Here is a 127,540-nt window from a genome sequence, read left to right on the forward strand (position 1 = left end):
TAATGTAATCAAAATTTTTCTAGTAGCCACATTTTTTAAAAAGTAAATAGAAACAAGTGAAATTAATTGTAACACTATCTTTCATTTAATTCAGCATATCCAAAATATTATCATTTCAATGTGTAAACTATAAGGAGATATTTTATGATCTTTTCTTCATACTGAGTCTTTGAAATTGGTGTGCATTTTCACTTTCAGTACATCTCATTTTGGACTAGCCACATTTCAAGAGCTCAGCACATGTGACTAGTGGCTACTATATTGGACCATGTAGTGTTAGACAATTCTCTAAGCTGAAGAGAGAGGTCAAATAAAAGAGCAAGAGAGAGAGTCTCCAAGATATGGCTGAGGTCCCAAGAGGAACTGAGGGGGAGTCACGATGACTGACAGAATTCCCAGGTAAATTTTGGGAATCTGAGAGCAGAGGGATCTGTGTTCACTTCTTAGGTGGGGCCAGGGTAAACAGGAAAGGGTAGAAGTGGCAACCAGATGTGTCTAACACAGTTCCCACCCCCAAGTCTTCCACAGCCCCTAGAGACTCCAGAATGGCACAGGAGAGCATCCAACAATTTCCCAATCCCTAAGAGGGGTGAGGACATGGCTCTGGGAGAGTCCTCACAGTCAGGGAGCTACCGGTTTCCAGAATCAAAGATGATAGGCATGTCGTAGACATAGCTATGTATGCCAGTCTGGAGGGCATCGGTGGCCAAGAACCCAACACTTCACCCCATGTCCGTAGACATAAATGCCACTCTGGGGACAGAGAAAGGAAAGGGGAAATTCTGAATTCATGAAGTTTACCAGAAATGATGAAAGAAACCGGAAATAAGCTTATCTGCAATCTACTGAACTGTATTTCTGCTATCAAGCAGAATGGAAGCTTGAAATAGAAATTTAAGTTCAATTGTAAGTTTTTAAGTTCAGTTTTGTGAAATAAAACTGGTCTTAGCTACCCTAGGTAGGTCTAGCTACCCTAGGTAGGTCTAGCTACCCTAGACTCCGTGCAAAGAGAACAGTAACTACCAGGAGGGTCAAAGGGTTCCTCAAAGCGCAACCAATAGCTTTAAAGAAGGCCTCTGTCAAGACCCATGCCCAGCCCAGCAGAGGGAATGTTGGCCTAGGAGGAACGCTATGGCCAAGCTTTTGTGTACATAATTCATTTTGACCTGGCCCCCCCCCTTTTTTTTTTCCTTTCCACATCTATTTCTATTGACTTCTGGAATTGTCTCTTGCTTTTTGTGGGAGCTCCTGGGAAAACAAGGGATTAGCGGGCAACAATAGGCTATGAAACTGCTAGAATTTGGTAGAGATAGTATACAACAGAACACAGAGAATTTCTCTGTCTAGCTCTTCCTTGATTTGATTGGCTTTTCAATCTTACACTCCTAGTTCAAGATTCCTAGATTTGCGGCTGGTTTTCTCCCTGCACAGACCTTATGAACACCTTTTCCTAGGGCCAGACTCCTGGGGTACCAAATTCACGGAGGCACTCACTCTTTGGCCGCCCTTGAGAGTAGGCATCTTCTTAAATTTTGCATCCCAGGTGCTTCACTGCCTCACCCTAGCTGAGGCCCTGTCACTTTCTACTGCCTGGAAATCAAACAACTTCTAGTGCCTGGACTCTCCTGTATTCTGTCTTCGTGGGCTGCCTTGTTAACACCTTGGTGTTCCAGGTCTCTCCTAAACACCCAATCTCCTGGAACAATGAGAAAATTGCCACACAGCTGCAGGTCAATCCTGGGTATCATCCACTGGGTTGGATAAGTAGAAACTGCTGGGAGAGCTTTTTTTCCCCTTTTAAATTGTAGAACTTGGACTAGAAGAGACTTTAATAATCATGTAATTATATGTGCATGCTAATATTCAGGATTTTGAAACTTTTTGTTTGTTTTACACTGGAGATTCTCAGAAGTGCTATTAATGAAGGCATTTCTGTAACAGGTGGTTTAGAGAGGAAAAGTCATTCCCAGGACTGTCATCTGTTGGGAAGACAGTCAAATTCACATAACCAAGTCAGCCACAAAACTGGAGCTCCCAGCAGTCAGTGACAGAATAATCAGCATTGGTAATAAAAGAGTCATAGCTAGACCAATATGTAGTGGAACCATTTATGTTTCTGTGTTTGCATTCAAGCAAATATCTCCCTGTCTGTTAGGATTGGATGGGACCAAAAGTAATGTTAAAATAAATAATTCAAAGTTAAAATTATGAAATCTCCAGAGGACCATTTTGAAAGACACCAAAATGACGAAAGTCAAGTAGAGTATGTAATTCTATATCCAGGCTACATTAGAGACTGACATACTATTGCTCAGGGAGTCTAGCATAGCAGTTTTCCTCCAACACCAGCAACTGGGCTCTATATTTAGCTATGTAAGTTTCTCAATCCCAGGAAATCCATTCAAACATGACAGTAATGAGTGAGCAGTTTTTTAATACCTATCTACTCTGTATGTTGTGATCTAATAACATTCAGGACTTGCAACCTTCAAAGCATGTTGTAGTTACTTGATAAGAATATCCTTCACCATCCACCTACATCTACAAATATCATTATGACATTATATTGGTGAGGATCTGACACACAGACATTAGTGGCTCATCAAGAGAGCCAGGTTTGGACCCACTCATTCTGGATCCCCAGTCCAATGACTACTGCATATGGACAGCCTCACTCCCTCTGCCCAGAAATGAGTCAATTAACTAATCTGGTGACAGAAACATCATTTTACTAATTCAGTTTTTTCCTAATTCTATAAAGACTAAAGTCCATCACACTAGAGCCATCAAACAGAAATGCGTGAAGTTATGTTTATGTACACTTTAGATATGTATGTTTTTTCTTGGCTTCATAAATTTATTTCCACTTATTCCAGATTTCCCAAGAAATCTGACCTTATGTAAATATTTTTAAAGAGGTAATTTAATTAAATAAAACTAGTTGTAAAATATCATCCTAATTAACTTTAAGAAAACATCCTTAAAGGACAGTTCAGAGAAAAATCAGTTGCAAGGAGGACTGCCAATATTTCTCAAGTAATGAAATTATCTGTGTTCTGAATTTTCTAAAGTACTTCAGAGAAATTAGCGAATATCTCATCTGTAAAATTACCAATAAATCAACCTAAAGATTATTGCTCAGATTTTACCTATAAAACATACTAATGCTTCTGTTACTGGAGTTTTATTTTTCTGATCCTAAATGTACAGGATGACACAGCTTCTTAATTCTGCTGGTGTTTCATTTCCTTTGTAGCTATCAAAATTATTGTCAAATTATCATATGACCTAATATAAAATTTTAAATAAAGTTGGCATTTCATTTATAATGTGCTGGAGAGTCTGCTTATTAACTACAAATCCAAAACATCATGAAATCAAATATAAAATGCCGTGGTCTTATTTATTAGCCATACAGCAAAGATTTACTACCTTCTTTTAGCTGTATAGTTTTTCATCCAAATTAAAGACACATTCAGCTTAGTCATCATAAAGGTTAAAAGACGGAAGCTCCTCTTGCCAAGAGTGAGCATTAAAGTGAATTTTAAAATACCGATTTAAAAACAGGGATCTATGTTGAGATGGATCTGGCTAGAAGTCAAATACAGGAGGACTTCTGTTTCTGGAGGGAGCTGCAACTTCTCTCTCCATTTATTTAGCATCAAGTCTTACATTAATACAGAATTTAAAAGAGCAAACCAAAACAGTGGCAAGGAAGTCTGTTGTACATAAAATAGCCTTGCATCTCTCATTTTGAAATCAGTGCACAAATTAAAAAATGAAGAGCTACAGCAGCTTTTTATCAATTAACTCAAGGGCAAACACTTGAAGAGTAACCAGAAAAATAAGGTGAATCAAATCTGGGTGATAAATTGGAACTCTGGTTTGTTGTTGTTCTTTTTTTTTTTTTTTTTAAGGCACTTCTGTCACTGATTAGTTTGCAAAGTGAAGTGGGTTTTCTGCAATCATAGGTTCAGTGCAACTGTTAAATGTTATCATTCAAGGAGCAGAGTTTCTGTCCTAAAAATCCAAGACTGCTTCAGCTCTCCTTTGGCTGTATCTGCAGAAAGTCACTCTGTCACTCTGGCCAAGGAAATGAACATCTACATCTCATTTTGTTTTTCTGTAAAATGTTGGTCTCCCAGACTAGAAAAATGTATTCAATAATAATTATAAACGACTTTACAAGCCCAATGTACTAGTAGCATGTTAATAATAATGATTACAAATGAGGCTCCTTCAAAAGAAGCTTAGAGAAAAAAGGAAACTACTTTGGGGTTCACTTGGGAATGATTGGGACTCAGAAAGAAACTGGCTCCAATCTTGAGCAGCTAGGGATTCAGGAGAGAAAGTTTTTCTTTACCTCATTTCAGAAAGATACATGGGAAAAACAATATAAAGGGAATTATTTATGCCCTAATTAATGATGCCTTCTGATGCCAGTGCGTGTGTGTGTGTGTGTGTGTGTGTGTATGACTAAATTTTAGGTAAGATTATATTTTAAACTTTATTCGGAAAATTGCCTCTATTCTCTAAGTGACTTTGCTCTTTATGACCACATCAGGATATGAGAAATTAGTTCAGATAATTTCCTAAGAGGAATATCAATATTAATTAAGTCCAGTGAGAGAGCTCTACAAAATAGGTTGGGACGGGAGTAGCATGGACTTTGGAGTCGGACAGACCTGGGTGAGAAAACGGCTCTGCCATTTTGGACAAATCACTTAACCTCCTGGGTCTGTTTTCTTGCCTGTGAAACAATGAATAATACACCTCCCTCATTGGGCTGCTGTAAGGATTAAATGAGATTACATTTGAAAAGTACCTTATTCAGAGTCTGGCTGTCCATTAGTCACTTAAAAATGTTGACTGTTCTCTTTTAACTGCATACTGTACCTACATGAGCCTAAATGATCCCATTTGAGAGAATCCTGTCCAGCAGTTGATTGACATTTTCACAGAATTGAAGCAGATTAAGACTTCTATTACTACAAGCACTATTGATAACTCTTAAGGGACAATTGTCCTTTTCATGATAGATTCTAAGGTTCTGTTAGTACTTTCTGAATCTTACATGGGATACCCATTTTGTAAGTTTTCTAAAGCAGGATCTTTTGTATGTGTGTGTCTGTCTGTGTGTAAATATACATACATATAATACATACATATATGTTTAATATTCTTTTGTGGTAGAGAACCACTGACAGCCTGTGGAATACTTCCTCATTTTCAGAATTTCAGAGATGAGGAATCTGAGCTCTCAGCAGTCTAACAACGTTTCTTCACAGATGAGAAAACTGAGGCCCAGAGAGTTTGGGTAACTTGTCCAAAGTCACATAGTGCTAGAATTTTGAAAATTCTACCAATCCAGTATTCTTTTAGTGCCTTAATTAAAACTTAAAAGCAGTACAACATATTGCTGCTTTTTGAAAAAAAAAAAAGCTTCTGATCAGAGACTTTACATGTCTCCTTGGCAGAAATCATACGTTATCATTGTGTTCACACAGGGGTTAGCAGAATTCTTTGGAATAGTGAGTGCACACTACATATATTTCAAATGAATTAGTGGATTTTTCTTAAGGCTATAGTGCGTGTGACTTTTTCTTTTGGGGAGTATAGTTCAACAAAATTGGATTTTGCTGTGTATGATGGTTACAAATTATATTTATGATGACATAAGCAAATGAATAATGGAATAGTTATCTGGAATTTTTTAAAATTATCTGGCATCTTATAAAGGAAGACTGGCTGCCAGCATGGATGATACATACTAAAAGCCCCTTATTCTAAAGAGTGAACATTATGTTTTTGTACTTAGTGAAAACAGTTGCCTGAAAATTTCACACTTCTTTGCCTATCTATATTGAGTCTTGGACTATGTCTCTGTGAGGTCACACATCTTGATGAAAACTGGAAAATAAGGTAACCATCAAGATGTTGATGTAATCACAGAATAAATGAAGAAATAAGCATACAACTGTAATCAGAAAAGTTATACCTATGGACTTGTATCACAGTATTATATTTACATAGTAAATTTACATAGTAAAGCCACTGTTGCAATACTGCACGGCCTCTAAAATTCATGCTTTTGAAGATAATGTGGCAACACGAGGAAAAGTGTTTGTGTTTTAATATTTTACTAGGAAATCAGTATTCACTGTTACACAATTTTATAGAAGAGAATTCTGCACAGAAAAGGGACAAAAAGAAAATATACCAAAATAATAACAGCTGTGTTAGGGTGATGGCAATATGAATGCTTCTTTCTTATCCCTAGTTACATTACTCCTGTAACAGAAAAAGAAATTTACAAGTACAAAGAAAATGAGTTCTATAAAAGAAAGTATAGTAATCATCTGTTATTTGTGGCAGTCCCAAATCTTTTGAAAAACCACCCCACATTTTGATAGTTTCCCACTTGTGAATTCTGTCTTCCCAAAGTAAATTCTAAAATTAAACATTTCCTAATCTCCCTAGCCTCTGAGTCTAGGGTGAGTTTCTAGAACTTAGTTTCTAGCTCTCAGTTGCATTTATCAGAAACTACCTGAAGAACAGACAGGATCCAGATACCCATTCTGCCAGCACAGGAGGCTTAGATGTCACTGTGCTGGGGGCAAAAGTGGGAATAGTAGCTTCCGCATTGCAACAAAGTTCTGGGTTTGGTGGTAACTCGGGTTAGAACCTGTTCCTCTAGCCTTTCCAGTGGTTACCTGGACTTTCTAGTTTCCCTTAATTAATCCCTTCTCATTTGAATGACCTAGAGTTGATTCTTTTGTCTACACCTGAGAATGCTAGCAGGTGGAAAGGCTAACAAAACTGGAATTCACCTAAGAAAAGATGAATGAGGGATGACACAAATAATGAGAAGATCACTCTGAACTTCCAAAGAACGTTGTGATCAAACAAAAGATCTTTAACATTTAAAAAGACTGTGTGGAAGAGAGCTCCCCATTGATCCAAACAGGACATGTGATGTGAGCAAGAAATAAACCTCTGTTATGTTAGGCCACTGAGATTTGGGAGTTAATTTGTTACCACGGCATAGCCTAGCCTAGCCTGATAAATACATAATGGTAGCTGAAATGGGATGTGTTTAATAATCAAAATAAATAAATATATAAATATAAAAGCTTTGTACAATTAGAGAACATTTTATCTAATAAAGCTACATCGAATAAAGAATGGATTCAGGATGTGTTGTCATTTTGCATCAAGTAAAGATATCTGGGTTTACCTGAAAGCAACAATGACAAAAATGTAACACATGAGAAACCCTAAATAGTTAATGATTTTAAAAACAACAAATAGGTTATGCTTTTCAATTCTCACACTATAAAAAGCATAATTTGTGATGCATATTTCCTTAAAATAATCCTCCAAAAAAGCCATATGCAATAATAAAAAGGCAAACCATATTTACTTATTGTGAAATTCTTGATTGTCTGCAGAAAGGAGTATGAGAAAATTGCTAACAGGACTTGTTGAAATTGCTTCCAGCACAAATAAAGGAGAAATGGATGCTGCTCTCACTTGAACAGATTCATCAATGTCTGCTTGCTTTTGCAGCCCTGTTCCTTTTCAGATGTCTATTTTGACTGTACAACAGTAGTTTTTTCTATGCAGTAGTAAATTATCTTTATTTCATAAAACATATGATATTCTTTCACCTGAATAGCCACTGACAAGGTTATTTTTTATTTGTCCATTATAATCTACACCAGCCTGTCTGCACTAAGTGATCTGAGCCACTGAGCCAACACTGGCAGAATCATCGTCACAATTCTGTGGTGTGAATATTCCTAGTGTTCAGACGCCCTAATAAATGATCCTCTACTATGTCTTAAAAATGGTAATGGGTTTTTGTTTTGTGTATAGCACAGAAGATCAAATAAGAGAAGATGGGATTAAAGTAGGAGAGGTTTCTATTGGACATAAAGAATTTCCAGACTGCCAGAATGAAAAAAAAAAAAAAACTGGAATGGATTATTGAGGGGGAATGACTGGTCTTTTGTCAGGCACATCATTAAGAAAGACTAACTTTTCTTAAAGGCAGAAGACTAGGTCAGATACTCTTCCACAGTCCTTTCTAGTTCTGTGATTTTATGACCATAAAACTAATAGCACATCAGAATTCTCTTGGCTTCTCTTGTTTTCATTTATATCATTCATTGTCTCTCATATTTGCCATTGACTGGTATTACTGGGGGATGATCTATGCCCCTTCTCTGGCCAAGTGAACACACACATGTACACCACAAAAGGGCAGTCAAATAATTCTTATCTCAAGCATTCCCACAGACAGATTCCAAACTGTATGACTCTGGTAGAGGAAAGAAGTTCACCATTGCCCTCCTTATCAAACTGATGCATCTCTGAGCATGGTCCATGAGCACAAGCTTCACTGACCAGCCTTTGAGGTTGTTCCTCCATGGATGTTCCCTTAGCGATGGACAGTGTTCTCTTAGATGCCTTGTCTGTCATCATACCTCCTACTTCTCCCCCTACTCCTATTATGCTTTCACTTTGTTTCTCATTCTATGTGGTCCCCACCTTCCCTCTCCAGCAGGGGCCCTTCGCCAACCCTAGCAAGCCTTTGTCTTCGTCCTATGACCTGGAAGTCCTTTCAGTCCCTGCCATAGGCATGAGTCACAACCTTTCTTTGTTCTAATTATTCCTGCTGCTGGATGGGAGAAGAGGGAAGGTTTATATCCTGATGGTGAGATGTGGTCAGAAGGACATGGGCTGGTGAGATTTGTTTTCTGTCTCTTTTTTCCCCCTCTTTGCTTTGGCCATCTCTTTTAAAAATTCAGACATCTTGCATCAGATTGTGAATCTTCTTCCAATGGCTCTCAACACATTCATATATGGGAGTCATATTCCCCTTGCTACTATAACTTAGGACCTTTTTAGTCAAAAGAGCACTACTTTTCTTCCAACTTCATATAACATTGCACGACCCTCTCTTATTAACTAGTCTTTGGACTAGCCATAGCCTGCCTTTCTTTCTTTCTTTCTTTCTTTCTAAAGAGAGAGAATGAACATGCATGCACAACAGCAGAGTGGTCAGGGGAAGGGGAAGATGGAGAGGGATAGAGAATCTTAAGCAGGCTCCACACTCAGCCCAGAGCCTGATGCAGGGCTCAGTCTCACGACCCTGAGATCATGACCTGAGCTAAAATCAAGAGTGGGACATTTAACCAACTGAGCCACCCAGGCGCCCCACCATTTGCCCTCTTGTAAGAGTTGAAGACAAGGTAACCTTACCACATGGTGTAAGGTATGTAAGTTGCAGAAGTCAACAAACTGTGGCTTATGACCTGTGAGCCATATCCAGCCCATGGCCTGTTTTATAAATAAAGTTTTATTGGACACAGCCATGCCCATTAATTTACCTGTTGTTTAAGACTGCTTTTGTTCTACAGCAGCAAAGTTGAGTAGTTACAGCAGTGACCACATGGTCTGCAAAGCCTAAAATATTCACTATCTGGCTTCTTCTAGAAAAGTTTGCCAACCCCCGATACAGTGTATCACAACTAAAAGGAAGACTGTCTCAACCTAAAAGATTACTCTTAGAGGCTGATTTAAGTTTGGATAGTTTCTTCTTTTCTTCTTTGAATAGGAGATTTACACTTTTGAGAAGTTTATCTTTCATTTTTCTTTCCCTATATCCTGCATGCCTTCATTGTAGTTAAAAGAGTTATCATATTTAAAATGACAGAATCTATCAAATCAACATTTGTCACTACCAAATGTTTAACTTGGACGGGCAAGTTCATAAACTTAAAACCTTGGAATGTCTCAACTCCCGTCATCCCTTTATCCATATCCAGCTGGTCACCAAGTTCCATTGAGTCTACCTCCTAAATGTCTCCTACATTAATCCCCCTTTCTATTCCAGTACCCTGTTTGAAGACCTTGTTTCTTACCTGAACTATATCAATGACCTCCTACTCATTCCCCCAGCCACCAAGCCATCCCACCCTTACTAAGTCATTCTCATTGTATGGATAGTGCCAACCCAGCCTCCCCCAAATCCCTCACCTTGGGTACAGCCTCTCTCTCACACTAGTCATTCTCACCTCATGCACACCTTTAATCTCAGAATTAGGGCTTCTGTATCATGAAACAGCGCCACTATTTACCTACTCACACAAGCCAGAAACCTAGGAATCATCTTTGATCTGTCATTTTCCTTCATACTCCACACCTAATTAATAAGCAAGCCCTGTCAGTTCTACCTCCTAAAACTTACAGTAATTCTAACAGAGGTAAAGAGTTAAAATGATACTTAGGTTCTGAGCCCAAGTTAAGAACCAACTGAAAGGCAAATACAGAAGTCACACAAATGGCAATCAAAAGATGACCTTTATCAGTAAGAGAGCTAATATTGATGGCTCATGCTACCTGCAGGTGAATGCATCCTAAAATTGTGAACCCACAGCTAGACAGGCTTCCTACGCAAATCACAGGCTCTGTGGGTCACCGCGGAGCCCCTGCGCAGGGTAGAGTGCAGCTACTGGAATACGCACAGCATGGAAGAACAGGGTGGAACACGTGTGCAGCGGGCAGGACAACCTCCAAGATAAGGAGGGAGCCAGGGGAGAGCCTGCAGCACTGCTTGTGCCGACAGTAAGTCTGACAAGTTCTGCAAGGAGTGAGTGATGAGGAGGAAAGACCAGGAAGTTTATCAAGAAGTCAGAGGAAAGAAGATTCCCCTCCTCCAACATTCTCCAGATTTTTCTTCTCTCGCTCTATTAAGCTTAACCATTAGCTAGTGGTGTGGCTGCCCCTGGAGAGAAAGTTAACAATCTACCTGGGCAATTCTGGTCCCCCACGTTCGAAAGACTATTCCCCCAGCACCAGCTGTAGTTCTGGGATGCTGGTGGGCAGTGTTTTATTTTTAAGTCTGGGAGGCTCTGAAATGGGTCAAAATGACACCTTAATTAAATTAATTCTAAAACCTGCATCCAAGGCTAAAAATTCTTTCTCTATTCTATTTCCCTTCCCAAAATATGTCCAGCTACCTTGTCCAGTGTAATTTATCAAAGGTTTGGCAATGTGGTAAAATAACAAATACATTTAAATCGTAAAAGTCATCAACATATGAAGTCCCAAATGTAATCTTTTTTTAAAAACATTTTTATTATTTTATTTGTCAGAGAGTGAGAGAGCACAAGCAGGGGTGTGGCAGGCAGAGGGAGAAGCAGGCTCCCCGCTGAGCGAGGAGCCCGATGTGGGACTCGATCCCAGGACCCCAGGTCATGACCTGAGCTGAAGGCAGACGCTTAACCGACTGAGCCACCCAGGCACCCCCCAAATGTAATCTTAACTGCCTTTTCTTACGGATTTTCCTGGGAGGAAATTGAAGTTAGAAATTAAATTCATGCAAATTAGTCCAAAGATTTCAGAGGTCAAAAGAATTAAAGTGCAAAATCATATTCTCTTGCACTTGCAAGTTAAATATCCAAAGAAATTAAAGTCCAGACTTCATCCTTTCCAATTTCTTATTTCTGCCTACTCTCAGCTAGAAAGGTCTTTGCTGCCAAGTAGAGCTGGGGTATCTTTTGCAGCTCCAACCTAGGCTGTCTTCTGTGGAATGGATATAGATCCTTTAGGGTGCATAGTGACTGCGTGTCTGGGATGTCCTCTGTTTAGAGGCTCCAAGACTTAAGAACACCAAAGACCATCACAACACTGGCCCCCAATCCGCCAAATCTAGAAAAACAACTCAATCTTGTTATCTTAAGTTAAATTATGTTTCCAGAACCCAGAGTCAGTGTCAACAAAGACCCTAACAGAGATTCAGTAGTATTGGACAAAAGGAAGTGAGATCAAGAAAATATCTTGGTTTAAGTTCTTCATGATGCTAGTGAGTCTAGGCTGGTTATCTGAGATCCACAGTCTCTGAATTTATACTGAATCAGGGTCAGTCTCCTATCTGGTAGTTAATTTTGACACTATGTATCTTCATATGGGAGGGATGCTGGGGCTGTGCGCATAGTCTTCTTTCTAAGATAGTAACATTTGGGACATTACAATCTTTTTTTTTTTGGACATTACAATCTTGCAAAGTTAGAAATGTGCAAATAAAATCACTATGTTTTATTTGACGTGCCCCTGCCTTTCTACACAGTCATAATGTCTAATTTTGCATTCTCCCTTTAGCTCATGTTTCTGGCATCCCAATGCTGAAGTAATTGTGGACCTCATCAACAACCAAGGAGCAGGCCTTTTTGATCCTAGACTACAGAAGGTGCTCCTATAGCTTCTTGCTATTAAATTGCTTAGGACTATAAAATCTGCCTAGGAAAGAGACTTTTGCCTAGTTGTCATATTTGATTCAGCTCAAGAATCACTCTTAGCAGATTCCTGAACTACATTACTGTTGATGCTTCAGAGCTTATGTTTCTCGTGGTCTATGTGAATCAGTTCTCCTCCAATGGGTTCCTTGATTCACTGCTTTGTCACCTTTTGTATATTCCAGGCCTTGAATAGCATTTGTGTCTAGGACACCTTTAACTGATGTACTAGTATATGCCTATAGTGCTTCATTCCCCTCTGCCATTACCCTGCTACTTCCACAGAGACTCAGTTGTATTTCCAAAAGTTTAACCTACTTCTTAAATTGATTCCTTTCCTTTTCTAACACACATAGGGCTAGAATTGAGGGCCTTCCTTCGTTTTCTCTTTGCCTGAGGGCCCCAAAAATAGTTTTTCTAGTATTTTCCTCTAGCATTTGATGTGTATAGGCCTACCTTAGTGAAGAATATGAAATCAATAATTTTTTTTAAAGATATTTTTTATTTATTTATTTGACAGAGAGACAGCACAAGTAGGCAGAGTGGCAGGCAGAGGGAGAGGGAGAAGCAGGCTCTCCGCTGAGCAGGGAGCCCGATGCGGGGCTCGATCCCAGGACCCTGGGATCATGACCTGAGCTGAAGGCAGCTGCTTAACCAACTGAGCCACCCAGGTGCCCCGAAATCAATAATTTTTAAGGCTACCAAAAGCTACACTGTTTAAACAAATCTTGACCACCTTCTCCTACCCATGTTGAATAGTCCCACCTGGAGGGTATTTTGCCATCAAACCAATATCCAGTCTGGGCCTGGACTCCATAATTATTTCTGTCTGGCTTTCTATTTTTATTTCTCGTCTCTGATGTAGCTTCCCTTAGAATGCCAATTCCATAAATTTCTCTATAATGTGTCCTCAAGGTATAGGCAAGATCTACTTGCCACCTGCATTAACTGTCTGTCTCTGAATCAAACCCATATAATAATGATTCCAGTATAACGTGCTTTTCTTCCTGGTCTTCCCCTCTCAAATCTATACAAATTCTTTGTGACCACTTGGTAGAACTACCCTGGTCTTCAAAAGGTTGTTCTTCAATGCTTTTACTGTGGATTCTTCATCTGCTCTTTTCAGAGGAGCCTCTGAGTTCATTCATGAATTTGGTTTCTTGTGAGCAGGGAATCAGAGATCTTACGTCTTTCGTTTTTTAATGGGCCCAGTCACTACTCCTGAACTAATAATAATTAAAAACATCTTTACTTTTTCTAATACCCTTTTTTCTGAACAATTAGACCCCAGTACACCTCCTATTCCTTTTGTATATATCCATCCTTATTGCCAAGAGCTCATGTTGATCTTCCTATATGTCTAGTCTGTCCACTAAGTGCTCATTTGAGCTTTGTGCCCTTACAAAAGAGGCCCCAGAGAGCTCCCTTCCACCAGGTGAGATCAGAGTGAGAAGATGGCAGTCTACGAACCAAGACACCAAATTTGCCAGTGCCTTGATATTGGACTTCCCAGCTTCCAGAACTGTAAATTTCTGTTTTTATAAGCCACCCAGTCAATGGCATTTTGTTATAGCAGCCTGAACAGACTAAGAGAGTTTCCTTTAAAAAATTCACCCTCCTGGGGCACCTGGGTGGCTTAAGTCAGTTAAGGATCCAACTCTTGGTTTTGGCTCAGGTCATGATCTCAGGGTCCTGGGATCAAGCCCCAAATCGGGCTCCACACTCAGTGTGGAGTCTGCTTAAGGATTCTCTCCCTTGCCCTCTACCCCTCCCTCTGCTCTCTAAAATAAATAAATAAATCTTTAAAAAAAAAAAAAGTTCACCTTCCCTCCAGTTAATCATGTTTTCATCCTTTATTTTGATTTCATTCTTTCACCTCCTTTGCCCTTATATTCAAAATAAAATATAACTTTCATATCACAACAATTTCTCCTTGATTGCCTGAGGAAACTTCATTGCTAGGGATGGAGGGCCTAGGCACAGGCCTTTGAGTTGTTTTTCTACCTCAACCCCTAAAATAGCACATTCTCCTTACCTTAAGAGTTTCCATTCCTGTATATGGGTTTATTAGTAAGGTTTAGCATCTTTTTATGGGTGAGATTTGCAATTTGGATCTCCAAAATCTACAACCATGGTCAGGACTTGTGTAGTAAATCCAGAGCCACTTGAGGCTACATGATGGAGCTGATTTTTGAGTCTATGGACAAGCCACATGAATATTAGTTGTGTTATAGTTTTCTCTCTTGAGCTCAAAACAATATAAAGTATAACAAAATTTCAGACAGCTGATCTAGCACCTCCTACCTAGAACTGACAATGATGATTTAAAGCTAGAACTTTTTTCACCATCCAAGCTTTTGTCATCTCTTGCCTAGATCACTACAATGGTTCCCAATCAACATTCTTTTTTTTTTTTTAAAGATTTTATTTATTTATTTGAGAGAGAGAGAGAGCACATGAGAGGGGGGAGGGTCAGAAGGAGAAGCAGACTCCCCGCCGAGCAGGGAGCCCGATGCGGGACTCGATCCCGGGACTCCAGGATCATGACCTGAGCTGAAGGCAGTCACTTAACCAACTGAGCCACCCAGGTGCCCTCCAATCAACATTCTTGCTTCCTAATAGTCCATTTCCATATAGCCAGAATGATCTTCTAAAAAACTTATATAAGGTCAAAAAATATTATCAAGAAAGTGAAAAGATAACCCATAGAATGGGAGATGTTTTTGCAAATCATATATCTGATAAGGGCCAAGTATCCTGAATATAAAAAGAGCTCCTACAATTCAACAATAAAAAGACCAATAACCCAATATAAAAATGGGCAAAGGGCTTAGACGTTTCTTCAGAGAAGTATATAAACAGCCAATAAGCACATGAAATAACTCTCAACATTGTTAGTCATTACGGAAGTGGCAAATCAAAACCACAATAAGATACCTCTTCGTACTCCCTATGATGGCTATAATCACAAAAACATAAAATAACAAGTGTTGGCAAGGATGTGGAGAAATTGGATTCCTCATACATGGCTGGTTAGAATATAAAATTGCTCTTTCCCAGAGCAGGCATTTTGGAAAAGAACTTGGTAGTTCCTCAAAAAGTTACACACAGAATTACCAAATGACCTAGCAATTCTACTCCTAGGTATATACCCAAGAGAAATGAAAGCATATATTCATATAAAAACTTCTACACAAATGTTCATAGCAACATTATTCATAAAAGCCAAAAAGTGGAACAGCATTACTATTTGCCAAGGGCTGAGGAAAGGGAAAGGGGGCCAACTGCTAACAGGTACAAGGTTTCTTTTTGGGGTGAAAGAAGTTGCACTCATTATGACATGCTAAAACCAATAAGTTGTACAGTTAAAATGATAAAGTTTATGTTATGTGAATTATATCTTAATTTTCAAAAAAAAAAAAAAACACTAGTTAGGGAAAAAAAACCTTAGATCATGATCTTCTACTGGTTAAACTCTTCAGTGACTTCCTATGGCACTCAGATAAAATTGAACCTCCTTACCTAGTCCTGCAAGACCCTACATGATGTGACCCCTACCTGCCTTTCTTATCTCATCCTCCATCACTTCCCTCACAACCCATCCTCTGTTTACATTATAGTCCAGGTTCACTGGCCTCCCACTTCCAGCTCTGGTCTTTTCACTTAATCTCCCTCCTGAGTAGAGTATTCTTGGCCCAGGGCTTCTCATGGCCACCTCTCCCTTATCATGGAGGTCTCAGGCTAATGTCACCTCCTCAGCAAGTCTTCCTTCACCATCACCATCACTATCATATTACGTTGTATTATTTTCTTCACAGCACTTATCACTCTCTGAAGTTATTTGTTTATACATAAATTCTCTGAGAGCAAAGATTTTGCCTGCCTAGTTCACTGCTATCACCCAAGTTCTAAGAATCATGCCTGACACAGAGTAGATGCTCAAAAAATATATTTTGAGTGAATGAATGGGACCTAATTTGTGTACATTGGAAATTCAGACATTTTGAGGCTATTTGGGGGCTATTAAAGCTTCACCTGATTTGAGTGAGAACCTTAGAGACCCCAGTGAGGCCATGTGTATAGTATCTAGGGAGGGGAATAAGAAACAGGAAGAGTGGAGAAATGCACCTCATCATCATTTCCAAATTACCCAAGGACAAAATTTTATAGAAACCATGATAAAACTATCCAAAGTTTATGGAATCAGCTATAGAAATGATGCAGTGTAATTCATGATTCTGTTTATTCCTGCGAGGAGAGCTGGGGCACACATGCTTGATCTGGGTGCGCTGTAGGAGATCAAAGGGAGGATGGCTATGAAGCAGCACAATGAGTGTCCCTGTGATTGCAGCTCAGCCCAGCCTCTGGCTCTGGCTTTGATCCTAGAAAGGGACAGTAATAAAGAACAGAGCCCCTGAGCACAAAGCACATCCGGGAAGAGGGTAGGCCAGGAGAAAAGGGTGGTCTGGCAGCTCTTAAGAATGGAATTAAGGAGCAACCACAAATATGCCTGTATTGGGAGTGGGGGGGGGGGGTGTCAGAGTAGTGGGAAGCACAGGGCTGACATCAGGAGGGCAAATGGGGATGACAGGAGCCAGGAAGACACCCACTGAAGAAGACACCCTAAAGCTTCTGTGAAGGATCTGAGGCCGGGGCTCTCCTTATTTTGCTAGTAAGGACTGAGCCACATGCTGCTGTTTCATCAGTATGACCTAGAGAAATGTGGCTACACATAGAACAGGGGACAGTGCTTCTGTGGGAATACCACATTCAAATGAGGAACATACTCCATTTTTATCCTGAGATCACCTATGAATCATCTATGACATAAATTAAATGGAAGCAACATTGGAGGAAAAACCCATCTGTCACTGTATATTTTTGTGAGTCTAATCATTAGGCAAAAGGAAATGCTTACCTCTAAACTAGGCCAGGTGGAAAAAGAATGTAAAGATAACTTAGACTTAGATTTTGAAATGAGGAGAAAGGTTATTAAGGCTGGAAAGAAAAGGCTTGGAGGGATGAGAAGGTGGAGTGGTGCAAGGAAATTAAAGGCTAGTTTGGAAATAATGAGCAACAATGTAAAATGGGAAAAATAGAGTTTTAAGCTTGGAAAGGCTTTATTTAAAATCAGTTTGAGCAATTACTATAAAGTATTAAAAATAAGTAAAAGTGATTTTTAGAAAGTTTAAATATAAAAAAAATCAGCAGAACATGATGTGGCTTAGCTTGCCCAGACACACTGAGGTAATTTCTAAGGATATCTTAGATTATGAATTAAATGCATTTTAGGCTATAAGAAGGAACCTCGTGCTGGCTTGTACAGATCTGAATTTCTAGAACAGCCTGCTGGGTGGCGTTCACTGTCAAGCCATCTTGCACACTCTGTTGCCTAACTAATCTCCCTGAAACAAGCCTTTAATCACTATAAACCTTCATGTCTTACTAAATCCACTCTGAGGTCTGCCTGGCCCTCTAGCCCCACCCTGGCTGTTCAGTCTTCCTTCCTAGTTCTCTCCAGCACAGAACCCTCTCTCAGACCTGTCTCTCCACTTGTTTTGCTTCTGGACCTTTGCCCAAGATGCTGCCTTGGTCTGAAATGTATGCTGTCTCTTGTCTGCCTAGCCAAATGACATCCTTCTGTCAAGGTCGAGCTTACATTTCAATTCCATCGTGGGTCTTTCTAGACTGTCCCTTTCTTTGAACTCCTAAAACACAATTCCTCAATTATATACTGCCATATATTAGTCATTATTCTCTTACATGTTAGCACCAGGAATTGGAGGAAAGAGAAGAGAGAAATTAATAACAGAGAAGTGTGAAATCCCTGTTTTAGATTCCAATTTGGAGGTGGGTGTTTGGCAGAGGACGGAGGAAGTACAGCGGAGTGGTTCCAGAAGCCTTTGGTACAGGAAAGGAAGCAGGGACAGTTGCAAGGAGCATCCTGCTTTCCACATCACTTGGCAATAACACCTTAAGTTCTAAGTTCAACATCATGAGGAATAAGAAATTTAACATGTGAACGTTTTAGATAATGGAAGTTTATCATGCACATTATTGGACTGCATTCACACCTACTGAATCAGCATTCCAGACCTACTGAGAGTGGGGCCCAGCAATCTGTGTTTTAATAGCATTCTAGGTGATTCTGATGCACAATAATGTTTAGAGAACCAGTGCTTTAGAACCTAAAAAACTTAAATGTTACTCACTATGTAACACTAGTTCTATAATATATGATGTACTTCCTTGCCTTCTGGAACAGAACAGGCTAAACACAAAGTGCTCCTTTCTGTGGGGCCAGAGTCACCATGATGAACATCACTTCTTGCCCAGCGCCATTGTAAGGGGCAGCACACCAGACAGAACACTCGGGCACCATGCTGCCAAGGCCACAGGGTACCAGGTCGCCTCGTTGGCGCAACTGACTGCAAGTGTTGTCTGGGTCCACCATCTGGGTCATTATCTACAGCTTGGGGCTTTATAAAAACAATATAGACCAGTTGAAACTGACTGAATCACAGTATAAAAGAAAATGCACGCAGTTCACGAATTATGCCCACACCAAAGAGTACAATGAATACCCCGCAGAAGAGTTCTGTGTGCCCCTTTCCAATATCTCTTCACTAAAGAAGTGGTAGAAATTCTTGAGCCACTCCTGGGAAATGTTTCTGTTCTCAACTGTATTTCACTTATTATCTAGGCTTTACTGATCTTCCTCCAGGTAACACTCTTCTTGCTACAGATCAGTTTGCCCAGAAAAAAACTCCTTCCTTTATAAGCCATGAAAAATACTCAAAATCTACATCTGCAGTTACTCAAAGTTAAGATTTTACTAAGATAGCTCCCTGGATGCTGGCTGTGGGGGGTGTAGCAGTCCTCGACTGCGTTGTGCTGACCTGCTACCAGCTTCTTACAGCTGGGGAACAGCAGCTTTTCCACACTCACAGCTTCGTGTCTATCTCTGACCAGAATCTCTGCTCTGCCCCCGTGGAGGCTTTCAGTGAGATTTACATCCTGTTTAGTTCCTTTTGGGAAAAAATAACTTCCAGCTGAGTCCAAACTGAACAAGATTTCCTTGGATCTGAAGGTAGCTGCATATGAAAATTTGACAGATACTGCCCAAATGCCTCTCGAGGGGGTTTACCAATGTTCCCCAGAAATGTCGTGTGCCCGTTTGCCCACAGCCTCCTCGGCAGAGACAGAAATGTCTTTTTCCTGTGGATGTCTTGGTGTCCTATGACATCTTCACGTAGAAGAACTTCAGCCATCTCTCTCCAGATGCTAACTCTTCTTCTCATACGCAGTTTTCTCCTTCTACTTAATTCAAAGAATTGAATTGAGACCTTACTTTGAAACTAGTTCTCACAGGTATAAAATCACAGAGCTTACAACTTTGCTATGATATTTCTAATGACCCCTGTTCTTTTTCTTTTTGAAGATGAGTCAAGAGTTTTAAAATCAGAAGGAAAAGAAATTTTTTTACATGATTTAGCATCTATTTGTATAGTAGACTTTGGAGTTTTGTTGTTATTTTATCTCCACATTCTAGGACATCTCTTTATTTGCATTCATAGAAAAGTATTGCCATTTATTGGGAGTCAAAAGGCTCCCTCACCCAGTACTGTCCTATTATTCATTTCTAGGACAGCTGAAGTCCAAAAGTTAATCGCTAATGCAGGATGTTAATAATAGAAGAAACTGGTTTGGGAGGGGGGAGAATATATAGGACCTTTCTGTACTTCCTGCTTAATTTTTCTGTAAACCTGAAACTGCTTTAAAAAATAGAGTCCATTAATTTCTTCAAAGTAAAAAACAGAATAGGCTATGTAACAAAGTGCTGTTTTTGTAACTGAGAAATGCATGCATGGAAAACAACAAAACACATTTTTTACAAAAGCAGATACAAAGAAAAGACACTCATTTAATACATTAGAATGATGGTCTTTGTGGGAACTGATAATGGAAGTGGAGTATGGCAAGAAAATGAAATAAACAAAATGAGACAGGGATATTGCATGGACCAACAATGATAACATGCCATGAACTGAGTATGATCAAATCTGTCCAAGAACTTGAAATCTAAAAAAAAAAAAAAAAAAAAAAGCCGTTCTTAACTTGGGCAGGGAGGTAGAATTTAGAGAAATTTTAAAAGAACACACATGCTTCAGCCCCATTTCAGACCCAGCTGCATCAGAAACTCCAGACTTGGAGCATGTGCATTTTGCAAAAGTTCCTATATTATTAGCTAGGACATGTTTAGTTACAAAACCCCAGTTCAAATAAGTATAAGCAATAAAAGGAACTGTGTTGGCTCATGTGGCTTGGAAGTCTGAGGAGTAGTCCGGCCTCAGGCACAGATGAATCCAGGAGCTCAAGCTATCCAATCAGGCTCTCTCTCACTGCCACCTGTCTCCATCTCCCCTGTTCTGACAGGTTCTCTTTCCATGTGGTAGGGAAGCTTTTTACCAACATTTCTGGTCATGTGGAGTGAGAGAGGGGATGTAGTAAAATGGAACGCTGCAACTGACAGCACCTCAAAGGCCATGGGAAGTTGGATAGGAGTTCCCCAACAGAAGGGACAGGCTAAGCACACCAAACGAGGTGATTATCGTATCTTCCCAGGAATTTAATTCAGAATAAGTCCAACATTCCCTTGTAGGGTGACATGGATCTTCATGACAAAAGAAAAGAAAAAATCACTAGAAACATTTCCCAGGTTCCCCAGCCTGGTCTCTTGCTTACTTGGGCTCAGCCACCATGTTCAGTCTAGTTTTGAACATGCTGTCATGTTCAGTCACACCTTCCCCTTTCCCAGGGATACAAACGCATTCATCCAAACTCGCTAGGTATCTGGCTTACAACTCTCCTGGGTAGGCTTAGAATAAAAAAGAAAGATATTTAGGGCACCTAGGTGTTCAACAATATAGGTGATGAGTCTAAGATGGAGAAAGGCTGGATAAGTTAACCTATCCCAGGTCACAGCATGCAAAAGTGACAGAATTTGAACTCAGGTTTTATACCTCCAAATCTTATGCTCTGTCCAAGGTACAACACTGCACAGGTAGTATTAACAATAAAAATGGGGTGCCTGGCTAGCTCAGTCGGAAGAGCATGCAACTCTTGATCTTGGTGTCATGAGTTTGAGCCCCACATTGGCTGCAGACATTACGTAAATAAATAAATAAATAACTCGAAATAGTAATGATTATTATTATTACAATGAAAAGTGCTGTTCTTTGCTGAGTTCTTCCTATGGCCCAGGCAGTGTTTTGTAAACATTAGCTCACCAACTCTCATAACAGGCTATGAAGAATGTATCATCTCCATTTTACAGATGGAACTATAAAGCTCAGAGAAGAACTGAAGCTCAGAGAAATAATTATCCTAATCACATAGCTACTAAATAGTGGAACCAGGACTTAAAACAAAGTACATCCAAAAAAAGGTTTAGGGGAACCTGGGTGGCTCAGTGGGTCAAGCCTCTGACTCTTGGTTTCGGCGCAGGTCCTGATATTATGGGTCATGAGATGGAGCCCCTCATTGGGTTCTGTCTGCTTGGAGATTCTTTGCCTCTGCCCCTCCCCCAACTCGTGTGCAGGCAAGCATGCGCTCTCTCTCTCTCTCTAAAATAAATAAATAAATCTAAAAAAAACCAGTTTATTTCAGAAGAACAAAAAGTTAATAAATTAACAAATAGGGGCACCTGGGTGGCTCAGTCAGTTAAGTGCTTGCCTTCAGCTCAGGTCATGATCCCAGAATCCCGGAATCCAGCCCCACATTGGGCTCCCTGCTCAGTGTGGAGTCTGCTTCTCCCTCTGCCCCTCACCCTGCTAATGCTCTCTCTCTCGCTCTCTCTTAAATAAATAGTAAAATCTTTTAAAAAAATAAATTAACAAATAAATAACATCAAGGTTAGATTCAGGGCAAAAAATAAAGTATCTAAAATTTGAAGAACCTAACTAATTAGTTAAAGTAGTCTTACTCGTTTTAAAACATAGACCTTAAAATACAATCACTCAAACACAACAAAAGCCTATTTCTCTCTAACAAGATGGTTCAGAGAGGTATTCCAGCCTGGAAGGGTTCAGCTCCATGAAGTCATTCAGGAACTTGGCAAGACAGAGTTTCTGCCATCTTCAATCTTGGCTTCCAAGGTCACCCTGCCTGTCACCATCCTGGCCCATGAGAAGGAGGAAAGGAGCACAATACCTCGTCTCTTGAAAGCACAGTCCAGAAGGACACACATACCATCTGCTGCATTCCATTAGCAAGAGCTTAGTCACATGAAACACTACAGCAAAGGAGGCTGGACAACGTGGCATGTGGCTAGACAGGCATGACCTAGTTACAGCTGCTGTGGAAGAAAGAAAGAACAAATTTTGGTGGAAAACTAGCTGTCAATGCCACAACAATTTAGTAGACTTAACCATTAACACAGGCAGAGACCAATTTGTCGTAAAACTTAGGAAACTTAAACTTCTAGGCCTTTCATTTGTATGGCCTCTTCCAAAGCTCTGTTAGGGGCCTGTATGAGTTAGCAATTTCTGTATAACAAATTACTCCAAAACTTATCAGCTTAAAACAATAACCTTATTATCCCACAATTCCTGAGAGTCTGGAATCTAGGAGCAGCTTTTCTGAGTGGCTCTGGCTCAGAATATTAAGCTGTCAGTCAAGGATGCAGTTGGCTTGGGTACAGTAAAGTCTTGACCAGGGCTGGAGCATCTGCTCCTGAAATGATAATCACAAAGCTGTGGGCTGGAGGCCTCAGTTTGTCACTACATAGTCTTCTCCACAGTGTTGTGTAATGGTTCTCATGACATGGTAGCTGAGTTCCCCCAGAATCAATGATCTGAGAGAGAGGGGTACAAGTCATAATGTCCTTTATAACCTAGCCTCCAAAGAGACATCACTTCTACGAAATTCTATTGGTTTCACAGACCAACCCCAATATAGTATGAAAGAGGAGTTACATTGGGGCATGAATACCAGGAGACAGGGATAACGGGTGGGCGGTGGGAATCTTCATATATGAGGCTGGCTATCAACAGGCTCCAGTAAATGTGTTCACATGTTTTTTGTAGCATTGGCAAAAGTAAGATTTTTTTTTATGTTCTTTTTCTTAATGAGTCCTCCTCAATTGTATTAGCTTATGGCACCACAAAACATGAATCCTTTTCTTATATGATCTTGCCTGAACCTTTAAAATCATTTTAGAACATGGTGGATCAAACCAAAACCATTATAACTAATTCTGAAGGGATGAAATACTTTTTCAAAGTATGTTTGTTTTCATGACTGTTAATATTATATAGTTTGCACACTGCTGATTTGTTATCAATGCTAGATAAGAAGTTAGGAGATTTGAATGTCAATCCACATTCTACCTCTAACAAACTGGGTGATCTTCCTTTCATACAATGCAGCCTGCTCTGTAAAATGCCTTTGTCAATATGGTTGCATTAACTGATCTATACAGGCACTTCCAGACAGTTCTTTAAAAGTATATGATTAAATGATATGTCTCTCTATGCTACAAATTTCTCATCCATAATACGGGGATAACAATATCTACTTCACAGAGGTGTAGTGATGATTAAATGAGGCAACCTATGTAAAGTATCCCAAAAATCCTAGCAAGCAGTGCATGCTCAGTAAATATTAGCCATTCTTACTATTTTATGCCTGAAAATTAACCAACCTCAGGAAGCCTATTTTGAATAGTTTTGTAGTATCACAGTAATTTGTAATTTCAATTTGCATCTCAGATGATTGTGTAAATTTTTATAAGTGAGTAAAAGATAATATGAAGTAATATCAAGGTTGTGGAACAACTACAATCTCATAAATTTACTGATGGGAGTATAAACTGATATAATGACTTCAGTAAAATATTTAATAATATATCCACATAAGCTAAACTTACACGTATCTTATGACCCAGCAAATCATCTCCTGGCTAAACTGAACATATATTAGTGCTATGTCCACCAAAAGATACATATGAGAATATTCATCATAGCTTTATTGGTAATATTCAAACTAAAAACAATCCAAATGTCTTTCAACAGAATGGAAAAAGTAAAGCATATTCATACAATAGAATGAATATTCTATTGACAATATTCAAACTAAAAACAACCCAAATGTCTTTCAACAGCAGAATGGAAAAAAGTAAAACATATTTATACAATAGAATGAATATAGCAGTGAAAAGAACAAATCTCACCAACATGATGTTGAGTAAAGCCAAATACGTAAAATGCATACTTCATGATCCCAGTACTTAGAGTTCAAAATCAGGCAAACAAAACTGTGGTAATGGAGGTAAGAAGAATGATTATCTTTGAAAAAATATTGACTGGAAGAGAGGGTAGAGGGAGCTTTCTGGGTGCTGGAAATTTCTACATATTGAGCTGAGTAGGGGTTTCACAGGTGTGTACATGTGTCAAAAATCAGTCAAGCTTTAGATTTAAGACTTGCACATCTTATTGTAAGTTGCACCTCAATAAAACATTTTTAAAGTTGGTAATGGTATAACAAAATACATTGCTGATATCATTGATATAGAAAAAGAAGCTCAACCATGATTTAGATTTATGCAGTTCTGTTTCATCTTAACTAAATTTTGACAATTATGGTCTTAGGTAGTAATTAATGAATAATTAATTATTACTCTCCTATCATATACTACCTTATTAACTGTGTCAATTGTTCACTCATTTCACAAATATTTAAGTGCCAGATGCTCTGCTAGGTGATGGGATCATTAACAATGAACAAAATAGACATAGCTCTTACCTCCACAGAGCTAGGTATATCGGGCAAGACAGAGAGTAAATCAGAAGTTAAAATTGCGGAGAGAGAGTGGAGTGTAGAGGGATATGCACAGGAACACTTCCCCAAAGTCACTGGCTGGGAAAACGAGGGAATGATTTTCGAGACTTTTTGCAACCAGCAGGGCTCAAAGACAGGAGTTTTAGAGGTGGGCGGGCTTGGCTGGGATAGAGACCTGAGGGTGCTGCCCTACTCCTGGAGAAGGCAGGCAAGCAACCCTTGGGCAGATGGTGTGATCTGAAGATCACCTAAGGTGCATGGGGAGAGAGTGTTCGCTCTTTTTGGAGTTCCCTCCCCTGCCCCTCAGCACAGGCACAGAGACATCTGCTGAGGGCAGCTAACCCGGACACTGGCTGTTTAGCCTGTTTGTTCCGAATCCTATGCCCCTGCACTCTCGTGCCCTTCTCGGTCAAACCTGTATCCATCCTAGCACAGACAGACCCTCTCCTAGAAGACCAGCACAGGGCCCGCTGCAACATAGCCCTCACGTTTGAAGATTTAAAAGTCAGAAGGCTTGGCTGGGAAAGTGCACTGTGCTGCTCCAGGCAGGTAAAGACAGTGTGAAAACAGAGGTCTGAAAACACCCGGGACTTAGGAGGGGGATATTATTCACTCTTCTGGGAGGGCTTCCCTGAGAGCAGCAAGCACGGAGACCCCTCTCTGGGTACAAAGGAACTGGCTGGCACCATTTCTCTCCCCCAGCCCTCAGCATAAACCAGCTTCAGTAAACAGCACAGTGCCGACACTGGCTCCCTGACCTGCTTACCCAAGTCCCGCCCCCCTGCACTCTGCTGGTACTGCTTTTCTTAGGCAAGTTGGCCCCTTCCACAGAAGACCAGCAGAGACCCCCGCATGCACCATGTCTACCCACCAGAGAGTACTGCAAGGCATCAGTTCTAGTGCAAGTAGCATCAGGTCTCATTTAACAAGCACACCAGAGCACACCTCGTTACACCTCGCCACATTCTGACCAAGGACCAAACACTGCCCACTGCAGGCAAGGGGAGCCTCTGCAGACAACTGACCTGAGGGATAGAATAATGAAAACACAGCAGCCGAGTGCAGGCAGCACACATCAGAGACACTCCCTGAAGCACCAGGTCCAGGACACTGTATGACCTCTTCTTCATAAAGCCATTACTCTCAAAAGCAGGAACATAACAGGCTTTTCTAACACACAGAGAAAGACAGAGACCTAGACAAAATGCCAAGATGGAGGAATTCATCCCAAAAGAAAGAATAAGAAAAAGATCACAGCCAGAGATCTAATCAAAACAGATATAAGTAATATGCCTGATGGAGAATTTAAAGCAACAATAATAAGGATACCTGCTTGGCTTGAAATAAGTATGGAAGACATCAGGGAGAGCCTTACTGTAGAGATAAAAGAGTTAAAAAAACAATCAGTCAGAAATGAAAAATGCAGTACCTGTGATTCAAAACCAACTGTATGTAATGAGCACAAGGATGGAAGAAGCAGAGGAATGAATAAGTGATATAAAAGAATAATGGAAAATAATGAAGCTGAATAAAAGAGAGAAAGAAGAATTATACATCACAAGAATACACTTAGGGAACTCAGTGACTCCATCAAATGTGATAACATTCATATCATAGGAATCCTGGAAGAAAAAGAGAGAGAAAAAGGGAAACAGACATCCAAATCCAGGAGGCACAGAGAACTCCCACCAAAGTCAACAAAAGCAGGCCAACACCAAGACATATTGTAGTTAAACTTGCAAAATATAGTAATAGGAAAAAATCCTAAAAGCAGCAAGACAAAAGAAGTCCCTAACTTACAAGGGAAGACCCACAAGGCTAGCTGTAGATCTCTCCACAGAAATGTGTCAAGCCAGAAGAGAGTGGCATGATATATTCAATATGCTGAATGGGAAAAATCTGCAGCCAAGAATACTCTATCCAGCAAGGCTATCATTCAGAATAGAAGGAGAGATAATGAATTTCCCATACAAACAAAACCTAAAGGAGTTCATGACTACTAAACCAGCCCTGCAAGAAATATTAAAGGGGACTCTGAGTGGGAAAGACCAAAAGTGACAGACTAGAAAGGAACAGAGAAAATCTCCAGAAACAATGACAAAACATGTAATAAAATGGCACGAACTACACATCTATCAATAATTACTCTGAATGTAAATGGAATAAATGCTCCAATCAAAAGACGTAGGGTCTCAGAAAGGATAAAAAAAAACAAACAAGAGCCGTCTATTTGCTGCCTACAAAAGACTCATTTTAGACCCAAAGACACCTGCAGATTGAAAGTGAGGGGATGGAAAGACATCTGTCATGCTAATCGATGTGAAAAGAGTAGTTATACTCATATCAGACAAAATAGACTTTAAAAAGAAGACTGTAACAAGAGACAAAGACAGACACTATATAATAATAAAGGGGACAATCCAACAAGAAGATCTAACAATTATAAATATTTATGTACCCAACATAGGAGTACCCAAATACATCAAACAGTTAACAACATAAAAGAACTAACTGAGGGGCACCTGAGTGGCTCAGTCGTTAAGCATCTGCCTTCGGCTCAGTTCACGATCCCAGGGTCCTGGGATCGAGCCCCACATTGGGCTCCCTGCTCCGCGGGAAGCCTGCTTCTCCCTCTCTCACTCCCCCTGCTTGTGTTCCCTCTCTCGCTGTGTCTCTCTCTCTCTTAAATAAATGAATAAAATATTTTTTAAAAAAAGAACTAATTGATATATTGCAATAATAGTAGGGGACTTTAACACCCCACTTACAGCAATGGACAGATCATCTAAGCAGAAAATCAACAAGGAAACAAAAGCTCTGAATGACCACACTGGACCAGATGGACTTAACAGATATATTCAAGGCATTTCATCCTAAAGCAGCAGAATACACATTCTTTTCAAGTGCTCTTGGGACATTCTCCAGAATAGGTCACATACTAGGTCACAAATCAGGCCTCAGCAAATACAAAAAGATTAAGATCATACCATGCATATTTTCTGACCATAACGCTATGAAACTTGAAGTCAACCAATAGAAAAAATTTGGGAAGACCACAAATACATGGAGGTTAAACAACATGGTACTAAAGAATGAATGGGTCAGCCACTGCCATGAATAGTGTAGGAGAGGCCCGCACCAACATGAAGTGCAAGTTCAACCAGTGCTTCAATCATTGGTTAGCCAAGAAATTCCTCAAGGGGGACAGCTCCAAAGACCCGTGCACCGACCTCTTCAAGCGCTATCAGCAGTGTATTCAGAAAGCAATAAAGGAGGAGATTCCCTTTGAAGGACTGGAATTCATAGGCCATAGGAAAAGTCCAAAAGCTCTTCTTGACCTTGACAGTCGCCTTGAAAATAGACTCCTCCAGTCAGGAAATTGAGGGCACTGGAATTCGTCAATTAAGGCTGTGAAAATAGCCATCGATTTGATGGAGTTTAGGAGGGAGAAGTTTTCTCTCCTCCTTGATTTCCTCTCATTTATAAAAGATGATGAACCATCACTCTGCTTTGAGATGATTTCTCACTTGCTCTGGCATCTTGCAGGAACTCCATGTGCTACAATTAAGTGATTTCTTGGGATTATGGTTGCAATACTTGGTCTGGGATCAGCTTTAAATATCCTTTGTATGTAAATACTGATAAACTTGTCAGGGTGATCAGGGTTGCCTGAACTCTTGAGTTTTGCTGCGAAGGACATTAGGTACATTGTACTAGGGTTATTATTCATGGAAGCAATTGGTTAGGATCACTCTTTTCTCTCAGGGAGCTAATGCTCTGAAAAGGGATCCCAGCACAATGGTTTTAATCAATGCTTAAGAGCAGTTTTATTTTTATATAATAACTTTTAAGATTGCTGGTGGACTGTGTTAGCCAAGAGGAAGACAGCTTTAAGAGTTCCCTGCCTTAAGAAGAGGTGTCAGATTTCTGATTAAGATGTGAAACCTTGAAGAATGTTGCAGTACACACCATTTCAGAGCTCATAGTGTAGTTTAGGAATTAAAATCCTTGGAGTAACAATGGAGGAAGATCCTAAATTGCAAAGATTTGCTGTTGCCAGCTTTCAGCCCGAGTCAGTTAATTAAGCCAACCTGTATTATGATAAAACTGCCAAAATGCTGCATCTGGTTAAATGGGAGAAGAGTTTGTTTTATTTGCCTGTGTACCCACCCTGCCCTGTAATATCTGTAATCAATGAATATGGAATACATTGTAACATTTAGTTTCAAAAAAAAGAATGAATGGGTCAACCAAGAAATTAAATAAGAAATTAAAAAATACAAGAAAACAAATGATAATGAAAACGTGATGGTCCAAAACCTTTGGGATGCAACAAAAGCAGTCGTAAGAGGGAAGTATATAGCAATACAGGCCTACCTCAAGAAGCAAGAAAAATCTCAAATAAACAACTTAATCTTACACCTAAGGGAGCTAGAAAAAGAACAACAAATGAAGCATAAAGCCAGCAGCAGAAGAAAAATAATAAAGATTAGAGCAGAAATAAATGATCTAGAAACTAAAACAAAAACAAAAACAGTGGAACAGATCAATGAAACCAGGAGCTGGTTCTTTAAAAAAAAATGAATAAAATTGATAAGCCAGACTTATCAAAAAGAAAAGAGAAAGGACCCAAATAAATAAAATCATAAATGAGAGAGGAGAAGTCAAAAACAACTCCACAGAAATACAAACAATTATAAGAGAATATTAAGGAAAATTCTGTGCCAACAAATGGGACAATCTGGAAGAAATGGATAAATTCCCAGAAACACATAAACTACCAAAACTGAAACAGGAAGAAGTAGAAAACTTGAACAGACTGATAACCAGCAAAGAAATTGAATCAGTAATCAAAAATCTCCCAACAAATAAAAGTCCAGGGCCAGATGGCTTCACAGGATAATTCTACCAAACATTTAAAGAAGAGTTAATACCTGTTCTTTTCAAACTATTCCAAAAAATAGAAATGGATGGAAAACTTCCAAATTCATTCTATGAGGCCAGCGTTACCCTGATTCCAAAACCAGACAAAGACTCCACTGAGAAAGAGAACTACAGGCAAAAAAAAAAAAGAAAAGAAAAAACAGAGAGAGAGAGAGAGAACTACAGGCCAATATCCCTGATGAACATAGATGCAAAAATTCTCTACAAAGTACTAGCAAATCAAATCCAACAGTACATTAAAAGAATCATTCACCATGATCAAGTGGGATTTATTCCTGGGCTACAAGGGCGGTTCAATATTCACAAATCAACCAATGTGATACACCACATTAATACAAAGAAAGGATAAGAGCCATATAATGCTCTCAATAAATGCAGAAAAAGCATTTGACAAAGTACAACATCCATTCATGATAAAAAAAAAATCCTCAAGAAAGTAAAGATAGAGGGAACACACCTCAACATCATAAAGGCCATATATGAAAAACCCACAGCCAATAATGATCTTCAATGGGGAAAAACTGAAAGCTTTTCCACCATGGTCAGGAACAAGACAGAGATGTCCACTCTACCCACTTTTATTTAACATAGTACTGGAAGTCCTAGCCTCAGCAATCAGACAACAACAATAAATAAAAGGCATCCAGATCAGCAAGGAAGAAGTCAAACTGTCACTATTTGCAGATGACATGATACTCTATTTAGAAAACCCAAAAGACCCTACTAAAAATTGCTAGAACTGATACATGAATGCAGTAAAGTCACAGGATACAAAATCAATGTACAGAAATCTGTTGCCTTTCTATACACCGATAATGAAACATCAGAAAGAGAACTCAAGGAATGGAGGGAGCCCATTTACAATTGTACCAAAACCCGTAAGATACTTAGGGATAAATCTAACCAAAGAGATAGTACTCTGAAAACTATAAAACACTGATGAAAGGAATTGAAGATGACACAAAGAAATGGAAAAACATTCCATGCTATGGATTGGAAGAACAAATATTGTTAAAATGTCTATACCACCCAAAGCATTTAATGCAATACACATTTAATGCAATCCCTATGAAAATGCCACCAGTTTTCACAGAACTCGAACAAACAATCCTAAAATTTGTATGGAACTACAAAAGACCCCAAATAGCCAATGTACTCTTGAAAAAGAAAAGCAAAGCTGGAGGCATCACAATTCCAGACTTCAAGTTATATCACAAAGCTGTAGTGATCAAGACAGTACAGTATTGGCACAAAACCAGACACATAGATCAATGGAACAGAATAGAAAGCCCAGAAATGAACCCACAACTCTATGGTCAATTAATCTTCGACAAAGCAGGAAAGAATATTCAATGGAAAACAGACCGTCTCTTCAATAAATGGTGTTGGGAAAACTGGACAGCAACATGCAAAAGAATGAAACTGGGCCACTTTCTTATACCATACACAAAAATAAATTCAAAATGGATGAAAGACCTAAATGTGAGATCTAAAACCATAAACGTCCTAGAGGAGAACACAGGCAGTAACTTCTTCAACATCAACCATAGCAACTTCATTCTAGATATGTCTTCTGAGGCAAGGGAAACAAAAGCAAAAATAAAACTATTGGGACTTCATTAAAATAAAAACCTTCTGCAGAGTGAAGGAAACAATAAAACTAAAAGGCAACCTATGGAATGGGAGAAGATATTTGCAAATAACATATCTCATAAAGAGTTAGTATCCAAATATATAAAGAACTTATAAAATGGAACACTCAAAAACCAAATAATCCAGTTAAAAAATGGGCAGAAAACATGAATAGATATTTTTCCTAAGAAGACATACACATGGCTAACAGACACACGAAAAGATGCTCAACATCACTCATCATCAGGGAAATACAAATTAAAACTACAATGAGATACCACCTCATACCAGTCAGAATGGCTAAAATTAACAACACAGGAAACAACAGGTGTTGGTGAGGATGCAGAGAAAGGGGAACCCTCTTATACTGTTGGTGGGAATGCAAACTGGTGCAGCCACTGTGGAAAACAGTATGGAGGTTCCTCAAAAAGTAAAAATTAGGGTCACCTGGGTGGCTCAGTCAGTTAATTGTCTGCCTTCAGCTCAGGTCATGATCCCAGGATCCTGGGATCGAGTCCTGCATCAGGCTCCTTGCTCAGCAGAGAGCCTGCTTCTCCCTCTGCCTGCCGCTCCCCCTGCTTGTGCTCTCTCTCCCCCGCCCCTGACAAATAAATAAATAAAATCTTTAAAAACAAAACAAAAAGTTAAAAATAGAACTGCTCTACTATCCAGCAATTGCACTACTAGGTATTTACCCAAAGGATACAAAAATACTGATTCAAAGGGAGGTATGCACCCCAATGTTTACAGCAACATTATCAACAATAGCCAAATTACGGGAAGACCCCAAATGTCCATCTGTCCATCGACTGATGAACGGATAAACAGGAGGTGGTGTATGTATATATACAGAAAGACAAATACCATATGATTTCACTCATATGTGGAATTTAAGAAACAAAACAGATGAATAGCGGGGAATAAAGAGAGACAAACCAGGAAACAGACTCTTAACTTTAGAAAACAAACTGGGGGTTACTGGAGGGGAGGTGGGAGGAGGGTTGGGTGAAATAGGTGATGGGGATTAAGGAGGGCACTTGTGATGAGCACCGGGTGACGTATGGAATTGTTGAATCACTATATTGTACACCTGAAACTAATATTACACTGTATGTTAACTAACTAGAATTTTTTTTTTAAAGACTTTATTTATTTATTTGACAGAGACACAGCGAGAGAGGGAACACAAGCAGGGGGAGTGGGAGAGGGAGAAGCAGGCTTCCCGTGGAGCAGGGAGCCCGATGCGGGGCTCCATCCCAGGACCCTGGGATCATGATCCGAGCCGAAGGCAGACGCTTAACGACTGAGCCATCCAGGCGCCCCAACTAACTAGAATTTAAATAAAAACTTGAAAAACAAATTCCTAGACACATGTGGGGTGTGAATACACATGTCAGCCATCTACTGAGCTGAAGCAAGGAGGGGATTTGGGGCTCTAAATATGCTTTATATAGATATTCAATTGTTCCTTCTGTTTTTATCTCTACCTTCACACCCATTTCCAGGAATATTAGAAATTCTTAAGGGTTTCGGATCTTCTTTAGAAGAAGTCGGCAGCTTCTCAGCATTTCTTATCGTGTATTCAGGAAACCACCTCACATCTAGGGTATGGGTTAGAGTTAGGTGTAGGGTAAGGGTATGTGCCTGGTATCCAGCAGTTCAGAAGTTTCTCCTGAGAATAAAACCTTAGACTTCTGCTGGGGTTAGAATAGACATGGCAGTCATACACCAAGCTGAGGCAAGGAAGAGATTTGTAGCTAAATACTTTTTTAAAAAGTTACAATTACATGTCACAAATGTATTATGGGGAAGTAGAATGTACTTCCTGCTATTGGGGAATGAAGCAGAGGCAGTAACAACCCAGAAGGGAAAGACTTGCTAAAGAAAATAATATCTAAGCTGAAATTCGTTCCTTTAGAGCAGAAATAGCATGCTGTTCCACAAGATAAAGATTGCATGGCATGTCCTAGGACCTGAGAGAAGTTCAATATGTCTGGACACAAAGTGTGCTGGAGAGGGAGCAAGGAGTGCAATAAATGATGCTAGAGAAGCCAACCCATGGAGGCCCTACAAGCCCTGTGAAAGGAGTAAAGATTTTATTATGAGCAGAGGGAAAAGACATGACTTGACATGTGTTCTAGATGTATTAGTCTGTCTTCAATGTAAAGAATGAACTAGAGGGAGGCAAGACTGCAGGAAGAGAGACAGCTTGGGAACCCGTTGCAGTAAACTGTCTGGAGATGGTGGTGTCTTAAACTAAGGCTGTAGAGATGAATTGGGAGATATTTAGAGAAGTAGAAATAATGGGACTTGAAGATTGTTTGACTAAGCAAAGAAGAATGACGAGTGAAGGTTGACACCCAGTTTCTGGCTTAAGCAATCCTGTTGGCAGTGATGCCATTCACCAGATTAGGGAATATAATAAGGAGTATTATTTTGCTGGTTTGCTAGTTCGAGCGATTTTGAGGAGGTGAGAGGAAGAAGCTAATAAGTTCTGTTTTGTATATCCTGTGTTTAAAGTGCTTATGAGACAAGGAAGGAGAGATATTCAGAATGCAGTTGGTGCTTAGGAGACATAACCGTCCTGAAGAAATAAATTTGGAAGTCAGCACTGTACAAAGATTAACTAAAGCCATGAAGGAGAGACAATCTAAAATCACCCCTAAATAATATGTAGAGTAAAAAGATCAACAGATACAGTATACAACACCAAGAAACACTCACCTTTAACTGATAAGCAGAAGAGAAAGGTTCCTCAAAGAATACTGAGGGGAAAAAGGAGAAGAAAGAAACCAGAAGATCATGTGTACAGAAGCTAAAGGAAGGGAGATTTTTTTCCAAAAAAGTGGTGGGTGGGCAACAGGGTCAGATGTTGCCAAGAGATTACATCAGGGAAGCCTTGGTGATCTTCACAAGAGTAGCAGCACAGGAGGTAGCTGCCAAATTTCAGTGGTTGAGGACTGAATGTGGTAAGGTGGTTATTGTGTCTGATTCTCAAATAGCCCCCCTCTCCAAAACTGGAGAAGCCTATTCCCCTGCCTATTGACAAGATTACTAATTTTAGACAACATAGTACATGCTCACTAGTTTAAGGAGAAAGAAAGTTATTCCAGGGTATTGGTTAGTTTACAGGATATCTGGGAAGGCCAAGACACAAAGCTTGGTTGTTGAACAGTCACTGACAACACAGCCAGGAAAAAGCCCAACCCGCACCATGGGAACTTTCCAACAGATATGTTTTTGCTGTTACCACCTGATGCCTGAACCCATGAACCAGGATCTGGTCACTAGAATCTCTACAACAGCTGCAGTCAAAAAAACAAAAGCCTCTACAATCTGTGCTTGCCAGAACTATGTGGCTTCTGCCTTGTGATGCTCACTTCTGCCTGCCAAGCCTGGCAGGGGCACCTCTGCCTGGCAGAAAGCGTGAGTAACCCTTGCTACACTTCATGGGAGTCTTGAAAACATACTCTTTAGCTTTCCAGCTTCTAAAGCCCAGAAAGGCATGTTACAATGGATTGAAAAGGTGTAGAATGAGACAGTTGGTAGTAGTGTTTGCCACTGTCCATCCCTTTGGCTATTCAGCATCTATTCATCTTTCTCCCCAAATTTAAATTACAAACCACAAATTGCAACAACATATAGATTCCTGAGGTTTTTTCCATTGGTTTTGCCCCTGGGAACAGTAGTAGAAGGAGGCAAAGGATACTCTAGGTTCCAGATCTGCTCCCCCTTGCCTTCATTGTGTGGTAGAAACCCCATTTCCCCTTTAAAATCTCAAACACTCCAGCCAATACATGTAATCCCCCCTCACCCTGTTCATGAAGCACAAGGAATCCAAAAAGACCAGGTGTCAGTCTCAACCTCCACTTCACTGTAAGCACTTTCATTTCCTGATGGACTCCTTCCTCCCTTGGATAGTAAAACTGTTAGACCATCAAAGTTGAAAGTTGTAGGGATAGAAAAATTTTGAGAATGGGTCATTAGGTTTATTAGTGGGAGGTATCACTCTTACTTCGCATCCATTGTTTTCTGACCCTACGTATTGTGGCCATGAGAGATATATACTTAGTGCATCCTGACTGACAGCTTTACAGCCTCACAGCTGGTACCTTAATTGGGTCTCCCAAAGGACTGTCTACCTTTCTAAAAGCCCACCCACTTTTGAGTGACATGGTCAGATCAGTGAATCTCTACAGCATAACTTCATTCACCAATAAACAAATTCTCTGGTCAGAAGCAAGGGTTAATCAAATACCACGGCAATGAATTAGGTAGGTAATAGGACTATAGGTAATGATGCAGGTAAAATTTTGGCATGTGGGGAAAGTCAACCTATATTTATAGTAAATATGTATTTACAGTGAGGAGAATTGCTGCCCTCTCCATGATGGAAAGAAGCCTACATAGTTAAACAAACTGCCACTAGATGGTTGGTTGGTATTCCAGGGCTGAGGGCAAGATCGGGACCCAGCTGTTCGTTGCTACAGCAGGTATGTTAGGCACTTAGGAGTTGTAGTAGCCAAGTCAGTTCCAGTGTGGGAGGTGGGGGAGGTAACATTGAACCTAGGAATAATCTCCTTCCTTGCCACTACAAAGACTTTTTAAATGAGCCTATTGAACAAACACTTAGATGCCTGGGAAAAAGCCAGTTTTAGAATATTGAGAATCTCCTCTGTAGGATTCATTGACAAGCATCCATGTGGGACACAGTTATTCTCATAGTCTGGGCACAATCTGAGGATGTCCATTTATGCATTTCTTTCCCCATATCTCCTTGTTACAATCTTTCAGGCTCGTTTTTTCCATGATCTGACTTAGGTCTTCCCATGAATCAATATAGATCCACACCTCAGAACATGTCCTTCCATACGAAATAGACCACGATACATTCCTTACAAAACTTGCATGAATGCATCTGAAAACCTTGAGGATGATTTCTTTTTCCCTGTGAAGAGGCAAAGTCACCTGCTAAAACTGAGGGAAGAAAGTGACAGAGTCAGAGATTTGAAGAATGCAAAAGTTTTAAAATACCCACACATGAGAGAGAGACAATTTAGAAAACAAAGAAATGACTTGGAGACAGTTTTGAAGATGTTAGACTACATGGTTATGTGGTTTTTCTCCAGAAGCACTACTCTCAGCTCCTAAAAGCAAAACCACCACAATGGACAAATACAGCATGTTTACTGCAACCTCAAAACTTCATTCACTTGAGTTTAAAAATAATTGCTAGTTCACAAAATTAATATATTAGTAATTCTAGCTAAATCAGGGTTATTATTTAGATACTATATTTGTTAATAGCATCTTTTGTCCAAGATATAAGAATAATATATAAAAAATATTATCTGAAATAATCATCTTTTAAAATCTGTAAAATCAAGTGATAACAATCGTTGCCTCTGGGAAGGGGGATTAAGGGGCTGAAAGACAAGAGTGGAGGGAGATTTACTTTTCACTCCATACCCTTTTGCAGCTTTTGAATTTTAGATCTATATATAAAAATACCTGTACAATCTCTTGGTGTGTCCAGCCTCACTTGATATAAGTTTACTTCTCTGAGAGGACAGGGATCTCTGCAACTGCAGCCTTCTGCCCATTGGGTCTACTCTATACCAAGTGGTACCCAGAGATGATTTCCTAAGCCATTCCTCAATATCAGCTAACCAGGATATTTTCCAGAATCTTTGTGATGGGACTATGAATTACTTTTTTTTCCCTGTATTTTCTAAACTTTCTATAATGCGCATAGTCAGGGAAAGAACTCATAAATATTTTGTCACGTATCCACTCATTCACTTGTCCATGTATTCAACCAATTTTTATCGAGGCGTGTGAGTGTTTTCTAAAAACCCCTATATGATGTGTTCTAGGAAATACAGAGCTACAAAGAGAAAGCCTCTAGTTAGTCGCCTCAATGTTTTTGGATGGGGCAGCATGTAAATAAGGAGTGATCCCCACCTTCCAGGAATTTACAGACAGATATGTAGGAAAGTCCTCAATAGAATAAGACGATATAGAAGCTATATGTAACAAATGTTGTGCTATGGGAGTGAAGAAGAAACAATTCCTCCGGGGCATATCAGGAAAGGTTTCACAGGGAAAAAAACAACAACACATATTTGAGCTACGTTGTGAACAGTGATTAGAATTTTAGAGAAGAAAAAGAGATGGAAAATGCATTTTAGGTTGAGGAAACAGCTTGAGCAAAGGCATAAATACACCAATATGTGCGGCAAATTTGGCAAAATGGTCACTGTCTAGTGAGATAAGAATACACTGTGCATGGAAATACTTATAGGAGCAGGATGCCTAAAGGAACAGACAGGTCATGTTGCCTGAACTGGAAGCCACTGAAAGTTTGTGAAAAGGAAGAAACAAGTTTCACTCATGCTTTAGGAAGACATTATATTTAGGCAGTGTGATAACCTACGAATCACAGGCTTTGATGTTAAGCAGGCCTAAATTTTAATCTTGTCCTTTACTCACTAGCAGTGTCATCTGGGGCAAGTCACTTAACTTCTCTATTCTCAATTTCAACATGTCAGACGAGAGTTAATGAATGAGCAAAGGCATACTTGCATGGCACATAGCAGAGGTTAAATAAATTGTAGGTACTATTATTATTATTATTTTAAAGATTTGTTTATTTATTTGAGAGAGCACCCAGTGAGCCAGGGGAGGGGCAGAGGGAGAGGGAGAATCTCAAGCAGACTCCCTGCTGAGCACAGAGCCTGACTTGGGGCTTGATCCCATGACCCTCGAGACCATGACCTGAGCCCAAATCAGGAGCCGGACATTTACCCAACTGATCCACCCAGGTGCCCGGTATTATTCTATTTATGGCAATGTGGAGGATATATTAGCAAGGTAGGATATTGAATATATGGACTAGTTCAGGGACTGAAATGGAATCTAGGTGAGGTGATGAGGGCCCCAAATAAACAATGACTGTAGGAACAGAAATGGCTGAATATAAGAAATTAGCATCTAGTGGGCAGAGGCCAAGGATCCTACAACGTATAAGACAGCCATCAAAAACAAAGACTTATCTGGCCCAAGGGTCAGTAGTGCCAAGGGTGGAGAAACCCTATATTAATGGAGAGAGATCAAAGAACAAGTTGAATGACCTTTCCTCAAAATTTCTTAAGATTATAAACTATTTAAAGGCTATTTAAAATATAATAAACACCCATATACTTACTACTAAAATTTAAGAAATATTCATAACATGGTTCATCTATATCAAGTGGAAAGAGGTGGAGCCATAAGTCTGGATAATTCTTGAGAAACCCTCTAGCCCTCTATGACAAAAAATCAGTTGTATCTGATCGAATAGTACTTAAATATCTTCAGGTAAAGGTCCTTTGTTCCTCCTTCACGGAACTTTAAAATGGAAAGTTTCTGAAAGGAATAATTTATTAAGTTAAGAGTAAGAATTTTCTCTTTGGCTCATTAAGCAATATTAATGAATATCATTAAGATAGCATAATATCTGGAAAAGAAAGAAAAATTGCAATATGCTATAAAGAAAACTTTCAATAAATGAAGCGTGACATTTCATGGGGACTTTGCTTAAATGGGACCAGACAGGAGAACCTAATCTAGTCTTACAAGATCCTCATAGCTCCATCAAAATGTGACTTTGGCAAAGGATTCAGTCTTAGTATGGGCATGACCCTAAGTCTGTATATTCCACTACATATATAAATCCTCTCCTAAAGTGCCACAAACATAAATGATAAAAATTAACTGACTCCTTCAGGCTTTTAGTGAACATTAGTGCTTGTGAGATAAGTAGAGAAATACAGACAAGGGAGGTTGGACAGGCTTACACCCCTGCAAAGGGACTGCTCCCGTAGTCAGGCCAATTCAGATTCACACCACAGCAAATTTATAAGAACTAACAGCAAATTCACAAGAGTCACTCTTGGGCAGGTATGAAATCTGCACATGTCGAGGTCCACTGTATAACTATTAAATCATTGTACTTACTATGACTCCCTTCTTTGATCCATGCCTTCCTACCCACTCAGATCTTGTTATATTTACATGGGTACATAGGATATGCATTTTTTAAAAGATTTATTTATTTATTTTAGAGAGCGAGCACAGGGCAGAGGAGCAGAGGGAGAGAGAAACTTAAGCAGACTCCGTGATGAGCGCAGAGCCCCATGCAGGGCTCAATCCCGTGACCCTGAGATCACACCCTGAGCTGCAACCAAGAGTTGGACACTCAACCAACTGTGCTACCCAGGTGCCCCTAGGATATGCATTTTTAATTCAAAAGAATCCAGCTGCCTTACGCAGAATTTTGTGTGGATTATTATGTCTGTGGTTTAACAGGCTCATGTAGAGCTCTAAAGTTGTACTTGTTCAATACACACTACATGTTTTTTTTATTATTATGTTCAGTTAGCCAACACATAGTACATCATTAGTTTTTGATGTAGTGTTCAACGATTCATTAGTGTATTACATTTTCTTAAGATTTTACTCATTTATTTATTTTGGAGAGAGCATGAGAAAGAGCAAGGGGAGGGCCAGAAGGAGAGGGAAAAGGAGAAGGAAAGAATCTCAAGCAGATTCCGTGCTGAGCGGAACCCTTCACGGGGCTCAATCCCAGGACATTGAGATCATGACCTGAGATGAAACCAAGAGTTGGATGCTTAACTGACTGAGCCACCCAGGTGCCCCAACGATACATATGTTTATTGAGCATGTAAAACATGGCTAGTCTAAATAGAGATATGCTACAAATGTAAAAAACGTGGAATTTCAAAGACTCACTTAAAAAAACAAACAGAAAATATCTCATTAATTTTATTACATTGATTACACATTAAAATTATACTATTTTGGGTATCTTGGGTTGAATAAAATATATTATTAAAATCAATCTTACCTTTTTCTTTTTCCTTTTTAAATGCAGCTCCTAGAAAACTTAAAATTAAATATGTGGCTTGCATTATATTTCTGTTGGATACACATCTAGCCATTTTTAGGAGCAGATACATTCTCATTCAGACATACTGCTAATATAATATACATGGTATGGAACCAGACATTCAGACACCAGTTTTCCAGAGAAATATCTTTAGACTGTACACTCAATAAATGGCACTGTGTTAGATTACACTGTGCTAGAGTAGGAGTTGTCCTATTCCTTATAGAGGTTTTATCAAGGAAGGAGTAGCTGCAGTCCTACTTCCTTGAGACAGGAACTGATGCAATCAATTATAAAAGGTATTACTTCTGAATATGTACATATATGTGATCCCTGGGCACAGAAGGAATAATTCTAAGCATTCTTAAGGCAAAAGTCATACTTGATTAGACATTTTTTTTTTTGTAGGTAAATAATTACGTGTAGGAAAAGGAAGCTACAATATCTGTTTTCTCAAAATTCATTATGACCAAATTCCATGCTGAAAGGTATTAAAAAATGGATGGGAAAATAGTGTTTCAGAAAAGCATTTCAGTCAAGGATAGATGTATTCTAGTACATCTATTATCTATTGCTGCATAACAATATTACTATAAATTTAGTGTCTTAACACACATTTATTATCTTTGTTTTGTGAGTTTAGTATTGGAGTACAGCTTAACTGGGTCCTCTGCAAGATGCAATCAAGGTGTTGGCTACGGCTGGATTTTCACCTGAGACTCGACTGGGGAGGGATCTGCTTCTACACTTAAGTGGTTGTTGGCAGCATCTAGTTCCTTTCAGGATGCCAGACTGAGATCTTCAATTTCTTGCTAGCTGTTGGCTAGAAGCTGCCGTCAGTTCCTTATTCTGAGTCTCTCCTTAGGGAAGCTCACAGCACAGCAGCTTGCAAGAAAAGTCTTCCAGTAAGATAGATGTTACAACCCTAGTAAGTAATCACACCCATATGACCAAGTACATCCCATCACCTTTACTGTGTTCTGCTGGTTAGAAGCAAGTCACAGATCCCACCCACACTCAAGGGAAGGGGATTACACAGGACATGAATACCAGCAGGTAGAGATCATGGGGTCTCCTTATAGTCTGCCCTATGCAATAGGGAACTGGCTTAGAGATAAAAACCCAGAAGAGGTATCACAGTGGTGCCCAAAGGATGTTAGGACCATTTTAGTTAATATGTTTCAAATTATCTGGAAGAGAGGAAAAATAATTTCCAATGAAAATAATTTTCCAGATAGCGAGATGTCATGACACTAAGAACAAGTAAAGAAAGACTGGTAAATGGAAATCAAAAGCAGCAACAGTAGCAACATCATTGGCAAGCAGTATGTGGATTTACATCTGAGAACCAAGACACAAGCAATAATTGGAACAGTCTTGGTGGAGTCTAAGAGCAAGACAAGGCGCCTCCCTCCATGAGTGTCAGGTAGTGCTGCCCAGAGAGGTTAGCAACAGTGGAGGAAAACATGCTGGCCAGACCCACAGCAAGAGAGAAGTGGTTGCATGGTGAAGGTTCTCAGAGAAAGGCCAGACAAGATAGACTCTGTGACTACTTTAAGAGACAGAAAGAGGGGCACCTGGGTGGTTCAGTAGGTTGAGCGATGGACTCATGATTTCAGCTCAGGTCATGATCTTGGAATCATGAGATTGAGCCCTGCATTGGGCTCCACGCTGGGCATGGAGCCTGCCTATGATTCTCTCTCTGCCCCTCCCCCCACTGCTTATGCACACTCACTAAAATTAATTAATTAATTAATTAATTAATTAATTAATTAAAAATAAATAAAAGGACAGAAAGATAAAAAGACATTTGTATCCAACTCAATAAGACAGGGGTATTTGATGTGTACACAGCTGACTAGGCCATAATATATGGCTATCAAAGCTCAGAAAAGATAACTAATTGATTAGTTTCTTACTGATTGAGCTGATTATAGATTCACTTTTAATACTAAAACACTCCTAAACTAAACTCTACTGTGTTTGGGTATCTACCCTCATTTGTTTTCAATAAATATTTGTTGAGCAGTTATTGTGCTAGGAAATGTTGTAGGGACTTGGAATAAAATGTGAAAAAAAAAAAACAGGTAAGGTCTCTGCCTTCATGGAGTTTATAATAGTGGCAAAGATGGACCTTGAATGAATAATTACACATATAACCATATAATTATTTTTGGTGACTGTTATAAAGAACAAGAATAGAGCACTTTGAGAGAAGTATAACAGGGAATCCAATCTAGCCTGTGGAATCAGGATTAAAGGAAAAGTGACATTCAAGCTGAGACCTGAGGAAGGGTTTCCCCACCAAGAAGTGGTGAAAGGACAAGGCAGCAGAGGAAACAACACGTTAAGAAGGTCCTGAGATGGGAAAGAGTTTGAGGGGTATGGAAGGAGGAAGGAGGTCTATATCACTGGAGTATGGTGAGCAAGAGGTCAAAATGACTAATAATTATGTAGGCCCTGGAAGGTCATGTTAAGGATTTTAAATTTTTATCTTAAGGGCAATGAGAAGCCACTTGAAGATTTTAAGCAGAGAAATGATTGCTATGGTCACCCCTCCACCCAATTCATATATAGAATCCTAACCCTCAAAGATGATGGTATTAGGAGGTGGGGACTTTGGGAGATGATTAGGTCATGAGCCCTCCTGAATAGGATTAGTACCTGTAGAAAAGAGACTCCAGAGAGATCCCTAACCCTTCAACCATGTGAGGGCACACTGAGAAGGTGCCGGCTATAAACTAGGAAGAAGCCCTTCACCAGAAGGCCTTGATCTTGGACTTCGAGGCCTCCAGAACTGTGAGCAATAAATTTCTGTTGTTTATAAGCTAACCAGTCTGGGGTATTTTATTATAGCAGCCAGAACAGACCAAGACAAATAACATAATGTGATCTCTCTTTAAACTGTCACTCTCATAGCTGTTGAGGATAGGACTGGAGAAGGTTTTCACAATCATCCAGAGAGATACTTGGTGGCTTGGACTAGGGCAATGACCATGGAGATGGAGAGAGGTAGACAAATGCAACAAGTATTTTGAAAGTAGAAAGGTCACTGACTGGATGTGAAGTACCCTTCACAAAGAGATGGGATTTTCAAGCATGACAACCGGTTTCTAGCGTGAACAACTGGATGGACAGAGTTACCATTTACTGGTAAAAGGAATGACTAAATGGGAATAGATTTGTGGAGAAGTTCAAGAGGCTTCAGTTAAAAGATGCAAGATGCTCCTTTCTTTTGCCCCTGGTGGTGGTGGTAATATTTTTGTTTTGTTTTCTTTAAGTTCAAGTTAGTTAACATATCATATATTATTAATTTCAGGGTAGAATTTAGTGATTCATCAGTTGCATAAAACACCCAGTGCTCATTACATCAAGTGCCCTCCTTAATGTGCATCACCCCATTATGCAAATTTTAAAAGATTGTAGTGATTAGGTAGCAATTGAAACACATGATTTTTGCTTTTCAATACAAAATATGACTTAAGAGGAGTAGAGTATATCTGCTACAGAAGCAGACCATGATGTTAGAGAGCAACCTTTGGACTTTTTCTACAATTTATTTCTGAATGGAAATGCAAAAGACACCATCTTCATTTGGCAATGTTCTCCATAATCAACTCCAGCAAGTTAGTACTAAAATAATGAAGTATTCCCAGTTACTCTTACTGATGTAGTAGCTACCAAAAAGTAAAACCTTTCAAACTAGGACCGAACAATTCTTTCAGAGTTTGTAGAACACAAATTAAAATCATGAATGACCAAACATTGCTCTTTTGAATGTACCAGAAGAACATTTCTAAGCTCTTGTCCAATTATCTGAGGATAACAAGTGACTATTTCTCTAGGCAAGAATAAAGCTTATTCTGCCAACATTATTAATACGTTTCACTGTGATATCCATGGTGGGTGGTGTCCAGATTGTGAATGTATCTTCTGTATTAACATTTTATAAAACTGATTCATTCAAGTGCGTTTTGCTTTTCCATGAGAGGGTTGGCCTCTCAAGCCAAACATTGTGAGGCTGTTAGAAATGACACTATGTCAGGGCGCCTGGCTGGCTCTGCCTTCAGCTCAGGTCCTGACCCCAGCATCCTGGGATCAAGCCCGCATCGGGCTCCCTGCTTCGGGGGAAGTCTGCTTCTCCCACTTCCTCTGCCCCTTCCCCTGCTTGTGCTCGCTCTCTTTCTCTCTTGCTTTCTCGCAGATAAATAAAATCTTAAAAAAAAGGGGGGGAAGAAATTTAAAATACTTTAAAAAAAAAAAGAAATGGCACTATATCTTATCCAACTTTGAGCCATGGTAGATATTCAATTGATGTTTGCTGGATAAAGAAAGAAATGTTTATAGTGTGGATTGTAAAACATAGTTAAGATCAATAATAGCTGTAAAAATGCAGAAATAGGACAAGCAAATTCAGTATAGATAACTGTTAAGAAAAATGCATTGGAAGAAAATAACTCAGATCATACTAACAAAATATTGGGTTCTGGGCTATCAAAATACAACCAAAAAAATAATCTAGAACATATATAACTTTTTTACAGAAAATATCTATTCTATGTTCTCTCTAGGATTGTAGCTTAATGCAATGAACTGTAAAGGGAGACTATATTCACCATGATTTAGAAGTGTTGTTTTCAGATATCAAAGACAAGCAGGTATTGACCGTGAAGAGATAAGGAATTTTTTTTTTTTAAGATTTTTTTTTATTACTTTGACAGAGAGAGACACAACGAGAGAGGGAACACAAGCAGGGGGAGTGGGAGAGGGAGAAGCAGGCTCCCCGCCGAGCAGGGAGCCCGATGTGGGACTTGATCCCAGGACCCTGGGATCATGACCTGAGCCAAAGGCAGACACTTAACGACTGAGCCACACAGGCACCCCAAGATAAGGAATTTCTTATGTGAAGAAAATATATATCAAAAAGCAGTGAATGAAAAGATAAACATTTACAATTAGGCTTATAAAAACAGAAAATTGGTTTATCTTTAATACACCTATCTCTTTGAAAACTCCTATCAAAGATAACAATTACTTTAAACAGATTCTATAACACTGAGGGATGGGGAATATCCCATAAACCGTAAGTTAAAATGAAATTGTTTCAAATCTCTGATGCATGTTTCACTTATTACCATTTATTTCCATAGCTTGGTTTCTTTAGCATGGTTAACTGTAATCTGCACGGTACTTATCAACGATCCACAGCAGGGCATTCTAATTTTTACTGCAATGACTTGTAAACTGTGGATCGTATCCACTTCACATGTAAGCAGCACCAGTGATGACTCTCAGGAAACCAGTGCTGTGTGGCTCTTTCCAACAGTGCGAAGGTTTATAGTCCAACATGGTGTTTTTAAGTCTTTGAAAGAGTAAGACTGAGTTGCAAAAGGATTAATGTACCATCTGCTCATCAACCTTAGCTTCAGAAACTGTTGTCTTTTTCAGAGGGAAACTAAAAGACTAGGGAGCAGACCTGGGAGGAAGATTTATTTACTTGATAACTCCCTACTGTTTGATTTTCTTTGTCTTTTTACCACGTGCATTATTTATTAACTTACAATAACCACAAAACACAACTTAAAAAAAAAAAACCACAGCTACAGTTTTTATTTTTTTATTTATTTTTTTTTTTAAAGATTTTATTTGTTTGACAGAGAGGGACAGCGAGAGCAGGAACACAAGCAGGGGGAGTGGGAGAGGGAGAAGCAGGCTTCCCGCCAAGCAGGGAGCCCGATGTGGGACTCGATCCCAGGACCCTGGGATCATGACCTGAGCTGAAGGCAGACGCTTAACGACTGAGCCACCCAGGCGCCCCACAGCTACAGTTTTTAAAAACTACCTATGTAGGGTTTTTTTGTATCTGCCTTGGAGATAGTGCTTTCCCCAAAATTCCTTAGAACTTACTAATATTCCTTTTTTAAAAAAGATTTTATTTATTTATTTGAGAGAGAGGGTGCACGAGAGAGCAAGCATTAGCAGGAGGGAAGGGCAGAGGGCGAGGGAGACAAGCAGACTCCCCACTGAACGGGGAGCCCAGACACACGGCAGGGATCGATCCCAGGACCCTGGGATCATGACCTGAGCCGAAGGCATATGCTTAACCGACTGAGCCACCCAGGCGCCCCCTGATATTCTTACTATAAAATTACTGTATTATTAAAAACAAAGCTGAATATCTACATAGTCAATAAGAACAAGTTAACTTTCTGTATTCCCAGGGTCATGGTATCAAGAATAAACTGGACTCTTCAAGATTCAAATCTCATTTTAATCAGATATTTTGATCGCACCCCAATAAACTTTTTGTTAAAGCTGCTAACAAAAAATAAAATGGGCTGAGTCAAATTGAGTTAAATTGTCTCATCTCTTAACCTCCAAGCTCTAGTGAATGTGCCATGAGCAGTGAAAATGCTTTTTTTTTAGAGCAGAGAACTGAACAAGTATTGAAAGGATTCAGCCACTGGGTGAGAAAGAATTGGCTGGGTTAGGCTCTGAGATTAAGGTGCTAGGAAACAAAGCAGGCACAACTCACCTGGAGTCCAGGGTCCAAATTCAACCCGGAAATGAAACCCAGACAAATTGACTAATGTCATCTGTGCTCATGTGTGGCTCAGCTGTACTAGTAAATTAACTTATTATGAATAGGGGGCAAAGAGATCTGGTTCACCTTCATTCCTTTATTGGTGAGAAAGGCCCACTCAGGAATCCAAAGACTGGATCTGAAATTGTTCTGGAGAAGTCCAAATCAGAGTCTAGGACCTCTATGTTCATCAAAATCCAGTAAAAACATTTTCTTTCTCTTTCAGCTCTATGTTGGTTCAGAGAAATGGAACCAGTTATGGGGAACTTAAAAACAACTTGCTGACAAAGCCATTGGTTTTCCTTTAAGACTTTTCAGCATGCATTTAACTTGATGTTTTGTGTAACAAAATTTAGGGATTTGAAAATTTCCCCGGATTATCTACACTAGAATACATAACCTCTGCACATAGTCCACATATCTCTCCAAGTCCCCTTAGTATTTCATATTTGTGGTTCTCAGTTAGGGCAGAATGGGCTTCACCTGTGTACTCTTAGTTTGGAAAATCTACCACAGTAATTTGAATATAGTGAGTCTGCACCTATCCACCTCTGGTGTACACTTTACACACACACACACACATCAGGGTCTATATCATTATGTCAGATTTTACTCTATTCCATTATAGTGCCTTCTCACAGTAGAACAACTCATCCAACTGAACAGATTTTATCAAGCTTACTTTTCTTGGGTTATATTAGGAAAACAAGGGTGCCTGGTTAAGCATCTGTCTTCGGCTCAGTTCATGATCTCAGAGTCCCGGGATCGAGCCCCACATTGGGCTCCCTGCTCAGGGGCGAGTCTGCTTCTCCCTCTCCCTCTGTGATCTCTCTGGTTCTCACCCTCTCTCAAATAAATAAATAAATAAAAATCTTAAAAAAAAACTATTAGGAAAGCGATATTCATATTCTTAAAATTGCACATGATCTCCCACCCTGAGAACGATTGTTCTAAGTTTACCATTCAGTTCTTCTGCTAACAGCGTTCTTTTCCTAAACATATTCCTCACACCTTTATGATGGCAAAATTCCAATTCATAATAATGCAGTATGACGTTTCTACATAATGTCTCCATAATATATTGTGGAATTTGCTGCCATTTATTAATTGACATTGTTTCCACTTTTACGGTTCTGGCTTCCAGAAACTTTACTCACTTTTCACAGAATTGCATTTAGCACAGGAAGGCGCCACAGTCTTTGGATGGAAACCACAGGGCCTAAGATTAAAATTATAATTCTCTACTGATGCAGCCATGAAATAAACCAAAATGTTCATATTTTATTTAAAATAAACATCTTTACTAAAATTACTCCACATTTATGATTTAAAAATATTTTAAGGCCACTTTTAAAAGTAAAGAGATTTAGCACCTTTATTAATAAACCTGGAGGCAGGTGCCCCAGGAGGCCTGTGCTGGGTCCAAAGTGCAGGAATCCTGGAGCCAGGCTCTTGAGGAGGCCACTCTAACTCTGCTACTTTAATTTTGGATTCTTTCTTGAGGTTTTTTACTTCCTTTTTGAATTCTAATTTATTTTGGTCTTTCATTTCTTATATATATATATGTAATTTTCTTCATGCATTTTAACCTCATTTTGAACTAATATAGTGCTTTGGACCTGCTTTCTCAAATATGTCTTTCAGGTACGCTTTTATTGTCTATATGGATGTTATTATACTTATTCTTTTTTCTTATAACTTCAAATGCCATCAGACCTTGATATCTTTCTGTTGCTCATTTTTATGTGAATTTAGGTTTCTTGAACTTGAAGAAGGAAGACTGGTTCAGATAGTATTTATAACTGTGGTTGTTAAATATAGGGCAGTTTGCTTTTCGAGGTTTCCTGAGTATTTCCCTCTCCCACATTAGTCTGGACCTTCTCTTTCCTTCTTCACTGTTCCCATCCGGCTGAATTTTGATTGTGTACCCAGCCGTTTTTCCTCACCGTGATCCTCCAGGTGAAACAAATGGGTCAGTTTTAAGAGTTTGTGGCTTTAAACCACTCTGGTCCCTATAGGCCTTCCCTTGAGATCCTCAGTTTCATAGCCACCCACTAGCTGTGTGACCTTGGACAAATTGCTATATCTTTCTATGCTTCTGCTTCCCCATTTGTAAAATGGAAAATGTAATAGCCTAATGAGTTTTCATTCAAGGTGGTTAAAATACCATTTAACAGGCAGTGATCACTTTTTGAATGTTTAATAAGTAAAATACCCATCTGCACCTTCTTTATGAACTCATCTTTAAGTTGTAGAAGCTCTCAGGTCAACTGATGGCAACTATCCAAAATCCTCAGGGCCTCAGGAAGTCTGTTCGTGTGTGATAACCATAGTTAAGGCTTTGATTTACTCAATCAACATAACTCACATTATTTTGGTTTTAATAAAAAAAAAATCAAGAGAAAAGAAAGCTGCTTAATGTCTTCCTACTGAGAACACAACTGACTTTGTCTCCAGAGGTTAGTCATTTCTTTTTTTTTTTTTTTAAGATTTTATTTATTTATTTGAGAGAGAATGAGATAGAGAAAGAGAGCATGAGAGAGGGAGGGTCAGAGGGAGAAGCAGACTTCCCGCTGAGCAGGGAGCCCGATGCGGGACTTGATCCCGGGACTCCAGGATCATGACCTGAGCCAAAGGCAGTCGCTTAACCAATTGAGCCACCCAGGCGCCCAAGGTTAGTCATTTCTCATTACATCTACTTTTTTTTTTTGCTCCCTAGACTCTCTAGGAACTAAGAGGTCATTTTATGTGTATATAATCAAATAGGACTTCTCAGTACCTGGTACTATTAGCAAATGTGGCAATCTTTTTAGAAAGGCCCTGAGAAGACTTTTCTTAAAGCCTAGGGCATTAATAAAAGCATTTTGAAATTTTCCTTTTTTACAGTTAATGATTTACTGCTGCAAATTTCTATTGCTTATAGTGTCTTACCTCTTTAACTTTTGGACCTTATTTTTCCTTTTTAAGCAACTTTACTTTAAAACATGTAAATAGAAAAAAAGCTAACCAACCAGGTTTTTTAAATTCAGGTTGCCAAAAGTTTTTTTTTTACATCAGCCTAGTATTTATCTAGGAAAATATGACCAACCAAAAAAATATGTGTGGTTGAGGGCTCATGACAACTAAATGTAACATGTGATTTTGGTTTGAATCCTGAACCAGAATATCTTTTTAATTTTTTTTCTATAAAGAAAATTATTGGGAAAATTAGTGAAATTTAAATAATGTGTACAAATAACAATTTTGAATCAGTTTTCCTGATTTGGATAAATACACTGTGATTATAAGAGAATGAACCTTAAACATTTGGGGTACAGGGGCATCATGCCTATAACCTATTTTGAAAGAATTCAGAGAAAGAACGAGGATGTCAAAGCAAATGTAGTAAAATGTTAACATTTGGGGAATCTGGGTGAAGGGTGTATGAAAATTCTGTGAATTAGTCTCTCACAACTTCAGCAAAAGTCTGAAATTGTTTCAAAATAAAAAAAGGTTTTAAAAGGTGGGGAGGTTAAGAGCAGAAAAATAGCAGGGTCAATGTCCTGAGGGTTTGAGCACTTACAACATCCTTGAATGTTACACATGGAACACAAAACCCTTATTTTGAAAGAAAGGTGGGAGCTTAGAGTGCCTCAAATAGCTGGCTAGGGAGATCTCTACCAAATCTCCCCCTAAAGAGTACTCACTTTGATAGGTGCATTGATGTTTGATTCAATAAACTTCCATTCCATAGTAGCAGAATCAATGATATCCTAGTGATCTAATAACTCAGGTTAATGCCATTATAAATACCAGCAATATCAGATCGGCAGAGGTGAAGGTGAATTATTATGCTAACATGGGGGGCAGCAATGGGGGGCAACCATGGTGCTTATAATCTCTTGGTGGGATTTAGATTGATATAACCTAGTATAATCTTTTGAGGAACAATCAGGTAATATGTATCACATTTTAAATGTCTATACCCTTTGACTCAATAATTCTACTCTTAAAAATTGATCCTAGGGAAATAGTGAGGCAAGTGACCAAAGATGTACATTCAAAGATGTTCACCATCACAACAAAGGATAGAAGACATATGTGTCCATCAGTAGGGAGTTAAATAAATTATAGTTTATCCATACAAGAGAGTATTCTTCAATATATCCCTAATTATTAAATGAAAAAGCAAAACTAGAATATATAGGATGATCCTATGATATTTACATTACTTATTTACATTTGAAATAGAAATATTTCACAGGATTTTTTTTTTTAGATTGAAGGAATACATGCTAAAAAGAGTTGTGGGTAGGGAGGTATTTAGAAGAATATACACTGCATTATCCGTGGCAGACTACATAATTTGCAAGGCCCAGTGCAAAATGAAAATGTGGAGTCCCTTGTAAGGAAACCAAAAATTTCAAGATGGTGACAACTGAGCATTAAACCAAGTGTGGGGCCCTCCTAAGTGCAGGCAGGGCCCTGTGAGACTCTATAAGCTGCATGCCCTTGAAGCTGACCCTGGCTATACGCTCTGTTTTACACTTCGATATATGCTACACTGTACCATACATTACACTGTATCGTGTACACTAAAACATACACTACACTAGTGGTAACATACGAACAGGTGGTTAGAGATATACATGTTGTCTATCTCTGACCCACCCCACTCCTTTGTTATTTTGGGTATTGTAAGAAGAACAGTACTTTGTGATAAGGGCAATCCAAAGTGTGTTTAAATTTTATTCCTAAAAGAAGCTAGCATATTAAGGGTGCTGAGATTAACAATTTGCTGGTGTATCCTTTGGATCACTTCGCATGCCACAAGAGTGCCTCCAAGAGGACTAGCAGAGATTCAATGAGACAGAGATGTGTAGCTCTCAAAAGAGATTTCTGTGGCAAATTTTAATTACTTTTAATGAGGTTCTATGATAATGACTATCAGGACAGATAAATGATGGGTAATTTTTCCCTCTTTTCATGTGGCAAGTAGAAGTAAAAGAAAAAAAAATAAGAAAGAATATAAAGGAATTTCCTATATCTAGAAATTAAATAGTTCTCCTAGGCCACCCATGCATGGATGTTTTTCTTTTTTTTTTTTTTTTAAAGATTTTATTTATTTATTTGACAGAGAGAGACACAGCGAGAGAGGGAACAGAAGCAGGGGGAGTAGGAGAGGGAGAAGCAGGCTTCCCGTCGAGCAGGGAGCCCGATGCGGGGCTCGATCCCAGGACCCCGGGATCATGACCTGAGCCGAAGGCAGACGCTTAACGACTGAGCCACCCAGGCGCCCCGCATGGATGTTTTTCTACCACTCTAGATGGTTCTGTGATATCCTTGAATTAACCAAATAATATTACTAGTTATTAGTTGACTTGATCTGTCTACAAGTTAAATGCTTCCTCTGATGCTTCTATTTATAAGTAGAACTAAAAACCTGGGAGGTCTAATTTGGGATCAGCATGGTAGCTTATGTTCTGCCATGCAGAACATCAAGGTTTGATTAGGCAGATCTTAGGGTTGAAGCCAAAAGGCAAGAGAACAAGACATTTTAATATCTAATGGGCCCTAAGTAAGATGGTTTAATACCTACCAGGCTCTGATTTTCATTAGTTATAAAGACAAAAACTTTTAACAGGGACTAATGATGTTGGGATAAGTACTAAGTGAAAGGACAAAGGTTTCCAGGATTCAACCAAATGGGGAAGGGGTGAGAAAAAACATTAAAAGATTTGTTGTTAAATATTTTTCTGCAGTCCATCATAAGGTAATCAGTGGTCAAAGTCTAAATAACACCCCAGGAGCTATAGACCTTTGACTTCACAGGCATCTCGAGAATATGCTGGAGCTGTTTGAGTTCTCCAAGAGACTTCAGGATTTTGTATAAGATAGTGACAGAACTATAAATAGAAAGCTGATAAATTCTATTAGGTATTGTGAATTTCAAGACTAATTTCTGTACTTAAAAGTCTTCTATCTTGTATTATTTTTTAGTTCATCTTCCTGAATTATATGTGTATACATGGTACCGTATGCCATATATAATCTATGCTCAGTAATAGATAAAAACAACTAATAAATACATCAGAGTCCTCCTCATATGTGATAATCCAAGGTAGTTGTCTGTTTTAGGGCATCAGTTCTGTCTTTATTCAAGTTATTAAAATCATTCATATTCAAGAGGATTTTCATCAGTCTGACTAGCACTACTATTCTCAAAATTCAAAACAGGACCCATAACATAAGGTGCAAGATATTACAGTTGGTAGAAATCTATCATTTTCACAAATACAAAAAAAAAAAAAAATAGCTCTATTTAATGCACTTGCCCTTCGTATTCTCCAAGACACTTAACTGGTTCAACCTTAAATATCACAAAGACTTTTTAAGTAATATTTTATATACACGTGTTTGACATGAAGAACTTTGTAATGATATCCTCTGAAGACTGAATGGGCTATGATTCAAGAAATATTGAACTCCCCATTAATGACTGTGTTGCACTTGATGAAACCTTTGAAGTGAGAATTCAAGCACAAATGAGGTGGTTGGCCTAGATAACATGTATGCTGTCTTCTGAGACATCATGAGCATGAAATAATTCTTACTGTTCTTGAACAAAACAGAGGATGGTAGCAGAGAATGGAGAGAAGGCAAATGAGAGAAACACCATAAAGATACTCTGTTTATTCAATACAAGTTGCCACTGTTTGAACAGAGAACCCAGGAGAAAAAAAAATAAAAAAATAAAAAACACCTAATATTTTCAGTTTAAGAAACTATATGTAGATTAGCACCATTAGGTTTTTCTTTTTTCGTTGTTTTGAAGGAATCCACCCTGAACAGGGTGACTGACCATGGAAAACTGGGCAGGGATTTCTTTGTTTGTTGGTATCAGAGATGGTTGCTGGAGAGCAGTGCAGATGTGGCAGGGACTCGACTCCTGACTGTAACTGTGAGGGCATGGCCCTAAGGCGGAAGCTAGTAGAGGGAAACCAGAATGCCTGGCAAATGGGCTGCAACTGAGCAGAGGAAGAACAGTTAAGAGACAAGTTTTGCCTCTTTGGGAAGTGACTCAAGAACGGAGACACAGGAGGAAGGCAGTGGCAAAGGATATGAGATTTAAGCTAACAACAAGGAACTTGGACTAGACTTCCTAGGCTCAATGGAGCCAGTCTTCTAGAAGAATGTCATCAAGAAAATGGCATTTGAGAAAACTCAAGAGAAAAGCTTGAGAGCAGAAAGGAACCCAGGAAAATATTGCATAAATCTATTTAAAAAGTGAAATGGAATTGGCTATTACCAGCATGTAAATTCTGTCCTCGAAACATTATTTGGTACATTTTTTTTAGTAAGAGCCATACAATCATTATTTTACATGTGTAATATTTTGACATATTGTATGAAACATCACATCTATTCACATCTATCTGTGAAGCCTATTTATCCTTATTTTAATTCAGTCATTACCTTAGGCTGAAACCACCTTATATGTGAGATGGAAGGCCAGATCTAGTACTTTTCAAAGTATGTTCCGGGAAGCAGTGCCATCAGCATTGCCTGTGCCCTTGTTAAAAACTCAATTCTTGGGGCGCCTGGGTGGCTCAGTCGTTAAGCGTCTGCCTTCGGCTCAGGTCATGGTCCCAGGGTCCCGGGATCAAGCCCCGCGCCTGGCTCCCTGCTCCGCGGGAAGCCTGCTTCTCTCTCTCTCCCACTCCCCCTGCTTGTGTTCCCTCTTTCGCTGTGTCTCTCTCTGTCAAATAAATAAAATCTTTAAAAAAAAAAAACCTCAATTCTTCACATGCTATCCTAGACCTACTGAATTAAAAACTCTGGGGATGGAGTCCACCAATTTGGGGGTTCAGTCTTCCAGCTGGTTCTAAAGCACTCTAAAGGTTGACAACCACTGCCTTAGGCATTTCAGAACTAGACCTCTTTAGAGCCTGTTTAGGAAGAAAAAAAATATTCTTCTGTTTTCTGTCTATTCACAGTACTATTCTCATTTCTGATTACCAATGTGTGGTAGTTTTTTCCTACCCCAAACAATTCTGTGACATCAGCTGGGTGTCCTACAATCTAACTCAGTTTTGACACTACCTGAAGATAGTGTCCGATCCCACAGATTAAGGGCTCAGCCCCCCAAGACTGAGCACTGTGCACCCCCCCAACTTCAGACACCAATCATAAGTTCAAGCTGTCACCTGTACATCTGACCGACCAGCTATAAATCAGAGATTTATATACATGCCCCCCCGGGGGGGGGGGCTTGATTAATTTGCTAGAGCAGCTCACATAACTGAGTTAAACAGTTTATGTACTGGACTACCAGTTTATTATAAAAGGATATAACTTAGGAACAGTCAGATGGAAGAGATGCATAGGGCAAGTATGGGGCAAGGGGCACAGAGCTTCCAGATCTCTCTGGAGCACCTCCACATGTCCACCAACCTGAACGCTCTCCCAATCCATCCTTTTTGGGTTTTTATGGAGGCTTCATTAAGTATGCATGATTGATTGAATCACTGGCCATTGATTCAACCTCCAGTCCCTCTCCCCTCCCCAGAGGTCAGAGGGTGGGGGTAGGACCGAAATTTCCAACCCTCTAATCACACAGTTGGTTCCCCTGGTAATCAGCCCCCAGTATCCTTAGGGACTTTCCGAAAGTCACTGCATTAACATAAACTCAGATGTGGTTGAAAGGGGCTTGTTATGAATAACAAAAGATACCCATTTCATTCTGGAGCGATTTCAGAAGCTGAGAAGGAAAGATACCCCTGTGACTCTTACCACTTAGGAAATTACAAAGGTTTTAGGAGTTATGTGCCAGGAACCATGGAGGAAGACCAAATATATATTTCTTAATATAAACCACAATATCACGGAGGCCCAGGAGAGATCTGTGTTATAGGCCAGGGAGGCAGCATGGTGGTTTTGTCTGTTCAGGCTGCTGTAACAAAATACCATAGATGGGTGCTTATAAACAACAGAAATCTCTTTTTCTTTTTTTTTTTTTTTTAAGGTTTTATTTATTTGACAGAGAGAGACACAGCGAGAGAGAGAACACAAGCAGGGGGAGTGGGAGAGGGAGAAGCAGGCTTCCCGCGGAGCAGGGAGCCTGATGCGGGGCTCGATCCCAGGACCCTGGGATTGTGACCTGAGCCGAAGGCAGACGCTTAACCGACTGAACCACCCAGGCGCCCCAATTTCTTTCTTTTTTAAAGATTTTATTTTCAAGTAATCTCTACACTTCATGTGGGGCTGGAACTTGCAACCCCAAGATCAGGAGTCACGTGCTCTTCCAGCTGAGCCAGCCAAGCACCCCCAGAAATTTATTTCTCCCAGTTCTACAGGCTGGAAAGTCCCAAGATCAAGGCAGTAACCAATTTGGTGAGAACACATTTCCTCATAGGCCCCTATCTTCTCACTAACCTCAGTTGGCAGAAGGAATCTCTCGGGGGCCTCTTTTCTAAGGGTACGAATCCTATTAATTAGGGTTTTACCCTCATGACCTGATTACTTCCCAAAGGCCCCACCTCCAAACACCATCATGTTGGGGATGAGGTTTCAACACGTGGATTTTAGGAGGACACAGACATGCAGTCCATAGTAACGGTCAACTAGAAACAGTGGGAGTTTTGCAGCTAGTCAGACCTGAAATCAAACTGGGGCTCCAGCACTTCTTAGTTGTGTAGGGTCTTGAGCAAGTTGCTCAGCCTCTCTGAACTTCAGGTTCCTTATTTAAAAAGTGGAAATAATAACGCTTACCTTGAAAAGAACTATGAAGTTTATGTGCCTCCATGGTAATCAGGAGTGCTGGTTCTGGTGTCAGGCCCAGTTCAAATGCCAGCTTTTCTACTTACTCAGTGACCTTGGACAAGTTACTAATCCTCTCTGTTCTCCAATTTTCTCATCTGTAAAGTGAGTAATAACATACTTGCCTTACAGTGTTGTTGTGAGGGTTTAATGACTTAATGTTACCAATTGCTTAGAAGACTGCCTGCCACAGAATTGCTCAACAATAATCAGTTTGTAATAGTAGAAATACAGGGGAGCCTGAGTGGCTCAGTTGGTGCATCCAGCTCCTGCTCAGTGGGGAGTCTGCTTCTCCCTCTGCCCCTCCTCCCCCACCCCCCCATGCTCTCTCTCTCAAATAAATAAAAATCTTAAAAAAAAAATAGTAGGAATACAAGTAACAATAATAAAATACCTCATGTACATAAAACACCTCGGATATGATAGGTAATCAATATTATTACTGTCATTAAAAAATTTTTTCTCATAAAGCATAGGGTTATAAGAGGTTCCAGTATATAGGCACCCCCTGATACTTTCTTATATTCTTTACATTCTAATGTCTTCCCTCCCCTCTGAATAAGCTCTATGTATTATATTAATATCAATTTCCTGGTTTGGATAGTGTACTATAGTTATACAAGATGCTACCATTGGAGGGGCCTGAGTGAGGGGTAGGTAGGGCCTCTTTGTACATTTTTAACTCCTATGAATCTGTAATTATTTAGAAATAAAAAGTAAAAAAAAAAAGGGGGGGTAGGGAGCTTACCTGAAATGAGAAGTATTGGGGCAAGAGGTTGGGCCTATACCTCATCCACCCCCAGTTCCTATTTACCAGTCCTGGAATCCTAAGCTTCCTCTTTACTAGTGTAGGCTACTGGAAACCACAGGAGCCTGACAGGTAAGAGGCTAGGCCGGGCACCCATAACACCAGGTAAGGTATGAACTTGCAGAGAATTCTAACGTAAGGAACATCGTAATCCTTTTAACGTCAATACCTAACACAGTTCCTGGTGCACAGAGGTAAAGATAAAGAGATGTGCTCTTCCTGATCAAAAGTGCAAATCCAAATATTTTCCTCATAGAAATACTGCCACATAATGTGATTAGGCTCTGTGATTTTCACGTAAGTCCTTTATAGATTAACTAAGCCTTTGTAGGCTAACCTGAACACCTACCCATTAATCATGATCATGTTCCTATGGACATATTTCAAAGAACTAATCTCCAAGCAAACTTCTGAAATACTACCAATTTGTAAGTCATTATACTTAGTTGATGCTATTAACACAAAATTTTTTAATTGAGGAGTGATAGTGATCATTGTGGGCTCACTGGTTTCAAGTTTCCAAATAGTGTTCTGCTTAACACTAATGTCTTAAAGTTCCCACTACCACCCACCTATAAGTTCCTAAAATTGTTAGACCAAGAAAACCTTTTTTTTTAAACAAACATTTACTAACGCTGGGGGGTTCTGAGGAACTCTGTTTGAAACTGCTCTAAGTCACATGATCAATCTTCTTGACCATTTGGCTTTTAAATGGCTCCTTCTGTAGTTTTATTTTATTTATTTATTTATTTTTTAAAAGATTTTATTTATTTATTTGACAGAGAGAGACACAGCGAGAGAGGGAACACAAGCAGGGGGAGCAGGAGAGGGAGAAGCAGGCTTCCCGCCAAGCAGGGAGCCCGATGCGGGGCTCGATCCCAGGACCCTGGGATCACGACCTGAGCCGAAGGCAGACGCTTAACGACTGAGCCACCCAGGCGCCCCTGTAGTTTTATTTTTAAAAATTAAAAACATTACTTTATGCCCAAATAAAAAGCAAGTAAAAAAAGTTTTAGAAAATCCAGGCATGTCTGCCAGGTAACAATACAAATAGAGACGAACCGGTCATCAATGATTTGTACCCATGAAATATAAGTTTTCTCCCATTAATTAGTCAAAACTGAGCTTTAAAAAAAAACTAAGTTAAAGAAAAACTGTGTGGCTCATCTCTCTCAATCAAATTAAAACCCACAGCTAGCTTTTTAATTCATCATCTTTTACCATTCAGTAACTTCAGTCAAAGTAAAGAAGTAGTTTTTTCCAGAGTTCTCAAGTTAAGTCAGAAAAGTCCTGGCAATAAAGAGGAATAAATGAAGCCGCCCCTATTCTGACCAGCTATGTTTTCCTAAGAAAATAAAGGTGTATTACCAAAGGTCCAATGTCTTTCTCTCAAAAAATGAACCAGTCCAACTATAAAAAACACAAATTACTTTTTTTTTTTAAGATTTTATTTGTCAGAGAGAGAGAGAGATACAGAGAGAGAGACAGCATAAGCAGGGGAAGTGGCAGGAAGAGGGAGAAGTGCGCTCTCTGCTGAGCAAGGAGCCTAATGTGGGACTGGATCCCAGGACCCTGGGATCATGACCTGCGCCGAAGGCAGACACTTAACCAACTGAGCCACCCAGGCGTCCCACAAATTACATTTTAGTTAAGATTTAGCAACATAGGGGCGCCTGGGTGGCTCAGGCGTTAAGCGTCTGCCTTCGGCTCAGGTCATGATCCCAGGGTCCTGGGATCGAGCCCCACATCGGGCTCCCTGCTCCGCTGGAAGCCTGCTTCTCCCTCTCCCACTCACCCTGCTTGTGTTCCCTCTCTCGCTGTGTCTCTCTCTGTCAAATAAATAAATAAAATCTAAAAAAAAAGATTTAGCAACATATAAAATTGCTTCCTGTTTCAGCATATACTACCCAGTTTTGCTCAAGAAATCATACATAATTCCCCAAACAGAAAAGAAACTATAAGATCTATATTATAGATTAAAGAAACACTCCAGTCTTCAATTTATGTATATATCATGAGAATACTCCAAACTGCTTGAATGAATTATCAATTATAATTCTTTTTGAAATTACATTTGATCAACTAAAACCTGTGTAAAGCTTCACAAATCCTTTCACAAATCTCTGCTGCAGAGCAAAGTAAGTTTCTTTATTCCAAAAGCGACCAAGAGGAGAATTTCATGACACATTCATTGAAAGCGAGTATCTCCATATTTTAGAGTTTTCTTATACTAAAGTAGTAATAAGTCAGGATATGAAGTTCCCTAACCTTGAATATCCTATTTGAAAACAGGTGTCATATGTAGGTTTTATAGTTTAATTATAACTATATTTCATAAACACAAAAAACATTTGTTAAAAAGTCTGTTGAAATGGTATTGATGGCTGCCATTTACTTCCTTAGTTCAGCAAGTTCAATTTCTGAAATCTCCTAACTACAGTTAGAGCTACCATATCTTGCCAGTTAGGTGGCCAATCTGCATAGAGAGCTATTACCAACTCCTGGAAGAACTTCTTTAACCTTCTGATATATGTTTTATCTGGGAAGAACCGGAAGTACAGGACAGGAGTAATAATTTCAAATGAAAAATTTAGGCCAGCAAACAGACTACCTAAGCATTATAATTAAGGATAATTGTTCCACTTTGCAAAGTGTGTCACAACTATTTTTAAACATATTGGGGGAAGCCTATGTCTGAACTACTCCCTGAACTTTGTCCCTGGAATAAGCATGATACAAAATTAAGAATTCTTAGAAGGGACCCAGTGTAAATTAAAAGCAGTAACAACTTAATCCACATTCTTAATCAAAAAGTGTTGGCTTGTTTTTTAACTTATGGAACATATATTCAAAGAAGCTGAGATTCAGGTTCTATGTTTGACAAATAGTCACTAAGTGTATACCGTATACAAAGTACTACTAGGTGCTGAATACATTAGAGAACAAAACAAGCATGTTCCTTGACTTCAGAGAACTTAACTGTCTAGAGTGGGAGAAAGACCTTAGAAAGACATTAAATAATAATAATAAAAGAAACAATCATTTTGTGGTTATTTCCTGTTTGTACTGCATCTCTCTCAGTGGGTAACTGATCACACCCTTCTCTTAGGGGTATTCTGCAGAAAAACTCAAGTTTTTGTTTAACTACCAAAGACAACCAGTTGTAGCTGGGAGAAATAATCACATAGGATGATAGACAATTTTATGAACTTCACCATGAAAGCTATCACAGAATTTATACCAAGAAGTACAAAATATTCGTCTATACATGCATGTTGACAGGATAATTTCTAATCATAGGGTGGGAATTCACCTGTAATTTTTCTAGAATCCTGTTCATAACAAAAACCCGTGATGATGGCACACACACACACACACACACACACACACACACACACTCCATCTTTTCAACTGAATTTTCTTATCCTAAATTTATTTTGAAAACATCAGTGCTCCAGTGTGCAGTGTTACTTCAATTATTCTTTGGAGAATAGGATCTAGAATGAACTTCATTTTTATTTTAAGATTGGCAATGAATTTACATTCAAGTTAACCTTCAGTGTGAATTATTTCCAGGTACAGCTTGTTTCCCTAGGCGGCTGAAAGTATACAAAGTACTGAGAATTTTGAAGGTATATATATCATCAAGGAAGTGGGAGGGAAGGGGGCGGCGGGCGAGGAGTAAAAGTTCCCGAAAGAAATCCCCATGCCTCGCCAAATTTTAAACACACCCAATGCTCCTATACCGCCCCCTTTCCTTCCGATGAGTTTTTTGCTGCCTACTTCGTTTTCGTGCATATTTGAGGAGCTATTAATTGATAAATATATTTTTAAACCATTTCCTTCCCCCTTTTTCTGAAATATTTGAACACGTTCCTTGGTAGCTTGTTATTTCTGCGTCTAGTAATAATATTCCTGATAGAAATGTATACCCTTAGGAATTCATTTTCTTTCTCAACAGTTACAATACTACATTATTATGTCAGGTGCCACAGTCCCCGCCTTCCAGAAGTTAGTACTTTGTGGCCAAGTAACTTCTTTAACTTTCTAAAACGAAATACCTAAAAGGCGGTATCATCACCGGATCATCAGCGCTTCCCAAGTTCCTACCTGTTGCGGGGACGTGGTCTGAAGGGATGAATCAGATTTGCCTAATGCGTCCTTTCCCTTTTCCACTCACTGTCCCTCTCGCTTTCCGCTGCGACTCCTGGACGCACGTCACCCCTGCGGGTCCAAACCCCACGGCCCGGCCCTCAAACGGCGGGAACCCCCAGCCTGGGAATGGACCTTGGGGGGTGAGGGGGCGGACGTGCCCGGACCGGGACTGAGCCAAGGTGCAGCTCCTACTTCCTGTAAAGCCAACGGAGCGCGCAAGCAATGCCCTAGAAGAGAAGGCGCGCTGGAGAAAAAAAAAATACTTTAACTCCGCTTCCATTCTGGAACAGAGGTCTGGGGCGGCGCGGCAAGAGCAAACCAACTCGTTCCCGGGCCTCTCCTTCCCCTTCCCCGCCTCCCCTCAAGTTGTCCAATTCTCTTTCGCTTCCTCCCGGTCGCTCGGCAGGCACGTGGTCGCTCCCCGCCCTGCCCCCGCCGCGCCCCTCCCAGCCTTCCAGTCCTCCGGCCCTTCCTCCCAACGCTGCTCTCTTCCCCTTTCCGTTTTCTCTTCCGCCCCCGCTCTCCATCGTCCTTTTTGATTGGTCGAGCGCACCGGAGCCTGGTTGGCCAATCGGAGAACTGGGCTGGCGGTGATGGGCGTGGTCGCGGCTCCGGGGCCCTCAGATCGAGGCTGCCTCCCCCTTCTCAGCCGGCAGCACATTCCGCCGCCGTTGCCGCCGCCCGGCCCCGCAGTTGTCTTCGCCCGAGCTGCGGTCGCGCTGGGGTTAGGGCGGGGGGGGCGGGCGGGGAGAGGAGGAGTAGGCCGCGGCGGAGGCAGGTGAGAGGAGGAAGGAAGCGGCGGCGCGGCGGGCATTGCAGCTCAGGCGGCGGCCCGGTTCCTGGGAGTGTCGGTGCGGCGTGGTGGTTGGGGCGGATCCCGCGGGGCCCGGGCGGGGGAAGGAGTCACCGGCCCGGCCATGGCGGACAACGAGAAACTGGACAACCAACGGCTCAAGAATTTCAAGAACAAAGGCCGCGACTTGGAGGTAAACTCGGGGGCGCCGGAGGGGTGGGGGCTGTGGGCCTCGGGCCGATCTCCGCCGGGACTCCCGAGTGTGGGGAGTAGGGGCGGGTGCCGCCGCCGGGCCGCGGGAGAATGGCGCTGGGGGCCGGCCCGTCCGTGACGCCTCTGCGAACGCGCCGGGAAGTTTGTGTCGGGCCTGGTCCACCTCCGCCCGGGAGCGAGGTACTGGGGTACGGCCGACGCGGCCTAGGCCTGCCCCGGGGAGCCGGCCCGGCGCGGGGGCGAGGGGCTGGGCCGCGCGGCTGGGAGGCCGGGCGCGGCGAGTGCGGAGGAGGCGTGCGTGTGCCGCGCTGCCCCGGCCGGACTGCGGCGGCGATTCCGGCTTTCCACCGGGCCGCGACGTCTGGCGCCGCGAGGAGGGCGGTGGGAGGTGCGGGGACGAGTGTGTGGCGACCGAGTGGGGCTCGGAACTTCCCCTGCGGGGTCCGAGTCGTCTCCACTTAAAGGCATTTTTTCTGGTCTTCCCGACTCCCGCTTTACCCCTGCCTCCCCCCAATATCCAAACTACAGGAGTCAACTTCTCCGTTGAAAAAAACACCCCCGGCGTGAGAGGCCATCCTGGTGATGCTAACAGTGCCTTCCAGCGGCCTGTGTTTTACTCTGGATATAGCTGATTCAAGATGTGGCTCACGGTGTGCCCTCTTCCAGGCAAAGAATACCCCTTATTTCAGCTTGCACACAAATCTCTTTATCCCCTCCTGAGAGACCACCAGCTGCATTCTTATATAGAAAGTCCACAGGGTTATACAAAGCTGTCATCCTCTAGTCTACAGTATCCTTTCCCTCCACCTGCTGGTGGTGGTAGTGGGGGATGGGGTGGGCTATGGAATGGCACCATCACGTTTTATTATTTTAAAAGGGTGAAAAAAAAAATCTGCAGTATCTTCGATACAGCTTTTCCCGAGGTTGTTAGGCTACATGAGGTGTGTGGGTAAAACACATACACACAAATCACAGAATTTTGATAGAAGACTTCTTCCCTTTAGTTTTAAGAGTCTAGGTAAATCGGGTTGGTTGGTTTGTTTTTTAAGTACTTGGATCCTGTATCTGAATCAGGAGTTTAGCTTTTAAAAGAGTAGTGGCCAAGTAGTATTTTTTATATTGTCCCTCTATCCTTTTTTATCCTAAAATCTTGAAATTCCCATCACCTGTTTCTGAACTTTGAGCATTTGCTTGACTGAGATAGTAACTATTTTTTGGGCTTTTCACAACGCCATTCAATCTCTAAGGTAATTTGTGTTGTTTTTAGTGGGTTTCATAGTTTGAGGATCTATTAAATATCTGGGGCTGTGGTTCTTAATTCTGTGATTGTTTTAAGGTTAATGTGAAACATTACCCTGTGATCTTTTTTTAATGAAAAAATTTTAACATTTTTACTGAGGTAATTCACATGCTATATTTCAAATCAAACAATGTTAGATCACTTTAAATGTACAATTTATGATTTTTTCATTAAATTTACCTAGTTGTGTAATGATGTGATGAAGAAAATTTTTTACTAATATCAGTACTTAGAATGAAAAGAATTACAAAATTTAAAAACATAAATACCACAAATTACAAAATCCCCCAAAATAGCAATTAGATGCTTGGAAAGTTCAAATCCTTTCCCCCCACCTACATTTCTGGCTGTATTTTTTTTTTTAAGACAGCTTCATTGAACTGTAATTCATATACCATACAATTCACTTATTTAAAGTGGCTTTTGGTGTTTTCACATAATTGTGCAACTATTAGCACAATCAATCTCAGAAAATTTTTTATCACTCCAAAAAGAAATCCTAACTCATGAGCAATCTCTGTTCCCCATTACTCTCTGTCTGGATTTGCCTACTCTGGATATTTCCTATAAATGGAGTTATATAATGTGTGATCTTTTTTGACTGACTGCTTTTAGGTAGCATAATGCTTTCAAGGTTCACACACGTAACAAAAATATAACAGTGCCTCATTCCTTTTTGTGGCTGAAAAATATGCTGAATAATATTCCAGCCTATGGATATACCACATTTTGTTTATCCATTTATCAGTTGATGGACATTTGCATTGTTTCCACTCTTTAGCTATTATGCGTAATGCTTCTATGAACATTTATGTACACATTTTTGTGTGGACCTGTTTTCATTTCTCTTTGGTTATATACTGCGGAGTGGAATTTGTGGGTCATATGGTAACTTTATGTGTAACATTTTCTGGGACTGCCAAACTGTTCTAAAGGGGTCCCCCCCTTTTTTTTTTTGGTAAATTGGTGTTTCCTCTTAGTGTGAATTTCTTATTAGTTTACTCAAGATTGTGATGACCCCATTAGAACAATATAATAAATGATTTTTAAAAATAACTATAAATACACATTAACCAGATTTTTTTTGAGACGTTTATAGTGCCTATGGGCATCCTTGATGACTTTGGTAACCCTGGTGTACAAAAGGAATAGGGATATTTTCATTTAAGGAAATAACATGACTCTAATGGAAATTGTACTTTCTCCTCACTTATTCAAAGTCACATATACCTGTAATGAGATAGCAACTTCTTTCATCATCCTTGGAGAACACCAGAATGGCCTATTTTGTGTATTTATTAATTTCATATATGGCTGTGCCCCTCAGAATACTTAATATGCCCATAACCGTCCCCTCCAAATATGGTTACTATGTTTTGCTACAACAGAATCTAAGAAAGTACTGCTTTTGGTTTAGGTCTTAATGATGACATCTGTTTCATTGGGAGGTTTTTGTAAAGAAGTATGGACCTGGGGCGCCTGGGTGGCTCAGTTGGTTTAGCGTCTGCCTTCAGCGCAGGTCATGATCCCAGGGTCCTGGGATGGAGCCCCGTGTCAGGCTCTCTGCTCAGTGGGGAGCCGCCTTCTCCCTCTCCTCCCCACAAGTTCTCTCTGTTGCTGTCTCTCTCTCAAATAAATAAATAAAATCTTAAAAAAAAAGGATGGACCATTGCTGTCCAGTGAATTTTATTTAATCCAGTACATCCAAAATACCAATATAACATCAGCAATGTAAAAAAAATTGGGTTATTTTATATTCTTTTCATATTAAGTCTTCAAAATCCAGTTTGTATTTTACGTTTAAAGCATATCTCAGTTTGGACTAGCTACATTTCAGCTGCTTAATAGCCACATGAAGCTATTGGCTCTTATTGGACAGCACAGATAGAGAACAACATATAGAATGAGGTAATTGTACCATTTTTCAGTTTGATCTAACATTGTTTGATTTGAAATAGAGTACAAAGTCCTAGAGTTTAGTGTAATCTGGTGATCTCTAACTTTGTGACCTTGAGAGAGTCCCTCAGTCTTAACAATTTTTTAATCTGTTAAAGTAGAGGTACTTGACATCTGCTTCATGAGTGTTGTGAAAATTAATGGGTTAATGTTAGGAAGATGCCTAGCTAGCAGTTCTCTGAGCATTTTATCACTTTTAGCTTTTCTGCTTGGGCGTTAGGGTCATTTAATAGGATTCATTGTAATTGATTCTTTTACTCCCTTGTTTGCAATTGGCTCTTTGTTTTTTCTCTGTGTCCATACAGAGCTTAAGTTACATTTAACTTATAATTGAAGGGGAAAGTTTTTAACGTAGAGCTCTATAATTACTCATTGAAGAGCAGTTTGACCACAGGGAACTGTTGGCCCTTCTAAAGTCATAATATCTAAGTGTTAGAAGTTGAAACTGATTCAGAGCTTTCAAAATGATAATCATTCTTACCTATCAGTCTGCCATTCTGGCTCTTCCAAAATGTGGTCATGCTAAGTTCTTGAAACACAAAAGCATTAAAGAAGGCATATGTCAGTATCCATTTAAAATAATTTATGGGAATTCTCAGATGATATTCAAGGCTTGGCTGCTTTCTTGCAGTGTGGTAGAGGATCATCATTATTACTTTGAGAAAAGTAACCACAGAAAGGGTACCCTGAACGCAACACGGGAAATGGGTCAGTGACCAAACTTCAAATAAAATATTTGTCAGAATAGAGCAAATAAAGCTCATCTAGTTTATGTTTTAAAAGTAAAGGGGGGATTCTTTTGTAGACTTTCCAATAATCTGTGTGATTTTTATAGAAGTTCTGAGAGTATCCAAGTTCTAATAGAGCATAAAATGTTGGAAAATAATTAGATATAAAAACACAACTTTAAGAAAAAGACTTACCCTAAAAATAAAAGAATAATAAAACATTAAATGACTGGAAACTTGTGATTGTCCACACAACATAAAGTATGCAGTGAGCTTGAACTTTAGGAAAAAAAACAGTTGCTTGGTTGGCAAGAGTTTAATAAATTGATCAGCTAATTTGTTGTTTTTAAATGGCTTTGGTAGTTTGTAACTATACAGAGTGAAAAGCATTGTTAAGCTATTAAGTCTTGTTAACTTTTAGACACTGACCTCTCTCATCACAAATCTTGGAACATATTTACTATACTTAAAATAACTACAGTCTAATTTTTCATATAATAGTCCAAGCATGTGACGATATGAAATACCTGATAGAAGTATAGTTAGGAATTAAATAATTGTTTTTGTGCTTTCCTGCCAGCTTTTTTGGTTTTACAAGGCAGTCAATTAAAGAATTGCTTCATTGATAATTTTCTTTGAGCTATCAAAATGTCTCCGTTTTTCATAGTCTCTAGTATGTCAAATGAATATATATACAAGATTGGGAAGAGTTGTAGGAGTGATTTAACTTTAAAAGAATGAAAGTACTTTAGAAAAATGTGTAGGTAGTTTTTAAGCATTGATCTCTAATATCTGATAGTTACTGTGGGTCCTCAAAATATTTTCAAATGTTTTCTGGAGCAGCATTCATCTACTTAAGGACTGTAATGCTGAAATGAGAGTTTGTTGTCCAGTCTAATCTTGAATGATGATTTTGGTACTTGCTGGTTTAGTTTTGGAACAGAGAACTATCACTGAAACACGTATTGTATGTGCTTTTAATTGAACTCTCATTTCTCTCAGTCTAATAATAGGAATTATTCATTTTATAGAAGAAAAATCCCTAGAGTTAAGTAACTTAATAGCATCACACTTAAGGGAATGATTTTAATTCAGGTACGTGTCCAAAGTAAAGTCTGTATATTTATACCATACCATATTACTTGTTTTTAACTTCTTTCAGCCTTGATGCACAGGTCTCAAGTTGCTTAAAAGTTTATAGTGAAAGCATAGTCCATGGGGTATAATAGGTATTCAGTAAGTGTTTCCTTTTTCTCCCAGAGAGATTTTTGGAAATTGTGTATCTTTTGTGGACTTCAAACTCTAGAGAAACATTTATAGGCTTTCCATTTAGATTTAGTAAAAGACAGGGTTAGGGGAGACTCCCTTTTTTTTTTACAGTTAATGTGAGAACAATCTTTATATGGCACCTACTGAATAAGAACAATATTTTTGTGCTTCTAATGGCCTTAGTTCAGAAGTTTTCAAAGCTTTGGGGGCTGAAGACCTGTTTATGCTATTAAAAATTAGGGGCCCTCAAAGAACATTGTTTGTGGGTTTCTGTTAATATTTATCATTTCAGGGGAGCTTGGGTGGCTCAGTCATTAAGCTTCTGCCTTCGGCTCAGGTCATGATCCCAGGGTCCTGGGATGGAGCCCCACATCGGGCTCCCTGCTTGGCGGGGAGCCTGCTTCTCCAGAACTCCCCCACGCTCCCTGCTTGTGTTCCCTCTCTGGCTGTGTCTCTCTCTGTCAAATAAATAAAATCTTCTAAAAAAAAAATTATCATTTCAGAAATTAAAACTAAGAATTTAAAAAATATTAACTCAAAAAATAATAATGAAGCCATTTTATATAAACATAAATTTCTAATGAAAAATAAATTATTTTCTAAAACCCAAAAAACTTGGTGAAAAGAATGGCCATGTTTAACATTTTTTTTGAGGTCTCTTATGTTTGGCCAGAAAAGATAGTTGGATTGTCCTATCTATTTCTGAATTCAATCTTTTATGGTAATTGCTTTGGTTGAAGTATATGAAGAATATCCAACTTCACACAGGCAGTTGGAGAGGGAGGGTGTTAAATAGCCTCTTCAGATAAATATGGAAATTTTTGTTTGATACCATATCATAACTCCACAAAATAATAGTTTCTTAAAGTTTGGTTGTAATATGAACTCTTAAGCCACATCAGTGAGCCTTTCATACTCTGTTATGTTAAAATTTATAGGTCTGTCTTGCACTTGGAATATATCTTTTGCCATTGCCTGATTTTGTAACAGCATGTATTGGTCATTTGGAAAATATTAGTTCACAGAGTAATGCTGATCTTGCAAATGCTGACACATTTTTTTATACAGTGAAAATTCACAATTATTGGCAATGAGTGTCACCAAATAGTTCATCAGAAAAATCTTAAATATTGGAAATTTGTGAAGCTCACAGTGGTAAAAACAGGTTTTCCAAAATTCTTATTTTCACTTGAAAGCTTAAATTTTATCATTAGCAAGAAACACCGTTAGTTGTTTCCCTTGAAGCCATAAGCTCACTTTGCTCATTTTTTGAAAACATATGCCAGATACTGTCTGAATAGCCATAATTTGTCTGTCAGTCATTCTTTCAAGTAAAAATGGTGTTCCATGAAAAAATGGTATTTCAATTTGCAACTCAATCATAAGAAACTTTTTCCTTGAGACAGTCATCGTACTGCAGAAGTGGATATGCTGCAGAAGTAGTTTATATGTAATCCCCATTTTATCACAAAATTTTAGAAAGAAAAGGCAGGTTTTTAATAAAGGTAATTTTTCACTATTTCATCAAGGACATTAAGTGGAATGAACTGGCCTTTTGTTGTTGTTGTTGTTTTTTTTTTTTTTACCTGAAATACAGTGAGTACTCATACAGCCTGATGACATTGCTTTAATTCATGCTAAAGCACCAGTAGTTTACCCACTGCATTTCATTGCTGTGCAAATATTAGCACCATAATAAATATTAGTAGTAATATGAAAATAGTTTTGATCTGCGAGCCCTCTGAAAAGGTTTCAGTATCCCCACAGGGATCTATTGATCACGCTTTGAGAACCACTGTCTTTGTTTATTAGTGTTTCTTCTGTAAGAGGTGACCGTCACTTTAATAAAAGCTCTTTAAAGGCTTTATAGTATCACAGTTAAAAAACATGGACTGTTGAATCACTTACGCCTGGATTTGAACCCTGGTTCCTCCATTTAATAGTTATGGAAGTTAATCTCTCTAAACCATTTATTTTTTATTTTTATTTTTTAAATCTCTCTAAACCATTTAAATGTTTAATAGTGCCTGGCATATAGTATATACAGAGTGAATGGAGGCTCTTTTTATTTCTTCCAGCTTGCTTCATCGTTCATTATCCAAATAACCCCTTGCGTTCCCTGTCAGAATAACATTTTGTTTGCTCTTCCTTTTGTACCACTGTGTACCATAATTCAGATCACATCACATGAATTGGGGAAGGCTTCCTTTTCCGTTCATTAGCACTCAAGTATAAGCCTTTCTCCTATGTGCTTCAACCAAATTGTGGCAAAATTACTAGTTTCTGACTTCATTTCTGTAATTCTGGTTGTAAGTATTTTGTAACTGTTTTTCCACAAGATTGTAAATTTAACCAGAAAGTAGTTTTGATTCACACTGTTTAGTACCTGTGTTGAAAAACGACGGTCATAGACATGCTGGTAGTACAAGAGTGGCTTAACTACTTAAAACCTAAGCTTTTTCTATTACTGTTTATTTACTGTTAGACCAAAATTTTATTAGCTGTCACTTTTGCCCTAAATTTAATTTACATTAAACCTAACAGAAATTACATTTTCAATAATGTGTTCTGAAAAACCTGGAATTTTACTACATTTTTATTAACAAAAGTCAGAATCCTAAGATTTTGTGGGATTTCATAATTTGGTGGTAGACATATTTTTTAATATTAAAAAGCAAGTCATATTCTATCTCAGTTTCCTATTTTATGAAAACTTCAGTTGCTCAGTATCCACTCTTAATACTTGTTTTAGTTTTTATAGCATGTCTTTGTGATTCCTTAATGTAGGTATTACATAAATTTGTTTAGTTAATGGTAGTTGTATCCTGATAGCTTCTACAAGTAGCGTCTACTTGGTTGTATTAAATGACCCTGTCCTCTTTGCCACCCATCCTGCCTCTTTATGGTGGTCCTCTGTGGTCACTTTCAGCTGTTGCTGGTCCAGAAAAGCAAGCAAATACAGTCTTAATATTTTCAAATAATTGTTACATTATTCTTGGTTCTTTAGTAACTATGAAACCCAGTATGTTTTGGCTCTCTTTAGAACAGTGGCTTTAAGTATACCCTAAACTCTTCCTTCATCATGTTGATTATTAGTATTAAAAGTTAAGTCAGATAACTTTAGGCTGAAAAAGCTGAATTTTATATTATGTAGTTATGTTTCAGAGAACAGAAACCCACCTCACATTAGTTTAAGCATTAGCTTTCATAACCCAGTAAGTCCAGGGCTACAACTGGTATTAATTGTAGTGAGAGTTCTCGTGAAAGTCTGGGGACGATTGATCAAGATTTGATTGCATACTTACGCCTGAATTAATCACTTTGGGCAGAGGAATATGGTTCTGTGATTGGCCAGCACAAGCTGTGTGTGTGTTAGAGAGGGATGTTGGTATTTTCACTTAACCCCCAGATTTGCCACAAGAATGAGGGGTATGATAGAGTAAGAAGAAAGGAAGAAAAAATTTACCGAAGACAAAATTATAAAGCAGCATCCTTCGCTATAGATGTACAATGGTTCCTTACTTTGCCTTTGAATATTATGTGGGGAAGTTCATTATATTACAAGTATAGCTAGAATTGAGTTCATTGTTGATCAGCTGTTTACTCCAACTTCTTATATCAGAGTGTTCACATTTTTTCTGTTAATGTTTTAAATAATTTTTCCCAATTTCCTTTTGTTCTCCAGCTTTAAAACAGTAACAGTATTATCCCCAAATGATGAAAAAGCTTAATTAGGACCAGTAAATAAAAAATATCACCAACATTATTTACTCATTAGGGAAATGCATATCAAAACCATAATGAGATACCACTTGAACCTAGTAGGATAGGTTTTTTAGTAATATGAAAACAAACGTAAGTAAACAAAAAGATAGTAACAAATGTTGGTGAGGATGTAGAGAAAGTGCAACCCTCCTACATGGCTGATGGGAATATAAAGTGGTGCATTCCATCTTGGATTGTAGTTTGGCAGTTCTCGAAGTTAGACAGAACATGTGACCCAGCAATCCCACCCGTAGGTATAAACCCAAGAGAATTAAAAATAAGTGTCTGCACAGAAACTTGTACATGAACGTTTATAGTATTATCCATAATAGTCAAGCCAGACAACCCAAATGTCCATCAACTGATGATGGGTAAGCAAAATGTTGGCTATGCATACAATGGAATACTATTCTGCCATAAAAAGGAATGAAGTACTGCTGCATGCTACAACATGATGAACATTGAAAGTATTTTGCTGCCTGAAAGAAGCCAGTCAGAAGAGATCACATATTCTGTAATTTCAATTATGTGAAATATCTGGTATAGGCAAATTCATAGAGACAGAAAGTAGATTAGTAGTTGCCCAGGTCTTGGGGAATGACTGCTAATGGGTATAGACTTTTTATGGTGAAGACAATGATCTGGAATTAGATGGTGGTGATTTATGTGCAACTTTATACTAAAAACCACTGAATTGTACACTTCAAGTGGGTGAATTGTATGGTGTGTGAATTATATCTCAATTAAGCTTTATTTTTTTAAAAGAAGTTTTAAGAGAAATAGGGACCGTGACAACTTTTCATTACCTAAGGTCATCGGTCACCTCTTGTTATCTCTTTTTTACTGACTTCTCCGTCTACCCTTCTCTTTATTGGATTCATTTGTTCAGCAAATACTCAGTTTGTATGTCTGAGGTTCGGTTGTAAGCAGTGAGGATAGAACAATAAATAACACAGGCTGAATTCTCATGGAGTTTACATTCTAGCAAGTCCAGATCTCTCAGATCCCTGCTCTAAACTGACCCCGTGGGGATATATTCAACACTGTGAGCTAGTGTTGTGGTAGATTTCTTACCTTTCTTTTCTAAACTCAAATTTACAATGAATAATATACCTCAAACATGAAGGGAAAGGACATCCTAAGTGTTTACTGTCCAGTAACTCTTCCCTTGAGATTCGTGGAAAAGCCTGATTTTTTAGAGTGGGAGCGCCTAGGATTACATTACTTTTTTTTTTTTTTAAGATTTTTATTTATTTATTTGACAGAGACGAAGCGAGAGAAGGAACACAAGCAGGGGGAGTGGGAGAGGGAGTTGCAGGCTTCCCACTGAGCAGGGAACCTGATGTGGGGCTCGATCCCAGGACCCCGGGATCAGGACCTTAGCCAAAGGCAGACGCTTAACAACTGAGCCACCCAGGCACCCCTAGGATTACATTTCATTAGATATATGCCATTAGAAAAGCTTAATAATTTTTTGTTACCTTAATTTCTGTAAAATTAAAATCCTACCTAATCGGTACTTGCTTTGATTAAGCTTTTAAGAATGCAAGGAAAGAGAAGTTTCTTTTAGACAGGGTTGTAAGTATGACATTATTTAGTTAATGTCACTCCATTCTTTCTTTTCTGTTAACTTTCTACTCACTATTAAAATATGAGGCACATCATTATTACCCCATTGTTAATCTCCATAGTGATTGCCTTATTTCTGCTATTGCTCTTCTCCAATTCATAAAACAACTAGCATGGGTCTTTTAAAAAATGAAGTCATGCCCCTTCTCTGCTTTAGTAGCTTCCCACCACACTTAGCTTCCAAACTCTTTACTGAGACCTTCAAGGCCTTGCCAGCTTTGGTCCCTATCTATTTCTCCTGCCTCTGTCACTTTATTATCTCCCTTACTTATATTCTCATCTTCTTTTAATTGTTCTAACTCTAACACTTCAGTAGCTCTCTTTTTAGGCCCTTCACATATGCTGTTCTGTCTGAATGCTTTCTCCATCCTCTTTTTTTTACCTTCATCCCTTTTCCTTCACTGCTTGGTTATTTCTCATCCTTTGAGTCCTCAATGTTACTTACTTAGAGATGCCATCCTCCCACCCCACCCCCCTTGTTGTTTTCATTAAGAACACCGCATAATTTGTTAGCCTATTTACTCAGTGTTAATTTCTCCCGTCAGACTAGAAGCTCCCTGAGAGTACAGACCTGGATCTATTTTGTATACCAGTCTTAATTCTCCTTACTGAGCCTGGTATATCAGTGGCAGGGAATTAAATGAAACTTTAAAAAATGTGTGTGTGCACTCTGATTAGAATTAATGACTAAGGGACACCTGGTGGCTCAGTCAGTTGGGCATCTGCCTTTGGCTTGGGTCATGATCTCGGGGTCCTGGGATCAGGCCCCACATCCAGCTCTGCTCGGCAGCGAGTCTGCTTCTCCCTCTCCCTCTGTGATCTTTCTCGCTTTTGCTCTTTCTCAAATAAATAAAATCCTTTTTTTTTTAAGATTTTATTTATTTATTTGAGAGAGAGAATGAGATAGAGAGAGCATGAGAGGGGGGAGGGTCAGAGGGAGAAGCAGACTCCCTGCTGAGCAGGGAGCCCGATGTGGGACTCGATCCCGTGACTCCAGGATCATGACCTGAGCCGAAGGCAGTCGCTTAACCAACTGAGCCACCCAGGCGCCCTAAATAAAATCTTTAAAAAAAATAGAATTAGTGACTAAATCAAATTTTTTAAATCAAGGTAATTTTTGTCCTTGAAATGGTAAGGGCATGGTAGTTGTAGAAATTTTTTAGAAAAATGGGAAAATAAAGTAATCCTCTATAATCTTACTGCTGTTAAATTTTTTAGAATGTTTACTTTTTCTTGTGTACTTTTTTCCAAATATATTTGAACTTAATTTGGGTTCTTATGAGAATAACTCATAGTAGAATACAGCCAACTTTCTCTACCTTGACACTTTTGATACTGTGAGCCAAATAATTTTTTGTTGTGGGGACCATCCTGTGCATTGTAGAATGTTTTAGCAGCATCCCTTGTCTCTGCCATAAGATGCCAGTTGCAGGCTCCCTCCCAGTTGTAAAAACCAAATTTTCTCCAGAAATTGCCAAATGTTCCGAGTGGCAAAAATCACCCCAGACTGAGAACCATTGGAACTTAGTTCAGTAAACTTCCCAGAACACCATTATGTCAGTGGATTCCTGTTGTGTATAAAGTCAGTCAAAATTTTGGTATTTCAGGCTGTCAGTTGAGTTTAGCAGATATTTGAATGTTTGCTGTATAAATGCTAGGGAACAGGGGAACACTAAATATTGACCACATTAATTCTTACCTTTTTAGTTTATTCCCCTTTCTCTATAACTTCATCTTAGACTCCTCCCACTTCAGGCAGGTAAATCCACCTTAACTTTAACACTCAGTTTTGCTTTTCTTTCTTTGTTTTTATGGGTCCCTATTGGAAACACCTTCTCTTCTTCCCTTTATCTTGCCATTTCTATTTCCAGGTTGAACTGAAGCTTCAGTTGAATTGGAGGCTTCAGTTCAATATGGACCTTGTCTATTTTGTACACTATTCTTAATTCTCATCACAGAGCCTGGCATTCGAATTTTCCCTCATCAACAGTTTGTATCAATCATTCCTTTATTGAACTCTTAGAGTTGTTATTTACCCATATTTTAGTGTTTCCTCATGTAACATAAATGTTTTTACTTGTCATGTGTTTTGTAGAAAAGAGTATTGCAAAAGGATATGTATACACAAACAAATTGGATAACCTAGATAAAATGGATAAATTCCTAGAAACACACAACCTACCAAGACAGAATCCTGAAGAAACAGAATCTAAACAGATCTATAACTAGTAAAGAGACTGAATCAGTAATCAAAAATCTCCCAACAAAGAAAAGCTCAGGACCAGATGGCTTCACTGGTGAATTCTACCAAACATTTAAAGAATTAACACCAATCCCCTTTAAACTCTTCCAGAAAACTGAAGACAAGGTCACATCCATTCTGTAAGGCCAGCATTACTCTGGTACCAAAGCCAAAGACACTACAAGAAAACTGCAGACCAATATCCTTGATGAACAATGTTGTAGAAATTCTCAAAATACTAGCAAACTGAATTCAACAACATCTTAAAAGGAATATATACCCTGACCAAGTGGGATTTAATCCTGGAATGTAAGGCATGGTTCAATATATGAAAATCAGTGTACTGTACTAAATTAATGGAATGAAGGGCAAAACTACACATTGATGTCCATGGATGCAGAAAAAGCATTTGACAAAATTCAATGCCCTTTCATGATAAAAAACACTCAACAAACTAAGAATAGAAGGAAACAACCTCAATATAATAAACACCTAATATGAAGCCCCAGCAGATGACACTCAATGGTGAAAGATTGAAAGCTTTTCCTATAAGAGTAAGAAGAAAGAGAAGGATGTCCACTTTGACCAGTACTATTCAACATGGTACTAAAAGTCCTAGCCAGAGCAGTTAGGCAAGAAAAAGAAGTAAAAGGCATCCACATTGGAAAGGAGGAAGTAAAATTCTCTGTAGACGGTTTGATCTTATATGTAGAAAACGCTAATGATCCTCCTAAAAAAAATTAGAAGTAATAAATGATTTGGCAGAGTTACAGGATGTAAAATCAGCATTCGCTCATAAGGAACAATTTGAAAAGGAAATTAAGAAACATTGAGTTACAATATCATCAGAAGGTATAAAATACTTAGGAATAAACCTAATGAGGTAAAAGACTTTCACACTGAAAACTGCAAAATGTTGCTAAAAGAAATTAAAGAGTGCAAAAATAAATGGAAAGGTATCCCATGTTCATGAGTTGGAAGACCTATTATTAAATGTTAGTACTACCTAAAGTGATCTACAGATTTAATGGGAAAGTCCATATGGAATCTCAGGGGACCCTGAATAACCAAAACAATCCTGAAAAAGAAGAGAAAGTTGGAGGTCTCACACTTCCTAATTTAAAATTTGAAAGTTACAGTAATCAAAGCAGTGTGGTATTGACATAAGCCAAACATTGACCTACAGAATAGAATAGGGAGTCTAGAAATAAACTCTTGCATATATGGTCAAAGATTTTTGACAAGAGTGCCAAGACCATTCAGTGGTAAAGGACAGTCTTTTCAAAAAATGGGGCTGGGAAAATTTGATGGCCACAAGCAAAAGAATGAAATTGGACCCTTACTTAACACCATATACTAAAAATTAACTCAAAATGGATCAAGGACCTAAATGTAAGACCTAAAACAAAACTCTTAGGAGAAGGAATAGGACAGAAACTTCATGACATTAGATTGGGCAGTGATTTCTTGGATATGACACTGAAGATGTGTGTGTATGTGTGTGTGTATGTATATATATATATACACACATATACATCTTGTACAAGACAGACAAATATAAAAAACTGGAAATTGAACTTTTTCTGTTCTTACATTTATTTTCTAACTTTCCCAAAGAGATATGTATAACTTCTGAATTTAATACATTTCTCTGTTGTTCAAATATTTGGTAGTGAAACTCCACTGTAATCCCATTCCTTGGAGTTAACAACTGGTTTTTTTTGCCTTAAGGTTTTATTTATTTATTTGAGAGAGAGAGCGTGCACACAGCAGGTGGAGGGGCAGAGGGAGAGGGAGAAGCAAACTCCTACTGAGCAGGGGAGCCTGATGCAGGGCTCGATCCCAGGACCCTGAGATCATGACCTTAAGCCAAAGGCAGACACAACCAATTGAACCACCCAGGTGCCCCTGGAGTTGACAGTTGTTAGCGATTTCTTATATTTTTTGTGATTTTTAAATTATATTTATGTACTAATTGTTTCAGTGCTTATAATTTAGATGAGGATCATTTTAAAGTGGTAGTATGTTTAGTAGAATTATTTTGAACTGTTCAGTAACTTGCCACGGTTAAATTTGGCCTCCTCCTGTTTAATTTACCTTCAGACTTACCTTATACTCTATCTTGAGTAATCTTTTTACTTGTTAGAGGTAAGAATTTGATTCTGCTTATGAAGACTTGCCCATCACTAGTAGTGCATATGGAACTTTACTACTACTATTAATAAATACCATCTTGAGAAATCATCAGTTTGAGTAAGCATTTAACATTAAGCATTTAAAATTTCCCTTTTATTGTCATAAATGGGAAATGTCATAAACAAAGTTGGAATTTATTTGCTAATTGCATAGTTTGCCAGCATACATGATATTTGGCAAATACATGAATAAGCACTGTGATGGCTGCTTCAAGTGGAAATGAAAGGAGGGAAAAGTGGAAAGGAATGGGAAAAAAGGCTTTTTTTTTTTTTTTAAAGATTATTTACTTGAGAGAGAGAGTGAGCAAGCGTGCAAGTGGGGGGAGGGACAGAAGGAGAGGGAGAGAGAGAATCTCAAGCAGACTCCCCACGGGCATGGAGCCTGGACTCGGGGCTCAATTCCACGACCCTGAGATCGTGACCTGAGGCACCCAGACGCCCTAAAACAGACTTTTGTAGTTACACACTTTTAGCATTTTTATTGGTTTACCATGTTTATTGGCTTGAACAATTATTGTACCTACCAGGTATGTTTAAAATGTGATGATCATTTGGGTTGAAAAATACCAGTAATTCAACTTTTCTCTGAACTGTTCTGTAGATTAGCTTTATATGATTGATTATGATCTGATTGATTGATATGGCTCCTTGCCTACCTTTCTATTCCTTCTGACCTTCCAACGGATCCTGCATGCACCATCTTTTATAATCCCCTCTTTTTGTATATGCTACATTTTCTACTTGGAGTGCCTGTTTCTAGATGAGTTTTCATTTATTCTTAAAGATCCAGCTTATATTTCATTTTTACTTACTGTAGTCTTTCTACCGTCAAGAGGAGTATATACATGTTATAACACATTAGATGAGTAAAGTCAAGTAATGTGTTATAAATGGTGTTTGGCACCAAATGTTTGCTAAATGTTAGGCTTTATTACTATTTTATTATATTTCTCTGTCATAAATACTACCTCCTCAAAGCCACGGATATGCTATGTCTGGTCCACCTTTGTATTTCTAGTGTTTGACAAATAGGTGATTAATATTTGATTGAGTAAATGCTTCCCAGCCAGCTCTAAATAATAATACAGTAGTAAACCATGTTGTGGGGAGGGGAAGGTTATGTATATTTCTGTATATATATAACTGTTTAAAAATTATTTTCTTGAGATAAAATTTATCTTGCATAAAACCCTCTTAAAGTGTACAATTCAATGATTTTTAGTAAATTTTCAGAGTTATGCAACCATTGCCACAGTCCAGTTTTAGAATATATCCCATCATCCCACAGAATATCTCATGCCTGATTAGTCTTTTAAAGTTTTTTTTCTTTTTTCTTTTGGTGCTGTTACCTAAATATTAACATTCCTAGGGGATGGAGATAGGCTGTATGAAATAAAATCAAAGTATTACATTCCTTATCTTCTGTATGACTAACTTTTGAAATTTTCTCTAGTGAGATTGAGTCAGCCAAACCCTCATATTTTACTCAAAAAATTTTAAAATATTTAAATTTCATACAGTATGTTATTACATCATCTTAACAAACGAGTAGTTTTTAGAGTTATGGAGAAAAGCTATACATTGGTAAAAAGTGATTTAGAAATTAAGTAGCCACTAGTTAGAAAATAAGTAGCCATAAATTGGAAAAGGAAGGACTGAACCCTGTCCTCAGTAAAGTGTTTAATCCCTAGAATTTAGGATAGTGATAGACACAGTAATTATTTGTTAAATTAAAAAACTGTATTATGTTCTGTAAGATTCACTTGTTTGAGTTTTTTGATAATTTCTTGTCCCCTTTTGGCTGAATTTAGGATTTTGTATCTGTATTTATTATAAGCAAAGAAATAGAAAAATACTGGATGATCTGCCTAAACTCTACCCCTTACTCAGTCTCTTTCTCTGCCTCTCTCCCCATCCCCCCATTTACAGCCTTTGTCCTTTAGATAGCTCTTTGGCCTATAAATAAGTCTTTGGCCAGTTTGGCAGCCTTTTGGAATTCTAATTGACAGCTCACTGCATCAGTGTAAGTCATGTGAATTCACAACTATTATATTTGCATGTAGTATATAAAAACTCTGCTCTTTAAGATGAGTAAAAACTTAGAAAAATAAGCCTTATATACCCCTTTCATGGGACCCCAGAGAAATAAAAGTCCTCTGTTTGAGTTGGACTTGTGACTTGGTAAATGTCTAAATATCTAATACCACTTTTAAGACTTGCTCTTTTGCGATAAAAAACATGGGTAAATGCTGCCAGGCTGGTGCAGAGGATGTCTTTCTGCTAGTTCATTCAGTCTTCTCTTTACCTTGAAGGTAATAGCTTTTGCTCAAGAGAAGAAAATTCTTTACTTGCTTTCTTGCTCTGTAATAAAGAGATTGTGAAATCTCTTACTTTGCAAATAAATTTCTGTGGGTAGGAATAGCCCAAGGCTTATGTTACTACTACAATGTTAAATTGGTTTGATAAATCCTTTATTAATAGTTCCAGATTATCAGAAACTCCAAATTTAGTAAGATATACTGTAATGGGAAAAAATTCTTTGGGTGTAAATAAAATATTTATGTAAATGTACATATTTAATATTTAATATTTTATTTATGTAACATTTTACTTTAAAAGAAGTTAAAACCCATTATAACTTAATTCCGCTTCTTTAGGTGGAATAGTTACTAATAAAAACTTTTTTTTGACTACAGATACCTGTCCCTCAGAAGTCTACCTTTTATTGAACAATCTTTTAAGTAGTACATTTTACAAGTTGTATTTTCTGTGTGTGAGACATAGGACCCGGTTTTTTGTTGTTGGCTACTAAAGTTGTTTAGTGTTTTTGTATTGTGATAACAGTGCAAAACCCACTGTCTTGATAATAGTACTTTTTCTTTAGTATGAACCATAGGCTATAAGATTGGCTTGAACTTTTAAGACTTGGGGGAGATAATATGGCTTACTGGTTAATTGGCTTTGTAGACCATCTGAATTCTGATCCTCGCTCTCCCACTTCTAGCACTGTGGTCTTGGCCAGATAATTTAACTTCTCTAGTCCTCAGTTTCCTTATTTATAAAAAAAAGAAACTTTTTTTTTTGACCTTTTAAGGCTATAATAGTTAAAGGATAGTGAATGTTGAAACTTTTATTATAGTAGTTGGCTAAGTATTTTTATTCATTTTGCAGCCTATCTTATTTGTATTTTTTTATTGAGTCTTCTTTTTTTTTTAAGGACAAAAGATTCAAAAAGACTTTATGAAAGAAAATGTAAGAGAAAAATACATGAGGGGCACCTGGGTGGCTCAGTAGGTTGAGTGCCCAACTCTTGATCTTGGCTCAGGTTTTGATCTCAGGGTTGTGGGTTCAAGCCCTGCGTTTGGCTCCATGCCGAAGCCTACGTAAAATAAATAAATAATGAAAAAAACACATGAAAAGTTGTTCAATATCATTAATCATTAGAGAAATGAAAAATCACTACATATCTATTAAAATGGCTACATGAGGGGAGCCTGGGTGGCTCAGTCGTTAAGCGTCTGCCTTCAGCTCAGGTCATGATCCCAGGATTCTGGGATCAAGTCCCACATCGGGCTCCCTGCTCAGCGGGAGGCCTGCTTCTCCCTCTCCCACTCCCCCTGCTTATGTTCCCTCTCTCGCTGTGTCTCTCTCTGTCAAATAAATAAATAAAATCTTTAAAAAAATAAAATAAAATAAAATGGCTACATGAAAAAGATTGACCATTTCAAATGTTGTTAAGAATGTGAAGGACTAGAACTCTCGTGTACTGTTATCGGGATGGACAGTTATACAACCAATTTGGAAAACAGTTTGCAGGGGTTTTGGGTTTTGTTTATTTTTTTTATTCAGATACAATTAACATACAATGTTTTATTAGCTTCAAGTGTACAATATAATGATTCAACAATTCTATACACTTTCAGTGCTCATCATGATAAGTGTACTCTTAATCCCCTTCACCTGTTTCGCCCATCCCTCACCCAACTCCCTCTGGCCACCAGCAGTTCGTTTTCTGTATTTTTTTGTCTCTTTGTTCTTTTGTTTCTTAAATTCCACATATGCGTGAAATCATGGTATTTGTCTTTCTCTGACTTACTTCACTTAGCATTATACTCTCTAGCTTCATCCATGTCATTGCAAATAGCAAGATTTCATTCTTTTCTTAGGGCCTAATAATATTTCATTGTGTGTTGTGTGTGTATGTATGTATATATACATATATGTATATACACACAGTACATCTTCTTTATTTATTGATGGGCGCTTGGGAAGTTTTCATAATTTGGCTGTTGGAAAGTAATGCTCCAGTAAACATAGGGGTGCCTGGATCCCTTTGAATTAGTGTTTTGTATTTTGGGGGGTAATTATCCAGTAGTGGAATTCCTGGGTTGTATGATATTGCCATCTTTAGGTTTTCGAGGAACCTCCATACTGTTTTCTGCAGTGGCTGCACCAGTTTGCATGTCTACCAACAGTGCACATGGGTCCCCTTCTTCCACATCCTCACCAACACTTCTTATTTCTTGTGGTTTCAATTTTAGCCATTCTGACAGGTGTAAAGTGATAGCTCATTGTGGTTTTAATTTTCATTTCCTTGATGATTAGTGATGTTGAGCATCTTTTCGAGTGTCTGTTGGCCATCTGGATGTCTTTGGAAAAATGTTCATTCAGTTCCCCTGCCCATTTTTTAATTGGATTATTTGTTCTTTTTTGGTGTGGAGTTGTAGATTACGTTTTTTATATATTTTGGATATTAACCCCTTATCGGATATGTCATTTTATCTTCTCCTGTTCAGTAGGTTGCCTTTTTGTTTTGTTGATGATTGCCTTTGCTGCAAAAACTTTTTATTTTGGTGTAGTCCGAATAGTTTAATTTTGCTTTTGCTTCCCATGCCTGAGGGGACACATCTAGTAAAATGTTTCTATGGTTGATGTCAAAGAAATTACTGCCTGTTTTCTTTCTGGAGTTTTATGGTTTCAGATCTCACATTTAGGTCTTTAACCCATTTTGAGTTTATTTTTGTTTATGGTGTAAGAAAGTGATCCAGTTTCATTCTTTGGGTATTTTTAAAATATATATCTACCAAAACTCAAATGATCATCAAAAGTTCACTTAAACAGAGATTGAATAAATTGGTTTGGTCAAAAATTGAGGTAAAGATTTCTGGACATATGAGATTACCCAGTACGTTTTAGTTTTAAGAAGGAATAATATTTATTATGTTATTCCTTATATATTGAATATATGTTCTAGTGGGGAGAGGGTAACAATAAAGTTTTACATAGCATATTAGCATGTGATAAGTGGTATGGAGAAAAATAAGGCAGAGAAGAGGAGTAGAGAGTACCCTGTGGGAGAGTTTCTAGATGGTTAGGAAGGAAAAGACCTTACCATGGAGATGACATTTGAAAGATGAGAGTGAGCACTGCAGATAGTGAGGGAAGAGCATTACAGCCTGAGGAATTAGCAGTAGCAGTAATAATAATAGATAACACATATACTGTTATGTGCCAGGAGCTATTTAACTCCTTTACATATATTAACTTACTTAATCTTTATAGTATCCTATGAAATAGGTATCTTTACTGTCCTCATTTTATAGATGACAAAACTGAGGCATTGAGAGCTAGTAAGTAGTATGCCTGAAAATTGAACCCAAGCAGTTTGGCTCTGGAGTCCATCCTTAGGAGTTGCTGTATAGTGTATTAGTGAAGGCCTTGAAGAGAGAGAATTTCCAGTGTGTTAGAGGAATAGCAAAGTTAGTGCAGATACAGCAGAGTGAATCAAGAGAATGATAGGAGCTGAGGTCTGAACCGTGGTAATTGGAGAAGGGATAACGTAGGAAGATTTGAGTGGACTTAAACCACTTTAATGACTGGGCTTTACTCCAAAGTGGAGAGCCTTTGATGGTTTTGAACAGGCGAGTAACATGATCTGACAGACTTCTTAAAAAGGGCTTCTTTACTGAGTCCTTCCTCAGAGTCTGGGTACAATTCAAGAGGACCTGGAGAATTAGAAAAAATTACATCTTTATTTTCACTAACTTCTAACAGTGTTTCCTTCATTTAATAATGTAGCCAGTAAACCTCAGTAGTTATTAAAGTTACCTGTGACTTTTTGTCACCACCAGTAGAAAATTATTGTTGCAGGATATCTTGAAATATCATTTAAGGTCAACATTACTTTGAAATTATGGTAGTTATTAGACTCACTCACTGTTAGATCCCACTTAATGTGATAATGAAGCACATATATTATAGTTTTTTTTTCATATATATATATTTTTGACAACTATAGATCAGTATAATTGTTTTTCTTTGTAATCTTATGTATTTCTTATCTCTATTTAAAAATTATATGGGGGCGCCTGGGTGGCTCAGTTGGTTTAAGCGACTGACTCTTGATTTCAGGTATGTTGTGGGATTGAGCCCTCTCTTGGGCTCTGCGCTCAGCGTGGAGTCTTCTGGAGATTCTTTCTCTCCCTCCGCCCCTCCTTCTATTCATGCTCTCTCTCAATAAATAAGTAAATCTTTAAAAAAATAAAAACACTATGTGGAAGGTGTTCATTGATTTCACCAGATTGTCAAAAGAGACTACAGCACTCAAAAAATAAGATTTCCTGTGAGGATTGCTTTGGTTATTGTGATAAGAACGAACTACAGAGAAGGAGGGCAAGAGCAGAAAGAGGGGTACAAGTTAAGAGCCTTTTGCAGTAATCTAGGTGAGAGTTAACGGTGAGTTGGACCAGAGTAGTGACAGAGAAGGTAGTGATATGTAGTTGGGTTTCAGATAAGTTTTGAAGGTTGAACCAGTAGGAGGATTTGGTACGATCGAATGTGTAACGTGAGAGAAAAAGAAGAATCAAGGATGGCTCTAAAGTTTTTGGTCTGTGCCTAGGATAGAGCTGCCATTTGCTGAAAATCCCTTTGAAATTATCAGTAGATCTATAATGCTGGATATGTCATAAATTTTTTGTGTGTGTGTTTTTTTTAAAGATTTATTTATTGGGGTGCCTGGGTGGCTCAGTCGTTAAGCATCTGCCTTCGGCTCAGGTCATGATCCCAGGGTCCTGGGATCGAGCCCCGCATCGGGCTCCCTGCTCGGCGGGAAGCCTGCTTCTTCCTCTGCCTCTCCCCCTGCTTGTGTTCCCTCTCTCGCTGTCTCTCTCTCTCTGTCAAATAAATTAAAAAAATCTTTTAAAAAAAATGAAGATTTATTTATTTAAGAGAGCACACGAGCTGGGGGAGAGGGAGAGAATCTCAAGTAAACTCCCCACTGAGTGCAGAGCCTATCACAGGGCTTGATCTCATGACTTTGAGATCAAGAGTCCAGACACTGAACTGACTAAGCCACCCAAGTGCCCCATCATAAATTTTTTAAACAGTAACATAAGGCTTATAAAAATAAAGATACAAAGAATAAAAGAACTCCTGGTCTCACCTCCCATACGAATCATGCGAGATGAGATAGAGTTATGTATGTTTGTTAAAAATTAAAAGTTTGGTTTTGGATATAAGTTTGAGATCTTTAGTTAGACATATGAGTATTACTTTGTGACTTGCTATTTCTACATATGCCCAGGCATATGCAGTCACTAGAAAGAATGAGGAGAACTTACACATAGAGCTTAAACTTGTATTGTTTCTGAAATTTTGAATGTGTTACAGTAAGCATGTATCCATGTGTTAGGTAAGTTTAAAATGAGAAAACACATGTTAAAAAATAAGAGAATGGTTACAGGATGTGATAGAAAAATTTTGTGGTCATTAGAAATAATGAAAAAGATCTACTGTATTATACCACCATGGAAGGGCTTTAAAAATCTATAAAGTAAGTAAACAAAAATAAGGTAAAGACAGAATAAGTAGATAAGCGTGTCAGAAACACAGTAAAATCTAACAGTGTGTATTTAGAGAAAGAGACTGGATGGATAGGATGAATGGATGGGAAGACACCTTCCCCTCCTTTTAAGCAGTTGAATTTACTAGCCTTGTACATGTATTACTTCTTTAAGTGTCATGATTCATATGGGAGGTGAGCTTATGAGTTGGTTCTTTTATTCTTTGTATCTTTGTATTCTTATAAATGTTACAGTTTTAAAAATTTTATCTAATGTAGAAAATCATGTCTATAATATCTTTATTATGAGTAAAATATGACTATTTACATATGACTAGAAGAAAAGATTATGGGATATACATTAAAATGTTAATAGTCGTTTTCTTGGGTGATGGAAATTGAGGTGATTTTTTAAAAATATTTTTCTTTAATTTCTTGTAGACTATGAGAAGACAACGAAATGAAGTTGTAGTTGAATTAAGGAAGGTGAGTCTGCGTAATATTGAGTACTTCCAAGCATAATTCTAACAACATTACAGCATATATAGAAGATACTAAATGTATATTAATCCCAAGTGCCTACCATTTCTTTTTCTTTTGAAAACTGAAGGGTTTTGACTAAACTTACGCGGGCTATTGAAGTTGCAAGATACAACTTGACCACTCTCCAGAAATGGAGATAAACGAGTTATATGGTGTTTTTCTTCTTTAATAATTTATATAAAGTGAAAGTCTTCTCTATACAGTTATACTAAATAGTTCTGCTATTTACAGGTGTAGTTATACCCTGAAAAGAACTTGTTCTACTTATAAATTTCATCAACTTTTCAAGTATTGAAATTGGTTATCTTTCATGTGTGTAAAAAAAAAAAAAGTTATAGTTGGGATTATCTCTTTAAATTTGTTCCACACATTTTAAGTGAAATTTAAGTGACCGTTGATTTTTGTCTGATTTTGAATTGCCCAACTTTTGCTTTGACTTTGTTTTTAGGTGATAAAGAGAAGCTCCCAGATGATGTATAAAATGGTTTAGTACTTTTAAACAAATATATGTGTTTGGTTCTGGCTTAAACTGTACACTGTCTTTTTTAATCAAAAAATTTTTTTTTTTTTTTTTTTTTTAGTTTGCTTTTACATAGTTCACGGTTCATTAAAAATGTAATATTTGGGGCTTGGGGCTCAAATTAATGTTGCTTAAGTGTTTGAATCACAATTTGGTTTAATTTTCTGCATTTGCATTTTACTTTTAAAAGGCACTTCCCATTTCAGTTTGTAGGCACAGGATTGCCTATCCTTTGTATGAAAGTATTTAGCTTTTTTTAACTAAAGTTCTTTTTTTGATATATATATATTTTTAAGAATAAAAGAGATGAGCATCTCTTAAAGAGAAGGAATGTACCACATGAAGATATCTGTGAAGATTCTGATATAGATGGCGATTATAGAGTGGTAAGTTATTGTTATTCTCTTAACTTAAAAACTACCAGTGAAAAATTTTACATAAATATAGAATTTTAAAGTGACTTTTTAACTTAGTTTTCTCTTTAATTTTTTTCACAGCAAAATACCTCTCTAGAAGCTATTGTTCAAGTAAGTTGAGTTTTTTTGCCCCCTCTTCATTTGTATTTCTAATTATTATGTATCTATATCAAAAATTGTTTTAATTTTTTATAGAATGCTTCAAGTGATAACCAAGGAATTCAATTAAGTGCAGTTCAAGCTGCTAGGTAAGTTAAATTTTGAGGACATATTTAAATTTTATAACTTACCCAGGAGTTCTGTTTGAGTTTTCACTGTATAGTAGTACTGTCACTCATATTAACTTTGATGACAAACAATAAAGAACAGTCCATAGACCATCTACATTTACTTCAAAATTTTTTCTCTGATCTAGAGTATTAAAATTGGTAGCAGTTTTCTAAACTCACAAATAAATAAACTTAAGTTTCAACTTGCATAGCACGTACAGATGCTAGGGAAGAGTTGTTTTGACAGGTTATTGCTATCAATTAATAGAAAAACATTATTTATAAAACTTCACTTTTTATTAACAGGTTTAATTTTATAAAAAGATTTTTTTATCTCCTTCCCAGGTAGCTAATTCTTTTCACAATCTCTATTTTAATTAAATCATAAATTGATTTATAAGCTTACTGTCACGGTGTACAGGCAAGTAGACATTAAGATTTAGGGCTATAAAGTTTCCCAGTGTACTTTCAGGTAGGAATATTAAGTTAGTTTGCATATTTCTGCTGTGAAATCTATGTTCTCAAGGTGTATGCTCCTATATTTTAAGGGGGGAACCAGAGAAACTTTGAGACCTTATTAAGGCATGGTTGTCTCATAGTATAATACAGTCTTTGTTTTCTGTATTTATAAATATAAGAATAATGCTCTGTGTTATTAGTAGGACAGAGACACTTAAGTAATTGATCCTATTCATAGAATTTCATAGTGGGAGAAGATTACACTGGTCCATCCAATATCTTAGCTAGTATACGAATCTTTTATAAAAAAAAAATGTATTAGAGTTTTCCTACTTTCTTTATTCATTTTAAATAACCTAGAACAGATAGGAAAATTACAGAATTAGCAGTGTTGCCTACCATAGGTAAGAACTTTTTAGAGAGGACTTGGTTATGTAGGAAGAAAATCACAGAAGTATTCACATCTTAAAATGGCAAATTAATGTTTATAGATAGAATGATTAAGAAATTGATACATTATGCTCACCATTTTCAGAGTTGATTATTTGAGTTTTGGAGCAGCTTTTCTCAACAGTTCTAAATAAAGCCTTAAGGCCCCTAAGGCCGATATTCTCGAATTATGGTCTTTGGATCTCTAGGAGATCCTGAGACAACTTTATGGGTATACAAGATCAAACCCATTTTCACAATAATACTAAGACTTTGTTTGCCTTTTTCTAATGTGTTAACAATTTACACTGATGTTGGAAAAGCAACTGTGACTAAAACTTGATGGTACCTTAGTGCAAATCAGTTAGACAGTGGCACCAAACTGGTTCTATGTTATATTTTGTAGATATATGCACCATTGTGCACTCAGAAGAAAGAAGGCCATTTCTAAATCTTTAAGAATGTCCTCAATGTAGTAGAAAAAAGTTCTTTTATTAAGTCTGGAACCTAGATTAAGAAAGACTGGGCAGTTTCCTACTTTGTGCTAAGAATTGTGGCATGTGCTATGGAAAATACTGTGAAAAAGTATGTGGTATAATTCTTGCTATGTAAGAACTTTAGAACCTAATTGAGAAGGCAAAGGTATATTAAAAATAGGGTGATAACAGCAAATGTAAGCATATGTTGTGGAAATGTTCTTGGAATTCAGAGAGGATATTGTGAAAATTTACAAACTGAAATGGACTTTGAATAGATAGAGCTTGAATAGACAGAAAACAGGGCATTCCAAGTGTGGGGAATAGGATGTGAAGAGCCTGGAAATGAGATTGAAATGGTAAGACAGACAACTGATCTATTGTTGAATTACAGAGAGTAAGATTAGTTAGTTAGGTAAGATGGAGCCAACCTGTGGAGGACAAAGAGGTTACATTCATTGGGTAGTAAATATGCAGCCATTCCTTGGTTTATATAGGGGACTGATCTGATTAAGCTTTCATAAACATTGCTGTGCAGGGTATTCAAATGGGTGAGGACTTGTGTAAGCTCTATGTCAAATACGAATTTGAATTTAATTATAATATATATCATTAAATTTCACAAGAGTATGTATATCTCTTACAGGAAGCTTTTGTCCAGTGATCGAAATCCACCAATTGATGACTTAATAAAATCTGGAATATTGCCTATTTTAGTTCACTGTCTTGAAAGAGATGACAAGTAAGTACATTATTTTAAGAGGTAATTTAGAATGTATCCTTTGCAGAAGACAAGATTTTGTAGTAGTTTGGTCTTTAAAGAAAAAAGGAAAAGGCTATAAGATAGAGTTGAAAAGCCAGTGATAAACATTGCAGGGTGTGTTTACACCAAGAGGTGAACATAAAGGCCAAAGAGGAACTTGAGAATGATACATTGAACTTTTTTTTTAAAGATTTTATTTATTTATTTGACAGAGAGAGAGAGACACAGCGAGAGAGGGAACACAAGCAGGGGGAGGGGGAGAGGGAGAAGCAGGCTTCCCGCTGAGCAGGGAGCCCAATGTGGGGCTCAATCCAAAGACCCTGGGATCGTGACCTGAGCCGAAGGCAGACGCTTAATGACTGAGCCACCCACGCACCCCAAGAATGATACATTGAACTTTTAAGCTTTGAAAATTGGCAAAAACTAGTTTGGCTGATAAGTACTTGAGAAAACTATTTGGGTAGTCATATTCAGGTATCTAAATAAAGAGTTTTTGGGGCGCCTGGATGGCTCAATTGGTTAAGCATCTGCCTTCAGCTCAGGTCATGATCCCTGGGTCCTGGGATCAAGCTCCCTGCTTAGCAGGGAGCCTACTTCTCCCTCTCCTTCTGCCCCTCCTCCCCACCCCCGTCCTGTTTGTGTTCTTGTGCGCTCTCTCTCTCTCAAATGAAGAAATAAAATCTTAATTTAAAAAAAAAAAAGTTTTTACTAAAAATAGGTGGGACACCTGAGGAAATTGTATGCTTTTTATACTGAGGATCTGTAAATAGTCACTGGAGGTTTAAAAAAAGTGCTGGATGCATAGATAGATACCTTTGAAACAAAATATTTAATAGTTTAAAAAATGCTTGAGGGGAGAAATGGTTGGTAGATACTAGATTTGGGCCAATGTAAAAATCCTTACTGTTTAACATTATTTGTTCTCTGTAGTCCTTCTTTACAGTTTGAAGCTGCATGGGCTCTGACAAACATTGCATCTGGAACCTCGGAACAGACTCAAGCAGTAGTTCAGTCCAGTAAGTTGGTGATTTAACAGATAAAAAAAAGTAAAAAAAAAAAAAAAAATAGTGATTCTCTTAAAAGAATAAAGCTATTTATATTATAAAATAATAGCTACCTAATTACAGGGTAGTTGAAATAGGCCAGCCTAAGTATGTTATTTTGATCATGTTGTTCCAGTGACTGACATTTTCTATTTTCAAAAATTCATTTGATGCTAAATCTGAGAACATTTCCTAATTATAGTAGCAGATTACATTATTGTAGTTACACTTTATTTATAGGACATCATAGAAATAAAGGTGTTTTTCCCATTGCCATACTACTTCTTGGCTTCTCTTAATGAGATTTCCATCATACGCTTTAGAGAAATCTTTTATAAAGTAGTCCTGTTGAAAAATGGCTTGAAATTTTTTCATTGTTATTATAATAGGATTGTTTTTCTTTTATGTTCGAGGAGATGTAAGTGAGAAATTATTATTGGAAGTAATAACCTGTGTATTGTTTTCATGAATACTGTTTAATTCTTCTATCAAAGAAATTAATAATATTAAAGAAGGTACTTTTAAAGTGCCCTTCACACACGTATAAGCAATATACTTGTGTAAGCTTGTTAAAATCTTAAGCATTAATTTCTATATGATTTTAAAGGGGAACAAAGGTGTTATCCAAGTAAACATTTAATTATGTAGACATTTCTGTTGTAATATTACATAGAATATTAATGCTACCTTAAGTCATGATAAAACTGGCTTAATTTGGGGTTTAAATGGGTTTTGTTTTTGGCTTTTTGGTTTTATTTTGTATAATTGATTATTTAGTAAATTTTATAATCTCAAGACAATGTTTTAAGCTCTCACTCTTTTTCCTTTCTGTTTTATGTGGCTTTTTCAAGAGTAGAAGGAGCCTTAGAATTTGTTTTAACACTGCCAATCTGTCTTGTTTTTGAGTAAGGCATGATTGATCTACATGTACTTAAATAGCATTTTTCAAAGTAATATCAGGAGAAAGAAAAAATAGAAGAATCATTTGTTCAGTATAGTAGTATTCTGTTCAGATACAGATCTTTCTCTGTGTTTCCCATCCTTGTTATAAAGCAAGGATGTTGTAAAGCAACAGAACCACTTTCTGATTCAGAAGGTCTCATGTGGTACAGGAATCACTGGCCTGACTAAAGACCCATGTGATGTTAAATTTTTTTAATTGAAGTGTAACTGACATATATAGCATTAAATTAGTTTTAGACATGTGACATAATGACTTGAAGTGTATACACCAAGACATGATCACAGTAAGTCTAGTTTCTCCTATCATCATATTAAATTACATAATATACAGTACAGTATTACTGACTACAGTCACCATGCTATACATTTCATTCCCATGACTTGTTTTATGATTGGATGTTTGTACATCATGACCCCCTTCTATTTCACCCACCTCGCAAAAGCCCTCCCCTCTGTCAACCATGAATCTGTTCTCTGCATCTATGAATTTTTGTTTTGTTTGTTCATTTGTTTTGTTTTTTAGATTCCACTTATTAGTGAAATCATACATTATTTGTCTTTCTCTTTTCTAACTTATTTCACTTAGTACCTCAAGGTCCATTGATGTCCTAATTAAGTATTTCATTTTTTGGTAATGAATGAGAAGTATTCCATTGTGTCTGTGTACGTATGTACACACATCCATCCATCCATCATTGGACACTTTGGTTGTTTCTATATATTGGCTATTGTTAATAATCTGGTAATGAACATAGGGGTGCATATATCTTCAGAGGTTCTAAGTGGTTTCACCATAAGCATATTTGCTGAAAGCATTTTTCCTCACATAACTAATTGGCCATAAGGCAATTTTGCCATAAAAGATATAAGAATAACTGGTTGACGGTTTGATTTGATGGTTTCTTGGTTTCATCAGCTAGCTGACAGTTTGCTTTCATGTCTGCATTGACACACTACTCCTATTTTTATATTAAATAAATCTTAGCCCTTGTAATAGTCTGTACAGTGGCATAGAGTTTTGAACGCACACTTCTCATAGAACTTTGGAACATCTGTCAATAGACATGTGGTGTAATATGCTGAGAACAGAGAACAGTGTAGAAGACTTTCACAGTGCAATACAAAGCTGTTACAAATATGCATCCTTGTATTTAGAAACTGGTATCTCTCTTAAGGAAGAAAGAAATTTTAGCAAAAAATGAAAACATGTGATGCCAGATGAAGAGATGAATCAACAAGCAAAAAATTATATATATATAATGTTATAAAAGGAAAACTTTGAGGACAAGTGCTTAGGTACAGTCTGCAAAATAAAAATCAATTATTTGCATAGAATTGCATGAATCTACATACATTTTTTAAATGTATTCAAATGTTCTATATTTTGCAATAGTCTTGTTAATTTTGTTAATGCATTTTTCATGTTTCATTATGTCCTTTTTAATGGATGGCTCTCTTTTATTTTTGTGATTTTATCTTTTATGGCATAATTGCCATATGGCAAATTAGGTATAGGGTGAAAATGTTTGCGGCAAAGATGCTTATGGTGAAAATACTGTGAACTATTCTTAAATTTGTTTTCATTTGCTTCAGATAAATACCCAGAAGTGGAATTGCTGGATCCTATATTTTTAGTTTCTGTATTAGTTTCTTCTATTTTTAGTTTTTTTTATTAGCCTCCATACTATTTTCCATAGTGGCTGCACCAATTTATATGCCCGCTGGCGGTGCACGAGGGTACCCTTTTTTTCCACATCCTGTCCAACACTTGTTATTTCTTGTCTTTTTGATTCTAGCCATTCTGACTGGTGTGAGGTGGTATCTCATTATGGTTTTGATTTGCATTTCCCTGATGATGAGTGATGTTGAGCATCTTTTCATATGTCTGTTGGTCATCTGTATGCCAGTGCTTTCGGCACTTTGAATATATCATACCATTCCTTTCTGGCCTGCAAACTTTATTCTGAAAAATCTCTGATAGTCTTATGGGGCTTTTCTTGTACGCAACAAGTTGTTGTTCTATTGCCACTTTTAAGATACTCTCTTTAACTCTTGACATTTTAATTACAATATGTCTTGGTGTGGCTCTTTTTGGGTTCATTGTATTTGGAACTTTCCTGGCTTCCCAGATCTGGGTATCTCTTTCCTTCCCCAAGTTGAGATAGTTTTTAGCCATTATTTCTTCAGACAAGTTTTCTGTATCTTTCTCTAGACTCTCTTCTCCTTCTGGGACCCCATTATGGGAACGTTGTTCCACTTGATGTTGTCCTGGAGATCCCTTAAGCTATCTTCACTTTTTAAAATTCTTTTTTGTTTTGCTGCTCTGTTTAGGTGAGTTCCACTGCCCTGTCTTCCAGGTCACTGATCCTTTCTTCTGCTTTATCCTTATCTGTTGTTGAATGCCTCTACTGTATCTTTCAGTTCAGTTATTGTGTTCTTCAGCTCTGTGACTTTTGTTTGTTACTTTCTTATATTTTCTATCTGTTGAAATTTTTTCTGTGTTCATCCATTTTCTCCCGAGATTGGGGAGCATCTTTATGACCATTTTTTTGAACTCCTTATCAGGTAAATTAGCTCCATTTCAGTAAAGTTTTTTTCTGGGGTTTTATTTTGTTCTATTCTTCAGTTTACTTATTTAACTTGACTTTCTGTGTTTGTTTTTATGTATTAGGTGAAACAGCTACCTCTCCCAGTCTTGAAGGAATGATCACAGGAAGACAGCATGTGTTTCAGTCAGCTGTCTGTGCTATACTTTGGGGATGGTAGCCTGCCACAGATTGTTTCACTCTTATGGAGCGCAGAAATGCAAAAGACCCCCCTATCCCCAGCTACCACTGCCAAGCATTCAAAGGGTGTCCTTTATGTGGACTTTGTGCTCCTGCCAGTTTTGGCAGGACCACAGGGGCCTGCCAGGCCAGGATGAGCCATCCCACTGGGTTTGGTGGGGTGGAGCTGTAACAGTGCTCTGCACTGGAGAGTGCAGGGGTGGTACAAGTATCGTTAGCAAGGTGGAGTGTGTAAAAAATGGCACCTGCCAGCACCTCCATCCCTGGAGAAAGTTCCAGCAGACCCTCATCCCTTAGGCAGTTGCTTTAAACTTAGCCAGTGAACCTCCTTTGCATATGCTCTAGGCACTTTTCAGCCCACTGCTTTTGTGCTGAATCCTGGGGCATGTGGGCAAGTAATCTCATAAGAGCATAGTCCTGGTTTCCTACAGACCTTTGGGTCTCTTGGATATTAGCCCTATTGGTTTTCAAAGCCAGACATTTGGGGAGTTTGTCTCTGGTGTAGGTCCCAAGGGTTCCGGTGCCTGATTTGGGGCTCTGACCCCTTGCTCTTCAGGGATATGCTCCATATTTATGAAATCCCTCCTGCTTGTGGGTCACTGCTAGGTTATAGGGCATGGCTTTGTTAGGACCATAGTCTCTGCCTCTCCTGTCCATCTCAGTGTGACCTTTTTATCATTTGTTGTGAAGGAGCTGTTCAGCTAGTTCTATAGGAAGCATTATTGTATATGTAGCTATAGATTTGGTGTGTCCATGGTAGAAGGTGAGGTCAGCCACCATCTTGAACTGCACCCTCCTGTTATTTTAAATTTCTGTATTCAGAACTTACTTCAATAGTTGGGAGTCCCTTTTTTTTTTCTAAGTTTGAGAATAATGCTTGAATCTATAAGGAATGAATTACTTATTTATTTTTAAGAATTGATTTTTAATTTGGAATTTTATTCAGGTTTAATTATGAATGAAAATTTACTAGCTCAATTTGATATTTATATGTTAAAACTGAGATTTTGATGCTGAATAAGTGGCTTGCTGATCACAAATTTTCCACTACTGTTACTGGAGTGAAAATCATTTAATAAATATATATTTTAAATGTATTTTTGATAGGGTCCTTTCTTCTTAGATTTCAGCCCAAAAAAAGATTGATTTTTGGTTTAGAGTATAATATCTTCAATCCTTTTTTTTTTTTTCAATATTATTGAGATGTAATTGGCCTCTAAGACTGTCTTTAAACTTAAATGTTAATTTATGTTTTCATCCTTCAGATGCCGTGCCACTTTTCCTGAGGCTTCTACATTCACCCCATCAAAACGTCTGTGAGCAAGCAGTGTGGGCACTGGGAAATATTATAGGTTTGTATAAAACTTGTAATACTAGTTCTACAATTGTTGTTGTCATATACTGTGTAATAAAAATGACTACTAGTAGGTGAAAAAGAAAAACAGTTTGTCTTTTTCAGGACTGGATCTTGTGAAATAATTTATAGAAATTATAGCTGTTTTAAGTATAAACCTATAATAAACAGGATGAACGTTTTTGTTGCTTATCTTTTTGTGTATCGTCCACTCTTTTTTTTAGTATATAGTCAACTCTTAATTCTTTGAATAATTAGGAAATATGTATGTGATAATAGATCTCCTCTCCCTCCTTTATTATGTTGATGGATTCATTTTATTCCCTAACTTTCTCCATTGTCATAGAAATAATAAGAAAAAAGAAGGATGCACAACGTAAACCAACAATTTTTCTCCATAATGACAGTTCTTAAAAAGAGTCTTAATTGAAATTTTTACTATCTTTCCTGGATTTTAGTACAGTAAAATACAGTAATGTTATCCATTATCATCATAGGTCATCATACAGGAGGTGTTTGTAGCTTATAGGCAGTGTCATTAAATGTTGAATACCATGATTATCCTACCTTTCAGGTTTTCTCTGGCATAATTGTAAGAAGAATAATTAAAGACAATTCTAATATTTCAAGATTTGTTTTTAATCTAGAGACTAACTTTACCCAAACTCAAAAATTTGAAGAGCTATCCTCCAGTGAGTGGAGAATGGAAAAAAAATCTGGGGTCTGAACTGTATTATGTCCCTTGATGTTAGAATTTATTGTTCTTGCATGGATGTAGTCGATAATTACTTTCATGTACCTCTTCTATATTACTTTTGGGGGGCCAAGATAGAATGCAGGGGATCGTTCGTTCCACAATTAAGAGTTTTAAAATGGGAGAATTTCTCTGTAAACTGTTCTTCACATATGGTATATTGCTATTAGGAATGCTATCTTTTGTGTATCCAGATTCCTTCACCCCTTTGCTTTTATACCAAATTTTAGATTTAGAACTATTAATGCAGCATCTTGATCTTTGGTTTTTAATTCCAGTAACATTGTAGAATAATTAGGATACATGGATGCCAAAAGAATAGGCATTTTTATCTCCAAATATTACAGTGCTAGGAAAAGGGTTTTCCTTTTATAGAATGTAATACTTAACATGGCTTTAATGCTAGAAATTACAGTGATGCTATAGATACAGAAATTACATTTGGCAGTTCTCTAAGGCAGCGATTCTCAAACTTTAGCCTGTTTTCAGAATCATATGAAAGGGCTTGTTAAAACCCAGAATTCTGGATCCACAGAGGTTGTTTAACAGATCTGGATAGGGCCAAAAATTACTGTGGGAACCACTGCTCTAGGGATATTGGTTCATCCCCTCATTTTTTTGACATAGTTTTTTATTTTTTAATTTTATTTTGGACATAGTTATTTAAATGTGTAGAGTAATTCATAGTTAATACTTTTGGTACTCTGATACTGGATCATAAGTGTAAATTCTATATTTTTTTCTAGTATTATTTTGATACATATATATATTTTTTAATTACGTGAAAGTTTGTTAGAGAGTACCATTGAGAGAGATAATAAAAGCAGCAGTTCTCTGCTCACAAAGTACTCTAAAGGATCCTTAGGCTTCTAATTTTGAATGGCATAAAAACATAGGTGAACAATTTATAAACCGGAATATGTGAATAACGTGCAAAAAATATCTTAACTACTTTATGTTGCTTCTCTTGGCTCAGAGACCTAAAATGAGAACTTGGTTATTGTCTGAAACTTCTATATAAAACTAAATAGTGTATCTAGTTAAAATACAGAAAGCAGCATATTGAACCAGTGTTTTATGTTTTCTGAATTGCTTATTGTCAGTGTATTTTATTGAATTAATCATTCCTTCCTACAGGTGATGGGCCACAGTGTAGAGATTATGTCATAAGTCTTGGAGTTGTGAAACCTTTACTTTCCTTCATAAGTCCATCTATTCCTATAACATTCTTAAGAAATGTTACTTGGGTAATGGTCAACTTATGTCGCCACAAAGATCCACCACCCCCAATGGAAACCATTCAGGAGGTAAACAGATGTTTTGTTTTTTGTTGTTTAACTAAACTAGATACCATTATGTATATGTTTTTAAATCTATATATTTCTCTCTTCAGATTCTTCCAGCTCTTTGTGTCTTAATTCATCACACAGACGTAAATGTGAGTATTTTTCATGTGTATAATATATATGTCTAGGGTTGCCCTTCTGACATAGAGAAGAAAATGTTATACTGGACATAATGTTCGTGTACTCAATTAGATTTTTCCATTTCAAGAGTTGTAATAACATGGCTTGCTATTATTATATTTACTTTGTGTTTACCTATATCACAAAATATAATTTACAGTGAAGAAATGAAGCCTAACTATATTTTGGTATGGGCAATAGCATATGTGGAGAGTTGGGGGGAGTAAAAACTCATTTTGGAAGTTCTTAAAAGTTGCCAGTTAGTGATCTCCCTCACTAAAATTATATCTTTTGATTGGTCAAGAGCTTTTTATGGAAGCTCATTTTGATGGCCTGGCCAGTGTTTGAGAGACTACATAGGCCTAATAGTATTTCATTTTTTGAAAGATAAAAAAGAGAAATATTTGTGCCTTTATGCATGGGTTTGTATTCATATGCAGACACCAATCCAAGAACATCAGTTGCTCTTTATTTTTACTATATTTTTCCATCTACAATGACTTTGATAGTAGTTTCACATGTTAAAGAGAGAACTCGTAAATATCCAAACAAGAAAAAAAATAGTGCAGACTAGATTTTAAGCATAATAAATATACCTTATTCATTCTCACAAACACAGATGGCAAAGGAAAAAGCGCCTCAGGAAGTATAAATGAGGTGGGAAACTGACTGCTTATAAAACCAGCTTCGCCATCGTGTTAGAAAAGCTAGGAGTATGACGGGTAAAGGAAATCACAGGAATACAGTGCATAGCAACATTCAGGAACTTTGGTTCCTTAAAAACAGCTTGGTGTGATGACCAGTGTTTGATAAGCTGCTTCATTACTTTTCAGTTTCTAGGGTAATACCATTTTTCCAGGATCTCTCTAAAGCATATGGAACAAATTAAAGTTAGAATTATACTACGTCAAGCAGTGACATGATGTATAAAATTCATTAGATGAACATGATCCTTGCTCTAAAGATATTTTGTTTTAGATCCTGATAATCTAGAATCCTTAAAATATATATATGTATATATATAAGCCATTTTGGGGTTTGGCTCCTTAGTGCCAAGTGTTTTTATTAAATTACAAATTTCAATATTTTACTTTTAATTAAGTTCCAAGGAAGGTTAATCTCAAACTTTATACCTCTACCAAAAAACCAGACATCTTGGTTGACCTTATTCAGAGATTGTATTGTGTTCTTTCCACCTGTTTACCCCAATCCAGTTGAGATTGTACCTCGGTTTTCTTGCTTTTAATGTATCTTGAATTTTTCAAGCCAGTCTCATTGTTTTTTAGTAGCACGTTTACTAAGTAGTTTACTATATAATAATGTTTACTAAAAATACAGTCTTCTTAGTAAACGCTTAACAACAAATTCTTAAACCAGACCATAAAAGAAGTAAAAAATAAATAAAACTGCTTCCACAAATCATAGTGAAACACTGAAATTACACTGTGGTAGTTATAATTAGTAAATTTACCATAGAATGTTAACTTTGATACAAGAAGTATATGTGAGGTCAAGTCTATTTAAATTGTGATTTTGATGTGAGCATATTCATGATGTTTAGTATTAGGCCTTTAAAAAATTGTATCTGGATTTTATGTACAGTCGTGGAGAAGTATCTTGAAATATATTGCCTATATCAACAAATTTTGGCATATGTTGGGATTCTGGAAAAAAGATTTACATTTGTAAATAGAAATTTAGTTCTTTCACATATTTTGATACCACTTTATGTGTGTGAATTCTTTCATTTGGTGTCTTCTTTTTAGATTAAAAATAGCCGAAGAACTTTATTGAGTTTTTGAAAGGAAAAATGGCACAGTGTTGTCTTCTCCTTCTAGGAGATTCTCAGATGTTTTAAACATAACATTGGTTTAGAATTTAAAAGGTTTCAAACCTTTCTGACTTGTCTTTTGATACGTAATTCATTCCAGAAAGGCTCCAGAAGTAAAGTTCCAGGCACAATTATTATTCCTGTGTCTTTGTCACTAACTGTGCTATTTATGCAGCAGTTTAACAGTTGTCATTCTTCCTCTTGGATATAACTTCTAATTATGATTTAATGCAAAAGAAAGATGAAACACAGTGGCCTGCTGAACTTCACAATAAGGTTCATTAAAAATTATAACATTTCGGGGCACCTGGGTGGCTCAGTCGTCAAACCTCTGCCTTTGGCTCAGGTCACGATCCCAAGGTCCTGGGATCGAGCCCCGCATTGGGCTCCCTGCTTGGCGGGAAACCTTCTCCCTCTCCCACTCCCCCTGCTTGTGTTCCCTCTCTCACTGTCTCTCTCTCTCTCTGTCAAATAAATAAATAAATAAAATCTTTTTAAAAATTATAATACTTCATTTGATGTTAATAAAAATTATAACATTTAATGTAGTTTAATTTTTATATAATTTAATTGCAGAGGGGTTTTTTAATAAATAGTTTTTTGGCAGATGCTGTAAATTATGCATTTTCTTTTTTTTACTAGAACGTTTTTTATTATGGATCATACAGATTGACCCATGGTTGCTTTTAATGTCTTGATCTGCAGCTGTGGGATGCTTCCACTATGAGAAGTTGCCTCCAGTTTTATAAGGCAAAGCAAACTGGTTGGAAAAGATGAAACTACTATACTTCTAAGACTGAAATATTGGCTTTAGACATACCTACATGATACCAGTGATACTAGAAAACAACTTGAATGTATACATCTAGCCCCAATGTTTTGAATCACTGTGTATGTTGAATACATTCAGTATTTACAACTATATGTACTTACTACATGTCTTTGGACCTGTTACGCCTCAGTGTGAGCATTTGAGAAAGGCAATGTCTTTTTCTCCTATTTCATGTACAGTGTAGTGTGTATCTTAGTGAATTAAGACTGGATACTAAAAAAAAAAAAAAAAAAGACTGGATACTAATCTGTGGTTGGGATCATAATTAACTGAAGCATCCTAAATATGGCTAAAAGATGCACATACTTGATACAGACATTCAGAGATAGATGATGATGTTTAGTATTATAGAGCAGATTAAGATTTCAGTGAATTGAGGTGAGACAAGAAAGGAAGAAAGAAGGTCGTGAAACAATCATAGATTAACTATAACTAAGTTAATTGTAGTTAAGAATTATTAAAGTGACAAAATATTCAAAGGCTGTTTGAATTTTCATTTTATCCATTAGATATTGGTAGATACAGTCTGGGCCCTCTCTTACCTTACTGATGCTGGCAATGAACAGATACAGATGGTAATAGACTCTGGAATAGTCCCTCACTTGGTTCCTCTGCTCAGCCACCAGGAAGTTAAAGTTCAGGTGAGTTTGTTGTTGATAATAATATAAGGTGTTTTGTTTACCACTAATTTGCTTTAAGCATGGCATTCAAAAATAGACAATTTCAGGGCGCCTGGGTGGCTCAGTTGGTTAAGCGACTGCCTTCGGCTCAGGTCATGATCCTGGAGTCCCTGGATCGAGTCCCGCATCGGGCTCCCTGCTCGGCAGGGAGTCTGCTTCTCCCTCTGACCCTCCTCCCTCTCATGCCTTCTGTCTCTCGTTCTCTCTGTCTCAAATAAATAAATAAAATCTTAAAAAAAAAAAAAAAAAAAATAGACAATTTCATTAGTTCAAAGTATATTTCTAGCCTAATAACATATCTTTTTTAAAATCTTTTTTTCTTTATTGAAGTATAGTTGACACACAATGTTACATTAGTTTCAGGTATAGAACATAGTGATCCAGCTTCTCTATAAGTTATGCTGTGCTCATCACAAGTATAACTACCATCTGTCACAATATAATGCTATTACAATACCACTGACTGTATTCCCCATGCTATACTGTGATCCCTTGACTTAATCATCAAATTACTGGAAGCCTCTATCTCCCAGTCACCTTCACCCATTTTGCCCATCCCCCCACCTCCCTCCTGTCTGGCAAACATTAATTTGTTCTCTGTATTTATGGGTCTGTTTCTGCTTTTTGTTTGTTCATTTTGTTTTTTAGATTCCACATATAAGTGAAATCATATGGTATTTTTCTTTCTCTGATTTACTTAGCATAATACTCTATAGGTCCATCCATGTGGTTGTACATGGTAAGGTCTCATTCTCTTTATGGTTAATATTCCATTGGTTTGTGTGTATGTATATATATACACACACACGCACACGCACACATACCACGTTTTTATCCATTCATCTATTGATGGACACTGGGTTGCTTTCATATCTTGGCTATTGTAAGTAATGCCACAGTAAACATAGGGGTGCATATATCTTTTTGAAATAAAATAAGAACATATTTTTGAAAAGAGTGAGGTATTAAATCCACATTTTAAAGATGGAGAAAATGAGGTAAGATTAACAAGAACCTTCCCCCCTCCCCTTCCCTTTCCCTACACCCCACCAAAAACCCCACCCCAGGGCATCTCCTTTATAGATTACTGATTTCTAACATAGACCTAGGAAATTCGTATGTTAACTTGGGTGGCATTTGAAACAAGTACTGATACTTTATTTTTTTTCTATTTTTTATTTTTCTTCATTTTTCCTACTCTTTTCCTTTTCTCCCCTCTTTTTTTTAACTCTCCGTACTGTACTGGGCAAGCTTAGTTAATGCCTAGTTTCATTGGCACTGTGATAAAGGCTTTATACTGAAATATGCTGCTTAGGGGCTTCCTAAATTGTTTCCTTTTAGTTACTTAAAATCTTTTTTTAACGGGGCACCTGGGTGGCTCAGTTGGTTAAGCATCTGACTTCATCTCAGGTCATGATCTCTGGGTCCTGGGTCCTGGACCAAACCGCCAGGCAGTTCCTTGCTCAGTGGGGAGTCTGCTTGTCCCTCTCCCGCTCCTTCTAACCCTCCCCCCCAAAATAAATAAATAAAATCCTTTTTAACTTTGTTTTATCCTTTTATTATTTTTAAATCCTTCCATATAAATATTCCAAACCTGCATCTAGAAAGAGCCAAAAAAGAGAGGGTGAGAAGTTCACACAAATATTATAAGTAGTTAACTGTCAAACTGCAGTGGTAAAGGGAGATAGAGCAAGCTTTCCTATCCTTCCGAGGTAAATAGTATGCTTTAATCATGATGACTTACTGTCTGTTAGCAATTATTCATAAGGAAAACCGTTAACCTAATTAACTATTTTTCAACCCTGGGTGGACATTAAAATCAACTGTGAAGCTTGAAGAAAAAAAAAATTTTTATTTCCCTTGCTTGACCCCTAGAGATTCTGTTTTAATAAATCTGGGATATTTCCTAGAGACCTGGGCTTTAAAAAGCTCTTCAGATGATACTCATGGACGATTGGAATGGAGAACACAAACCTTAAAAATTTAAAGCTGTTTAAGGAACGAGGGAAGACTTAGCTAAATTCAGGAATAGAATAAATAGTTTGCCATTTAGGGGTATTTGTAGCTCATTTAAAATATTTTAGTAGAGGGGCGCCTGGGTGGCTCAGTCGTTAAGCATCTGCCTTCGGCTCAGGTCATGATCCCAGGGTCCTGGGATCGAGCCCCACATCGGGCTCCCTGCTCCGTGGGGAGCCTGCTTCTCCCTCTCCCACTCCCCATGCTTGTGTTTCCTCTCTCACTGTCTCTCTCTCTCTCTCAAATAAATAAAATCTTTTAAAAAAATAAATAAAATATTTTAATAGAGGCACCTAACTGACTTAGAGGAGCATGCGACTCTTGATCTCAGGGTAGTAAGTTTAAGCCCCATGTTAGGTATAGAGATTACTTAAAAATAAATAAGTAAACTTTGAAAAAAAGTTAATAAAATACTCATACTAGATATTAAGTTTGCATTTCTTAAGCGTGGTACTTATGTCTTGGTATGGGTATTTGTTTTTGGTTTTTTTTCAGAATGCATCGTTAGTTTTAAATTGGATTTCATTCAGAAATAAGGTTGGAATTTTTCTTTAGCAGCTGTCAATGTTCTGTACTTTACATGATATCTAGTAGAGGTTTTTAAAATTTTTTTCAACTTTAACTCCATAATTTAGGAAAAGAGAATAATTGTAATGAACCTCCATGTAGATTTTCTCTATAACCTTGCTCACTCCCTCCCCCCCAAATTATTTTGACACATCCCAGATAGTATATAATTTCATCCAGCTTCTCTTAAAAAATAAGGCTATGGGGGCACCTGGGTGGCTCAGTCGTTAAGCGTCTGCCTTCGGCTCAGGTCATGATCCCAGGGTCCTGGGATCGAGCCCCGCATTGGGCTCCCTGCTCCGCGGGAAGCCTGCTTCTCCCTCTCCCACTCCCCCTGCTTGTCTTCCCTCTCTCGCTGTGTCTCTCTGTGTCAAATAAATAAATTTAAAAAATAAATAAGGTTACGTGTTTTTACATAATCACAGTACTGTTAGAGTATTTTTTTAATTTTAATATTAAAACCCAATCATTATCCAAATTTTACTGATTGCTTCGTATTTTTTCACAGTTTGACCAAATCAGTCTCCAATTGACACACTGCATTTGGTAGCTTTGTCTTTGTTTCTTTATGTTACAATTTTCTTTTATTTTTCTTTCCCCTTTTAAATTTATTTGTTAAAGAAGCTGGGTCACTACAAAACATTTTTAAAAAATTAAAGAAGACCTAAATAAATGGAAAGACATCCATGTTCATAGATTAGAAGACAGTGTTGTTAGGTTGGCAGTGCTCCTCACATTTACCTACAGGTTAAATGCGATTCCTCTTGGGGCACCTGGGTGGCACAGTCAGTTAAGCATCTCCCTTCAGCTCAGGTCATGATCCCAGGGTCCTGGGATGGAGCCCTGTACTGTGTCAGGCTCCCTGCTCAGCGAGGAGTCTGCATCTCCTTCTCCTTTTGCCCCTCTCCCTGCTCGTTCTCTCTCTCAAGTAAATAAAATAAAATAAAAAGACTCCAGATACAAACCCATATATTTATGATCAATTGATTTTCAACAAAGATGCCAAGAAAATTCAATTAGCAAAGAATAGTCTTTTGAACAAATGGATCTGAGACTACTGAGTATCTACATGTAAACAAATGAAATTAGACGACCCCTATATATAAAAATTAGCTCAGAATAGATCAAACACCTAAATACAAGAGCTAAAAGTGCAAATCTCTTAGAAGAAAACGTAAGCATAAATTTTCATGACCTTGGATTAGGTAGCAATTTTTTAGATAAGATAAAACAAGCACAAGCAACCAAGGAGAAAAATAAATTGGACTTCACCAAAATTAAAAACTTGTGCTTCTCAGGAGACCATCAAGGAAGTGAAAAGACAACCCACAGAATGGAAGGGAGTATTTGCAAATCATGTATCTGAAAAGGGACTTGGATCCAAAATACATAAAGAATTCTTACAACTCAACAGTAAAAAGACAAATCCCATTAAAAATTGGCAAAACATTTAAATACAGTTATCCAGAGAAGACATACAAATCGTCAGTAAGCACATGAGAAGATGTTCAACGTTATTGGTCATGAAGGAAATGCAGATCAAAGCTGCAATGAAATACTGCTTCATACACACCGGGATGGTATTATAATCAAAAAGACATTAACAAGTTTTGACAAGAGAGGGTGGAATCCTTATACACCTATAGAAATGTAAAATGGTACATCGTCTTTGGAATACAGTGTGACGGTACCTCAGAAAGATACAGAGTTACTGTATAACCCAGCATTTTCTACTCCCAGGTATATATAAACCCAAGAGAACTGAAAGCACATGTTCACCCAAAAACTGGCACACAAATGTTTATGGCACTATTATTCATAATAGCCAGTGAAAACCAAATGTTTATCCACTAATGAATAGTTAAAAATATATTCCGCTTACATATAACTGGAATATTATTTGGCCATGAAAAGGAATGAAGTATCTATACATGCTACAACATGAATGGACCTTGAAAGCATTATGTTAAGTGAAGGAAGCCAGGCAAAAAAGGCCACCTACTGTCTGATTCCAATTATATGAAATGTCTGGAATAGGCAAATTCAGAGACGTCTCAGGCATAGTAGCTGTCAACCCCCTTCCCCAGGGTGGGGGGGAATGGGAGTGACTGCTAATGGTTACAGATACCCCTTTTTGATGTGATAAAAATGTTCTGGAATTACCTTTTATGGTTGCACAATTTTGAATATATAAGAACCACTGAATTTTATACTTTGAAAGGGTAAATTTTTTGTTATATAAATTATATCTCAATTGAGGGGGGAAACTGAGTCATTTGTCTTGTAAATGTTAAAATTAGCCCCCCAAAAAGCTTTAACTTGACGGAAAAAGACCTAATACAACTATAAAATAATTGGTAATTCAAATTCATACGATAGTGAAATCTCATACTAAGCAGGTTCTTGCTCTCCTTCAGAAGAGCACTGTGTTTTTGTTTGTAATTTATTGAAATAGTGAATCAGAAACCTAAAGTACTTACTGTCTTTATGGCCCTAATTACTATCAAAAATTATCCTTGTTTGTTTCTTGACTGTCTTCTACAATAATGTAAGCTCCATAACCCTGTCCTATTCACTCCTCTATTCCTAAATTGGTATCAGACACAACTTGCTCAAAAACAGGTTGGCATGAATGAAAGTGTATCTTTCATAATAGAACATCTTATTAAATCTTTTGTTTCAGACTGCAGCACTTAGAGCTGTGGGCAACATTGTTACTGGAACCGATGAGCAAACACAAGTAGTTTTGAACTGTGATGCTCTTTCACACTTCCCAGCACTTCTGACACATCCCAAAGAGAAAATTAATAAAGTAAGTATTTTTAAATACTACTTAATAAGTAACACACAAAATATTCAGCAGTTTTCATTTGTAAAATTAGGGATTCAGAAGTATCTATAGTGATTATTAATATAAAACGTCATTTAGACATCAAAAGAAGATAGAATATTTTATTCTTTATAACATGGATTTCTGTGATTTTCTGTATATAAAACCAGTTGTAAACAATGCAAATTTGGCTCTCTTGGAAATGATGAAATAGAGATAATTGGGTGTTGAATGTTGTGTGATTGGAAAATTTTAATGTGTGAGTTAAGTAAACTTTATAGATAATTGTGTGTGTGTGTGTATGTGTGTGTCCTCGCTCATGGAGGCTATTGAAAGGGAGCACTGATTGGTGATGCTGATATTGGAGTGCATCTGAGGCTGTTGTAGAAATAGACGGGCTGTTGATTACAACATTGCCGATGATTATAACCCAAGAACAGCTCACCTAAGTAGCCTAGCACCCTACAATCTCTAACAGGTTCATTAAACATGGTCCTGTGATCTGATCCAAAGAGCCTACTTGACATTAGCTAATACTAATAGTTTCAGGAATAAAATTTGTTTACTAATTTTTTTTAAATAGAGAATGTTTCCTTTTACATTGATTAATGTAATAAGTTTATTATGTCTGGTAAATGAGAGTAATATACTACATAGGATATGAGGTTGATATTTTGTCTTATTTCATGCTAACTGGTCTCAGTGTGCATTTATTGTCTATGAAACTCGTGAAACACTTGACTACCATCATCTTGGCAAAAGCAGTAAGCACCACTAAAGTGTAAAGGGTAGCATAAAAAGATCCTTACGGTAGACCAATGAAACATCTGGTTCCACTTTAGCTCTTGAGAGAAATGATGCAGTGAATGACTTACAAATAAGTATACTAAAACAATCCACTATTTAGATTTACCGACTCTGGCTAGCATTCTTGATCACAGTAGAATAGAGAATAAAGCACATTATGTGAGGGGGATGCTGAATCTCATTTACAGTGGTTTTGGGATTTGTATCTATATTACAGCTCATGGATTCCTTAGTATTTGTTCAGACAAGCTTCTTTTGAATCTTAAGTTTGGGAACATTGCTTTCAAGAATTTTTCAGAAGGGTTAGTTCATCATGACTTGGATTAGGGCCATTAACAATTTGTTCAAAGAAAATACAGAATGTGGGGGGATAGAGGAGTTGAGATTCCTGAAATTTTTATTATGGAACTCATTCCATAATAAAATCATTTGAACATTGTAACAAATGTAGTGAATTTAGTCCAGATGCAGATTTTAATTTTTAATGAGAAATATTGAAGGGGTCTTGTTCTGCAGGAAGCAGTGTGGTTCCTCTCTAACATCACCGCAGGAAATCAGCAGCAGGTTCAAGCAGTAATTGATGCCAATCTTGTACCAATGATAATACACCTTTTGGATAAGGTAAGAAAATCATCTTGTATATAATCTGAGTAAGAGGAAAAGGATTTAAATTTAACATTATGTGATTATATACCTCTGTTTAATTAGAACCTATACAGCGGCACGAAGACTACAGTAAAGTAGTAGTAATGTGAAAACTTTGAACCTAGCAGTTTTGTTTTGTTTAAAGATTTTATTTATTTATTTGACAGAGAGACAGCTAGAGAGGGAACACAAGCAGGGGGAGTGGGAGAGGGAGAAGGAGGCTTCCCGCCGAGCAGGGAGCCCAACGCGGGGCTCGATCCCAGGACCCTGGGATCATGACCTGAGCCGAAGGCAGACGCTTAACCCACTGAGCCACCCAGGCGCCCCGAACCTAGCAGTTTTTACATATAAAAAACACATTTCTTTTTAGAACCCCTGACCGTTCTTCTGTATCATTCCTTTACCAATATTACCATTATCCTGGGATTTATTAAAAATACATTATTACTATTTTAAAAAACACATTACTGATGATAATACTCAAAATCATAATTATTACTGCTGATTATAAATGCTTACATATTGTTCTCATCATTCCACATGTATTATTTCATATAACTCTGCAACTCCATGAGCTTAAGAATTATCCCCTTTTGACAGATGAAGAAACTATGGTATAGACAAATAAATTGTCCAAAATCAAACAGCAAGTAAGTGTGCTATTTAATCGTATGCTATATCATCACTCATGCTTACATTAACGTTTGGGAAAGAGACAATTTAAAATGTCACATTCACGGCATGGGTTTTTTTCTAAACATTGATCTGTAATTAGAGAGACGATAACTCTATCTTCTTTCCCTCCATGTTTTCTACAAACTGGTAGTAAAGGCTTAGTTTCCTATAAACTGGTAGAGCCAGTTCAGTTTTTTAGGCAAGGCTTAATGCACTACTCTGTATTTCCTAATGATTTGCATCAGAAGACATATACTGTTTGTCCCATATCTTCAGATGTCCTACATCTGTCCTCTTCAGATTGATGAGTGAGCTCAGGTGTTATGAGCCTACTCCAATTGATTGTTATAAACCTAGCCATCAGTCTTTCACTAGTGGTTTCAGGTAGTCATTAATGATCATTGTGTGGATCCCTTATTTTACTAGGAACTGCAAAATGCTGACTTTCTAATTCTGTCGTTGTTTATGTATTAACTTTGATTTTTCAATAAAAAGCTTTTTTCATGGCGCCTGGATGGCTCAGTCGGTTAAGCATCTGCCTTCGGCTCAGGTCATGATCCCGGGGTCCTGGAATCGAGCCCCATGTCAGGATCCTGCTCGGCGGGAGCCTGCTTCTCCCTCTCCTCCCTGCTTATGCTCTCTCTCCCTATCTCTGTCCACTATCTCTCTCTCTCTAAATAAATAAAATCTTTAAAAAAGAAAAAAACCTTTTTCCTTTATCAGCTATTGGTTTACTCTGAAATATGTTTCATATAAGAAAGGCAAGGTGAATTCTCATTATCACTTAGTTTTTGTTTTGTTGTTTTGGGGGAGGTGTGTGTGTGTGTTTAAGTAGGCTCCGTTCAGGGCTTGAACTCATGACCCTGAGATCAAGACCGGAGCTGAGATGAAAAATCATATGCCTAACTGAGCCACCCAGGCATCCCATTATTCACTTAGTTTTTAGAATAACATGGTTCCCTAACAATCTCAAAAGGATACTAGGGTGGAGTTTTTAGTGTCATTAGGAAATTATGAATTTTTATATATATATTGTAAGTTTTAGTCCATTGTAGTTATTTTTTCTAGCAGATTGTCCCTAACCAATGGGAACCATTGGTTCCCCAGTAGTTTTTGAGATGAGAGCTTCCTACCTTTTGAATATGACACAGTTCTCAAGCTTATTTTATGTATTTTCTGACCTAGACTTTCCAGGGTGTCCTTTTAGGTAGCAGATAGTATATAAGTACCATAGTTCAGGTCCTAAGGATGATAATTGCTACAAGGTTGTCATTGTTTCTAGTGAACAAAATGGGTGATAATGTGTTTGGTTTTGTTTGGTTTTGTTTTTAGAAAATAGAAAATAGGGATGCCTGACTGGCTCAGTCAGTAGGGCATGCGACTCTTGATCCTCAGGATCATGAGTTCAAGCCCCACTTCGGGCATGGAGCCTACTTAAAAAAAAAGTAGAAAATATATAGTAGTTTTGTGAACATGAGAACTAAAAAGATTACAGTATATATTGAGATATATAAAATTTATCAAAATAACAAAATCATATTGCCACTAACAACCTGACTACTCCACTTTTAAGATTTCCTTGAGGGGTATTGTTTTTAGGATGTATTCCATCAGTGATGTACTTAAAAATGATCTGTCACTTGAAATAATTTTTGTATGTGTGATTAGGTCACCAACTTGATATATATAGTTACGTTACTTATTTCTGTTTTTTATTTGGGAAATTAGTATTTTTGTTTGTTTAGGTTTTTGGTTTTGTTTTTTTTTTTTAAGATTTTTATTTATTTGCCAGAGAGAGACACAGCGAGAGAGGGAGCACAAGCAGGGGAAGTGGGAGAGGGAGAAGCAGGCTTCCCGCTGAGCAGGGAGCCCAGTGCGGGGCTTGATCTCAGGACCCCGGGATCATGACCTGAGCCGAAGGCAGACACTTAATGACTAAGCCACCCAGGCGCCCCTGTTTAGGGTTTTTTGGCATATGTGTAAATTTTGCTGTATAATGTCATCCCCGCTCTGTAAGCGTTGTACCATTTTACAATCCTACCAGCCTCACTGATATTTACATTTTATCAGTCTGGTATATAAAAAGATATCCCACTACAATATTAATTTTTATTCCTCATATTTATATAGGTTTTTTCCTTAATTGTAAGCATTTTCCCAGGTTGCTAGTCTTTTTTATATTTAACAATAGGTTATTACTCCATTCAGCAGATTTATTGTAATTAGTCATTTATTCCACTGTTGTTGAGAATTCTGGTTGCTTTTACTTTTTGACTAGTATGTGCTACTAAGATGATATCTAGAAAGATACATAATATTTGTTTTAAATTATTTTCTTGGTAAGTTCTCAGAGATTCTCACCTTTGAGAACCTCATATAATTATTAAATGTATTACTAAGTATATTACTAAGTCATATATATGACTTTTTAAATGATTTTTAAGTATATTTTTTTCAATTTATATTTGAAAGGTAATGTAGGAGGGTGCTATTTTTATATCATAGTCTCATTAGTGGTGGACATTATCATTTTTAAAACCTTGTTTTGTGTTTAAAAGGATACTGGACATTTCTTTGATTAAAGTGAAATGTACGTTTTCCTTTTTTTTTTTTTTTTTTTTGACTGCTTTTATTTTATCACTGACTTCATTTAATCTGATTTCATTGAACAGTAATACCAAGTCAGTTTGTTTCCAGGAGAGTTTGCAAAAGGGAGTCTACATTTGTTTAGGGTAAATTGTTGTTTTGTTTAGGGTAAATTGAATTCAAAATCTTTTCTTTTTTTTTTTTTAAGATTTTATTTATTTATTTGAGAGAGAGAATGAGATAGAGAGCATGAGAGGGGATAGGGTCAAAGGACAAAGCAGACTACCTGCTGAGCAGGGAGCCCGATGCGGGACTCGATCCCGGGACTCCAGGATCATGACCTGAGCCGAAGGCAGTCGCTTAACCAACTGAGCCACCCAGGCACCCCAAAATCTTTTCTTAAGTATAAATTATGTATGCACATAGAAAGGCTAGAAAAAACCTGGGGAAATAAGCAGTTGAAAATCATTTCAGATAACACTTTTCCCCAATTTAAACTATGTTGCAATTTGTATCCTTTGCTTTTACAGGGGGATTTTGGCACTCAGAAAGAAGCTGCTTGGGCCATAAGTAACTTAACAATTAGTGGGAGGAAAGATCAAGTAAGTTCAGCTCTTATTTATTTCTCAAACCTGGTAAAATAACAGTACAGATAATTCTAAGATTTAGATTTCAGTTAAATCATAACTTAAAATAATAGCAAGATAACAGGCATTCTGTGATTTTTTTCTTTCCCCCCATATAAAAATGTCACCTTGACTTCCTTTAGTTATATTTCATAGATGAGAAGTGTTACACCATCTTGGCCTACAAAAGTTTTCTAATCCATGGTAAGATCAAAACATACGTAGTCAGGGGTTTATTTATTTATTTTTTTAACAGTATTAAGAAAAAACAGGACTTTTTAGCATAATAGGGCAGAATGAAACGTCACAGATTCTCGTAACAAATGAACACCAACAACAAAAAGAACCCAAACAGCAACAAAAATTTACCAGCAGCAAAGCAAGGAACTAACGTAAACCAAAAGACTGGGTCTAGGAATTAGGGAAAGGGATATAAGGAGCCTAGGGTGTAAAGTTTAAAAAGGCATTGTCACAGATGAGCTATAGACTGGTGGTGAGCAATGAATCCACTTAACATATGAATACAGAGCAGAATATACACATAGTACATGGAAATGACAATATAACAAAATATAAAAATGATAGAAAAATATTACGAAAATACTATATAACCAATTGAACAGTGAATTGAAGATGGCCAGGTATTTGAGGATTCTAAATGTTATAGCACTCTCACATTGAATACTATAACATTGAACAGTTGGTAGCTTTAAAAACAATCATCCATCCTCTTTACAGATTTCATAATTTTTTAATCTTAAAGGGGAGGAAGGGGCCTTTGAAGAAAGTACTCCTTACAGCAAATGTTTCATACGAAGTTGAGTGATTCCTTCATTTTCACTTGTTTTTTCCTAAGTTAAAGAAAAGTAAACACTACATTAAAAGGAGAAGGAATCTCATAGTAAAATAATCTTAACAATAAAATAATAAAATAATCTAATGTGGTCTAACATAACGTGAAAGATGAGGTCATGTTTCCATACTCAGACTTTTGAAGTCAAAATTATTTCAGTGAAATCATATGGTACACAAACAAAATTCTCTTATGTTTACTTTGTCATGGTGTTTTTCTTCTTCAGGTGGCCTATCTAATCCAACAAAATGTTATTCCGCCTTTTTGCAACTTGCTGACTGTAAAAGATGCACAGGTTGTGCAAGTAGTACTTGATGGACTAAGTAATATATTAAAAATGGCTGAAGATGAGGCAGAAACCATAGCCAATCTTATAGAAGAATGTGGAGGTAAGTTTATTATAAGCTGTTATTTCACATTTTAATGTTCTTTTTATAACTGCCTTTATTTTCTGACTAATGTAGCACTTCTGTATTTTTCTGTCTTAGATTATCAAGTAACAGAATAAAGTAAATACTATATTCTATATGTACAGTCCTGCTCAGCTTCTTGCATATGCTTAGGTAACTGAATTGCTGCCATGTATTGAACAGGCACTGTGCTAAGGTACTGGGAAAACAGTGGTAAACAAGACACAGTCCTTGCCCTCAAGGCATGTCAGTTTAGTCATGGAGATAAATATGAACTGATTTAATGTGCTAATTACCCTAATAGAAATGTACAACAAAATGAAATACCTGGAAGAAGCAGGAAGTGACACCTGAGCTGGATTTTGAGAGATGAATAAGGATTAATAAAGTAAAAAGGGATGAAAGGTGTTCCAGGCAGAGATAACACCATGAGCAAAGTCTGAGGTGAGACCTAGCATTCAGCAAATTATAAGTAGTTCAGTGTTGCTGAATCACAAAGTATGGGGTAGAAACTGCCTAAACATGAGGCTGGAGATAGCGCCACCAACCAGGCCCCTGCGGTCTTATAAGCTTGATAGCACAGCAGATTCTTTATTCTGTCACACAGTTTCCAAATCTGATTCTGTGCCAGAGTCACACAGAGTATAAACAGCATGGCTTCGCTTTCAGCTCTTAGAATTACCATGTAGATAGAACATGGAAGACTCAGTTCTAGCCGTGGAACAAAATGTAAATGTTACCAACCCAGATAAGCACAAAAGGAAGGGTATTTCTGACAGATGTGGAGAAGTAAATGAAAGGAGAAGTAACTATAAGAGTAAGAGAACCATATTCTCAATTTGCTTAGTGAAGAGTTCGGAGGCTTGAAAGAAAGAAGTATTTTTAAAGTTACTAAAGTGACAGAGCAACAGAAAACGCAAAGCTATCAAGTTAGGAACAGGAGATAGAGAATAGGGAACCTAATTGGGAAGTTGAGTACCAGAAAAATTAAAAACAAGTATAGTTTAAAATTTTTACTACTTTTTTCCCCACATAAACATTTTAATTATTAAAAATTTTATTTTTATATATTAAAATCCATATCTGAGCCTTGCCCTCATCACTGGAGGTAAGGCTAGGAATCTGTATCTTACAAGCTTCCCCAGTGAATTCTGCCCCAGGGTGTTACAAAGCCATTGAAAGATTTTACCTAAGGGATTGGTATGTTTAAATGGAGCGTGGATATCAGGGAAATGGGACCGTTGGAGACAAGAGGCAGGAAACCAGTTAGGACAGTATATAGCGGTTGGGCCACAATAAATGATGACAGGATTCAAGAAGTAGATAGACTATGAGGTTTTTGAGATTTGATGATAGAGTATTGAGGGAAAGGGGAACTTACTAGGCTTTCTCTCCAATTTCAAGTTGTTTATTATCACAAAGTAAGAATACATTAGAACGAATAGTTTAATTGAGGAAAGGCAAGTAACAAATTGTGTTTGGACATTTTGAGTTTTAAGTACCCATGAAACATCTGGTGAAATGATCACACAGGCATTTTAATTTTATGTTTCTGAAGCCCAGAAAAGAACAAGTCCTCACCCTATCATAGTGGCTAAATTCTTTTTTCTTTTAAGATTTTCTTTTTAAGCAATCCCCACACCCAACGTGGGGCTCAAACAACCCCGAGATCAAGAATTGCGTACTCCACTGACCAAGCTAGCCAGGCGTACCTAGCTAAATTCTTTTTTACTTAAGGCAGGCCCACTAAGTAGAGTGTGTAGAGTGAAAAATGAGCCCAAAACAACTTCTCCCATGTAAGGAATAGAGATAAAGAAGAACACTCATGAAAGGGCAATTTCACTTTACTTCAGAAGCCTTAAAATTATTACTCCTATAAAGCAGAACAAGATGCAATTTGCATATCAGTTAAGTTTATATATTCTTTTTAATGTTTCTGCCTATGATTTAATAAGCTCAATGTTTATAGGGAAAATTCCCCTGTCTCCTGAAACACTGTGATTGAGCTTGATCATTTTCCATAATCCTTAACAGATGTCTTAACATTCATATTTATTAATCACCAGTATTTTCATTGTTTTTATACATGCTCATTAGAAAAACTTGGCAGAGGCTAGAAAGTAGAAAGAATCTGCTTTTAACTTGTAACAAACAAAAGTAATCCATGTTGTTACTCCTTATAAACACTGGTTATATAGTGTTCTGCTGAATAGAGAGGGGTCTGTCGCTTGCTTAAAACATTTATATGCATTTAAACACTCAGGTTGTTAACTTTTTAAGATAAATATGCTGTATTTGTGCATAAAACCTTTTTATTTTTAAGATTCACCTTTAGAATAGAGTCCCAAAAATCATAGATTTGCAGTCCAAAAATTGGGATTATGTGGTCCCAAGATTATTGTAAATTTTTTGTTCTTACATTTTAAATATTACCATTGTTTCACTTCATAAAATTTCTTGCAGGACTGGAGAAAATTGAACAACTTCAAAATCATGAAAATGAAGACATCTACAAATTGGCCTATGAGATCATTGATCAGTTCTTCTCTTCAGATGATGTATTTAATAATTTTATAGTTTTCTTAGTTTTATGTATAAACATAAGTCTAGAAATAATATAAGCTAGGACGTACATTTTTTGGAATGGAATTAAAATAATGTCACTTTCAGAAACATAAATATTTTAATATTTTAAAGTCTGTCAGGGCATTTTAAAAAGTAGTTACTGTTTCTAAAGGCAAAAAAAGACAAGGATTTTTTTTTTCTTTTTTACAGATTTATTGCCATTAATAGTTAAAAATAGAATGAGGACTTTTTATTTCACAGGAATGCTGAAAGGTTTACTTGTAAAATAGCTTTTTTTTTTTAATCTTGTCACTGGAAGTTTGTACTTTTTGACCAGCTTCCTCCACTTTTCTCTTCCCCCACCCTCTACCCATGGTAACCACAAGTTTGATCTTTCCTGTGAGTTTTTTTGGTCTTTTTTAAGATTCCACATATAAGTTAGATCATACAGTATTTGTCTTTCTCTGTCTGACTTATTTAACTTAGCATTAAATGCCCTCAGTGTTTATACATGTTGTTGCAAATGGCAGGATTTCCTTTTAGTCTTTATAATATTCTACTGTGTATATATACCACATTTTCTTTATCCATTCATCTGTTGGTGGACATTTAGGTTATTTCCATGCCTTGGCTATTGTAAATAATGCTGCTGTGAACATAGGGGTGGAGATGTCTTTTCGAGTTAGTGTTTTCATTTCCTTTGAATGTATTCCTAGAAGTGGAATTGTTAAATAATCATATGATAGTTATATTTTTAATTTTTTTGAGGATCCTCCATACTGTTTTCCATAGTGGGTATACTAATTTAAAGTCCCACTACCGATGCACAAGATTTCCCCTTTCTCCATATCCACACCAGCATTTGTTAACTCTTGTCTTTTTAATGATGGCCATTTTAACAGGTGTGAGGTAATACCTCATTGTGATTTTAATTTGCATTGCCCTAATTCCTAGTGATATTGAGTATCTTTTCATGTACGTATTCACCTTTGTATATCTTTTGGAGAAATGTCTGTTCAGGTCTTTTGCCCATTTTTTTTTTTTTTTAAATTTTATTTATTTATTTGACAGAGAGCGAGACAGCAAGAAAGGGAACACAAGCAATGGGAGTGGGAGAGGGAGAAGCAGGCTTCCCGCTGAGCAGGGCCTGATGCGGGGCTCAATCCCAGGACCCTGGGATCATGACCTGAGCTGGAGGCAGACGCTTAATGGTTGAGCCACCCAGGTGCCCCTGCCCATTTTTTAATTGGGTTGTTTTTTTGCTTTTGAGTATGATAAGAATTTTTTTGACACTGGGCAAGTCAGGGTTTATTTTCACTTGATGTCTTTATAGTTCTCAAATTGTATATTGTTAATAGCATATTTATAAACAAAACAGTGATAATCCTTTATGACAATAGTTCATCCATATTTGAAGATATTGTCACTGTTACTTTTAGTAGGTGACCAAAAATAAATTTGAAGATACATAAAATGGAAACAGTAAATCATCAAGAAAGATAAGTTATCATATAATGTAAGGTGTAGTATACAAAAGTATCTTCATAGTTTATAGTAGTTGAAATTAAAGTATTAACTTATTTTTAATGTTGCTTCTTTGGAAAAGTAAATCTAAAAGCAGTTATTCCTTAGAAAATTATGATTAGATACAGCCGCCAGTGGATTTTTTGATAATTCTCAACTTTTCAAAAAATAATTCATATACCCCAAACTTTTCCACATTATCAAAAAAGAATGGAATGTTATTAAATATTTTCTTAAGTGTATATGATTTGAACATTAACCTGGGAAGGACAATACTGGAAAAGAAAATTTGTGGACTATTTACTTACAGATGATCAAGCTAAGTCCTATTTAGAATATAATGCTAGTTAAATCAATCAGAAATAAAATCCAGAAAGACATCCTCTCTTAAGGGTAGCTTTCATCACATGTTCTAAAGTTGGATTTTTGGAAGTCCTAATTTGCAACTATAGATATACACAAGACCTTATGATTTCTAATACCTTAACATGAAGTTCTCTGTTAATCTCTTACATTGTGAAAAGAATAATTCAGATGATATGCGTATTTATAGGAACTGTACTATATATGGTATTTCAAAAAAGAACCCCTAGATATAAAGTATAAAGAACATTATTTATTCATTATATCACAGCTATTATTTTACCATTTTAAGCCCAAATGTCATTTATCTCCAGTTGCTAGTAAAAAAATTAAAGATTACATTTACTCTCCAAAAGTCACAGCATTAAGTTTTTTAATGTCATCAACTTTTATCTATTTGCCCAAGTAAAAGGGATATTATAGTGAGTATCCTCTCAGTTTGAGATGTAGGACAATCTCCAATTTATTACTTATATCACTCTTGGAAGATACCTATCTTGCATATTCTCTTAAGTTTCCTCTCATTTTGGTGCCTTTAAGAAAAAGCCTTGGGGCGCCTGGGTGGCTCAGCCGTTGAGCGTCTGCCTTCGGCTCAGGTCATGATCCCAGAGTCCTGGGATCGAGCCCCGCATCGGGCTCCCTGCTCTGCGGGAAGCCTGCTTCTCCCACTCCTCTGCTTGTGTTCCCTCTCTCGCTGTGTCTCTCTCTGTCAAATAAATAAAATCTTAAAAAAAAAAGAAAAAGCCTTTATGAAATGTTTCAGCTTTCTAAAGAGATGGTAGGACAATGTTGGCTTTCATCATCTCTCTTGTACTTTTTTTATGGAAATGAGAATATTTCTATAATGTTATTTATGTAACCTTTAAAACTAATTATCACTTACTTTTTCTTTTTTCCTTTAGATTGATGAAGATGCTAGCCTTGTTCCAGAGGCAATACAAGGTGGAACATTTGGTTTCAATTCATCTGCCAACGTACCAACAGAAGGGTTCCAGTTTTAGAAAGATGTTGTGGAAGTTAGGTACAATGCAGCACTGAGATATATATATATATATACATATATATAAAAAGGTTTGATCCATCAAGCTTGGCTCATGGGATCTGCTGCTGCATTAAATCGGGAAAGAAAATGTGAAGATTTCATTTGGAATCACAGAAAATGCCCAAATGAGGTCAAGATGGCGAGTGGGTGCGAGTGAGAATGAGTGGCAAAATGTAACGAAAACTTTACATGAATGCTTATTTAGGTTGTTCAAAGTAAAAAGGGCTACAGGTCACAGATCTTCAGTGCCTGAGAAGGAACATTGACTTACTCTGTATCAATTGAGGGGAAAGTGCAGTACTGTCATCTTCAAGCCTTGTAAGCATAAAAGAGGATACGATGCCCATATAAGTCAAAGGAAAACGAGCCCAGGCCTTGCTATGAAGCAATGTGTGAGTGGACAATGATGAATGAATGTCTGGCTCAGTGACAGGGAGTCAGGTTCATCTTTCAAATCTAGGGCTCTTCACTCATGAAGCAGACTCCTAGTCCTGGAGTGACTGTGTACGAGAGTATGGTTGTGGTGCTGTATGTGAACGCATGCAAGCTTGATTCGCCTTCAGGGGGCTGATAACAAACCTAGTAAATCATCAAAGTGAGATCATAAGTGTTAATGTACACTGGACATGAAAACAAAGACCGGTTTAGCAGCAGACATTGGTTTACTCTGCAGCCTGTGTTTTCTACTCCCCGTCTTCCCTTTACCCACCCCCCCTCCTTTTTTTTTCTTTTTAGTTTTTATTTACTTTACCTAGTATGGCTTTTTAGTTGCTTCTCAAGTCAGAAAACTTTTCAGGAAGGTTTCCCTGTGCATTTGCACCAGATGAATGTTTGATGCTATGAAAAGCTTTCCATATCATCAGAACTAATTTGTGTAGATTTTTGCATGAAAAAAATCATAAATTTCCCTCAAAATAGACTGTGTTGCAGTACACAAGTTGCCATAATAGTATAAAACAGTAAAATGTGCTTTAAAAAGCCATCCTTTTCATTTTCAGAGATAACATAAAGATCTTTGCATGAGGTAAATCTACAGCATAGTTCATTTTTAGATTTTGTTGAGTCCTGTAAAGAAGAAGAAGAAAAAAGTTTCAGTTGTGGTAGAATACCGTGCTGTGTTTAAATGTTACTTGTTTTCAAACTTTGTTTTCTATGAAAATGATATGGAAACTTCTAAAATGGAATTTGGTGCATATGTACTGCTGAATAAAGACCGATGAAGAGGTTTGAGTAGATGTACAAATCAAGTAATGGTTTGAACACCTTTAATAATATGCCTAATCTGTTCAATTGTTTTAGAATCTTTTTATCTTAGATGTAGGCAGCCATGAACAATCTATTTTGAGCCACTTTAGGGAGAAAACTTTGTATTTTTAAAACTTGCATAAAAGTTATGCAAGTGGTTTTTATAAATTGGAATAATACCTCAGTTTTGAGGTTATGCACACTAAATTAAATGTGACATAAATTAATTTGTACAAAAAGAACTCTTTATAAGGTGGCTCATTGTAGGAAATCCTGTGCCTTCCCCTTTGAGCACAAGTGTTGCATGAACAACAGTTTGCTATAAGAAACATACCAGATTAGCCACCATTAGCATCTATATCTACTTTGTGTTTAAAATCAACTGGTAATTCTGAAACACTGTAGAATGGATAAAAATTATTTTGTGATCATAACTCTTTGTTGAACTAGAGTATTTTTGCAGCATTCCTTGTCATCAGAAACATGGTTAAAGTTAAAACTAGAAGCAGCAGAAAACTAGCTTGTAAAATTTATCCAAGTAGAATGCAGGCTAGGCTGTCTTGGGGAAATAAACATTAAAACTTAAAGCAATGTTTTACATGGGGTGTGTGTGTGTGCTGTTTGGATTTTAATATATAAATATAAACATAAAGTTAGAGTATGAATCAATGGCTTATTTTAGATTGTCCTTAAGCTTTTGACCTAGAACCAATGTAACAGAAGAAATTTCTTAAATTCTGTACTTTTAATATAGACATATTAATATTCTAACCCACTGGGTCTGTTCAGGTGACACTGTCTTTGCTTCTGCTTTCTCCCTGTCCAGCCCAAGATTTTGACCTTCCTTTATTCTTCTAGCAAAATGGACTGAGAGAGACTACTTGAACTATATTTTACATATTACTATAACTTCAGCACATGGCTACAAGTGGCAAATTACATACAAAGCTTGTTTTTTTACAGAAGGCTTAAATTAACAGAAGTTGACCATAACAGTATTTTGTATAATCCATGTTTCTTAGTAAACAGATCTAGCTCAAAGTAAGGTTATAATAGGCCAAGTGATTTTATAAAATAGTTAACCCTATAATACATCCTAGTGTGGATGATAGCAACATCTGTGAATACAAGGGCTACCTGATGGTCTAAATATTTCATTTCTACCTATGGTCTCATACAGGACATTGATTTTGTAATAGAATGCTTGGAGGGATCTTTCATTGTCTGAAATTTGTTTCAGCACAATGAACAGTTCACCATACTTAGCAGATTTAAACACAACTCTTTGTTTTATTCTCCACTGATTAAGAAACTTCATTTTTAACACAGAGCATTATTTGTGAGGAGGGGAAAAATGGAATAGTAAGCCTTTAATAAGCTTAATGTTCTTGGCTTTTCATGTCTTAAACTGCTTTTTTGGAGCATTGAGCTCTTCTCAAGTTGTATAAAAATAAGAATGTTCTATTACAAATGTGTGAGTAGCCCTAGTCTAAAATATATCTTTAAAGATATTTTTTTCTATTTTGTGTCATGATGGAATTAGTACTTTCCACATTACTTTGGACCAAAACCAGAACATTCCTATAATTAAAACTATTGACTAATCATTAAAAATAGATCTGGAAGACTTTTAACTTTTAGTTTAGGCTTACCTGGTGACTGCATTTCATAGGTTCTTTGTTTCTTTGAAGGTATCATTGCATTGCAAAGTGATGGGCTTTATTGTAACATTAATATACTTTGTGGAGCACCCTATTTAGATTCTCTACCACCTCAGTTCCCTCGAGAAAAAGGAGAAATTAAGCTAAGCTTTGTAATTTAAGAGTGATATGTCTTCTGTTGCTGTATAACAAATTACCACAAACTTACGGCTTAAACCAACATATATTTATTATTTCACAGTTTCCACAGGCAGGAGCCCAGGTACAGCTTAGCTAGATCCAGTGCTCAGGACCTCACAAGGCTGCAGTCAAGGTTTCAGCCAGAGCCACAGCCTCAGAAGCTCGAGGTCCTCTTCCATGCTCATATGGCAGAATCTGTTTCTTGGCAGCTGTAGAATTCAAGGCAGCTTGCCACTTCAAGGCCTGCAGGAGAATCTGACTTTGGAAAAGGCCCTAAACCACCTCTTTTTGAGGGCTCACCTGATCATACTCACCTAGGATAATCTCCGTTTTGATGACCTCAAAGCCAAACTGATTAGTACCTTAATTACACCTGCAAAATCCCTTCCCCTTTGTCCTATATTGTAACCTATAATATCTATCATATTCACAGATCCTGCCGACACTTGAGGGAAGGGGATTATAAAGGGCATGTGCATCAGGGAATCTTGGGAGCCATCTTAGAGTTCTGCCTACCACAAAAAAGGAGTATCGGTCTTTAGACCCTAGAGCAATTTAGAAGTGATCCCCTAATATACTGCAAGTTTGTTTTTGGACCACTTACAAGAATTTAATGAAAGCTCTGGACCAGCTTCCTCCCCAAATGCATAAGCATAACAGCTTGAGGGAATCAGGAGTCCATGAATTTCCAAGTATAAATGAACTGTCTTAATTAACCCCTTTAAATGATTGCCAAGAGGTGACTTGTCCAGGGTCACACAGCTACTAATGGCCAGGTAAGACCTAGATCTCAACTCCCATACCATTGGGAAGCTGTGCTTCAGCTATTCTAGAGTCGTTCATTTAAATTCGTGAATCAGTTCATAAAGTGTTGATACAACTTTTTCTAACTATTTTGAGGAATGGCTAACACTTTGTAAAAGCTTGCCTGAGAGGTTTGAAATTACTTGATTTCTTTTGGGTTTTCAAAATGGAATCTTTCGTTGTAGATATTAAGGTGGTGAGCTATAAACAGGCCAGTTTAGCTTCAATCAAAGGCAGTTACCAGTTGTTAACTTCTGAGGTTTGGTGAGTTATTTACTTCTTAAGTATAAAAGTTCAGTTAGGATCCCAAGTATAAAGGTTCAGTAGTTGACTGTTTTGAAGGTCAGGGTATCTGGTAAATTTTTGTACCTTTTTACTTCTTGATTATTTTACTCCTTGGCAAAATTCATTAAATGTCAGCTAGTAATTTAATATGACTAGGAAAGAAAAATTTGCCCAGACATTTGTTCCCATATTCCTGAAATACCAAATCCATGCCTAACAAACTTGACATTTTGAACATTTGAAGGAGAAAATTATTTTCTTCTTAATAGAAGGATAATAACTTTATCTTTAAACTGGGTTGCCTGTCTGGCTTAGTTGGTGGAGCATATGACTCTTGAACTTGGGGTCATGAGTTCAAGCCTTCCACATCGGGAGTGGAGATTACTTAAAAAATGAGGGATGCCTGTGTGGCTCAGTCGGTTGGGCCTCTGCCTTTGGTTCAGGTCATGATCCCGGAGTCCTGGGATCGAGTCCTGTGTTGGGCTCCTTGCCTCTCCCCCTGCTTGTGTGCTCTCTCTCTGACAAATAGATAAAATCCTTTTAAAATAACCCATACTTTAAAAAATTAAAAGTTTATCTACAAACCTCTAAAAAAAATAAGCACACTAAATAATGTTTTTAAAAATAGAAGTAGGGTAATAAAAGTTATAGATCCCTTTAAACAAAATCAAGGTGCACATTGACAGCCTTATTATAATCCAAATTCCTAAATTGAAGGAAGACTTTAAAAATGAAGATTTGTCAAGTCTGTATTCTGGTGTGACCAGAAGCAACTGGACTGACTGTAGTATCAAATTACATATTAACTAGCACAGCAACAATGTACAAGAAAGATTTAGTATTTTTCCCTAAGACTTAACCTAGCAGTTCCATTAATTTTTAATATTCCCTTTAAATTCAGGCCCCTTAGGTGACAAATTTGGTTCAGAATATCCATGTTGTACTGTTTATAAAAATGACGGTAACTTGTGAATAAGGACAGCTGAAAGATTCTTTCTGATTTACCTCTTACCAGAACACTGCTACTCTCCATCATTGCTTATATTTTTGCATCAGTTTCTGCCTTCTCTCCAAAATTTTGTATGTTACAGCTCTAAATATGCTGCCTACTTCAGATTACTTAGCTTTTCCAGACCATCAGTTCTTCCAGTTTTATTAATGAAGAAATTTTTTACAATCTTTTCCACTTTCGTTTTTCTGTTAACTCTAGAAGGCGTGAATCCTATTTTCCCTGCCCAGATCGTACTTCTGTTTTGTATAGCTGAAGGATTCCTTGTTACTCTAACTTTACCTGAGATTTCCTTACCTATTTTTACTCCAAACAACAGTTACAAATGTCTAATCAAAAAAAGTATATTTAATAATCTGCTTAAATCTATATCCTTTTTATGATGCTCTCAATCTCCAGTTACCTCCCTTCCGGATAATTCATTCAGCATCCTGTCTTCATTCCTCTGTCTTTGGAGCTTTGTGAGCCACCTTTCCCCCATCCTTTGTACACATAAACCTTTTTACTCTCTTACACATACTAATCAATGCTATTTCCAACTCTTGGACTCAGCTTAGGAGGGTATTTTTCTTATCTCAAAAAAAAACCCTCCCCATTTTGGCTCATAATTGTGGGATTGGGAAGGAATCAACATAGGCTTATTTTCTCCTGCCATACCATATTTTGTTTTTGTTTTTTACGAGTTGTCCCCTTGTTCAGCTCATTAAGGTAAAACTTAACCTATTATGGGTATTTTCTACTTCCAACCAGTTCCCTTTGTACTGCCACTGTGCTCTCTCCATAAAAGTTAACATTCTGCCTCAAATCTGTTAGCTCCCAATGCAGTCTTCAGGGTGTCCCACTTTTGTAACTACATAACTGGTTCGTAGAAACTGGTTGTTACTTCCTTTTCGCCTCCTCTGAACCCATTTAGGATGGTTATAGGACAGCTCTTTTTTTTTTTTAAAGATTTTATTTATTTATTTGAGAGAGAGAGAAACAGCATGAGAGGGGACAGGGTCAGAGGGAGAAGCAGGCTCCCCGCTGAGCCGGGAGCCCAATGTGGGACTCGATCCCAGGACTCCGGGATCATGACCTGAGCCGAAGGCAGTCGCTTAACCAACTGAACCACCCAGGCGCCCAGGACAGCTCTTAAGGTACTTAAGTTTAGTAACCTTGTCGCAGTCCGAGTCAACTAGTGCTCAGAGGTGCTAAAGAGAACTGAAAAGTTGTTTCCTGTTGTCTCTATCCTCAGGTTCTTCATGTATCCCCATGTTTTGCAGTTCTGCCCAGCTGCGAAGAGGCAGTAGTTAGGGAGTGTCTTTTGTGCATTCCTGGTTTTCTTAACTCCACTGTTCGTACCTTGAATTTTCCAGATCTTTGTCTCCTTCAGGAAGCTGGATTTATCCAGTACTTTATACTACCCTTGCCATCCCCATTAACTTATTTTGTAATATGTGTCTTACATTTATGGTTATTTTTCAGTCTGTGGAGTCTGTCAGTCATTGCTCTTATCACATCCACGTTTCTCCATCTTTCCAGTGGATTGTAAGCTCCTTAGGGCAAGATCTGCATATAAACAAAGCTCCATAAACCCCATGAAGGTGCCTGGAGTTCTATAAAGGTTTGCAATAATAATCATGCATCCTCTCTGACAAACTGATGGTAGGAACTACTTCTAAAAATCATCCTTCTATTTGGAATTTAAAAATTTGCCTCATAGCACTTGAGGTATAGAATGCTTCCTATCAGAAGGAAAGATATTTCATCCCTTGTCAATGAATGGTAATTTCTTTTCTTCATTTTTGATGTTTTACCCAGTATCAGATCTGGATATCTGACACACATAAGATCTTGAAATGGATCTTGGGGTTTTCAAAATATCAGTTTTCCATACTATGAAGCAGAGGCAACCTCCTATCTTAATATTGATGTCATTTTTTTAAACATGTACTTTATTGAAGTAACTTTGCATCATATTCAGTAGGTGTTTTTACAAAGAAACTATCCAAATCATAAAGGTAAGCGGTTGCTGTTTTAATCTATATGTAGTACAAAATTATTAGAATGCTATTTTGGTTATTGATGTTGCAGTATTCATTGATTGAAATAATTGCATAAGATTTCTTCTGCCTGAATAGCAATTATACAAATTTTAGTTGCTAGAAATAATTAGGAACAAGCACAAGGAACTCCCTCAATTTTGTCTAGTCCCAGTCTAAACAATTCTGATAATCACCATGGTGTTTATCCATTCTTTTCCTGCTATTGCAGAGGCCTTCCGTACAAATTCAGACCTTGGCCCATTTGGTAATCTGGCTTCAAATCCCAGCTCTGCCTTTGAATTCTTGTGGGACCTTGTAAAGTTATTTTATCTCTATGTGCTTCTGTTCCTTCATCTGAAAAATGGAAAATAATCATAATGCCTACTTCATTGGGTTATTTCACAGCTTAAAAGACTTAGTTCATGTAAAACAGGGGCACCTGGGTGGCTCCATTAAGCATGTGCCTTCCAGCTCAGGTCATGATCCGGGCGTCCTGGGACCAGGCACCACATCAGGCTCCCTGCTCAGTGGGGAGCCTGCTTCTTCCTCTCCCTCTGCCCTTCGCCCCTGCTCATGCTCGCTCACTCTCAAATGAATAAATAAAACATTTTTTATTTTTTTATTTAATTTTTTAAAGATTTTATTTATTTGACAGAGAGAGAGAATAAGTAGGCAGAGAGGCAGGCAGAGGGAGAGGGAGAAGCAGGCTCCCCGCTAAGCAGGGAGCCCAATGCGGGGCTCGATCCCAGGACCCTGGGATCATGACCTGAGCTGACAGCAGCCGCTTAACCGACTGAGCCACCCAGGCGCCCCTAAAACATCATTTTTAAAAGATTATGTAAAACACTTCGAATGTCCTAGGTAAATAATAAGCACTTACAGCAGCTAGACGAAATTTCCTTTAACTTTTACTGCAAATAAACACAGAAGCTTTATTCATCTTTACATTTGACAAATAAGCTGAGAACTGTTTGGATTAGGCATTAAATCCGTAGCTTGGGATACAAAGCCAATTAAAATGTAGCACTTGCTCTCAATTTTTTACAGGGATAGACACGTCATAAGTGGATAAATAAAAAGCAGTAAATACAATGATAGATGTATGTGGTACCTTTGTTAGACACCCCTGTTTGGGGACTGTATCACAGCATTTGATGGAGCACACAAAAAATGTAGATTTAGTATCTCAGGATTCACTTATCTCCAACTTCAGACTCTTCATCTATTCACATTTAATTTTTTTCAAACCCTTGACCCCTCTTCCCCCTCATTCTTAGTAGATGGCCTTTCCTATTTT

General features: G+C 37.7%; 1 protein-coding gene and 1 non-coding gene across 3 annotated transcripts; both read left to right on the forward strand.

Annotated features, from left to right (window-relative positions):
- The first annotated feature begins 62,650 nt into the window (after positions 1–62,650).
- KPNA4 (karyopherin subunit alpha 4) lies at positions 62,651–120,913 on the forward strand. Of its 2 annotated transcripts, none has more exons than XM_021702581.2 (17): positions 62,651–62,998; positions 86,384–86,428; positions 87,302–87,391; positions 87,503–87,532; positions 87,617–87,669; positions 89,701–89,796; positions 90,748–90,833; positions 95,875–95,961; positions 97,855–98,024; positions 98,111–98,155; positions 101,356–101,487; positions 106,793–106,921; positions 108,263–108,367; positions 112,183–112,254; positions 113,358–113,520; positions 116,005–116,099; positions 118,896–120,913. In XM_021702581.2, the coding sequence occupies exons 1-17, from the start codon at positions 62,930–62,932 to the stop codon at positions 118,992–118,994; spliced, it is 1,566 nt and encodes a 521-aa protein (XP_021558256.1). In that variant the 5' UTR covers positions 62,651–62,929; the 3' UTR covers positions 118,995–120,913. The 2 variants fall into 2 exon arrangements, with proteins under 2 accessions (XP_021558256.1, XP_044776128.1); XM_044920193.1 differs by lacking the exon at positions 62,651–62,998 and adding an exon at positions 63,543–63,668.
- LOC123323249 lies at positions 107,137–107,450 on the forward strand. Its single transcript, XR_006539302.1, has one exon.
- Positions 120,914–127,540: the final 6,627 nt, after the last annotated feature.

The sequence above is a fragment of the Neomonachus schauinslandi genome, chromosome 1 (genome assembly GCF_002201575.2).
Source record: "Neomonachus schauinslandi chromosome 1, ASM220157v2, whole genome shotgun sequence".
In the NCBI taxonomy this organism is placed as follows: domain Eukaryota; kingdom Metazoa; phylum Chordata; class Mammalia; order Carnivora; family Phocidae; genus Neomonachus; species Neomonachus schauinslandi.

What these genes read in the sequence shown, in the direction of transcription:
- KPNA4 (XM_021702581.2), top strand. Translation starts at nt 62,930, where the DNA reads ATGGCGGACAACGAGAAACTGGACAACCAACGGCTCAAGAATTTCAAG. An exon ending in AGTGCAGTTCAAGCTGCTAG is followed by an intron (nt 87,670 to 89,700) that starts GTAAGTTAAATT and finishes TATCTCTTACAG; the next exon opens with GAAGCTTTTGTCCAGTGATC. An exon ending in TAATACACCTTTTGGATAAG is followed by an intron (nt 108,368 to 112,182) that starts GTAAGAAAATCA and finishes TTGCTTTTACAG; the next exon opens with GGGGATTTTGGCACTCAGAA.